This window comes from Spermophilus citellus, assembly GCF_964194105.1.
Source record: "Spermophilus citellus genome assembly, chromosome: 6".
In the NCBI taxonomy this organism is placed as follows: Eukaryota; Metazoa; Chordata; class Mammalia; order Rodentia; family Sciuridae; genus Spermophilus; species Spermophilus citellus.
This window is the reverse complement of record NC_138187.1, coordinates 72325587-72469765: the sequence shown is the minus strand read 5'-3', so window position 1 is coordinate 72469765 and position 144179 is coordinate 72325587. Positions and strand designations below refer to the sequence as shown.

General features: G+C 40.3%; 1 pseudogene across 1 annotated transcript in view; it reads left to right on the top strand.

The window, feature by feature from the left end:
- Positions 1-2309, top strand: part of LOC308652478 (E3 ubiquitin-protein ligase SH3RF1-like) — a 3367-nt pseudogene extending 1058 nt beyond the window's left edge. Inside the window, exon 2 of the transcript in view lies at positions 184-2309. The product of the transcript in view is annotated as an E3 ubiquitin-protein ligase SH3RF1-like (transcript). The remainder of the gene's footprint in view (positions 1-183) is intronic.
- Positions 2310-144179: the final 141870 nt, after the last annotated feature.

The window sequence follows — 144179 nt, the reverse complement described above, 5'->3', positions numbered from 1 at the left end:
TAATCCATTCATCCATTGAAGGGCATCTAGGTTGGTTCCACAGTCTAGCTATTGTGAATTGTGCTGCTATGAACATCAATGTAGCAGTATCCCTATAGTATGTTCTTTTAAGGTCTTCAGGGAATAGTCTGAGAAGTGCAATAGCTGGGTCAAATGGTTGGAACCTGATGACTTTAAATTCACCAAAATGGCATCATCATTATGCGACAAGTTGATGAAAACTGGTAACAGGGGGAAGTCAGCGGGATCCATGGCTCTTCCCCACCAACGTTTAGAAGATTATTCAACTATTACCCCAACCCCCACCTCAGTGCAAAGCACTTTATGACTTTGAAGTAAAAGACAAGGAAGTGGACAAAGATTGCCTTCTGTTTGCAAAGGATGTTTTTCTGACTATGATCCACAGAGTGGATGAAAACTGGGCTGAAGGAATGTTGCAGACAAAGTAGGAATATTTCCTATTTCCCACACTGAGTTTAACTCAGCTGCTAAACAGCTGATGGAATGGGACAAGCCTCCCATGCCAGGAGTTGATGCTGGAGAATGTTCCTCAGCAACAGCCCAGAGCAGCACTGTCCCAAAGCTCTCCGACACCAAGAAGAACACCAAAAAGTGGCACTCCTTTTCTTTGCTCACCATGGCAAACAAGTCTTCCCAGGCAACCCAGAACTGCCACTCCATGGAGATCAGCCCTCCTGTCCTCATCAGCACCAGCAACCCCATAACTTTTGGGAGGATCAGTGAACTGTCTGGGCTTCCTGCAGTGTCCTTTCTCAAGTTCATATGAGTACCACTGAGTTAACAGTGACCTCATTCCCAAGCAGCTCAGCGACAACTGGCTCCTCATTCACTTTCCCATTGGATGTCCCCTACCCAGCTGCCCTTGGAACTATGAATCCTCCCCTTCCACCACCTCATCTCCCAGCTGCTATTGTCCTCACCTTCACACCACCAGGTGCTACTGCTTCTGTTGCTGCCACTGAAATGGGGCCCAGACCCATGGCAGGATCCACTGTACAGATTGCACATTTTTGGACTCAGACTCACCCCAGTGTGTATGTGGCATCCACCAATACACTCCCAGAAAGAAGATGAGCTAGAACTGGGAATAGGGGAGATGTTTTTAGGAATATCAATGCATACCACTGAGATTGGGATTTTCCTTGGCAATTACATGGTATCTGTCACAAGGAGAGTGACAAATGCTACCCAAGTTAAAGTTCCTATGTCTACTGTGGGTCAGACAAGTTAAGAGATGACAAAGGTCAGTCTTTTCACTGCAGGAGGGCCTGCCCAGAAGCTCCAGAGAAATGGTGTGGCTGGGACACCCAGGGTGGTCCCTACAGCTGTACTGTCAGCAGCTCACAACCAAATAAGTCCTCAGACTAAGGTCTTATTGCACATGCCTGGGCAGATGACAGTCAACCAGGCCCTCAATGCAGTGAGGGCAATTGAAGCACATAATCAAGAATACCCCACAGCAGCACTGACGCCCATCCAGGTACAGACTGCTACCTGCATCTGTGGGCCTGCCCCACCATTTGCTGGCCTCCCCACAGCGTCTGCCACCAATGGCAGGCTCTGCTACCCATGCTGCTGCTGTCAGTTTCAAGCCGGTGCCTCCCTGGCCTGTGCTTCAGCCACTTCGTTGACCTCTCCAAGTATCAATGCTGCCTCTCATGAAACCAAGCCCAGTGGCCAGACAGTGACTTCCCACAACTCCAGATGGTTCTTCATCAGCTCATGGGAGCAGTTCAGCAAGCAAACTGGACAAGGACAGTAAAATAGAAAAACAGGGTTTACTGAAGTTGCTTTTTGGTGCCTCCACCAAATGGAAGCCCCGAGTATCCCCTTCAGTGTTTCTGAAGTGGAAGTGGGGCTAAGTGATGGCAAGTTGCTCCTAGAGCAGGCCATGGGTCCTGAGATACCACTTGGGGAAGGCCATGGCAGGGCCAGCTCCTGCCCCATGGATGGAAATGACCCAGTCATTGCAGCACCTGCAGGAATAGTCCTGAACCAAGAAGCTTTCCATCTGAAGATTAGCTCCCTGGACTTTGCAGTCCCCATTGCTCCACCTCCTCATCAGGCATGTTCCTTTCTGGGTCCTGTCATGAATGAGTCTAGCCTGTTGTTTGCAAAAGGCACTAGGTGGTAGTTTCCTAATCTCCCCAGAGTAAGGCAGAACTTGAGAATTTAAAGGAGATATTATGTTTGTTCATAAAAAGTGAGAGGATGGCCAGTTCAAAGGCACATTAAAACACAATATAAAAACTGGGCTTTTCCCAGGAGACTTTGTGGAAAACATCTGAGGACACAAGCACTGGGAAGACTTAAAATCACATTACACAAATGAAGAGCACAAAGCATTCTGATGGAAAGTGCACATGTGTGTACTTCCAGAAGGTCAGGAGCTGACCAAAGGGTTGGTGTGTGGCTCCTGATCCTCAGCACAGCCACACCAGCCAGCAGAGCAAAGCAGGTGTCCCACTCAGTTGGGATTGTAAGGTGTGCCTTGTGCTGAGCAATAACCCCCCTTTTTTGATGAATAACTAAATGGACAATTATTCACTGAAATGGACAATTGTTCACAAGGCATAACTAATGTATTTGCTTCTTTCAAAATTGAAATTTTCTTGTAATAAACTCTTTGGATTATGATTTTAAGAAATTAATTTATGAAACAAGAGCCAAGGAGAAGCTGGATTATTTCCTGTTTAAAGCAAGAGATTCATTTTGCTGTAGAATGCTTCATCTCCCCCTCACCCCTGCTCATCATTACATTTTGCTTCCTTAAGACAGAACTATTGGTTCTCTAATTTGGGTTTTCCTCTTTGGGAAATGAAACATACAACTGAGTCCATATCAGTAAGGGCCTGTGGTAGGGAGAGAAACTCAAAAAGAAGAAAAGTTACTGATTCTTTCTTTCTATTTTCATCAGGAGTCAACCTGAAAACTTTAATCCTCAATTTAATTTTATGGGTTTTTAATTTCCCCAGAATGAAACCAATGAAGTGATAGGAAAACAAAGCACAAGCATTGACTAGAAATATATTCAGAAATAATATTTAGTTTTATAACATAAGCAGCTCAACTCACTGGTTGGAAAGTAGGCAACTTTGATGTTGTACTTGTTGTCTGAGAATGGCAATGAAATGTAATTTCCATTTTTACCACACAATCTGCATGTCCAGGATACATTTGGGAGATGTGGTGGTAAGTGATGCACTTGTGTTCAGGTTAAAGGCTGAAGAAACACTTGAAAAATTTGCATTCATCCATTGTGGCTCTTCTTTCACCATCTTGCATGTGTTGCCAAGTTCCACAGTAACATGGATGTCTGTGATGTATATATTTCATTGCAGTTTTGTGCTGAGGTTAGTTTGCATTCAGAATTGACCAATGCAGGAGATGTAAAATAAACAGCATTCTCTACTCCAAAGCCACTCCTGACCAAGGTCTGCTGATTAGCCTGAGGGGTAGAAAATGTAAAGTGTCCATCAGTCATCACAGGAGTCATGAATGAAAATGCTCTTTGTTTCTCTCAGCAGACAGAAGGAAAGGAAGAGTTTATCCAGGAGCTGTTCTGTGAAGGTTCTGGAAGGCTTGGAGGGAGCCAGTGTTTCCACACCTTACAATTGTGGCAGGATCCAGCTGAGCCTACCTTTTTATATTTATATCCATTTCTTTTCATCAGCCTCTTCCACCAATTTCATTTTGGTGCCATACAGTCATGGGTTTGGAGAGTCCTGAGAACAAGAGGAGGGAAAGCAGCCCGGTAGTGAGGTAGTTACCACAGTTTTCCCATGGGAACTAAGTACTGAAACAACAAACTTAAAAAAAAAAAACTTATGAATTAATTCTTGGAAATAGAAACATGGGCTGAAAAGACTTCTTCTAATAGCAAGAGGGTTCATTATCTTAGAAAGATGTAGAATGTGGGGCTGGGGCTGTAAATCAGTGGTAGTGAACTTGCCTGGAATGTATGAGGCACTGGGTTCAATTCTCAGCACCATATATAAAAATATAAAATACAGATTCCTGGGGATTCCAACATGGCAGCGGGTGCGGAGAGATCAAGTCTCTGATCTCTTCAGCTGTGTGGGCATAGGGAGTCGTAAACAATCTAAATTCTGTTTGCTCAGGATCACTAGGCAATGCTGAGCTGACGTGGATCTGGGGCGAACAGTCTGGGCCTCTCAGAACACACACTGAGCCCGGATCGGCTGAATTCAAGCTCCCGTTCGCCTGCTTCCCGCAGACAAACATCTGTGACTCAGCACTAATCCATCCGGCTGAAACAACTGGTCAGCCCATCTGATCCTACGGAGGTAAATGCCAACCGAGCCTTCATAGGTAGTGGCCACAGGTTTGTTTTTTTTTTTGATATTTTTTTTATTGATTATTTAAAGCATTACATAGCTCATGATATATCATCTTTCATACATTTGACTCAAATTGTGTTTTGAACTCCCATTTTCACCCCAAATACAGATTGCAGAATCATATCTGTTACATATTCACATTTTTACATAATGCCATATTAGTGACTGTTGTATTCTGCTACCTTTCCTATCCCCTACTATCCCCCCTCCCCTCCCCTCCCCTCCCATCTTCCCTCTCTACCTCCCCTGCTGTTGTTCAATTCTCTCCCTTTTTTTCCCCTCCCCCTTGCCCCTCATGACCTCTTATAATTTTATGTATCATTGAAGGTCTCCTACCATTTCCATATGCTTTCCCTTCTCTCTCCGTTTCTCTCCCCCCATTCGTCTTTGTTTACTGTAGTCTTTTCCTCATGCTCTTCCTTCCTGTTCTGTTCTTAGTTGCTCTCTTTATATCAAAGCAGACATTTGGCATTTGTTTTTTAGGGCTTGGCTAGCTTCGCTTAGCATAATCTGCTCTAATGCCATCCATTTCCCTGCAAATTCTATGATTTTGTCATTTCTTAGTGCTGCATAATACTCCATTGTGTATAGATGCCACATTTTTTTATCCATTCATCTATTGAGGGGCATCTAGGTTGGTTCCACAGTCTAGCTATTGTGAATTGTGCTGCTATAATCATTGATGCAGCCGTATCCCTATAGTGCGCTCTTTTAAGGTCCTCAGGGAATAGTCCGAGAAGTGCGATAGCTGGGTCAAATGGTGGACCCATTCCCAGCTTTCCCAGGAATCTCCAAACTGCTTTCCAAATTGGCCTCACCATTTTGCAGCCCCACCAGCAGTGTACAAGTGTACCCTTTTCCCCACATCCCTGCCAACACTTATTGTTGTTTGACTTCATAATGGCTGCCAATCTTACTGGAGTGAGATGGTATCTTAGGGTGGTTTTGATTTGCATTTCTCTGATTGCTAGAGATGTGGCCACAGGTTTTAAATGGGACTTGGGAGAGACAGTAAGGACATTGGTCACCCGGCAAAGGGAAACGAACTGTCGCCATTTGCAAGAGATACCACCATGGCAGAGAACTGACATCACCAGACTGCAGTGGAGGAGATAACTTCATTGAAACCTGCGGCTACAGGTGTGTAATCCCCTAGCCTTCCCTCTCCACACATCGGGGAAACCTTAAGGGCCCCTCCCAGCTCTCCCGTAAGGGCCCCTCCCAGCTCTCCCGTGAGCATAATAGCCAGACCGAGGGAATCAGACGTGGCGCGGAACTCCCAGCTACCGCTCCCACCAGTGCTGACAGCTGAGGTCTCTTGTACCAGCTACCAGGGGCGTGGCTACCGGAGGGCAAGTAAAATTCACTGAGGATTCTCAGCCCCAAGCTCTACAAACTTAGGGTCTGAGGGAATGGCAAACAGGGAGAGTGTGCCCAGTCGTTCATGAAAACAGGGCTCCCGGGAGCAGCAGACCTGGCGTGTAGCCAATATTGTGGTGAGAGGCACCATGAGAGGGGCCTGGCTAGAGGAAAAGTGGAGAAGTGACTAGACACAAGAGGAGGCCCTAGGCACTCAGGATTGGAGACTCGCCCAGTCTGGGAGGAGCTGCTACACAGAGGGGTTTTGATTCATCTTCTAAGGACTTAAGCCTTCTTGATATATCTGCCATCAATTCATCCTGATGAGAATATTTAGTCTTCTCTTCTTTTAGCTCTTTTTCTAGAAAGAGTATTTCATCCCCAAGTTTAGATTTAGACTTATCCAGCTTTTCATATATTGTCTCCAAATTTTCTGTTCTATGGACTTCTTCTCCAAAATGTCATCCTTTAAAGATGACTCTAAGCCTTCATATTCTTTTTGAACAAGGCTCACTTTTTCAAGTAGTTGACATTTTTCTTCAATTAGTCCAGCAAGTTTGGGGGCAAGCTTTTTTCCTCTTCTTACATAACACCTGCTTCTAACACACTGACAACTTCTCTACAGAAACAAGCTTACAGCAAAAAATCCAATAGCTGCATATATCAACAACTCCCAAGGATATCCATAAGGATGAGGGCCTGGTTTCATATCCACAGACAATGATGCCAGAGCCCTGCATACTTCTTCCAGGACCAGCCCCAAATACAGCTGAGGGGCAGCCCTTGGCCCCGCCATCATGCTAAGGCTGCTTTTTTCCTACTGCTGTTGCAGCCACAGCCTGCCCAGCCACGGCCAAACAGGCTGTGGACACTCAGGTCTTTGGTGAGGAATTCAAACATGCACCAGGAAACGGAGCATACCATTGTGAAGCAGCTGCAGGGGTGGGGTAGTGGAGCTATAGGCATGGGCATGGGAAGCCACAGTCATAGGCTCCCAGGGGCCTAGCACACTCAAGTGCCTGTCAGGGAAGTCTTGGCCCCTTCACGATGCTTTGCATCCTGAAGTAGTGCAGGTTCAAGTCTGTCCCAATTGAGCCAGAGAGGACTCCTCTCCATGCCACCCACCCCTTGGTTTAGTTTCAGCCAGGACATGGTAGCGCTTATTATGTGCTATTCCATTCAATCATAACGTCAACCAATTTGATGTAACTAAAATTCTAAAGCTTTGTAAAATAATTTAAAGAGCTAGTACATTATATATTTATATTTGTACCACTTGCCCTTTTATTGTAATGACTCATTCTTTTCCCTCCCCTCCTGTCCACTCCCTTTTTCCTTCCTTCCTTCTTTCTCCCTTCCCTCCCTTTCCTTTTCTTGCAGTGTTGGGAGTTAAACTCCAAGGCCTTCTCCACGCTAGGCAAGCTCTCTACCACTGAGCTACATCTGCAGCCTGTTGACAGTTACTGTAGAAGTAATCTGAAATATTTCTATACAGAAACTCTCGAGTTAGACTATTTCAAAAGTAATTTTAGAAGAGTTACTACCATGGGCACAAATCAGTTATGACAAGTTGCTTTTAAAAAGTACAGCATATTTAATATTTCTTTTTTAAAAAAAGGAACATAAAACTTGAGTTCAGTTTTTCTAGACTACTACTTATTTAAGTCTTCAAAATCTTTTTTCTGATGTCCTTTTGACTTCTTTAGGATGTAAAAACTTCTAAGTAACTGGGTCATTATAAATATATAGCAGAAAGAAAGATAAGATCTGACTCTTTGAAATGGCTTTAGCTCCTGAAGGTAAATTATGTTGTTGTTAAGATAGAGTTCATGTTTGATGTAAATAAAAAACATCTAATATATTTTTTGTTCCTAGCTATGCTTGAATTGTTGATGAGCCAAATCAAATGTCTGAACAAAGCATTCACTACTAGTCTTTGGTTTCCTAAATGTCTCTAAAGTTCAAAGGCATTATGCCACCATGTATGATTAGACCAATTCTATTTATATGGCCACAGTTTTATCAATGTAAACTAAATCTCTCATCCAGTTCCATAGGGTATGAAAGTTTAGAAACTTCTTAACAAATGTAGTTATGTGAGGTTACAAATATGTTAATTAGTGAATTGTGGTGAATATTTCACAATGTACATACCTGTATCAGAATCAAATTACCAGCTGGGCATGGTGTCATACACCTATAATCCTAGTAGCCATTTAGGAGGCAAAGACAGGAATATCACAATTTCAAGGCCAGACTCAGCAATTTAGTGAGACCCTGTCTCAAAAAAAAAAAAAAAAAAGAAAGAAAGAAAGAAAGAAAGAAAAAAAAGAACATGAGCCCTTCCAGATGCATTAAGCTACAACACCATGTGCTGCTGCTGCCCTCTGCCACCTCATGACCCAGTAGGCCTCATCAAATGCCAGCACTATACTCTTGAACTTCCAGAGCCATGAGCAAAATAAAATGACTTTTCACTATAATTTACCAAGGGTGATATTCAATTACAGCAACAGAAATCATACTAAGTTTCAGAGAGATTACTGGTCAAGGCACACAACTAAAAAGCTCAAACCAATTATCTTCAGTTACATACAAAATAGAAGCAGTTAGCCATCAAGTAAAATACACAAAAACCAGGCTGCAGATTCCTCTTTACTTGTCAGAGCTGTTTCTGTTTGGATGTAAAAGTCAGTAAATGAGAGTAGCTTCTTTGCATCTACAGCATCTGTGTCAAGCATCTGTACCTACTTTCAAGAGAACTTCCTGAGCCTTTTCCTCATATGAACATGCAGGTCAATAACACTTTCATCATCATCATCACCATCATAATCATCGTCATCTTCATATTCACTATAACAGTTATTCCTATCATTAAAGGGACAAACAGAACAGACATCAAATGCTGTTTCATTCCTTTACACTCTCTTTTTCCAATTTTTAGTAGAAAGAAAAAAAAAGTGAGGATTCTTAAAATTAATTTTTCTTTGAAGGATTATAGGATTTTCAAATGGTATAGAAACTATAATAGCATATCAAATAGTAATAAGATACCAAACTACACCCAGCTAAAAAAGTTAAGTCTTGGTCAATTACCTTTGACTTTCCACTCTGAGACATGGGCACCTAGTCTTACCACTTATTTAAATGTGATAAAATTTTGCACCATTCATGTCTTCATTCCCCAGATCACCAGAGATTATGATGTCAGATGCAGTACACCATGTGCTTCCTGAACATTTCCAGAGTTCAGGAATAGCTATTTGTACACTTTCCCACAACTTGTAATATCATTTCCTACTGGAATTCTAGTACAAAAAAACTGTTCTTTGTAAGATGCAAGCATTGTGTTGTTGGGAATCAGTAGCACCCTATAATTAGAAACTGGTGAACTTGGTGTGGTTGTGCATACCTGTATTCCCAGTGGCTCAGGATGCTGAGTCAAAAGGATCATGAGTTCAAAGACAGATTCAGCAAAAAGCAAGGTGCTGAGCAACTCAGTGAGACCCTGTCGCTAAATAAAATACAAACCAGTTCTAAGGATGTAGCTCAGTGGTCAAGTGCCCTTGAGTTCAATCCCTCATACCCCTTACCACCACCAAATGAAAAGATTAATGTTTCCTTTCTGACACATTACCCTAGGAAATGGGAATCTTCATTCCAGAGAATCTGCTGTGTATAATTTATTAACTGAGACATATCAATTTGCTTGAGAAAAGGATTCACCATCATAGTATCATAAGGAGTTTGAAGGAGACATCAGAAAACTCAAGGAGAGATTCTATGGGTTTCCAGGTAGTCCGAAAGATGATTCCTATTAGTCCCAGCAGCATCCATGGATGAAATATAACCAGTAAACACTCTCATGATTAAAATGATTGTTATAGTGGAAAAAAAACTATCCTTCTTCGTAAACATCACTGGACCATCCCAGGGGTCCTCCAGGACCCCCCCCCCCAAAATCACTCAGCCCACCACAACCTCCAGCACTTTGGCTGTGATCCACTCTCACTTTTTAGTACTTATGCCAAGGCAGTTGTAATATATTTTGAATATCACTCCTGGGTATAATCAAAACTGCTTCTTAAATAAGAATCTTTCTGTGCCTTAAAATTTTAGACACTTTTCCCTTGAGCTATTTGACAGTGTTTTCTACCTAAAAAAATCCTAGCAGCTGAAAATAAGATCTAGCTCCATGGAATGCATCTCTATCCTATAGTAGGTTTTCATCAAATTATGTATGTCAAAACTTAATCTAGAATTCATGCACAGCCTGATTAAAGTTCTAAGTGGTGACACTAAAATTTTTGAAACTATAGAGATACAGGATTTGCTTATGGATGGTGCAAAAATATATGTTACAACACAATTAATCATTCATTGTGGAGAGCCATTCTGACACGTGATTGGGTGACTCCCGTTAAGGGCCTGAGGCACTCTGGCTGTGTCGGAGTTATCCCGACCCTTTCCTGATGAGAGAGCCCATCCGTGTGGGGGTGTGCGTGACCACTGACCCTGGAGACCCAATCACTGACCCTGACCTTGGAGTGCAGCCCCCCCTCAACCTTCATTGGATGGAATTCTCCCCTGAATCTCTTGTCCCCCAAATAAAAGGCTACTCCCAGGTGTGTTCACTCTCTCTCTCTCCTGCTAGCCCAGAGTAATCCTCGCTGCCCTGCTGGGCGGCTAGAGGCGGGAACCAGGGAGGCGAGCCGTCTTGGACCTAGCAATATAAATAAGGTAACTGGTTTGTGTGTTTTATTTCGATCTCTTCTAACTAACTTAATGCCTAGAACCTCATTAATGAAACCACTGCGCAGGCTGCGTGGTAGAATTGGCGCCCAATGTGGGGCTGCATTCTGAATTAGTTAGATTGAGTGGGAGCGCGCGCTAAAAAGATAAGGAAAAGAATAAAGATAAAGGAAAATAAGGAATAAAGATAAAGATAAGGAAAATAAGGAATAAAGATAAAGATAAAGGAAGAGGTGACATTTGGGTCACAAAAGTACCTGGAGATATTGAAGGAAAGAGACGTTAAATTACTTAAAATGGGAAATTCTACTTCTTCGGATAAGGAAATGTATCTGACTATTTTAGACAGTATAATTAATCAGAAAGTAAAACAGATAAAGAAAACTCAGTTATTACAATTCTTAAAGACTGTAGGTAAATATTGTCCTTGGTTTTGTGACCAAGAGTCTCCAAATTTACTTACTTGGGAGAAATTAGGAAGGAAAAAAGTTTGTCTTTTTAAAAATATGGGCCAGAGTTCACGGCCCCCTGAAGACCTTTTAAAAGGCATTCAAGGAGCTATTAGGTCTATTCAAATGGAAAATCAGCCTGAGGCTAAGTTAATTTCCTTCCCTTGAGCCGTTTAAGAACAAAAGCACTAGGGACCAAGGTTAGAAATGTGAACTTAGACTCGCAGCCCCATGTGGAGGATTCAAATAGCGCGGATCAGCCCGCCTTCTCCTTCCCTCCTAGCGGGAGCCCAAGAATTCCAGGAATGGTCGCACAGTGTGATGTCATCGCGCCGGCCATGGGGGCCGCCATCTTTAGATTTACCGGAGCAAAACAAACAGTTTCCGTGCCGACCATGGGGGCCGCCATCTTTAATTTTACCGGAGCGGAACCACAGTTTCCGTACAAACCCCTAATGATTTTCAAGGCTTTTAAGAGAGATATTTTAGCCAAAATGGGATTGTTATTAGTTACTCCAAATTCTATAAGATCAGTTGAGGAAGTTAATCAGAGGTATTTTTCCTGGAGATGATAAGGAGACCTTTCAGGAAGAATATCTGTTTATAAGCCAGTCTCCACGACAAAGATTAGTAAATACTCCAGACCAAAATTTTTACTAGGGGCCCTAAGTACTTCCCCGATCCCTAAGACAGCTGAAAAAATCACGTGGCTCACAGAGGAGCCTATATGGATTTCTCAGTGGCCCATCTCAGGGGAAAAACTTAAAATAATTCATAGATTAGTTGAGGAACAACTTCAGGCTGGTCATATTGAACCAACACTTAGTCCTTGGAATACCCCTATTTTTGTTATTAAGAAAAAGTCAGGGAATTGGAGATTACTACAGGATTTAAGGGCAATAAATCAGGCAATTCAGCCTATGGGATCATTACAGCCAGGACTTCCCTCCCCCACAGCCATTCCTTTAGATTATAGCTTGATGGTAATAGATTTAAAAGACTGTTTTTTCTCTATAAGGTTACATCCTGAAGATTGTGAAAGATTTGCTTTCACTGTCCCAGCAATTAATTTTAAGGAACCTGTTAAAAGATACTGTTGGAAGGTGCTTCCTCAGGGAATGCATAATAGTCCTACACTGTGTCAAAAATATGTTGACCAGGCAATAGATCCCATTAGAAATAGCTTTCCTGATGCCTATATTATTCATTTTATGGATGATATATTATTGGCTCATGCTAATCCAGAAGTACTTTCAGAAATTTTTACTCAGTTAGAGACTTCACTTACAGCAATGGGTTTATGTATAGCTCCTCAAAAAATTCAAAAGTTATCTCCTTTTCAATATCTAGGTCAGATAATTCAGGGACGTACAATCCGTCCTCAAAATCTTCAGATAAGAGTTAAAGAGTTATGTACCCTTAATGATTTTCAAAAGCTATTAGGAGATATTAACTGGCTAAGACCATCCTTAAAGTTAACTACTTCTGAGTTAAGTCCTTTATTTCAGATATTACAAGGAAATCCTTCTCCAACCTCTCCACGTCAACTAACTTTAGAAGCTAAGGCAGCCTTAAGGAAAGTGGAAATTGCAATTAAAAATGCACAGCTTACTTGAATAGATCCTAAAGAAATAATGTATTTATTAATATTTCCAACTGAACATACCCCAACAGGAGCCATATGGCAAAGATTAGGAGTTATTGAATGGATTTATTTATCCCATTCCCCTCAAAAAACATTAATTCCTTTTCATGATTCTATAGCTCAATTAGTAATTAAAGGTAGGACTAGGATTTTACAATTAATTGGATCTGAGCCTGATATCATAATTATTCCATTTTCTGTTCAACAGACTAATTGGCTTTTTCAAACTTCTAGCTCCTGGCAGATAGCTTTTGCAGATTTTCCTGGCCAGATAGATAGCCATTATCCTCGTGATAAGATTGTACAATTTGCATCATTAACATCACTTATTTTTCCAAAGATTGTATGTTCTCATCCAATAGAGGAAGCTTTATCGGTGTTCACGGATGGTTCCAACTCTGGTAAGGCAGGTTTCTTCAGCCGTGTTCACACAGAGGTAATACAAACTTCTTATACTTCTGCCCAAAGAGCAGAGCTCCAAGCTCTGATTTGTGCCTTAGATTATTTTTCAAATGAGCCTATTAATATCTATTCTGACAGCTTATATGCAGTCGGAGTTACCAAAAATATTGAAACCTCAGTTATTGGATTTACTTCATCACAGGAGTTATTTGAATTATTTCATAATTTACAAAAGACAGTGCTAATACGAAAGTACCCATGTTTCATTGGACACATCTGTGCCCATACTAACCTTCCTGGACCTCTAGTTACAGGTAATGACAAAATTGATAAGTTAGTAGCTTTTTGTCAACAGATGTCTTCGTATGACTGTGCACTAGCTTCCCATTCCTTGCATCATCAAAATGCTTCTAGCTTATGTAAAAAATTTAGTATTACCAGAGAAAAAGCTCATCAGATTGTAAGCCAATGTCCTAAGTGTGTTATTCACACTCCATCTCTGCCATCAGGGGTAAATCCCCGTGGATTAAAACCAAATCAAATATGGCAAATGGATGTAACTCATATTCCTCAATTTGGTAAGCAATGTTATGTGCATGTCATAGTGGACACTTATTCTAGATTTATTTTTGCTACAGCACGTACTAAGGAAAATACTCAACATGTAATTTCTCATTGCTTAACAGCTTTTTCCGTTTTAGGGTGTCCTATGCAGATTAAAACAGATAATGCTCCAGCTTATGTAAGCTCTTCTTTTCAACAATTTTGCCAAGAGTTTAAAATTAATCATAAAACAGGAATTCCTTATAACCCCCAAGGTCAAGCCATTGTAGAACGAGCTCATTTATCTATTAAGCTTCAATTACAAAAATTAAAAAGGGGGGATAAGATTGTGACTCCCCAAAATAGCCTTAATCATGCCTTGTTTGTTTTAAATTTTTTAAACTGTGACACAGAAGGTCACACTGCTGCTGAGAGACAAATGTCTCCCTCAGTGACAGGCCCCTTAGGCAGAGTTTTGTGGAAAGATTTACAGACTAGTCAGTGGAAGGGTCCAAACCCGGTAATAATGCGGGGAAAAGGCATGCTTGTATTTTTCCAGAAGGTGCTTTCCGTCCTATTTGGGTGCCTGAATGTGCTATCAGACATGGAGGAGATAGAACCCAGACTCAAGCGACTGCGGATCGACCTGGAGGAGCCACAACCCAGAAGGAGGAGATATTGAAAAAAGATGAAGAAAGACCAGATTGAACCAGCTGAAAAGCTGATTTCGTGGAAAGATGTGAAGAAGCTAACAACCCAGGCTTCCCAAATACTTCGACGCCTAGGAAAGAACAGGACCCCAGTCTTGATGGTAGCAACAGTAATTGCCCTACTGGGCTGTCAGGTAAAAGGGAATCAAGTAGACACTTATTGGACATATTTCCCAGATCCACCCCTGGTACACCCAGCTGTGTGGACTGGAGAATCTATTCCAGTATTTACTAATGACTCATTCATGATGGGAGGATTTACAGATACTCATATTACTCCCAATCATGTGACTAGATTTAATTATTCCGGCTACAGTGCCCAATTACCTTTATGTTGGTCACATGATAAACATGCTGGCTGTCTAAAAGTATCATTTGAAGAAAAGACAGCGATTGGTAAACCTAGACTGACAAATAATTCTATTTATGGGGACTTAAAACCTAATACTAGATCAGTAATTAAGATGGGACTTTCCCATAACAAGCCAGTCATTTCTGAAAAACCTCCACCGGTACCCCACTGTCCAAATAGTTCTATAATTGAAATTGGCACCTTTCCTAAATGGATGGATAGTGTAAATACCTTTCCTGTACAACATAAGGTGCCTAAAGCTAGTGGGTATATTTTAGACTGGTCTCCAAAAATTGATAAGAGACAATTACAAAGAAATTCTGCTATGACACCTGCAGGATTTGTTAGTAATATTTTGACTTATAGTGAAGGAGGTGTTCAAAAAGATATTTGGCGTTTAATTGCTGCCTCAGAGTATTTACATTTTACAGATAAACCTTTACCAAAATTTGTTGGCAAGAACTGTAAAGAGGGATCTTGCTATGGCTTAAGAGCCTGTGTCCAATCTCCTTATGTTTTAATTATTGGAAATGTAAAAGTTAAATGGATGGAAGATAGATATATTGTTACTTGTAATAAGTGCAACCTAACTAATTGTATTTCTAGGTATAATGGAGGAAAAGGAGTGCTGATACTTCATTAGCCCTCTTTTGTTTTATTACCTGCTAATATTTCAGAGCCATGGTATGCTGATGCTGGTTTACAAGTCTTGCAGCAAATTCATGCCCAGCTAACAAGACCTAAGCGTGCTATTGGAGTCATAATTGTTGGTGTTTTAGCACTGGTCTCATTTATTGCCTCAACTGTCTCTGCATCTCTGACATTGTCTCAGAATATTCAGCATGCAAAATTTCTTAATAATTTAGCTCAAAATACTTCCAAGGCTCTGCGTAATCAAGTAAATATTGATGAAAGGATTGAGACTAAGTTAAACGCCTTAGAGGTGACTGTTATAAACATTGGTAATGAACTTTCAGCCTTAAAATTTAAGGAAAGACTTAAATGCCATGCTAATTATAAGTATGTATGTGTTACAACTACAAAGTACAATGCTTCTCTCTGGGATTGGGAGAAGGTTAAAAACCATTTATTAGGTATTTGGCAAAATAGTAATAATAGCTTAGATATTCTGGAACTTCATCACCATATCCAAGACATTCAAAATAATAGAGCTGATTTTTCAGATCCTTCTTCTTTGGCTAACCAAATATTGAAGGAGTTAAATGGATTCAACCCTGGAAATATTCTTAAACACTCCACTTGGTACATTATTGGATTATTCTCTTTGCTGTTAATTCTCTTTTGTATTGTAACTATAGGATGGCGAGTCTTCCAATTAAAAATCCGGGGACTCCAGAGAGTGAACCGCCACCTCATTGTTAAGAAAAGAAAGGGGGAATATGTGGGGAGCCATTCTGACACGTGATTGGGTGACTCCCGTTAAGGGCCTGAGGCGCTCTGGCTGTGTCAGAGCTATCCCGACCCTTTCCTGATGAGAGAGCCCATCCGTGTGGGGGTGTGCGTGACCACTGACCCTGGAGACCCAATCACTGACCCTGACCTTGGAGTGCAGCCCCCCCTCAACCTTCATTGGATGGAATTCTCCCCTGAATCTCTTGTCCCCCAAATAAAAGGCTACTCCCAGGTGTGTTCACTCTCTCTCTCTCCTGCTAGCCCAGAGTAATCCTCGCTGCCCTGCTGGGCGGCTAGAGGCGGGAACCAGGGAGGCGAGCCGTCTTGGACCTAGCAATATAAATAAGGTAACTGGTTTGTGTGTTTTATTTCGATCTCTTCTAACTAACTTAATGCCTAGAACCTCATTAATGAAACCACTGCGCAGGCCGCGTGGTAGAATTCATTTCTTTGGAACCATGTACTATTAATCTCTTTACTCATCCCTACTAAAATAATGATTCAACCACAAAAGCTATACAGAGATCATAAAAGACAAAGAAAAATTTTGGTTCTATTCCTGGATATGCTCAAGTTTATAAAACTACACAACAGTGCAGCACTTAGAATGCCCCTAAACATTATAGAGAAGACCCAAAAAGGTGACCATTTATCCTTCTGCTTAACTTTAAAGTGTATGAATTTGTTACAAATGGGTACTAAACAGTAAGTAAGAGCTTGTCACATGGAAAATGATTAAAATCACCATATAGATTTTTGAAGGAAAATATCTGCATTTGAAGACAGAAATAAGGGAAATAGCATGGATGGTGAAAGGAGACCCTCATCATTATACAAAATACATGTATGAAGATGTTAATTTTGTGTCTACATACCTTATTTATAATCAGAGATATGATAAATTATTGTATAATGGTGTATTAAGAATTGTAATACAAAAATAAATAAATAAATTAATTTTAAAAATGAAAAATGTCTTAATTTTCAAAAGAAACTGATTAGCTATTTGCAAATTTACAATTCACTAAAGCCATATCACCCTGATTTCATTACCTAAAGTATATAATAGTGCCATGAATTTTTACTCACCAAACAACAGCTTAGCCACACAGTTAAAGGTATTTGAAAATCAATAATGGTCAATAACAAAGAGCCATCCACAAAACAACTGGTCCAAACAGGAATAGTTAGAGCTCTGAAAACACAGGGAGACACACAGATGCCCATAAAAGGCTGTTTCCATCAGCACAAGAGGCAGCCACACAGATCACATTGCACTTGAATTTCTGTTTTCAAGTTCAAGATATGATGGGGTGCTAGGTAAAGCAGAAGGTCAACACCAAGGGAGTCACAAGTGAAAGTCATTGATTTATCTCCACAAACATGATTTACAATACCTGTAAGATCCACCATCCCCCAGCAACTGAGCACACTAAAATACTCCAGTCTAAAGTGTACTTGCCCCTGCCAAATTCACCATGTTAGCCAGCATTTCCTGCAGGGTCTGCAACAAGAGGAACTGCTCCAGACCAAAAGTGTAGATGGACAGGTTCTGATGGACATTCTGCAAGGAAAGAGGGAGAGGTGTGAATATGTCACCAGTGTCAAGCATCCAGGCCCCATCTAACTTGGTGTCTGTCCTTCAGCTGTTTCACAGAAAGAGTGAAGGGCCTTGCTACCTCTGCACTGTCAGCTGCCCATCACCACAAGTCACTGTCATTACTGCTCTTGTTTCATACATTATTAAACTCAGGGTAACAAGTGTTGTCACACCTGGAGTGTGTATCCTGACACACACTGCATTGGAGCTTTGTCTGTAGTTCCTGTGGTTCCCTACGACAGGGACTATTACTACCACCAGAGAAAAAGAAAGCAGAAAAGTTAGGTCACTTTTCCAAAGTCATACAGTCACAAAATATTCAAGCCAGGATTGAAATTTGGACTATTCCATCTCTCAAGTATTGGTTTCTAACCCACCAAGCATTTTGTTGATTTAAAAAATAACATTTAAGGCTGGGCAAGTGGGAGGTGGTAACACTTGTTTAATGTGTCTGTGCAGAGAGGAGGGAAGCAGAGAGGAGTCTCCAGGGGCCACTGTGCCTGCTTTAGAGAAATAGGGAGCAGCAGGTAAGGCTGAGTGTAATCTGCATTGGCCATGGCCACAACTACAGGGACCAAGAACAAGGAGGCAGAGCCAATGTGCAAGAGCAAAGTCTGAAATAGATGTTACATGAATCATTTTATAGCTGCACACAACTATGAACATTCTAAAGCCTTCTCTCATTAAAGTATATCAAGTTGGATGAATCTGCCTCCTTGGATCTTTTGGAAAGTGTCCTGGGTGCTTCTGCAGAAGTCTTGCCTTGCCAGAACAGGTTTTGCAAAGGATGTTTGCTGGGATCATAGGTTCCCTCAGTTGTCCCAAGTGGAGGACTCTTGTTGGCTCCTGTGATGAGCTTCCAGGTAACATCCTGCTGGTCAGGCTTCTGGATGACATCAAGCAGAGGCCTTGGAAATCTAGCCAGTAGGGGCAGTGTGAGCAACTGCACAAATGCATTAAGGGTTCAGGGCAGCACTATGTCTTATTGTAATGCAAAAAATCTGTAGAGCTTCCAGTGTGAATGGCAGCCTCAGGTGCAAGCCTGGAAGCCCCAGTGAGGAGTGTACCTGTTACCAGGTCCTAATGCATTACATAACTATGAAGGAAAGGAGCCTGGAGACTTTAAATTCAGCAAATGTGACATCATCATTTTTTGACAACACGTTGATGAAAACTGGTCCCACAGGGTAAGTCAATGGGATTCATGGCTTTTCCCAACCAACTTAGTGCAGATTATTAAACCATTGCCTCAGATCCCACCTCAGTGCAAAGCACTTTATGACTTTGAAGTGAAAGACAAGGAAGCACATAATGACGGCCTTCAATTCATTAAGAATGATGTTCTGACTGTGATCCAAAGAGTGGAGGAAAGCTGTGCTGAAGGAATGTTGGCAGACAAAATAGGAATTTTTTGATTTCCTACATTGATTTCAATTTGGCTGCTTTGCAGCTGACAGAATGGGATAGTCTTCCATGCCAGGAGTTGACACTGAAGAATATACCTCAGCAGCAGCCCAGAGTAGCATTGCCCCAAAGCACTCACGACACCAAGAAGAACACCAAAAAGCAGCACTCCTTCACTTCCCTCACCATGGCAAACAAGTCCTCTCATGCATCCCAGAACTGCCACTCCATGGAGATCAGCCCTCCAGTCCTCAGCATCTCCAGCAACACTCTACTGCCACAAAAATCAGAGAATGGTCTGGTCTTTCCATCAGTGCCCCTTCTCAGATTCATGTGAGTACTGCTGCATTCATTGTGACCCCACATCCAAGCAGCTCAGTGACAACTGGCCCCACATTCACTTTCCTGTTGGATGTCCCCTCTCCAGGTGCCCATGAAACTATGAATCTTCCCTTTCCAACACCCCCTTCTCATGGCTACCACTATCCTCTCTCCTCTATCCTGCCAAGTGCTGTGCTGCTTCTGCTGGAATGGGACCCAGTCTCGTGGCAGAATCCACTGCTCACAGGTTAGAAGATTAAGTATTATGAAGATATTAGTTCTCCCCAAATTTATCTACAGATTTGATACCTTCTCATTACAAATTCTCGAAGTCAATTTTGTGGAAATGTGTATATTAATTCCAGATGTATATATTAATTAACATATATTAATTCCAAAATTTAAGCAGGTATAGATCATCTCAGAAGCTGGGATCATAGTATGGTAAAAATAACTAAGAAGTGATGAATTTTGTGTATTAATTATTCCGATTTTTGTATGATTGACTTAATTTTTAATAATGGTAGGATTTAACAATGATTTGCAAAATTTATAAAAACTACTCTCATAAATAAATCAATGTGGGATGACTTTAGCAAACCTATGATTCCAGGTATCCAGAGAAGTTTAGGTGTCTATGATTTTCTTACCAGCCATTCTTAGTACTGAAAGAATATTAGCCTAATGAAGAAAAAGAAAGGAAAAATAAAATAAAAGAAACTTCAGCCCCTGCCCCAGAATATATAATTTGATTTTCAAGAGTAAGCAGGTTTTTGTAGTTATAAATAGATCAATTTTTTTTCTACTACAATGCTGCCTTTCCTTTCAGATTATAGGTAAAGTCTATGGATTTAGATCTGGAGAACACTTCATATAATGTTCTGGAAGCCATTTAAGAAAAAGAGGGTCATGAATTGTTCATGGTTCCTTTAAACAATATACATTTTGCCCAAAGTTACTCCTCTGGCCACAAATTGTAAGTTGACCATTGAAGTTGCAAATTGTAGACAAAGATGATTTATAACTAAAGTAATCCCCAAAAGACTAGAAATTTGTTTACCAATTACATCATAACAAGTCCAGAACCCTTTTATCTATCAGATAAATGTTGGTTGATGAATCAAAACTAACAAGCCATTAGTTTTTAATATGCCTTTAGGAGAGCCCTAGAAATGCGACTATGCTCCAAACTTGCAGGAGGTTTCCTTCCACCTATTATTCTCTAATTTAAATATGACACTAGCACAACTTCCTTAAGTTTTAATTGACGGACAGCAGCCTGTGTCTTGTGCATTGTGTAGGTGCCAGTTTCTAAGGTGTCAGATTGTATATATGGAAAGAAAAGCCACTGGCTAACACAGGAGCTGAAACAAAGGGCAGTAAGAGCTATTTTGTTCTGTGAATATTTTTGGACACGGAATATAATGAAGAAAGATGAATTGACTGAAGATGGATTTAAAGATTAATGAAAAATAATGAAGATCTCACTACTCTGAACCATTGGAGAAATGAATCCTATTTTAAACTAAATAGTGTGAACTGGCCAGATTTTATGTTAATATGAATCTATAATTTCCTTCGTCCATGCAATTGACTTCAACACATTTACAAAATACATCTGCTGTGTTGTGTAACCTCCCAGCTGAGGCCTGATTCCTCAACTTTCAAGATATGACATACCTATAACACCCTGAGTTATTGAGGTCAACCTGAGAATCATAAGTCCATGAAAATAAAACTCTTGTCTCATTCTGTAATTAAAAACAAGTTAAAAGAAAGGAATTCATAACATAGGGTAACTACATTTTGAAAAGTCAAGAGACTGTGCTATATGATTTCAATTTTAAGCTATCATCTTGATATGTTTAGGGCTTTAATTTATGGAACAATTGGACAATTTTTATATTTAACTTTAAATACCTGAATATTATAAATCACCTTAGATGAACATTTATGGGGGAGTTTCAGTGAAACTTCTGAACAACTTTTCATTTTATTGTAAAGCAATGAGTTGTAAAAACTGATATGCTAAGTAATCCTACAGTATAATTTAGGGACACAAAAACAACTGTCAAGAAATAGGCAGAGATTACATTTAATCAGTCTTTGCAGACTAAAATAATAATATTAAATTAATCAACACAGCTTAATTGAAGCTCTAAGTGTAACAAATTTTTTGTTACACTTGTTATTAATGAACCTTTAAATGCTACCACAACTTGAACTCTGGGTTAAATCTAGATAATGAACCACTGTTGCCACACAAAAAAAGAATAAACACTACTTTAATAGTCCTTTGTTTCCATGGGCTTCTTCCTCTTGTACACAATGGGGACACAGAAGAGTCCCTCCTTCATCCCCAGGGTTATCTACATTGTTGGCAAGATATCATGTTGACTGGCTGCTGAAATAACTAAAGCAGAATCCTGAAAAAAGTAAAAGTGCAGTAGCTAAGACTGGAAATGATAAAAGAATTTTCATTATCTTCAAAGACACTGTTTTCAAATCTGTGCTTCTTGTGTTTTTTATTTAAATGTCACAGTAAGTCATGTGCCACCTAACATTTTGGTAAACCACAGACCACATATATAATGCATGTACCACATAGCCAAGCACTGTAGTAGGCTGTACCATGTAAGTTCCAAGATGTGTGCATAATGGTGAAACCACCTAAGATGCATTTCTCAGAGGTATCCTCTTGTTAAGTGCATGACTGTATATTTAAGGATGCTCTGGTTTATGGTGGTAAAGACTTACCTTAACATGTCTCCCAAACCCTTCAGCTTTCCCTTTTTGGCTTTCATTTTATCTTTTTTTCTTTTCTTTTCCAGTTTTGTTCTTTTTCCTATCAGTATGGTCCCCTTTCTCTTGGTTCCCATTCATTTGTCTCTCCAAAGAGCACAAAGGCTGATCACTGGCTGTGGATATAGATTCTCTTCCTGATTGTGAACTTTATTCTGTGTCTTCTTCCACTGGATTGTTAGAGTCTGTAAACAAGTCAGGATGGCGCCTGGCATTTTGCCAGAGAAATGTTAGAGTCTGTAAACAAGTCTGGATGGCGCCTGGCAAAATGCCAGAGGGAGTGGTTTGTGAAGTAACGCCAGCGAGCCATTAAGTGTGGAGATTCCTTATTGGTTGACTGATGTATCTAGTTTATGTTAATTAGATAAGCTGTGTGGAATGTATAAATACTGCTCCGGTCCTACAATAAACGGCTTCCACTCCTGCTGTATCAATGCACACAAGTTGTTCGTCGTCCCCCCCCCCCCCTGTTATTTTGCTGCAGCCGGACTGCAGCACTGGATAACAAAATAAAATAAAAATAAGAAATATGGTGAATCATAGCCACAAACATAAGTAATCAAAAATGTTTGAGAACTTTACATTTCCATATTTTCTACAGCAGAATGGTCCTGCCCTCAACTTGGATGGCAACACTCTTTAATGTTGAGTAGAATTAGAAGGAAATATATGATGTGGATGAGTCTCAGGCACACATGTCTGCTTCACGAAGAGGATGCACCATTGCAAGACAGAAGCAGTTTCCTGGCTAGATAGCTAGACGCTTCTGTATGTACCATAACATTCTGGTTGCTACACAACATGTATGAGGGGAGGACTTCAACCCTCCTTACAGAGCACAGACCTCTCAGGGTATTTTCACTATAGTGGCAATATAAAAAGAAAGAAGACAAGCAAGTTTCCTTCCCCAAGTGCTTCCTTTCTTCTTGATTAAGGCAATGTAGACACATCCTGGTCCCTCATTAATTTGGTAAACTGTACCACTCACTATAAGCACACCACTGTTAGCACAGGACTTCTTTCCTCAGGGTTCCAAATAGGTCCATTTATGATTTCTGGACACAAAAGAGTGGGTTTTCTTGGTATATAACAACAACAGATCCTCAAGGGCTCTATAATGTTTCTTTATATTGTTAATGCCAACATCATTACTAAATGCTACTATCTGTACTACAGGTTCTAATTCTCAAATTTTGCATGATTATCTGCATAAGGGCAGCTTAAAAGCATGAAAATCAATAACCCTCACTTCTTAATATTTTGTAGATAAAAGTTATAATGGTAACAATGTTCTTCCATTTAATCCATACTTTAAACCTATGAAACAAGGGTAGTTCAAACTTTTTATAATTGCAAGAATGGCAAATAACTGAAGTAGGCTTCTAATTTATCTTTTAAGTAAGAAGCAAACTGGGGAATGATGTTGCCCAAATTATATTGTTATATTGTGTGTGTATGTAGGAATATGCAGTAATGAATCCCACCACCATATATGTATAATTATAATATACCAATAAAGATATGAAATATGTAAAAAGCATAGATTGCACATATCAACAGTCACTCTTAGAAATGTTTTCTGAGATTGGCTGCATAAGACTGTTTTCTAAATACATTAAGAATAATGGCATCTTCATTACTTCTTGAATTTCAAGGTCATTTCTTTGCAGCACCAACAAATAAGGCAGGAATCACTTTGAATGTCTAATAACACAGAATCAAATAGGACAGTGAGGACTTCATCTCAAACTTTTGCAAAGAACTGACCTTACTATCTTATCATGTGAAATTTGGACTTGCTTCTCAACCAGCCAGGAGCACTTGAATTACCAAAACAAAGGGACTCAAACTAGCTAATATAGACCAAATATCTTTGTTTTCTGCTATTAAACCCTCACAAATCTAAGAAAAGTTTATCAGATGATGGCCACATAATACAGTTTTGTTTTTTTAAAAAAGATGCCAGCTATTTTAGAATAACAACAACAACAACAAAAAACAAAGGTTCACTATTCTTTTGCTTGACACATTTGGTTGAAAATATGAGCCAGGTCCGGGGATACAGCTCAGTTGGTAGAGTGCTTACCTTGGATGCACAAAGCCCTGAGTTCAATCCCAAGACACTCACAAAATAACACGAGCCAACATATTTTCTATCCCAGCAGGTCATGCCCTGCGTAGAGCCAAAGGATCACTCCCCCAAGAAAATTCAAATATATCTTAAGCAGGGTTGCAGTATGTTAACTAGTACTCTTAAGCAAGGTTGTGTACTATTTCCCCACAGACCACTACTTCAACCCTATTTGGGTGTGACCCAAGTTCAAAATAATTAACCAAATCACTATAAAGCAATTATGAAAAGCTGAAAAACTGAGGCCAATTTCCATATTCAATAGAGCTAAATGTATGCCAGTCAATGTTCTACAATTCCTGCATGGAAACCACCTTTTGCTTATACTCCAAGAGCTCCTTGTACAATTTTTTGTTATTGTACTTCTCATTTATGTCTGTTTTCCATTCTCGAGGCACCAAAAATGAGATCAACCAGGCAGACAGCAGCTGCAAACAAATGCCCAGGGAAATAAAAAACAACTAGTAAAACCTGGACAATGCCCTTTGGTCAGATTTCTGAGTATCATCATTTCAATATCTTCAGAAAAATGCCTACTCTCCCTTAATCAAGCCAATCAAGGCTAACCCCAACCCAACTACAGCAGGAACATCCATTGTATGCAATAAAATTCCAATTGGTTTCTGGTATATTTTTATACTATTATTCTTAGTACTACACATAACATCTAATGGATTTTACAATCCTCTACAACGTCTGAAACTATAAACAACAACAAAAAATGAGCTCAATAAATTTAAATGATTTAGTCTTCCACAGCAACCATTATCATAAAACTTGAATGGAACTATCAGTAGCAATTCTGTTAGTTTTCTGCCTAAGAGTTTGGCAGAAGCTCAAGGGACATATGTCTGCTCTTGGCTCCATAACTGAATAAATGCAGCACCTTCACAACTCACTATATGCTGACGTCATGTTTGTTGCCAATTCTTTTCATATTCACAGTAATTTTCTGGTATATGTAATGCAACTTATTTTCTAAGTTGCGTGAAATAGAAAAAGTATTAAATCATTTATTAACATTATGTTTTGTAACCTTATTTTAAATGAAAACTCCTACCTCACTCTCCTGCCTGAAGCAAACAGTGGACTATTTAAAATCATAATTGCACATTTGATTATGCTTTATGCTTTGTTCAAATTTAGATAATACATTATCACAGAAACTCTACTGAGGGGTGTACTGATGTAACTACTTCCTTTAAATGCCAACTAATAAAAATATTTAGCAATATGTAGCTTCATTTGTACAAACATAAAATTTTTTATACTATCACATTATATGTACTTCTAACACAGAAATTATTTGATAGAGGAAAATAATCTCTCACTTCTGTAAAACTGCTCTGGTTTTTAAAGCTCAAATAAATTGGTTACATGTTATATATATATATATATATATATATATATATGTATATACATATATATACATATATATATAAATAAAATTATATTTAAGGTCACTAATAAGCTTGTCAGATTCTAAGTTTCAAAACCAATCTTTGTACATTTAATACTAGCTTTATAATGAGGGCTATAAAATAGTATTATTCCTTAGATGGAAAAATATTTATGTAAAAAATTTTTGAACTAAGAAAAGTACCAGTAATATATCAGCAGTAAATGACTTGATCTATTGTGTTCACACATTAAATTACAATGCAAGAACTAATCAAATTAACACTTAGAAAATTTACTATTGAAAATGCTATATAAATTTTTATGTTTTCCACTTTAATTTTGTTCATGTTTACAGATTATTTGCTTTCCTTTTTCAGACATTCTGATCAAAGAAAGATGATTATCACCTTCCAAACAAGTAGAAATATCTATTTTGACAATATTTCTACCTGTTTCAACCTGCTCTGTGCACTGAACTCTCAGCTACTTTCCCATGTGATTACCTATAAAGACAAATATTTCCAAGTTTCTTTTTTTTTTAAAAGAAAGTAAAGAGTGAAGCTGCTTATTTCTCTTTCATGTAGCGCATTCATTCTGCAATTAAGACATATATAACCATCATAAACAAAAGAAATACAAAATTAAAATGATAACCTAACATTACCTTTTACTTACTACTCAACCAGTACTCTACTCTGAGGGCAAGACCTAAAGAAGCATCAGTAAATATTTGTTGAGTAGATGACCATATGAACAAAGAGCTGAAAATATGAAAAGTTGTCTTTTTTGCTCCATATTTATAAAGAACTACCCTACAAATTTTAAAACCATAATGGTAGAAACAGATTCTTTAGTAATTTAGTATTTTCATTGGAAGAGCAAAAACCAAATGGGAAAACTCTACACAGGAATACTCACAGTCCTCACAAGGTACCATTTTAAAATGTCACTTAAATTGGGTTAAATATATAACACATTAATAATGGAAGATTTCACTAAACTCAAAAAATCTCCTGACCACCACCAACTTCAGTCAATTAATGACAACTAAGTAACAATGTAATAAAAATTGATGAAGGTGGCCTCGCAGGTATGCAAAGTTCTACACAGGAACTGAGCATGTTGGGTACATAAATTTAAGAAAGAGTTTTCACTACTCCACATACACACCCATGCTGAATTCAGAAACTTCCTGAAAACAAATCCAAGCTCCTTTTCTTAAACTGAAGTCTTAATGTTTAAAAATACAAATTAGCAAAAACTGATTTATGTTTTGTACTGGGGATCGAACTCAGGGGTACTCAACCACTGAACCACACCCCAGCCCTATTTTGTATTATATTCAGAGAGAAGGTCTCACTGAGTGGCATACTGCCTCCCTACTGCTGAGGCTGGCTTTGAACTCAGGATCCTCCTATCTCAGCCTCCCTAGCTGCTGGGATTACAGGCATGGGCCACCTTCCTGGCTCCTATATTGTACATTTATTTTGTTGTTGTTTTTGTTTTGTTTTGTTTTAGCATTTCACAACATTCAACTAACTGTTAAATGGCTTAACTAAAGAGAGCAATTCATGAGGTACTTTGACTTTGGAATGTATATCTTGAATTCTTTCATAGTAGTTTTATTTTAATATAAATGGGTTCCGGTTTTGATAAAACTAAACTTAGTATGTATTGTTTTTCCTCAAATGCATGTTGACAAAAGAGGTCAGCACACTGAGAAGTAAAAAAAAAAAAAACTTAAGTTATAAAATAAAATTTGCTATTATTTAGCTAATGAAACAACAAAATTCCCCCAGAAGTTCTCATATTACCAATGTAAATTTATTTTCTTCTAATCCCATATTGCAAAGCTAAATTATGTGTGTTTTACACCAATGCTTTTTTTTACTTCCTAAGAGAACTACATGAAAAAAAGGCAAGCTAATCAAAAGAAATACGTCCATCTTTGCAAGACAAATTTTTTTCACATTTAAAGTTCTGAATATAATGTATCTTAAAATCAACAGTTACAATTAATAGGAGATATTTGGTTCTGTTATGTTTCATCAACTCAAAACCAAAAAATACTGTTACTAATTTATAATAATAGGGTGTATAGTTTCTGGCAATTTTTTTTAAAAATTATTTTATTGTTGGTTGTTCATAACATTACATAGTTCTTAACATACCATATTTCACAGATTGATTCAAGTGGGTTATGAACTCCCATTTTTACCCCGTATACAGATTGCTGTGTCACATCAGTTACATTTCCATTGATTTACAAATTGCCTTTCTAGTGACTGATGTATTCTGCTGTCTATCCCATTCTCCACTGTCCCCTCACCCCTCCCCTCCCCTCCCCTCCCCTACTCTCTCTCCATCCCCTCTACTATAAATCGTTTCTTCCACTTATATAATTTTCCTCCTACTCCTCCTTTCCTCTTATATGTAATTGTGTATAACCCTGAGGCTCACCTTCCAGTTCCATGCAATTTCCCTTAACTCTCACTTTCCCTCCCGCCTATCATCCCTGTTTAATGTTAATCTTCCTCAAGCTCTTCATCTCTACCCTGTCCTTGGTTATTCCCCTTATATCAAAGAAGACATTTGACATTTGTTTTTTAAGGATTGGCTAGCTTCACTTAGCATAATCTGCTCTAATGCCATCCATTTCCCTCCAAATTCTATGATTTTGTCATTTCTTATTGCAGAGTAATACTCCATTGTGTATAAATGCCACATTTTTTAATCCATTCATCTATTGAAGGGCTTCTAGGCAAAACTACAACTATCTTATATTTGATAAAGGGGCTAAAAGCATGCAATGGAGGAAGGATAGCATCTTCAACAAATGGTGCTGGGAAAACTGGAAATCCATTTGCATCAAAATGAAACTGAATCCCTTTCTCTCGCCATGCACAAAAGTTAACTCAAAATGGATCAAGGAGCTTGATATTAAATCAGAGACACGGCATCTGATAGAAGAAAAAGTTGGCTATGATCTACATACTGTGGGGTCGGGCTCCAAATTCCTCAATAGGACACCCATAGCGCAAGAGTTAACAACTAGAATCAACAAATGGGACTTACTCAAACTAAAAAGTTTTTTCTCAGCAAAAGAAACAATAAGAGAGGTAAACAGGGAGCCTACATCATGGGAACAAATCTTTACTCCACACACTTCAGATAGAGCCCTAATATCCAGAGTATACAAAGAACTCAAAAAATTAGACAATAAGATAACAAATAACCCAATCAACAAATAGGCCAAGAACCTGAACAGACACTTCTCAGAGGAGGACATACAATCAATTAATAAGTACATGAAAAAATGCTCACCATCGCTAGCAGTCAGAGAAATGCAAATGAAAACCACCCTAAGATACCATCTCACTCCAGTAAGATTGGCAGCCATTATGAAGTCCAACAACAACAAGTGCTGGAGAGGATGCGGGGAAAAGGGTACACTTGTTCATTGTTGGTGGGACTGCAAAATGGTGCAGCCAATTTGGAAAGCAGTATGGAGATTTCTTGGAAAGTTGGGAATGGAACCACCATTTGACCCAGCTATTCCCCTTCTCGGTCTATTCCCTAAAGACCTAACAAGAGCATGCTACAGGGACACTGCTATATCGATGTTCATAGCAGCAATTTTTAATTATGAAAAAAAGATGATATTTTTTTAAAAGGAAAGAAAGCAACATTAATGAATGCATTTTCTTGGTTGGAACAGAACTGATTTATTGTGAGGGATACAGAAACTGCTTGCTAAGAGCCAGGCTAGTGTATAATTTGCATAGAAGGAGGAGCAGATTATACATGTCCTGAACTGTGAAACAAAGGTAGGGCCTCAGAGATAAGAGGTTCTAGAATAAAAAGCTCCATTTCAATCCAGACAGACACACAAAACATGGAGAGGCCAGATAGATTAAATGAGATGCAAATGCTGGCTTCTGCCATCTCTGCAGGAAGAACATATGTGCTACAAAAAATGACAGATACCAGATACCACATGGATCCCACTCCAGTCTCTTGGCGCCCAGTGTGGTGCCTCTGCCATGATTTCAACACTGTGGAGAAGAGGCAAGCCTGTTCAACACCATGAAATGCAGTCACTGGTGACATGCTCTATAGAGTTGACAAGAACAACTTTCTGCTCCTCACCAACTGTTCTCCTCTACCTGTTAGTAGCTTTTCATCAACAGCCCACTCTCCACAATAGCAGTTGCAGGATGTGTTGTGTCCTTGAAGACATCTGTCTAACCAAAATATTCCTTAGACAATGGTCCTATTCTCAGAGAAGTGGTGATATGGATTTTAACTTCAACAGGTGACCAGAAATGAATCACAGCACAGAACAAGAACTTTCTGGCCCAGGATTTCACAGAATGGAAACAGTGGAGTGCAAGTTGTTGAGGCATAGGCCTGAAAAAGTGAGATTGTAAGAGCAGGGTCCAGTAATGGAAAGGGACAGACCAGGTGGCAAAAGCCTGAACAGACATGAAAAGGATGACACTTGGGAAAACAGAGGAGGAGCTAATGGAGCCAGCTGGGCTTCCTCACAACCCTGAGGCATAAAAGGCATTTTTGTCTCATGACCACCAGCACTGAGGGCACCTTTGATTATTTGTTTGCTTGTTTGGTTTTAAGAAAAAGAAAGTTTGCTAAGATGCAAGGCTCACCTTAGGATACAACATGTTTAGTGAAATATCACTGGTGACCTATTACAACATACTGAAAATCTTTCGCTGTCCCCCGCCATTCTTGCACACCAGCAGCAGTTAGCCCAGAGCTCACTCACTGATTTGACAGGCATTCATGAAACCCTCTGATTTGCCCAGCCCTGGGCCTGGGATTGTGGGATTACAACAGATCTCAGAGATGGAATGAGGGGTTATCAGGCAGAATGCATGTTATCATGAAGGTAAGAAAATAGATATAGATAATCAGGGAATGTTAAAAATAGAAGCAACCTCAAAAACAAACTGCCTAAGCCAGAACTTTTTAAGCTTTTTCCTAAAAATTGCAAACCATGGATTTTCAAACCTAAAATTTACAAAGAACCCCAATGCATAAAAGCAAATTAAAAGAACTCTTTAGGCAGAGAAGAGTAACAGCAGGAAGTGGGATAAAGCTCAAAGCCTCTTCCAGGCCCCCAAACTAAGAAGTACCTCTCCTGACCAGAGGTCACAGCACACAGTTTGAAAACAGTGACTTTGTAGTCAAACTAGATGTTGCTGATGATTAAGACCTCTGGGACTCTGCACAGGATGCATATTCTGAGGAGGGAGAGAGGATTGCTTTACAATTGTGGATTTAATGATGTGTGGGCTAAATTAAAAGAATCCAAGTATCTAAAAATGTACTGTCACTTGAGTTTGCACATCTGTACTTTGTCATATGCTGAGCATCACTGGGAGAGTTGACCAGGGTTAGGTATGCAGTCCCTTGCTACCCAGGCTCCTTATGGGTTTTCAAGGGCTGATATGACTCCATTGGATTTCACCTTAGATTAGCTGCAGAGACTCATGCCCCATGGATGACACCCAGCTACAGCCCTCAGATGCTGGCCAGGAAGAAGAGAATACTAGTCAATGAAGATAAACACTGATGGTACATTCTGTGCAGACATGGGCTCTGGTGGCTCTGGGAAGGGCCAGTTTTCTCCTTTTTCCCAAAGGAAGATTCACACATTTAAGTGGCTCCGGACTCCCAGGACTACCCTGGAACTTCCTCCTGATGTGATCAGAAGATTCAAAATGAATTTAAACTGAACCAGTGCTGGATGGGCTGTGGCCTTGCCCATTGCTGGGTCATGGAACCCTCCACTCATCTTGAGTACCATCACATCCTCAGCTGCCTGAAACCCTGAAGCCATCCCATCTGTGCATTCTGACAAAAGGGAAGGACCAGCACTGGCCACCATGGCCATCTGCTAGTCAGAAGGCAATGTGAGCATGGACCAGAAGCCCATGTGCTCCTTTCCCAGATTGTTGCTGTCCACCATGCTGCTGCCCTCGGAACATCTCATGGAGAGGAAGCACTCTTGCTCTTCAAGGAAAAACTATTTTCCTACAACATGACCAGCCCTGTTATGGTTTGGATGTGAGGGGTCCTCCTAATAGCTCATGTTAGGCAAGGTAACAGAGTTCAGAGCTGAAATGATTACAAAAGAAGAACCATGACCCTAATCAGTGGATTAATCCATTTGATGGATTTGAAGACTACTGTACTGGATGTTAACTATAGGAAGGTGGGGCTTGGCTAAAGAAGTTAGGTGACTGGGGACATGCCCTTGGGGATTATAATTTTGTCCCTAAAGCTCCTCCTTCTCTCTGCTTCCCAGTTGCCATGAGCTGAATATCTGTCATCTGCTATACCCTGCTGCATGATATTCTGCCCCACTCTTAGGCCCAGAGCAATAGAGCTGGGGCAACCACGGACTGAGACCTGTGAACCCATGAGCCCAAATAAAGTTTCCCTCCTGTAAATTGTTATTTTGGGGGTATTTTCGTCACTGTGATGAATAGCAGATGAACACAGGTCCTTGAAAACAGCCAACTTCTTCATCTGGACTCAGTTTGTGAAGATTGACGCCTCTCCCTCCCTGAGAGGTGACACACCTAGACACACAGAACTCTACCAATGATGTGGAACAAACCCCATTTCTGTCTTCTAAGCCATTTGTAGAACATAGTCATCACTGTGCCCTAGTCAGACTCCAGTTCTGGCATACAGATATGAATCCCCTACAGCATCCTTGCCTCCTTCCAAATGCTCTGCAGCCTTCACTAGTTATTTGTCAAGATGGCCCAGGGAGGCACATGTTCTCACCCATTCTCCAGGCCCAAGGACATGGAGGCACAGGGAGGTTAATTAAATCACCCATGATTACACAGTTAGCAAGAGGGGCAGCCAAGATGGGAGTTCCAGGGATGCTTTCCTAAGCCATTCTGAGGAGTGGCCTGATGAGTAGACACAGAACACACTGTCCCCACTGCTGCCTGAAGAGGCTCATCCTGGGTCCTGGCCTCCATGGATTCAAGTAAAGTCTGTTGCCAAGTGCAGGGACCTGATTGAGCACAGAAGCTCCTGACAAGCATCAGTGAGTACATGAAGTGACGGGACTCACCATGTCCATGGAGCATGTGGGCATTGCCAGCCCCGTGAAGAGCAGTTTTTCCAATGGAATTGAAGTTATGGAGATTCCAGGTCCCATCAATGCACTCTCAGTGTATCCTCAGCAGAAATGCCATGGAACACATGTTTAAGGTTTCCACCACAGTACTATGGCATGGGGAAGAGTCCCTGGGCCTAGAGATTACCCAAGCAGCCTCTTACAGCAGACAGATAAGCACCTTGGCATGCCTACCAGAAGGCCCAGTATCCACCATGACTGACAGGATGAAGCCACGTTCAGCAAAATCAGACATGAAAGAATGCACATGAAGTCTGAATCAGGTAAAAGTCAGATGTGATGTTAGTGAGCAGCACTGGGCAGCATGGAAACAGAGGAACACAGGAAGCCACTGCCTGAGTCTGCAAGTGAAGACTTTGGAGGCTGTGGTCGGACAAGAGGAAAGAAGCCTTTCAGGAGCACCTGCAACCTAATGTGGCACCTGAGTGTTCACTTCAATTGCATGTTTTTTTAAATTTATTTTTATTTATTTATTTATTTTTTTATTGTTGGTCGTTCAAAACATTACATAGTTCTTAATATATCATATTGCACAGTTTGATTCAAGTGGGTTATGAACTCCCATTTTTACCCCGTATACAGATTGCTGTATCACATCAGTTACACTTCCATTGATTTACATATTGCCATTCTAGTGTCTGATGTATTCTGCTGCCTTTCCTATTCTCTACTATCCCCCCTCCCCTCCCCTCCCCTCCCCTCCTTTCCCCATTTTTCTCTCTACCCCCTCTACTGTAAATCCTTTCTTCCACTTGTATTATTCTTCTCTTACCCCTCATTTCCTCTTATATGTAATTTTGTAAAACCCTGAGGATCACCTTCCATTTCCATGCGATTTCCCTTCTCACTCCCTTTGCCTCCCACCTCTCATCCCTGTTTAATGTTAATCTTCTTCTCCAGCTCTTTGTCTCTACCCTGTCCTTGGTTACTCCCCTTATATCAAAGCAGTCATTTGGCATTTGTTTTTTAAGGATTGGCTAGCTTCACTTAGCATAATCTGCTCTAATGCCATCCATTTCCCTCCAAATTCTATGATTTTGTCATTTTTTAATGCAGAGTAATACTCCATTGTGTATAAATGCCACATTTTTTTATCCATTCATCTATTGAAGGGCATCTAGGTTGGTTCCACAATCTTGCTATCGTGAATTGTGCTGCTATGAACATCGATGTAGCAGTGTCCCTGTAGCATGCTCTTTTTAGGTCTTTAGGGAATAGACCAAGAAGGGGAATAGCTGGGTCAAATGGTGGTTCCATTCCCAGCTTTCCAAGAAATCTCCATACTGCTTTCCAAATTGGCTGCACCAATTTGCATTCCCACCAACAATGAACAAGTGTACCCTTTTCCCCGCATCCTCTCCAGCACTTGTTGTTGTTGGACTTCATAATGGCTGCCAATCTTACTGGAGTGCGATGGTATCTTAGGGTGGTTTTGATTTGCATTTCTCTGACTGCTAGCGATGGTGAGCATTTTTTCATGTACTTATTAATTGATTGTATGTCCTCCTCTGAGAAGTGTCTGTTCAGGTTCTTGGCCTATTTGTTGATTGGGTTATTTGTTATCTTATTGTCTAATTTTTTGAGTTCTTTGTATACTCTGGATATTAGGGCTCTATCTGAAGTGTGTGGAGTAAAGATTTGTTCCCAGGATGTAGGCTCCCTGTTTACCTCTCTTATTGTTTCTTTTGCTGAGAAAAAACTTTTTAGTTTGAGTAAGTCCCATTTGTTGATTCTAGTTGTTAACTCTTGCGCTATGGGTGTCCTATTGAGGAATTTGGAGCCCGACCCCACAGTATGTAGATCATAGCCAACTTTTTCTTCTATCAGATGCCGTGTCTCTGATTTAATATCAAGCTCCTTGATCCATTTTGAGTTAACTTTTGTGCATGGCGAGAGAAAGGGATTCAGTTTCATTTTGATGCAAATGGATTTCCAGTTTTCCCAGCACCATTTGTTGAAGATGCTATCCTTCCTCCATTGCATGCTTTTAGCCCCTTTATCAAATATAAGATAGTTGTAGTTTTGTGGATTGGTTACTGTGTCCTCTATTCTGTACCATTGGTCCACCCGCCTGTTTTGGTACCAGTACCATGCTGTTTTTGTTACTATTGCTCTGTAGTATAGTTTGAAGTCTGGTATCGCTATACCGCCTGATTCACACTTCCTGCTTAGCATTGTTTTTGTTATTCTGGGTCTTTTATTATTCCATATGAATTTCATGATTGCTTTCTCTATTTCTACAAGAAATGCTATTGGGATTTTGATTGGCATTGCATTGAACTTATAGAGAACTTTTGGTAATATCGCCATTTTGATGATGTTACTTCTGCCTATCCATGAACAGGGTATATTTTTCCATCTTCTAAGGTCTTCTTCTATATCTCTCTTTAGGGTTTTATATGTCTTGGAGTTGGTCTATTATGGTTTTGAATGTTTGGGGTCCTGTAGGCTTCCAGGATTTGGCAATCCATTCCATCTTTCATCTCTGGGAAGTTTTCTAGAATTATTTCATTTAATATGCTGTCCATTCCTTTGGTTTGAATCTCTGTGCCTTCTTCTATCCCTATGACTCTCAGATTTGGTTTTTTTATGACATCCCATATCTCTTGAATAGATTGCTCATGGGATTTAAGCATCTTTTCTGTGTTGACTATATTCTTTTCAAGTTGATAAACCTTGTCTTCATTATCTGATGTTCTGACTTCTACTTGATCAAGTCTATTTGTAATATTCTCGATTGAGTTTTTAATTTGGTTTATAGTTTCCTGCAATTCTAGGATTATTGTTTGATTTTTTTTTAAGATCTCTATCTCCTGGTAGAGCTCGTTCTTTGCCATTTGAATTTGTTTGTTTAATTCATTTTCAAAATATACTTTAATGTTATCCCATATTTCTTGGATATTCTGCTCATGGTTTCTTATCAGTCTTGCTGAGCTGTCTATGTTCTTTTCAAGTTGAAATACTTTGTCTTCATTGTCTGATGTTCTATCTTCTAAGTGATCTACTCTGCTGGTTGTATTCTCAATTGAGTTTTTAAGTTGGTTTATTGCTTCCTGCATTTCTAGGATTTCTATTTGTTTGTTTTTTATTACCTCTATCTCCCTGTGTAATTGATCTTTTACTTCCTGGATTTGTTTATGTAGTTCCTTGTCAAAGTGATCTTTCATTGTCTGATTTTGCTGTCTCATGTCTTCCTTGAGACTCCAGATCATCTGAAGCATGTATATCCTGAGCTCTTTATCTGACATTCCATCTGTTGCAGCTATTACCTCTTCTAGAGTTGAGTTGACCTGCATTGCTTGTGGTCCTTTCTTTCCTTGTCTTTTCATACTGCTCGCGTTTCTTTCTGCTTGGTGAAACTGTTGTGTTTTTGAAATTTTCCCCCTATTTATTTATATTGCTCTTGTATACTTGGAAAATCTCCCTTGCAGGGTGGGTAGTCCTGCAGGTCACTGGTCCTGTTCTAGGCGTGGGCGGCTACTCTCTTCGGCCCCAGCTGCAGTTGGGGTGTCGTGATACCACGCTGGCGGGTCACTTGGCCTGCTCTGGGTGCAGGTGGCAGCTCCACTCTGCCCCCCTGGCCCCCACAGCACCCAGCAGGACCTGGACAGAGAAGCAGTCACCGCAGGTTCCCCAACCCTGGGCCAAAGCAGCTTCGGGAGCCAGAACCCGGCCTCTCTGATCCCGGCTCATGCTCCGCTAGGAGCAGGCTCCAAGGAGCGACCCCCGCAGGTTCCCCTGCCCCAGGCCAAAGCAACTCCGGGAGCCAGAGCCCGGCCGCTCCAAGCTCTCCGAGCTCGGTGCACGCTCCGCTGGGAGCAGGCTCAAAGACGCAGTCCCCGCAGGCTCCCCAGCCCCGGGCCAAAACTTTTATGGGAGTCAGAACCCAGCCCGCCCTGAGCTCAGCACACGCTCCACTTGGAGCTGGCCTCAACACGGAGTCTCCGCAGGTTCCCCAGCCCTGAGCCAAAGCAGCCCCGGGAACCAGATTCCGGCCGCTCAGAGCCCGGCGCACGCCTTGCCAGGAGCGAGCCCCTAGGAGTATTCTCCACTGGTTCTCCAGCCCCGAGCCTGAGCGATCTGTCTGCGAGACGCAGGCAAATACCAGCCTGAAATCACCTGTTCTGTAGCTGAATGAGCTGAGATCAGTAGAAAATAGGGATGATTCCATCAGCTCTCCAAGATGGCGGCTGCTGTCCTCCTCCGTGGTCCGACCGGTGTCGAGAACCGAACTGGACCGCTTCTCTCCTCTGTCTCAAAGCCGGAACTCAGCACTAAGCACGGCCATTGCACCACTGGCAGGAGTCCCCAGAATCCGCATCGCTGCACCCCCGCTCCGGCACCTTGCCACTTCCTAGCGCGTGCCGCAGACTCCAGCTGCGGGGCGCGACCCTCTGTGCGGAGAAATCGCCCGCATCCGAGCCCCCGCAGCCGAACCTCACACAATGGAAATCCGTCCACTAGATTCTGGAGCACTTCAATTTCACTGGAAATTCCCAACAAGATAGCCTTCAGCTGTTTCACCTCGTCTTTCTCCCACACAGTGACGCGGCGCACTGGGGTGATGCACTCCCTTCGCCGCCATCTTCTGCAGTCTGCCCTCAATTGCATGTTAATGATCACAAATGCGTGTTGGGCTCTTTCTGGATGTGTGTCATATTGTACAATTTTAATAAAATATAGAAAGGTACAGGTTCCACCAATATGAGTAGCAGTGCCCTATCCCACCTAATGGGATCTTTAATTTCCCTCCAACTATCTATAAGACCCTCTCTATACCCAAGTGACTCTGGACCACTTTGTCCACAACTTCAAGTTTGCCTCTTTAGATCTGCTTCTCCATCAGACAACAGCACTCCACCTGATCCCAGCTTTATCTTCAAAATCTGCATATGTGAAGCTGGCTTTGAACTTTTGCCTCAGCATCCATGCAAAAGGACACTAGGCTCAAGCACTTTATTCTTAACATACAAGACTCCTTTCATCTTTGTCTTCATTCCAAAATGAACACCAAGTCTGACTGGAGCGAGCTCTTCCTAAACATCCTGCCTTTCCTTAAACTCCTAGTGTTCCCTTACTGACCTCCTGGTCATATGGCTGTTTTATTGACAAACTGAGCCCCAGCATACCTGTGGGATTCTGTACACAATTATAAGATCTGACACTTGTAGCTGATTCTATGGGGCTTTCTGAGTACAGTAATTATCTGCATCTGCATCTGTCACAACAAGCATCCATCCATTTGTTGTATACTGCCCTTTGAAACGTCCCCAGCACAATCCTAAATGTCACTTGGTGCCTCTTTCTGTGTATCAGTGACATGCTTGTTTCTTGGCTTCACATCTCCATCTAAAGGTTCTAAGTTGCCCACACCACAGTCAATCACTCTGATATCATCGGATGAGAGATCTCTTGAAGGGGGAAGACATCAGTGGCTGTGATCTTCCTCTGGGGTACTGAGACACTTCTGAATCCAGATGTGCTCCTGGCAATCTTTCAGAGTCAAAAGAATCTAGAATTTGGTTACAGAATCAGTCAGTCCAAGGGAAGAACAAGTTTTAAATTTCACTCCCAGTGCTTGAGTGTTGCTTTGAGGCATAATGCTCCTTAGGTCCTCAGCATGATCTGATGGAATGGCACAGGTATGCATCCATTTTTCATGTCAAACTTCTAAACACAGAGAACTCACTCAACCAAGATGACACAGATAGAAAACGACAGAGGCAGGATTCCAGCCAAGGGAGTGTGCAGGTCCCCATCACAGAATTAGAAGCTGCTAATTATGTTGGCACAAAGAAGGAGGAAGCCTGGCATCTCTGCCTTCTTTTGGTATTTTTCTTCAGACTCCTGCTCAGCCCTGAATAAAGGTGTTCTCCTTTAAGGAGTGCTCTTCTAAAACCTGGTAGCACAAGGTTTATTAGCCCTGATTTACCTAGTCTTGAAGAGGGACAAGATGATGAGATGAAAATAAGGTTTCCAAGTTTTCAGGGACATTCTGTGTCAGCTTTCACATCATCCTGTTCCACAGCCCTGGAGTGGCCTAGAAGTCTCCAGTCATTGCCATGCACCTCCCAGAAACAGCAGAATCTTGCAGCAGAGACCTGATGGTGACAAGGTTGGCCCCAACAAGTAGGTGCCCATGTCCAGTTGGAACCAAATTGCCCCTTTCTTGACCTACAGCCCAATAGACAAGAAGCCCCTCCTAGGAGCACCAGGGAGATGACGATGACAGAATCAGTTTCCCAGGGCTGCATCCTTGTTCAGCCCTTTCACTCTGCCTCAATCCTTCCTTTATTTAACCAGAAAGCTCATGAGAGCACCCCATGGACAGGACCGAGACCCTGAAGCTCACTTTACTTTCCTGATACGGCCATGGTGAGGAAAGCTCCTTCCTTGTTTTCTTCATTACTTTCCATTGATTTTGAGATGAGTGGCTGCACCTGATTTGCTGGGACCCAAGGGTCAGATATCTGACCTCAAACTGCATCAACATTCCCAGAGTTCTGGCTCCTAGCCACCCCACCTACTGTCACATGGAGGGCTTCATGTGCAGGTGCTCCTGTCGGTCTCAGCACAGCCTGTTTGTACTGTGTGACTTTTTTTAACTGTATGGCTTCTGGGAGTTTTCAGTCCATCCCACAAAACTCTTCACTCTGTTCTAGTGGCCATGTTACTCTCTGTTCCTCGAAACAGCCCATCTGACCTGCAAAGACTGACCTCCCCATTTTCCAGGGCCCTGCTTCTAATGCATCAGCCTGTGATACCACAGAGAAAGGTCATCTTGTAATGTCGCAACCTTCAGTGATTGCAATAGGAATGTCAGTGCCCTATGGCAGGAGATGATGTTGGACAGGAAGGCTCTGGTTGTTTCTGTAGTGCTTGGCTTAATGGCTGGGGGGAGAACAGATTGCAAACAGGTTTGGGGGATATGGCTGCAGAGGTGACTGGTCCACCTCGACTGGTTTTTTGAGTGGTTCTGACTTCTTGGAGATAAAACCTCCTGCTGAGAAGCTTGAAGAACTGGGAGCCATCCTAGGTCTCACTGCAGGAGCACCCACAATGTCAGTCCCATGATAACCCAGGTAACCCAGTTCTTCACCTAGAGGAGATCAGCACTGAGGTGTGGACAGCACCCATTTGGTCAGTCTGGACCAATCTGTTTTGAAGACATTCCACTGCAGAACAGAAAGTTGGAGAAAAACTGCTTCAATTCACATCTTTACAGTCAAGAAAAAGGCTCATATGGCAGCATGGCTTGCCTGGGATGGAGCAGGGGCCCCAATATTTGAGAAGATTAGCATTATCTCTCCAGAGATCCTTTGAAGCTGGAGATTTTTAACACCTCCCAGGTGCCTCCACATTTATATCTCTCACCTGAAACTCTCCTGACTCATTCCCCAACTGCCAAGATAAATCAAAATGCAACAGGTCCAAGTGAAAATCTTCATGCCTTCACTCTATCCTTAATGCTGGTTGCCCACACACCAAGCCAAAGGCTGAATCCTGACCCCCAAAGTATCAGGAGGGGCCTCCAGGAGGGGATCAGGTCATGTGGATGTCTTTAGGAGTGAAATTAGCGTCCTTATCAAAGAGGCCCAGGAGCTCATTCACCTGCAGGGATGCATGCAGAAGGCCTCTCCATGAGCCAGAAAGGTCAAGACACAGAATGGCACCTTGATCTCAGACTGTCCAGCCTCCGGGGAATGATTTTATGTCATGTATAAGCTACTTGGTCTATGGTACTTAATTATAGCAGCCTGCACAGATAGAGACAACCTCCCTCTAAACCTGCTGCTCCTGGAGCATTTCAGTCAATGGAAAATCATGGTTCCAGTTCTCCAGACCTAACCTGGGAGTCACCTTTGTCACCTCAATTTCAGCAGTCCATCAGGACAATTGGCCCCATCTCTGGAAATAACAAGCCTGTCCCAGGCTTTCCTCCACTGTCCCCACTGGATTTCAGCTCCATCTCTCCCAGCCTTTTACCTCTTGCCCTTCAGGCCTGTAACAACTCCTGGCCACCTCCGCTCAATAGAGCACTCTGAAAGATGTCCCCCAGCATGGAGCAGACCCTATGAGTCCTCTGATCTAAGCCCTCTGTTGATTATTCATCTTATTATCAGGACAGGAAGGGAAGGCAGCAAGACTAAGAAGTAGATCTGGCTCCAATGCCAAATTCATCCCTGATTTTAGAAAAATGAGAAACTCTGTGACTCACTTTCCCCACATCTGTTCCTGCTTTAAAATCAATAGATGTGGATATTTTAAAAGAGAGAGGGGTTAGAAAACCAGGGGTCCTCCTCGTCAACCTTTAAACTCTGACTCACCATGAGGCCTGTGCTTCCTAATCCACAGTACCAGCCCTGCACCCTGTACCTCCATGCTCTCCTCCTCCTGCATGCACAGGCTCTATCCCTTCTGAAAGCCACTCTGCTTATGTACAGGTTCTTAGAGAGTGTGGTGACAGCTGCATATGGAACACTGAAAAAATATAAAGGAAAAAGAAAAAAGAAAACAAAGCCCCAGAAGAGGAGAAAGAAAATCTCCTGTGAGGACTGGGTGGTAGCTGTATAGTTACAAGGGATGTGGTTTATATTCCTGGCAGGGCTTGGAAGTGCAAAAACCCAGCTATGCCCTGAACTCACCAACTCCTAAGAGCAATATCTGAAAATGTGGAGAACAATTAGTCTCTGTTTACCAAGGATCCCTGATCACTTGCTGGATTCCTCTCCTGTGACATAATCCACAGCCTTGGGCCAGGGTTCTGCCTGCTTCCTCACAGGCTGTAGCCACTGTCCCAAAACCCAGATCTTGACATTTACTGTCAACATACCCCCCTGGAAAATTCTAACAAAGTTTTCTTTTTCTTTACCCATCCCCAATACAGCTTGTCCCCCAGCTTCCCATTCCTCTTCAGGCTCCATGGCCAGGTGTGTTGCTACCTCAGATAGTCCAGTTGTCTCTGGTACTGCAATGGAGATGCTTTGGGCTACAAGGAACCACATTCCCAACTAAATAAGTTCTGAAAGTGCTGAAAATTTAGAAGAAAACCTGTAAGGATGACACCAGGCATTACCTACCCTAGGTTTGCCAGGAAGAAGGAGAAAATAGCCATTTAGGGAGCAGCCTGTTTATACTCCTACTTTGACAAGATATAAGAACATTTCCCAGGACTCCATTGGCCAGAGTGAGGTCATGGGAAGCCCTCACAAAAGGGAGCCCTGAGGTGTCTCACCAAGTGTCTGGGAGAGCCAGGACTGGTTTTGACCGCTCACCATTCCTTTCCATTTTACCTAGAAAAACCATGCAACAGGCAGAGAAGCAAGCATGGTCCAGAGGTAGACCTCAGCTTCCCCACTCACTCCCTTCTCTGCCAACATCCTGCCAGGGCTGCAGCCTCATCACTTCCTCCCCCCAGGTGCACCTCTGGAACTGCCTCTTCCTAGACCTGCCTCAGATCACCTATCTCCCCAAAGACTGATGGATGCTGATCCCTCAAGCATGATGCTCAGCTGAGCACTCCAGCACCCAATGTCCATCACTGTCACCAAAATACCCAAGAAACTCCCTAGAGGAGGAAAACCTTGTTTCAAATCATGGTTTCAGTGCTTCAGTCCATGCCTGGATGACTCCATCACTCTGGGCCTGAGGTGAGGCAGAACATCATGGTGGAAGGTGAAGGAATGCTTCTCAGCTCATGGCCACCAGGAGAGAGAGGGAGAGAGGGAGCCTCATTGGCCAGGGACAAAATATAATAAAAAAGGTACAACCCCAATGACCTCCTTACATCCTACTGACATATAATTGTCACCCATTAACCCCTTCAAATTATTAACCCACCAAATTAATTAATCCACTGATTAGGTTACACCTCTCATGATATAATCATTTCACCTCTGAACATTTCCGTATTGTGTCACAAAAGAGCTTTTGGGAGACACCTCCTATCTAAATATCATGTACCTTACTAGATATAAACCTCCTCTCACTGAAATTCGAGGACTTTGGCAATATGGCCATTGATAAAATAAACTCAGTGCTGTTTTCATCTAGACCCTGAGAGGAGCTGACAAAGGGAAATGACCTTCCTGACAATAAGTGGCTCGTCCATGATCTCCCCAAGTCAACACAAGCACTGCTAATAGAATGAAAACCTCAGACAAGACCACATGGTGGTCATATCAAAAACTAGGTGGAGACTGACTCTGAGGCCACAGAAATCACTGAGTCCATCCTTTTTCTAACCTGAGTGACAGCTGCCTCTTTACCAACATAGACAGTGACTCTCCAATAATCTTCCCACCCCTGAGACAAAAGTAGTTAAGATGCCCTATCACCAAGTTGCCTCACTTCTTGACCCTGTCCTGACTCACATCTTGGGGTCACTGAATAGAAGCCAGGGGCACTGCTCCATGCTTCTTTCTGAGATGCTTCTGTGTGGCTGTGGAGCCACCAGAAATCTATGTAAACTGACTCTGACCACAGGTGACAGCCTGGTGAGCTTCATTGGTGGACATCAGCATCATGATATGTTTCTAATGTTATTTCCCTCAGGTCCCAATATCTACTTTAAAATTCAGAACTTTGTTCAGCATCACAGGTCACTCTGAATGGGTCTCTACATCCAGCTGACATTTTGCAAGAAATATGAAGAAAAGAGAAAGGAAGGTGTGGACTATATTCTAAATATGAATTCGCAGAATCCAGATGTGAGAAACTAAATGGGTCACAGGGCCTGCCACTGTAACAAAGAGAGTCCAAGGAAAATATACACATGACGGGGATCCTGCAAACCAAGACCTGCACCAAGATATACCAAGTGGTGCATGGGGTGTCTTAGGCTTTCATCCTGTGGGCCATAGGGCTGGTTACTTCTGGAGGGAGGAGGGACTAGAGCTAGGATGCAGCCATGTGGGATGCTGGCAAGGTGTTGTTCCTGACTTGGTTCTAGGGTGTTTCACCCAATTTTTCACAAAGTTACACATTTTCACTGTGGTCCCCTCCCCTGCTTTGTACTCGAGTGCTTTCCATTACTGTGACAAATGTCTGAGGTAATCAGCTTAGAAAGACAAAGGTATATTCTGGCTTACTGTTTGCAGGCTTCAGTCCATGGTTGGTTGCTCTGTTGTTCTTGGGCCTGGGGTGAAACCACATATCATCCTGGAAGTGCATGGTGGCAAGTGACTCACATCATGGTGGCTGGAAAGCAGAGAGTTGGAAATAAAGAGGCCAAGGTTCCTCAGTCCCCTAACAGGAAGCTCCCACTAGCCCCCCCCTTAAAGGTCCCACCTCCTCCCAATAGCACCTGTGGCTGAGACCAAAGCTTTCCCACCTGGGACTATAGGGGTCATTCCAGATTCAAACTTTAGTAGTGGCAGTACTTAATTTAAAAAGGAAAGTATTGGAAGTACACCCTCCACTGGTCTTTTCTAGGTAGGAGAAGCCAGGAGTCCACCAGGAGAGACCACAGCTTGACCAGGGAGGCCAGAGCAATGGAGGCATGGAGTGCAGGCCAGGTTCTGTATGCACTGGAAGTAAGAACCAGCACAGCTGCTGGCAACTGAATGGAGCATAAAGAAAGAGAAGATGGCACCAGGGTGGAGTTCAGGGGCATGGTGCTTGCCTGGCATGTGTGAGGCCCTAGATTACATTCTCAGCAGCACAAGATAATTTTTTAAAAGAAAGAAATAGGACACACAAGATCAGGCCTGTGCCTCTCCTTCGTTTGTTGCACAACCAGACAATAAAATCTCTTTTGCCTTAGGTTGGTATTGGTCACCCCTGGGGTGAAACAGAAATATGCAGGTAGATGTCAGGGAAATCTGCTTTGCAGCAATGAGTCCCCATTCCCCTGGCTTGCATTCTTGTCCCTGGCAGGTGCCAGTAACTTTGTTTCTGTTATCCCAATAGCTGAGGGTGCCTGGCCAGGGCCCAGCAGTAATGCAGGCACAGGCAGGATTTACCTGGTCCAGGGGTGCTGTCAGTCTATACCCCAGGAGAGTCCTGGTGTCCCCTGTGTCACCAGATCATCCACTGGGAAGGTGCTCTTGGCAGGAAGGCTGCCTGCAGCTTCAATTGTACAGGGTGGGGCCTGGGGAGTCTGTAGCCACCTGCCCTTGGAGTGAGGGAACTGATCCCAGGGACAAAGGCAGCTGCCTCCTCCCCAAACTCACATTGTTAGTTGATTGGTGAGCCCAGAAATCTGCTACTTTGGGAAAAGAGGGAAAGTGAAATAGATCCTACTTTAAGAAACCCCTGAGTCCCAGTTATCTTATTTGTTAAGAAAAAGGGATTTCATTTTCTATGTATTTCCTCATTTAAATCTACACTCAGATCCAAGGAAAAGAGTATTGCAGATTGAGATCCCCACTTTGCCTTGACCTTTATCCCAGAACACTTGCCCCTAAGGTAGAAAATCTCCTGTCCTTCAGGGGCAGCTGTCCTGGTTTTCCCAGCTCCAAGTAACATACTGTATGCACTCAATAAAAGTTAATTTTTCAAGAGTGAATGAAGGAGTAATCCAATAATATTTCTGAAGCATCCTTATACTCAATATGTAGTCTGTGCCTCATGATGCTTTTCTTACACAATCCCTCTTTCTTGCAGGTCACATGGCAGAATTCCTTATCTTTATTCACCAGATCCATATTTTAGAGTGGTAGGTAGTTTTGCGTACACTCACACAGCATTTATACTGTACCCACTATTTGCCAACCACTGCTTCACAGTAGATTACGACACATCAATAAATTAAAAAAAAATCACCTGTATTGTTGGTGTCAATCTGATGAACGGAAGCATACAACAAATAATAAATACAATAAATAATCCAGTAATTCAGAAAAAGTAGATCTATGGTGGGGGGGGCAGAGTATCACAAGGGATCTGATGCAGAGAGAGGGACTGACTGTGTCATCCTAATATCTTATCACAGGAACACAAGTTTCAGAACCTGCCTTGTATGTCTGCTGAAGAGCAACCTTGACTTTGATTTTCATTTAGTAGTGAGCTAAAATATATTAAATGAGAAAACCAAAACCCTAGAAAAAATACAGAAGTATTACTGAGCCTATAGAAGAGGAAATAAAAATGAAAATGCCTAGGATTCTCAGAAGTTATTGATTAGATTCATAAATAACTTTTTAACAAAAGTTACAAAGATCTGGATCCCTCTGCATAAAGCCCAGGCCTTTAATGGCTGAGGCAGAACAGCCCTAGCACAGCATTCTTTAGGAGCAATATTTAAAGGAAATGTGCAATTTTTACTCCATAAAGGACTAAAGAAATATGCTGTGTCACTAACAAGACAAGTAACTGGAGATGTGTTTGTACATCTCTCACTTCATGTGATATTCATGATCCCCAGCTAGAGCACAGTGTGTGACCTGAAAGTGAGAACCAGCTCCCCAAATCTATTCACTTTTATCTTCTAGTTCTCTTTCCCCTCATTTTTTTAAACTCTCTGATATCCATCCAGAATTGCTTGATTTTGGTGTGCAGGATATCGTTTTACTAAAATGAAGTTTGATTGTGCATGTGTTTTCCTAGGAGGAATTGGTTTTTCTTCATACTATCATGGCCTCCAACCCTTAGGTTTTCCTAACTGTATGGTCATGAAGTTTAGGGTCATTTTTCAGACCAACTCCCAGGATCTTGTTAAGCACTATAAGAAAGAGGATACAAAATAAATGCCATATGAGCTTGCAGTACACCACCATCTGCACAAAGCACGCTGAGAGCCAGTAATAACAGGACCATGTGAAAAGGACACAGAGATAGTTCTGGGGATTAGCAAAAGCCAGACCTCTACCCAAAAGCTCTGGACAATAAATGCAAAGGATATAAAATTCCCATTGTGGAACAGGGCCCATCCAGCTAAATGGCAGCCAGTGAGTATGTGAAGGCAGGACTTGAACTGATTGGGGGGAAGTCAGCACAATAGGGATGTATCATATATGTGACCTGGAGACTCAGAATTGGCCTGATGACTATGAAGCACTGGCTCTCATGGTTACAGAAGAGGCTTCAAGGGTCTCCACACCTGAATTGCATAATCATAGGACTGTGTGTCTGACCTGGAGACAGGCAACCCACAGGGATCCCTGAAGTTCACAGACTTCAGATATAAACTGTGTTAAATGTCTGTTTTTATAACAGAAAAAGTAACAACTTTACATTACTCAGACTTCCCAGACAAAATCAAGGTGATGGTGCCTGATGAAATCTTCTGCAAATTGCCTCAACAATATTACAGTCCTCAGCACTGCAGTTATTAACAGACATACTGTCTTCTAAGTTTCACAGTAACATTGAGGTAGATGCTATAATTATCCTTCTAACTTCATTAAGTTCCATGGAAGCATGGACTTGGCCTATTCACTCTGTACTCCACACCTAGTATAGTGCCCAGCACACAGAATTTGATCAAGCAAAGTGAACAAAGGACCCAAAGAAATTTTCAGACACAATTAAAAGTTAAAAAACCCAGCAAAGTATCCCAGTCTGTGTGGTGGCAAAGTGCCTGAACCCAGACCTCAGTATCAACATACAGAGCAGGCTCAACTCTAAGACATTCTTAACACCAAAATGCGAGGAGTAACCTGAGCTTAGCCACCACCAAGTGTGGCTGGGTCAATAGACACCAGTGACCAGATAGCTGTCAGGACCATGATGAGTTGGGATTCTTTTTCATAGTTTTAACTAATTTGCACTTGGTCATAAATTTTCATGCAATTCATATAAAAATCCCAAAGACAATTCTTCACAGAACTCGAAAAAACAAACTTGAAATTCATGTGGAAAAATAAGAGATGCAGAATAGCCAAAGCAATACTTAGCAAGAGGAGTGAAGTAAGACATATCATAATAGTATAGCTTATACTATACTACAGAGCCACAGTAACAAAAACAGCATTGTATAGGCACCAAAATGACACAGATACGGATGAATGGTACAGAATAGAAGACACAGAGACAAACTAAAAAAACCCCACAGTTATCTCATAGTAGACAAAGGCACCAAAAACATACATTAATAAAAAAAAAATCCTATTCAACAAATGGTGCAGGGAAAATTGTAAAGCCACATAAAACTAAAAGAAAGTAAAGCCCTCTCTCTCACTCTGCACAAAACTCAATTGAAAATGGATCAAAACTTAGGCACTAGAACAGAGACCCTGCACCTAATAAAAGAAAAAGTAGGCCCAAATCTTCACTATGTCAGCCTAAGATCTGACCTCCTTAAGGAGAATCCTACATTCCAAAAAGTAAATTCAAGAATCAATAAACAAGACAGACTCAAACTAAAAAGCATCTTCTCAACAAAGGAAACAACCAATAATGTGAAAAGAGAGCCTACCAAATGGGAGAAAATTTTCACCACATGCACCTCAGAACATTAATCTCTATGATATATGCAGAACAGGAAAACAAATTAACACCAAAAAAACAAATAACCAAATCAATAAATGGGCTAAGAAATTGAAGAGACACTTCACAGAAGAAGCAACAAACACATGAAAAAATGTTCAAACTTTAACCATTAAAGGAAAGCAAATCAAAACTACTCCAAAATTTCATATCACCCCAGTCACAAACATGATTATCAAGAATACAATGAACAAGTAACAATATGTTAGCGAAGGGGTGCATGCACACATTGCTTGTGGGACTGCAAATTGGGGCAAACATTCTGGAAAGCAGTATGGAGATACCTCAGAAAACGTGGAATGGAACCAACATCTGACATAGCTACCCCTTTCCTCATTTTATACCCAAAGGACTTAAAATCAGCATATTACAAAGACACAGCCACATTATGTTTACAGCAGCTCAACTCATAACAGCTAAACTATGGAGCTAACCTAGGTGCCTTTCAACAGATAAATGAATAAAGAAAATGTGGTGTGTATGATTTTATATATATATATATATATATATATATATATATATATATATATATATATACATGTATACACATACACACACACAAAACCAATTTTACAGACATATATATGATGGAATAAAACTCAGCCTTAAAGAAGAATGAAATTATGTCATTTGCTGATAAATGTATGGAGATTATCATGCTTATAAGTGATAAGCCAATCCCAAAAAAACAAAGATTGAAAGTTTTCCCTGATACGCTTATGATAATCACAGTAAGGGTGGGGGTAGGGAAGAATAGAGTTGCTTTAGATTGCATAGAGGAGTGAATAGAGTGAAGGGGTATAGTGGGTAGAATGAATCAGACATTATCTTCCAAAGTACATATACAAATACATGACTGGTGTGATGCTACATCCTGCACAACCAGAAGCATGAGAAATCATACTACATTTATGTATGATATGTCAAAGTGCATTCTATTGTCATGTAGAATTAGAACAAATTTTTTATAAGTAGATTAAAGAAAACAAACCAATTTGCTGAAAAAAAAATATGACTACAATATCTGCCCATAAATGGATCCACCTAGAGACAATCATGATAACTGAAGCTAAGCCAGTTTTCCAAAAACAAAGGACAAATATTTTTACTGCTATGTGGAAGCTAACCCACAACAGGAGGGGTGATGGGAACAGAAGTGCAGTAGATTAGACAATGGGGAATGGAGGGAAACGAGGGGGCATAAGCAAAGGAAAGTCAGTGGAAAGACTCTAACGCAGCTTTCCCATGTATATACATGGAAACAACACAGTGAATCCCACCACCATGTACATCCTAAGAATGCAACTCTAAAGAGATAAGGTATAATTATACAAATATGGACTGTATAAAAATGAATTTTATGGACCAGGGTTTTGGCTCAGTGGTAGAGCAATTGCCTAGCATGTGTGAGGCACTGGGTTTAATTCTCAGTAGTGCATATAAATAAAATAAAATAAACGGTCCATTAATAACTTTAAAAATTAAAAAAAAACAGATTTTATAACTAAAGCAACCAATAAATTAAAATTAATGAAATGAAACATTTCCTAGGTTCCTTTAAACATTTCTATAGCACTGAAATGAACTTCAAATGAATGGAAAAAAAATAAAAAAGCTTTTAAGAGTGGGTTTAGTCTCTCCCACTTTTCTGCCAAATGATGACACAACTATTGGGACAGACTTTTCCTGCTTCTGACCTCCAGAACTGTGGGGAATAATTTTCTATTCTTTATGAATCTCATAATTTTCACTACTAGAAACTAAAATTAACAAATTTCAATATTTAGACACTAATTATCTAACATATAACAATACCTTTGAAACCGGAGTTCTAAGATGAATCTCCATGGCTTCTGCAGGTAGGGGGTCTGCGTGCCTGGGAGAGGTGGCTTCTGCACCAGAGAGGAGTGCTAGCTCCTCATGGCAGGCCATTCCATCCAGCATTGCAGCAGACCCGAGCAGATCCTCAATCATTTCTTCTCCTTTTGGCAGTCTCTTCGGTCAAAGAATCATCTCTGGAAACCAAAGCAGGCTGGAATGTTGGTGGAACTCCGGCAAAACTCCTGCAGAACTGGGGCGAAACTCCAGTGAAACTCCGGCAGAACTCCAGAAACTCCAGCAAACTTGAGCGCACTCCACTGCAGCAACCTACATGGCCTTAGAAGCTTCTCCTCCTCAGAACAGCCTCGAAAGGGTTTATATAGCACTTGGTCCAATGCTATTGGTCCAAATTATGCTAATTAGGACTTGAAAGAAGTACCAATGCTATTGGCCCAAAGTTATGATAATTGGGTTGGACACATACAAATGCCATTGGTCAGTTTCTTTTTAATATTCATAGTAGATTCATTCATAAAAGCAGCCACGAATTCACATGCTAACAATGAATGTATGGGCTGGGAAGTAGCTCAATGGCAAAGCAGCAAAGCACTTGCCTCGCATTCCCAAAGCCATGGGTTCAATCCCCATTCCAAAAAGAAAAAGGAAAAACAAATTACAGATACATGAACGCCAGCAAAAAGGAAATAAACTTTATCAATACATAAATCCTTATTCAAAAACATACCTGCTCTGCATTCTGCAGGATCTCTTGTGATCGCTTATCCTTTAACCCTTCAAAGCAATTTTTCCCAAAAGTTGAGAGTCATGGACCATGTCTTCATTATCTCTCTTCTGCACCTATGCCAGAGGTGACTTGGATGTGTGGGATGCAATCCTGCTAAGGATCAAGTCTCATAGATGCTCAAGGGGCCAGCTTGGGAAGCATTGCTGGTGATATCACATAATAGCTACTTGTTAAAATTCAAATGCATGCATGAAAAAATGATATAGGACCAAAAGATCCTATGATTAAAGGTCAACAAGAAGCAAATAGGGCTGAGGTTGTGACTCAGTGATAGAACTCTAGTCTCCCACATGTGAGGCACTGGCTTTGACTCTAGTACCACCTAAATTAATAAAATAAAGGTCCAGAGATACCCACCCGAGCTCAGGCCCTTCCCAGATGCACTGGAGCTGTGGCCCAGTGTAGCCTGGTTTCATCCCTCCACCAGTGGGATGCTCAGGCCCAGTCCAGGACCGCTTCCACTCATCTGTAGACACCAGTCAGAGCTCATGTACAGTTCAGATCTGCCCCCACTTACCTGGACTGGGAGGCCAGACACAGGGTAGGCCCACGTCCATCGCTCAACCAGGAGAACTGTACCAAGCTCAGGTCTGGCCCAGGACCACCTCCGCACACTGGCAGACACCCATTGGAACTCAGGCTCTGCCCAGATCAGCCTCAAGAACCTGCATGGAGCCTGGGAAAGGGTAGGTCTGGGACTATCCCAACACTGGCTGACCCGCCCCGGAGCTGAGACTTAGGCCAGGACTTCCTCTGCCCACCAGCAGACCAGTGCAGGAGTTCAGATCCAGTTCAGAGCCACCCAAAGGATCTGCGCAGGAGATGGGGCCCAGGGTAGCCTGAGTCCATCCAGTCATCATGAGACTCCTGCCAGAGTTCAGATTCTGCCCAGAACTGCCTCCTCCCTCCAGCAGCTCCCTCCAGAGCTCAGGTTTGCACCAGGACAAACTGCCCACCAACAGACACTCGCTGGTGGCCAATCCTGGCCCATTTCAACCATAACCATCTGAGTGGTAGCTGAAGCCCAGAGTAGGCCCTGGTCCTTCCTGCCACCAGCAGACCCCCCACCCCTGTATCTCAGGCTCCCACCAGATAAGCCTTGCAGATGTGTACAGGAGCCCCAGAAGAGGGTAGTCCTGGGAACATATGGCCAACACTACACCACAACCTGAGCTCAGTCTTGGCCCAGGACTGATCGCTCCACAAGCAGAAGCCTGCCAGAGCTTATACAAGGCCCAGATCAGCCTCACTACCCTGCATGGGAGCCCAGGCAAGGGGAGGCCCTGTTCTATCCAGCCACCTGCAGAACCCCACCAGAGCTCCAGCTCTGTCCAGATCCAACTCAAAGACCTGGCAGGAAGAAACCCCAGTCCAGGGTAGGCCATGTCTTTCCAGTCATCAAGAGACTGGCATCTGAATTCAGGCTCTGCCCATGACTGACTCTGCCCACTGACAGACAATTGCAGAATGTCAGCCCCAACCCAAATCAGCCTCACTGACAGGTATGGGAGCCTGGCCCAAGTAGGCCTGATACCAACTGCCACAAACAGGCCACAAGCAGAGCTCAGGCCAGACACAGGACCACCTCCGATCAACAGGCAGGTCTCAAATTTGGCCAAGATTGGCCTCGCTGACCTGCTTAGGAGCCCATGCAAGGTGAGGCCCTGTGTCATCCTGTCACGTGCAGAACCCCACCAGTGCTCCAGCTCTGCAAAGATCCAAGTCCATGACATGTAAGGAAATGAAGCCCAAGCCCAGCTTAGACCAAGTGCATCCAGTCACCATGAGACTGGCACTAGAGCTTATGCTCTGCCCATGACTGAATCTGCCTACTGAGATTCACTGATGTTCAGCCCAGTCAGATCAGCCTTGCTGACAGGCTCAGGAGCCTGGTCCAAGGTAGGCCCGGGACCAACTGCCACAAGCAGGCCCTGAGCAGAGCTCAGGCCAGAAACAGGGCAGTCTCCGCCCAAAGGCCGACCCATGCCCCAGCTCATTTGCAGGCCCTATCTGCCTCGCTGATTCCCTCAGGAGTTCTGACAGGGGTAGATCCTGTTCCCTCCTGCCAACATCCACCCTCTGCTGGATCTCAGGATCCAACCAGGTAAGTCTTGCAGATGTGCACAGGAGCCCAGGAAGACAGTCGCCCTGGGAACATATGGCCACCACCAGACCACCACCTGAGCTCAGGCTTGGCCCAGGACTGACTCTGCCCACAGGCAAAACCCTGCCAAAGCTCATACAAGGCCCAGATCAGTCTCACTACCCTGTGCTGGAGACCAGGCAAGGGGAAGCCTGGGTCCATCCCGCTGCCTGCAGAACCCCACCTGAGTTCCAGCCCAGATCTAACTCAACTACCTGGCAGGAGACAGAGCCCAAGCCCAAGGTACCCCCAGTCCATCCAGTCACCTTCAGACTGGCACCCGAGTTCAGGCTCTGCCCAGGAATGACTCCACCCACTGTCAGACAGTCACCTAAGTTCAGCCCCAGCACAGATCAACCTAGCTGACAAGGGCGGGAGCCTGGTCCAAGGTAGGAGTGGGACCAACTGCCACAAGGCCCCAAGCAGAGTTTAGGCCAGACAGAGGAAGCCCTCTACCCACAGGCTGACCCATGCTGGAGCTCATCCATGGCCAAGATCAGCCTCACTGACCTGCTCAGGAGCCTTGGCAACAGGAGGCCCTATTCCATCCCGCCATCTGCTGAACCCCACCAGAGCTCAGGCTCTGCCCAGATCCAACTCGATGACTTGGCAGGAAACAAAACCTGAGACCAGGGTAGCCCAAATCCCATCCAATCACCTTCAGACTGGCACCCGAGCTCAGGCTCCACCCAGAAATTACTCCACCCACTGTCAAGACAGCCACCAAAATTCAGCCCCAGTGCAGATTAGCCTAGCTGAGAGGCGTGGAAGCCTGGCCCAAGGGAGGCCTGGACCAACTGCCACAAGCAGGCCCCAAGCAGAGCTCAGGCCAGACACAGAACCGCCCTCCGCTACAGGCAGAGCTCAAACAATGCCAAGATTCGCCTCACTGACCTGCTTGGGAGGCCAGGCAAGGGGAGGCCTAGTTCTATCACGCCACCTGCAGAACCCCACCAGAGTTCCAGCTCTGCCCAGATCTAACTCCATGACCTGGCAGGAGACGAAGCCAGAGCCCAGGGTAGCCCAAGTCCATCCAGTCACTTTGAGATTGGCACCAGAGCTCAGGCTCTTCCCATGACTGACTCTGCCCACTGACAGACAGTCACTGAATTTCAGCCTGAGTCCAAATCATCCTTGCTGACAGAAGCAGGAGCCTGGTTCAAGGTAGGCCTGGGACCAACAGCCACAAGCAGGCCCATAGCAAAGCTCAAGCCACACACAGTATCGCCTCCCCCCACGGGCAGACACTTCTGGAGCTCAGGCTCTTCTCAGATCAGCCTAGTCCACCTGCATATGAACCCGGGCATGGGTAGGCACAGTTACATCCCGCTAGTGTCTGACCACCACTGGAGCTTAGACTCGGCCCAATACCAACTCTATCTATGGTCAGATGCCCATCAGAGCTCAGGCCTGGACAAGGACTGCCTCTAATCACTTGCTGACATCTGCTGGAGTTCAGGCTCATCCTAGATTATTGTAGTACTCCTGTGGGAGTCCAGATACAGGGTAGGCCTGAGTTCATCCCACAACTGCTAGATAGCTTCTGGAGCTTAGGCTTGGCTCAAGATTGCCTTGCTGATCTGCATGGGAACCCTGGCAAGGGTAGAACTGGCTCCATTCCACCTCCTGCACACCTCCACTGGAGCTCAAGCTCTGCCCAAGAGCTGGGCTCCAGGGAAGGCCTTGGTTCTACCTGCCACCACCTGACCTCTGTGGTTCTTAGGCTCGGTCCAGGACTGTCTCCACTCATCCCCAGACATCTTTGGGAGCTCAGGATTGCCCCAGATCTGCCAGGATGACCTGCAGTGGAAGCCTGGGCACAAGATAGTCACAGGTCCATTCTGCCACCAGCCAGCCACTGCGGGAGCTTATGCCCAGATCCGATCCTCCTTTGCTGAACTCTTCTGATCCAATGCTCAGGGTAAGCCCAGGACCATCTTGCTACTGGCTGACCTCTTCTAGAGCTTGAGCTCTGCACAAATCAGCCTATTCCACCTGTGCAGGAGTCCTTACCTTGGGTAGGTGTGAGTCCATCAAGCCACCAGCAGACAATCACCAGATTTGACGCTCAACCCAGGACTGCCTAAGTCCACTGGGAGATACTCCTGGAACTCAGGCAGGGACCAGGACTGTGTGCATCCATCAGCAGACTCTCAATGGACTCAGATCCTCCTTGCAGATCTGCATGGCTGCCTCCATCCTAATTAGATATGGGTCCATCCCACCAAGGGAAATACCCCAGGAGCTCATGAATAAATAAATAGTCAAAACAATAAATAAAGGAAGGAAGGAAGGAAGGCAGGCTCAGAATATGGCTCAAGTGATAGTGCGCTCTGCTGGCATGCGTGAGGCACTGGGTTTGATCCTCAGCACCACATAAAAATAAAACAAAGATACAGTGTCCATCTAAAAACTAAAAAAAAAAATAAATATTTTTTAAAACAAGAAAGAAAGAAAAAACAAAGCTTATTCATATTCTTGATTTTATTCACATCTACTTTCAGTAGGACTTCATAGATTGAGTCTATTCTTCAATGCAAGGGACTTACTTATATTACCTAAGCCTGATTTGGGTGACCCAAATGTTATCCACGTAAAAATAAAACATGATTGTAAAATATTGAAAATTTCTTCCCTGACTTTCACCAATATCAATCATATTCACCAGAATACCATATCAGAAAAATTTGATTTCATGTCTGAAATTTGGAAAGAGAACCAGAATTCCCAAGCTGGCAAGGGCTCTCTACATGAGACAAAACTGTTGCCAGTTAGTCGAAAACAAAATTTTGGTGACGTTCCTTTAGGTTTCTGAACAGCTCACCAGAACTTAATCACATATCGAGCTCATACAAGTCAATAAGAAGAAACAAACAACTGACATACCAAAAAAAGATGATATACCAAAAATTGAGATGACTTTCCACATCACAGTTTAGTAATCCAAAGAAAACATAAAGTGCATGTGTATTTTTGCCTATCAAATACAAAGAATAAAGGGAGTGAGAAAACTGAATGTCAACAGTGTTGGAAAATGGAATTGTACGTGTTACAGTTGTAGATGTTCATGATATGAGACAATAAACATGTCAAGCTCTGAGCACTGCAATGCAAAATTTCCATAACTCTTCTGCAGAGAAGTTTCAGAAAATATGCCAAAATTTAAAGTGCATGCCTACCTTTAGCCGAAGAATTTCAATTTAAATAAGTCATTCATTTTTACTGTCCAAATTTTTAAATTTTGCCCTGAAGTGGTCCATTGTAATCATTTTACATGCATATAAAATATATTTTTACTAAATTTCTTTTGGTGGGGGAGTGGGGGGAAATGTATTTGGACACAATGCCTTTATTGTATTTATTTATTTTCATGTGGTGCTGAGGATCAAACCCAGGGCCTCTCCTATGCTAGCCGATCACTCTACCACTGAGCTACAACTGCATCCCCTCTAGTGTTTTATTTCTTAAAAATACTTTTACATATCGGATACATATTCCTATATGATTATATCTCAGACTCATTTTTTTTTTTAGTAAGTTACCACTTGGGCTGGGACTGTAGCTCTGCCAAAGCATATTTGCCTGGCATGTCCAAGCCCCTGTGTTCCTTTCTCAGCAACATTTATAAATAAATAAAATAAAGATCTATCAACAACTGAGAAAAAAACAGGAAAAAAGAATATAGATGGAGCTTTTAAAAAAAAGTGAACACAGCTACAGTTGTTCATGTTCATGAAATGAGACAATTAACATGTTAAATCTTTAAAAAGGAGTATGGTTCTATGGAACCAAAGAGAATCCCAATATTATACAGCCATCACCATTATATGTCCATCCCCAGGACTTTCCTACTCACAAATTCAACCTGTCCTCATTAAATACTCTCTTGCCACTTTTCCCTGTACCTCATCCCATTAAGCACTGTTCTTCCTGTCTGTATGAATTTGATTATTTCAAAGATTTATTTTAACACCACCAAAGTACAAAGGCAATGTGTGCTGATGTATGTGTATACATGTCCTCACACACACACACCTCCATATGCATACAAAACATGCATTAGTAACCAACTTTGCCTTCTTGCTTTCCACATTGTGGTTTAGAAATCCTCCTCTACCCTAGGTAAGGACTCTTTTGCAGGTGGAAGAGGCTGATCAAGGCAGAGCCCAAGCTCCAGCAGAGGTCAGCCAGTGGTGGGTTGGACCCAGTGAAAGGAAAGTGACCACAATTCTGCCAGCAACCAAGAGATCTTTATTGCAGCTGTGCAACAGAGGAGAAAAGAGAGAAAGAGAAACAGGGGGCCTGGCAGGGAAGGTTTTTATACCCCTTCTGCTGTGCTGCCTAAATCTGACAGGGTTTAGGCAGGTTTTGCAAGCTGCCTTGAGCAGTGGGGCGAAGCGTTCAGCCTTGAGTGGGGGCTTGTGCGTTTGGACTTGAAGCAAAGAGATGATACAGGTCACCATGCAGCTAACTTTGTTTGGCATGACCTGCAGAAAACTTATTCAGCCTGTCCTGCACCTAAAACCCAGGCTTACCCTAAGAACAGCTCATGTGCAGTTCAACAGGGCAGATCAGGCAGATCAGGGGTCTGCGAGTGGCGGGATGGAACTTGGCTTGCCCTTGCCCAGGCTCCTGAGCAGCTGGCCTTGGCTATCAAGAAGGAGCCTCAGCTCTGGAAGATGTTCCCTTGGGAAGAGGTGATCCTGGGTCTGGCCTGAGCTCTGGTGGGGGTCAGCCTGTGGTGGGATGGAGCCAGGCCTACCTTGGGCCAGGATCCCACACCTGTCAGAGAGGCTGACCTGGGCTGGGGCTGAACTCTGGCAGGTGTCTTCCAGTAGGTGGAGTCAGTGCTGGGCAGAGACTGAGCTCGGGCGGGCCACTGACAGTGGGCGGAGTCATTCCTGGGCTGAGTCTGAGCTCCAGCAGGGGTCAGCCTGAGGCAGGATGGCCCTGTGACTACCCTCTGCCCAGGCTGCCGCCTCATGTCGTTGTGGGAGATCTGGGCCGATCCTGAACTCCCAAAGATGTTTGCTGATTAGTGGAAGCAGTCCTTGGCTAAACCCAAGGGTCTATGGGGCGTCAGGTGATGGTGGGTAGAAACTGGGCCTTCCCTAGGGCCTGGATCCTAGGCAGAGCTTGAGTTCCAGTGGAGGTCTGCAAGTGGCAGGATGGCCCTGGGCCTACCCTGGGCTTCAGGTCCTGCATAGGTCGTTGAGGAGCACCTGGATTGTGTATGAGCTCTGAATGTTGTCTACCTGTGGGCAGAGGCAATCCTGGGCAGATGCTAAGCTCCAGCCAGTGTATGGTGGTGGCGAGATGAACTCAGGCCCAAACTGAGCCAAGGCTCCCCTGCAAATCTGCATGGTGGATCTGGGCGGAACCTGAGCTCCTGCTAGGTTCTGTGGGTTGTGGGTAAAATCAGGGCTTACCCTGTGCTCCCGCTACTGCTCAGGTCATCGAAGCTGATCTGGGCCAGTAGTGAGCCCTGGTGGGTGTCTGTCTGTGGCCAGAGCAGATCATGGGCCATGCCTGAGTTCTGGCAGGAGTTTCAGTGGGCAGAGGCAGTCCTGAGCTCCAGTGGGGTTGGCAGGTGTGCACAGGTTGTCTGGGCAGAACCTGAGCTCTAGTGGGGGGTCTCAAGAGGCTTTATGGATCCAGGGATACCCTGTCCCCTGGCTCCCGGGCATGTCGGCAATGTAGATCTAGGTGGAACCTGAGATCCACCTGGGGTCAGCTTGTGGAAGGATGGAACCTGGGTTACCCTGGGTACCATCTCCTCTGCAGGTCAGTAAGGTGGACTTATGTGAGACCTATCAGCTATAATCTCCCTAGAAAAAAACAGGAGGAAAAAACCTTCATTGTCCAGTCTTCACTTTAGTCTTAGCAAGGATTTCTTTCTTTATCTTTCCTTCCTTCCTTCCTTCCTTCCTTCCTTCCTTCCTTCCTTCCTTCCTTCCTTTTCTTTCTTTCTTTCTTTCTTTCTTTCTTTCTTTCTTTCTTTCTTTCTTTCTTTCTTTCTTTCTTGACACAACATCAATAGCACAGACAACAAAAGCAAGAATAGATAATGGACAATATCTGCCCATACTGCAGAAGGGGACAAATGTCAGGGCAGGAAACAACCTGCAGATGGGAGGAAAGAGTTGGAACGGTTAATTTCGAAATATATAAGAATGTCCTAGAGTTTAATCACAAAAATGTTACCAGTCCAATGAAACTATAGGCTAAGAGCTGAGAGAGACATCTTTGGAAGGAGGCCTATCTTTTTATGAGTGCAAGCAACCCCCAGGAAAGGCATGGGTGTGAGCAGAGAAATGATGCCCAGTGGCTTTCCCCAGGGACCTGAGGTCTGATCCCCAGCCGGTGGGACTTTTATTACAATGATCAATTTCATGGTAAAATTTAAAATTTGCCACAATAATTATACATAAGTTATTTGAGTTGGAATTCTTGGGTTAAAGGAAAGTGTGCACTTCAAATTTTGGTATATATTTTAAAACTTCTCTGCATAAGGGTTATGACAATTTTTCATTGCAATTATCAGAGCATGACAATTACATTTTCCAACACTTTCAACATTAGGTTTTCTCATTCTCTTTATTCTTTTTAAGTGATATGCACACACACAAATGTACTTCATGTATTCTTTGGATTATTATATTGACATGAAATGCCAGCTCAAGTGTATGGTATATTTTATAAACAGCCTACATTTGTCTTTTCCCATTTTTATTAGGCTGTTTCTTTCTTTTCCTTGAATTTTGGGAGCTTGGTATATGATTACTTTTGGTGAGCTGTTCAGAAACCAAAAGGAATGTCACCAAAATAGTGTTTTCTACCAACCGGCAACAGTTTTGCCTCATGTAGAGAGCCCTTGCCAGCTTGGGAATTCTGGTTCTATTTCCAAATTTCAGATGTGAAATCAAATTTTTCAGATATGGTATTCTGGTGAATATGATTGATATTGGTGAGAGTCAGGGAAGAAATTTTCAATATTTTACAATCATGTTTTATTTTTACATGGATAACATTTGGGCCACTCAAATCAGGCTTAGTAAGTCCCTTGCATTGAAGAATAGAGTCAATCCATGAAGTCCTACTGAAAGTAAATGTGAATAAAATCAAGAATATGAATAATTACCCATACCTAATTAGGGTCCCAGCAGCCATGTAGATCCGAGAGTAGGATCTGACCAGACCTGAGCTCCATTGAGCTTCTGCTGATGGATGCATACAGTCCTGGGCCCTTCCTGAGCTCCAGAAGTGTCTGCAAGTGGACTGAGGCAGTCCTGGGTTAAGCCTCAAATCTGGTGAGGGTCTGCTGGTGGCTTGATGGACTCAGGCCTACCCTAGGTAAGGATACCCACACAGTTGGAATAGGCTGATCTGGGCAGAGCTGGAGCTCCAGAAGAGGTCAGCCAGTAGCGGGATGATCCTGGGCTTTCCCTGAGCATCGGCTCGGGAAAATTTGGCCAGGTGGATAAGATCTGGGTATAAGCTTCCTCACTGGTTGGCTGGTGGCAGAATGGACCTGTGGCTATCCTGTGCCTAGGCTTCCACTGCAGGTCATCCTGGCAGATCTGGGGCAATCCTGAGCTCTCAAAGGTGTCTGGCAATGAGCAGAGGCAGTCTTGAGCCTAGCCTAAGAACCACAGATACCAGGGCCTTCCCTGGGGCCCAGCTCCTGGGCAGAGCTTGAGCTCCAGTGGAGGTGTGCAGGTGGTGGGATGGAACCAGTCCTACCATTTCCAGGATTCCCATGAAAGTTGGCAAGGCAATCCTGAGCCAAGCCTAAGCTCCACCTGCTATCTAGCAGTGGTGGGATGAACTCAGGCCTACTAACCTGGAACTGGACTCCCACATGTGTACTAGGATAATCTGGGCTGAGCCTGAGCTCCAGCAGGTGTCAGCAAGTGAGCAGAGGCAGTCCTGGCCGGGGCTTGAGCTCTGGTGGGCATCTGACCATAGATAGAGGTGGTATTGGGATGAGTCTAAGCTCCAGCAGGGGTTGGACACTGGCGGGATGTAACTGTACCTACCCATGCCAGGGCTCCCATGCAGGTAGACTAGGCTGTTCTGAGAAGAGCCTGAGCTCCAGAAGGTGTCTGCTTGTGGGGCAAGACTGTACTGTGTGCACAGGCCCTTGAGCTCTGCTAGGGGCCTGCTTGTGGCAGTTGGTCCCAGGCCTACCTTGGGCCAGGCTCCCACACCTGTCAGCACTGGGCTAGGGCTGAACTTCAGTGACTGTCAGTGGGTGGAGTCAATCATGGGCGGAGCCCGAGCTCTGGTGCCTGTCTCATGGTGACTGGATTGATTTGGGCTACCCTGGGCTCGGGCTTCGTCTCCTGCCAGGTCATCGAGTTGGATCTGGGCAGAGCTGTAGCTCTGGTGGGGCTCTGCAGGTGGTGGGATGGAACTGGGCCTCTCCCGGGCTCCAGGGCAGGTCAGCGAAGCCAATCTTGGCCGTTTTTGAGCTCTGCCTGTGGTCGGAGGTGGTCCTGTGTCTGGCCTGAGCGCTACACTTTTGGCAGTTGGTCCCAGGCCTACCTTGGGCCAGGCTCCCGCGCTTCTCGGCGAGGCTAATCTGGACTGGAGCTGAACTTTGGTGGCTGTCTGAGAGAGCGGTGTCTTTCCTGGACGGAGCTGAGCTCAGATGCCAGTCTGAAGGTGACTGGATGGATATGGGCTACCCTGGGCTCAGGTTTCCTCCTGCCAGGTCCTTGAGTTGGATCTGAGCAGAGCTGGAGCTCTGGTGGGGTTCCTCAGGTGGCGGGATAGAATTGGGCCTCCCCTTGCCCAGGCTCTTGCGCAGGTCAGCGAGGAAAATCTGGGTCATTTGTGAGTTCTGGAAGGGGTCTGTCTGTGGGTGGAGGCAGTCCTGGGCCAAGCCTGAGCTCCAGCAGGGGTCAGACAGTGGAGGAATAGAACATGCCAATCCTTTCCCGGGCTTTGGTCCAGGTGGTCCAGGTGGACCTAGGCTGGGACTGAGCTCTGCAGGGTGTCTTGTCTGTGGGCAGAGTCAGTCCTGGGCCAAGCCTGAGCTCAGGTGAAGATCTGGTGGTGGCCATATGTTCCCAGCGCTACCCTGTGCCAGGGCTCCTGTGCACATCTGCAAGGCTTATCTGGTTGGATGCTGAGATCCAGTAGGGGGTCTGCTGATGGCAGGAGGGAATAGGACATACCCTTGTCGGGACTCCTGAGTGGATCAGCCAGGCAGATAGGGCCCGCAGATGAGCTTGGGCAGGGGTCGGCCTTTGGGTGGAGACTGCCCTGTTTCTGGCTTGAGCTCTGCTAGGGGCCTGCTTGTGGCAGTTGGTCCCAGGCCTACCTTGAGCCAGGCTCCTGAGCCTGACAGCAAGGCTGATCTGAACTGGGGCTGAACTTCAGTGACTCTCAGTGGGCGGGGTCAGTAATGGGAGGAGCCTGAGCTCTGGTGCCAGTCTCATGGTTACTGGATGGACTTGGGCTACCCTGGGCTTGGGCTTCATCTCATGCCAGATCATGGAGTTAGATCTAGGCAGAGCTGGAGCTATGGTGGGGTTCTGTAGATGGCTGGATGGAACCAGGCCTCCCCTTCCTGGGGCTCCCGCACAGGTCAGGGGGGCCAATCTTGGCCATGTTGGAGCTCTACCTGTGTGCGGGGGTGGTCCTGTGTCTGGCCTGAGCTCTGCTTGTGGCCTGCTTGTGGCAGTTGATCCCAGGCCTACCTTGGGCCAGGATTCCACGCCTCTCAGCTAGACTAATCTGCACTGGGGCTGAAATTTGGTGGCTGCCTGACAGTGGGTGGAGTCATTTCTGGGCGGAGCCTGAGCTCCGGTGGCCATCTGAAGTGACTGGATGGACTTGGGCTACCCTGGTCTCTGGCTTTGTTTATGCCAAGCCTTCGAGTTCGATCTGGGCAGAGCCTGAGCTCTGGTGAGGTTCAGCAGATGGCGGGATGGAATAGGGCCTGCTGTTGCCTGGGCTCCCGCGCAAGGCAGTGAGGCTGATTTTGGCCATGGATGAGCTCCAGCATGGGTCAGCCTGTGGGTAGAGGGGGTCCTCTGTCTGGCCTGAACTCTGCTTGGGGCCTGCTTGTGGCAGTTGGGCCCAGGCCTACCTTGGACCAGGCTCCCGCCCTTGTCAGCTAGGTTGATCTGCACTGGGGCTGAACTTAGGTGACTGTCTGACAGTGGGTGGAGTCATTCCTGGGCAGAGCCTGAACTCGGGTGCCAGTCTGAAGGTGACTGGATGAACTGGGGGTACCTTGGGCTAGGGCTCAGTCTCCTGCCAGGTAGTCGAGTAGAATCTGGGCAGAGCTGGAACTCAGGTGGGGTTCTGCAGGCAGCGGGATGGACCCAGGCTTCCCCGAGCCTGGGCTCTAGCACAGGGTAGTGAGACTGATATGGGCCTTGTATGAGCTTTGGCAGGGTTTTGCCTGTGGGCGGATTCAGTCCTGGGCCAAGCCTGAGCTCAGGTGGTGGTCTGGTGGTGGCCATATGTTCTCAGGATGACTGTCTTCCCTTGCTCCTGTGCACATCTGCAAGACTAACCTGGTTGTATCCTGAGATCCAGCAGAGGGTGGCTGTTGGCAGGAGGAAACAGGACATACCCTTTTCTGGACTCCTGAGTGGATCAGCAAGGCAGATAGGCCCTGTTTCTGGCCTGAGCTCTGCTAGGGGCCCGCTTGTGGCAGTTGGGCCCAGGCCTACCTTGGACCAGGCTCCTGAGCCTGTCAGCAGGGCTGAATCTGACTGGGGCTGAACTTCACTGACTGCCAGTGGGCAGAGTCATTCATGGGTGGAGCCTGAGCTCTTGTGCCAGTCTTATGGTGACTGGATGCACTTGGTCTACCCTGGGCTTGGGCTTCGTTTCCTGCCAGGTCATAGACTTGGATCTGGGCAGAGCTCGAGCTCTTGTGGAGTTCTACATGTGGCAGGATGATACCGGGCCACCCCTTGCCTGGGCTCCCAAGCAGGTCAGAGAGGTCAATCTTGGCCGAGTTTGAGCTCTGCCTGTTGATCTAAGGCAGTCCTGTGTCTGGCCTGAGCTCTGCTTGGGGCCTTCTGTGGCAGTTGGTATCAGGCCTACTTGGGTCAGGCTCCCATACCTGTCAGTGAGGCTGATTTGGGCTGGGGCTGACATTCTGCAATTGTCTATTAGAGGGCAGAATCGGTCATGGGCAGACCCTGAATTAGGATGCCAGTCTCTTGATGACTGGAAAGACATGGCCTACCCTGGACTGGGGTTTCTTCCTGCCAGGTCTTCGTGTTGGATCTGGGCAGAGCTGGAGCTCTGGTAGGGTTCTGCACGTGGCTGTATATAACAGGGCCTCCCCTTGCCTGGGCTCCCATGCAGGGTAGTGAGGCTGATCTGGGCCTTGTATGAGCTCTTGCAGGCTTTTGCTTGTGGTGGAGTCAGTCCTGGGCTGAGACTGAGCTCAAGTGGTGGTCTGGTGGTGGCCATATATTCCCAGGGCTACCCTCTTTCTGGGCTCCTGTACACATCTGCAAGGCTTATGTGGTGGGAGCCTGAGATACTGGGGGGTGGGATCTGCTGGTGGCGGGAAGGACCAGGGCCTACTCTGAGCTTCAGCTGTCACTCAGGTCATCGAGGCTGAAATGGGCCAGGATTGACCACCAGCGAGTGTCTGTTGGTGGGCAGTTTGTCCTGGTGCAAACCTGAGCTCTGGAGGGAGGAACTGGAGGGTGGTACTGGAGGGTGGAGGCAGTCCTGGGCAGAACCTGAGCTCTGGCAGGAGTCTCACAATGAGTGGATGGACTCAGCCTACCCTGGGCCCTGTGTTCTTTGCAGGTCCTTTGGGTGGCTCTGGACTGGATCTGAGCTCCCGCAGTGGTCTGCTGGTGGGCAGAATCAGTCCTTGCCTGAGTCTCAGCTCCGGAGAGGGTCCATCAGTGTTGGAATGGTTCTGGACCTACTCTTTCCTGGGCTCCGTGCAGGTTCTCGAGGCTGATCTTGGCAGAGCCTGAGCTCCAATGGGTGTCTGCTGGTGTGCGGAGGTGGTCCTGGGCAGGACCTGAGCTTGCTGCAGGTATCCTGGTTTGGGGATGGATGCAGGCCTACCTTGTGTCTGGCCTCCAACCCAACTTGGCAGGGGGTAGATCTGGACTGTATATGAGCTCTGGCTGGTGTCTACAGGTGAGTGGAAGCGGTCCTGGGCTGGGCCTGACCATCCTACTGGTGGAGGGATGAAACCAGGCTACACTAGGCCACAGCTCCAGTGCATCTGGGAAGGGCCTGAGCTCAGGCAGGTATCTCTGGACCTTTATTTTATTCATTTGTTTTAGGTGGTACTGAGAATCAAAGCCAGTGCTTCACATGTGGGAGACAAGAGTTCTATCACTGAGTCACAACCCCAGCCCTATTTGCTTCTTGTTGACCTTTAATCATACCATCATTTGGTTCTATATCGTTTGTTCATGCATGCATTTGAATTTTAACAAGTAGTTATTATGTGATATCACCTGCAATGCTTCTCAAGCTGGCCCCAAATGAGACCTTGATCCTCAGCAGGATTGCATCCCACACATCCATGTCACCTCTGGCATAGGTGCAGTAGAGAGATACTTAAGATATGGTCCCTGACTCTCAACTTTAGGGACAAATTGTTTGGAGAGGTAAAGGATAAGTACTCATAAGAGATCCTGAAGCATGCAGAGCAGGTATGTTTTTGAATGAATAAGGATTTATGTATTGATAAAGTTTGTTTATTTCCTTTTTGCTGGCATTCATGTATCTGTAATTTGTTTTTTTCTTTTTCTTTTTGGAATGGGGATCGAACCTATGGCTTTGGGAATGTGAAGCAAGTGCTTTACAGCTTTGCCATTGAGCCACTTCCCACCCCATTCATTCATTGTCAGTGTGGGAATTCGGGGCTGTTTTTTATGAATGAATCTACTATGAATATTAATATAAGACTGACCAATGGCGTTCCTCTGTGTCCAACCCAATTATCATAACTTTGGGCCAATAGCATTGGTACTTCTTTCAAGTCCTAATTAGCATAAGTTTGGACCAATAGCATTGGACCAAGTGCTATATAAACCCCTTGGAGGCTGTTCTGAGGAGGAGAAGCTGCCAAGGTCCTCAAGGTTGCTGAGCTGGAGTTCGCTGGAGTTCGCTGGAGTTCGCTGGAGTTTCTGGAGTTTCAACGGAGTTTTGCCTGAGTTCCGCTGGAGTTCCGCCGAGTTCCAGCAACATTCCAGCCTGCTTTGGTTCCAGGAGATGATTATTTGACAAAAGAGACTGCAGAAAGAAGAAGAAATGGTTGAGGATCTGCTGAGGTCTGCTGCAACGCTGGATGGAATGGCCCGCCATGAGGAGCTAGGACTCCTCTCTGCTGCAGAGGCCTCCCCCCACACCCGCGCAGTCTCCTACCTGCCAGTAGAAGCCATGGAGGTTCATCTTAAAACTCTGGTTTCAAAGGTATTGTTATATGTTAGATAATTAGAGTCTAAATATTGAAATTTGTTAATTTTAATTTCTAGTAGTGAAAATTATGAGATTCATAAAGAATATATTATTTCCCACAGTTCTGGACGTCAGAAGCGGGAAAAGTCTGTCTCAATAGTTGTGTCATCATTTGGCAGAAAAGTGGGAGAGACTAAACCCACTCTTAAAAGCTTTTTTATTTTTTTCCATTCATTTGAAGTTCATTTCAGTGCTATAGAAATGTTTAAAGGAACCTAGGAAATGTTTCATTTCATTAATTTTCATTTATTGGTTGCTTTAGTTATAAAATCTGTTTTTAAAAAATTTTTAAAGTTATTAATGAACCATTTATTTTATTTTATTTATATGCACTACTGAGAATTAAACCCAGTGCCTCACACATGCTAGGCAATTGCTCTACTACTGAGCCAAAACCCTGGTCCATAAAATTCATTTTTATACAGTCCATATTTGTATAATTATACCTTATCTCTTTAGAGTTGCATTCTTAGGATGTACATGGTGGTGGGATTCACTGTGTTGTTTCCATGTATATACATGAGAAAGCTGCGTTAGAGTCTTTCCACTAACTTTCCTTTGCTTATGCCCCCTCGTTTCCCTCCATTCCCCATTGTCTAATCTACTGCACTTCTGTTCCCATCACCCCTCCTGTTGTGGGTTAGCTTCCAAATATCAGATAAAACATTTGTCTTTGTTTTTTGTAAACTGGCTTAGCTTCAGTTATCATGATTGTCTCTAGGTGGATCCATTTATGGGCAGATATTGTAGTCATATTTTTTTTTCGTGTAAATTGGTATGTTTTCTTTAATCTACTTATAAAAAAACTTGTTCTAATTCTACATGACCATAGAACTTTGACATATCATACATAAATGTAGTATGATTTCTCATGCTTCTGGTTGTGCAGAATGTAGCATCACACCAGTCATGTAATTGTATATTACTTTAGATAATTATGTGTGATTCATTCTTCTATCCATTTTACTCATTATACTCCTTCCCCTCTCTTCTTTTTGGAATGGGATCCAACCTATGGCTTTGGGAATGTGAAGCAAGTGCTCTATTCAATCACATTCCTCTATTCAATCTAAAGCAAATGTATTCTTCCATACCCGCCCCCCTTACTGTGATTAGCATAAGCATATCAGAAAACACTTTCAACCTTTGTTTTTTGGGGATTGGCTTATCAGTTAGAATGATAAGCTCCATCCATTTACCAGCAAATGCCATAATTTCGTTCTTCCATAAGGCTGAGTTGTATTCTATCATATATATATATATATATATATATATATATATATATATATATATACACTCGTACACACCACATTTCATTTTCTTTATCCATTTATCTGTTGAAAGGCACCTAGGTTAGCTCCATAGTTTAGCTGTTATGAGGTGATCTGCTGTAAACATAATGTGGCTCTTTCATTGTAATATGCTGATTTTAAGTCCTTTGGGTATAAAATGAGGAAAGGGATAGGTATGTCAATTGTTGGTTCCATTCCACGTTTTCTGAGGAATCTCCATACTGCTTTCCATAATGTTTGCACCAATTTTAACTCCCATCAGCAATGTGTGTATGCACCATTTTCCTCACATCTTTGCCAACATATATTGTTATTTGGTAATTGTATTCTTGATAATCATGTTTGTGTCTGGGGTGAGAAGAAATCTTGGAGTAGTTTTGATTTGCTTTCCTCTAATGGCTAAATGTTGAACATTATTTCATGTATTTGTTGCTTCTTCTGTGAAGTGTCTGTTCAGTTCCATGGCCCATTTATTAATTTGGTTCTTTGGTTTTTTGAGTTCTGCATATATCCTGGAGATTATTGCTCTATCTGAGGTGCATGTGGTGAAGATTTTCTCCCATTCTGTAGGCTCTCTTTTCACATTATTGATTGTTTCCTTTGCTGAGAAGATGCTTTTTAGTTTGAATCCATCTGGTTTATTGATTCTTGAATTACATTTTGGAATGTAGGATTCTCGTTAAGGCTGTTAGATGTTAGGCTGACATGGTGAAGATTTTGGCCTACTTTTTCTTCTATTAGGCACAGGAGGTATGTTCTAGTGCCCAAGTCTTTGATCCATTTTGAGTTGAGTTTTTTTCAGAGTGAGAGGGGTTTACTTTCTTTTTGTTATATGTAGCTTTCCAATTTTCCCTGCAACATTTGTTGAATAGGCTTTCTTTTCTCCAATGTATGTTTTTTGGCACCTTTGTCTAGTAAGAGATAACTGTGTTTTTGTGAGTTTGTCTCTGTGTCTTCTATTCTGTACCATTCATGGGCCTACACATCTGTTTTGGTGCTGATACAATGCTGTTGTTGTTATTGTGGCTCTGTAGTACAGTTTAAGCTATACTATTATTATGTGTCCTACTTCATTTATCTTGCTAAGGATTGCTTTGGCTATTCTGGGTCTCTTACTTTTCCAAATGAATTTCATGACTGCTTTTTCTAGTTCTGTGAAGAATTGTCATTGGGATTTTTTATATGAATTGCATTAATGTTCATGCCCAAGTACAAATTAGTTAAAACTATAAAAAAGAATCCTGGATCAACACTGACCTGACAGCTATCTGGTTACAGGTATCTGTTGACTCAGGAGCTGTAGCCTGCACACTCGGTGGTGGCTAAGCGGAGGTTACTCCGCATTTCAGCATTAACAGCATCTTAGAGTTGAGTCTACTCTGTATGTTGGTGTTGAGGTCTGGGTACAGTTATGCTTTGCTACCACACAACCAGGAATACTTTGCTGGTTTTTTTTTTTAAATTTTAAATGTGTCTGAAAATTTCTTTGGGTCCTTTTTTCACTTTGCTTGAACAAATTTTGTGTTCTAGGCACTATCCTAGGTGTGGAGTACAGAGTGAATAGGCCAAGTCTGAGTCTCCATGGAAGTTAATGAAGTTAGTAAGATGATTATAGCATCTACCTCAGTGTTACTGTGAAGCCTAGAAGAGAGTATGTCTGTTCATAACTGCAGTGCTAAGGACTGTAATATTGTTGAGGAAAATCGCAGATGAATTCAACAGGCATCACCTTGTTTTTGTCTGGGAAGTATTGTGAAGTTGTTACTTTTTCTATAATAAAAATAGACATTTAACACAGTTTGTATCTGAAGTCTGTGAACTTCAGGGATCCATCTGGGTTGCCTGTCTGCAGGTCAGACACACAGTCCTATGCTGACTCAAGGCAGGTTTGGAGACCCTTGAAGCCTCTTTTATAACCATGAGAGCCTGTGCTTCATAGTCAGCAGGCCAAGTAGGGGTCTCCAGGTCAAGTGGATCGCACATCCCTATGGTGCTGACTTCCCCCAATCAGTTCATCTCCTGCCTTCACACACTCACTGACTGCCAATTAGCTGGATGGGCCCTATTCCATAATGGGAATTTTATATCCTTTGCATTAATTGTCCAGAGATTTTGGGTAGAGACCTGGCCTTTCCTAATCCCCAGAACTATCTCTGTGTCCTCTTCACAGGGTCCTGTTATTACTGGCTGTGAGCATGCTTTGTGCAGATGGTGGTGTACTGCAAGCTCACATTACATTCATTCTGTGTCCTCTTCCTTATAGCACTTAACAAGGTGCTTGGAGTTGGAGTAGGGGTAGGGGAGTTGGCCTGAAAAATGACCCTAAACTTTATGAACATAGTTAGGGAAACCTAGGGGTGGCAGGTGATGATAGTATGGAGAGAGTCTAATTCCTCCTAGGGAAACACATGCACAGTGAAACTTCATTTAAAGTAAAGTGTCATGCTGCACTCCAAAATCAAGCAATTCTGGATGGATTTCAGAGAGTTTTAAAAATGAGGGGAAAACAGAACTAGAAGATAAAATTGAATAGTTTTTCAATTTCTGCTAGGGAGCCGGTTATCACTGTCAGACCACGCTGTGCTCTAGCTGGGGATCATGAATATCACATGAAGTGAGAGATGTACAAACACATCCCCAGTTACTTGTGTTGTTGTGACACAGAACATTTCCTTAATCTTTGATGAGGGAAAAAAGACATATTACCTTTAGAATATCACTCCTAATGAATGCTGTGCTAGGGCTGTTCTGCTTCAGACGTTAAAAACCTGGGCTTTGTGCAGAGGCATCCAGATTTTAAGAAAAAGGCTAAGCAGAAGAGAGAGACACACATATCAAATCAGTTGCAGAACAGGACTCCACTGTGACTATAAATGTTGAGTGACTACTTCTGGTTCTGTTTTTTTTTTTTAATATTTATTTTTTTACTTGGACACAATAGCTTTGTTTATTCTTATGTGGTGCTGAGGATCAGACCCAGGGCCTTGAACATGCTAGGCAAGCACTCTACCACTGAGCCACAACCCCAGCACTGGTTCTGTGTTTTTAGTATCTGTTGTGCGTCTCCTCCTGGTGCTCTTTAACTGATAAGCTTTTGACATTGGCCTGCATGAGGACACCACAGGTGAGGACTTGGGGACAGTGGAGAGCCTGGCTGGGGTTGGGTTGGATGATTGTATAAGACGCCATTGGAGATACGTTAGAACAGTGTCCTTAGGGTAGAGTCAGGAAAAAATTCTTTCTTACTTGATATTTTGATAGAGTGAGGAAGTGTCTATTTTTACTAATGTAATTAGTTGGATATTCAAGCTAGGTTTCAAACTTTAGAGTTTGGAGGGGAAAACTAGTACTTACTATCCAGCTTACTGGATGTTCACTGGTTAGTTTATAAAATATCACCACATATCTCTCATTTTAATCAGATTTTAAGGATACACATGTAAGATACTCAATGTCAACATTCAAAAAGAGGAGAGAATGAAAATCTCCTTCATTTCTCTGCCCAGAGGGCATTGTGTTGAATATCTATCTAAGGACATGTGCATTTCCATGTTTTTGAAACAAAAAGGTATATATTAACACACTTTTTCTTTTGGAAAGTCAAAATAAGAGAACTCTTCTCAGTTCTCTGAGGACTTTACACTTATTTTATAAACCTCTGTACAGTTTGGCTGTTTAATCTTTTACAAAGAGTTTGCATGACTTTTGTAATTAAAAAACATGAGACCAAGTAGAAAAAAGAATGGAAGGAAGTAGTCCAACTTTGTTCCTTTCAGGAGAGGACTCAGTCCATTCTCTCACTCATTCCAGAAATGCTTTCTGGTAGGTTTTGGGTTTAGCTCTATGGTGGAGCATTTGCTCAGTGTTTGAAAGGTCCTGGGATCAGTCCCTGGTGCTGTTGAAATAAACAAAGCAGAACCATAGCACACATTCTGGAATGCTATTGGACAGTATTGTGAGTCTTGGTACCAGTTATGTTTGATATTTTTCAATAAGCTAGAAGAAAATGGTCCACATGTTTTCACCATAAACAAACAGGAAATGTTTGAGGATGTAGGTGTTCTTTAACCTAATGTGACCATTGCACATCATTTGCATGTATCAAAATATCACATGGTACCCTGTTAGTATGTATAATTTTTACATTTTATACATCATGTAGCCTTACATTTAAAAGAGTTTACCATATTCTCTAAATTCATAAACAACAAATGGACAAATAGCTATATTTATGAACCTAATTAATACATTCTGAGAATGCCAGGCTTTCTCATTTTTTTTTCATTTTCTATAGGCTCAGTAATTCTTCTGTATTTTTTTAAGGTTTTATTTTTCTCACTTAATATATTTTAGCACATTACTAAATGTGCTAATATGGTTCCTGTTCAGAAGACAGGAAGGGGATTAGGGTGATTAGGCCGGTGATTTATTTTGTTGTGGAGCAGTGATTGGCAAATAGTAGTTACTGTAAATGTTTGTGTGAGTGAGTGAAAAACTATCTACAACTCTAAAAATGTGTACGTGATCAATAAAGATAAGGAATTCTGCCAGGTGACCTGCAATTAAGATTGTGTAAGAAAATTAGCTTGAGGCACAAGCTACATATTAACTATAAGGATTCTTAAGAAATATTGTTGAATTAGTCATTTATTCATTCATGCAGATTATGTTGAGTGGCTATAGTATGCTGTTGAGAGCTGGGAAGACCACAGCGAATAAAATATTGCAAAGTTCCGGCTATTAGGGGCCTTGCATTATAGTATCCACGGGTTAGGAAGAAGAAATGTGTTATAGAAAAGTAAAAAAAAACAACCTGTGGAAGGGGAAAGATGATAATTGTTAGCTAATAGATATGGAGAGAACCTCCCTCCAGGTCTTGGCAGATTGAAGGATGATGTGCCTACACTCTAATCTCAGCAGTAATGCTGAAGTAGGATAAATGCACCTGGTCTGTGGTTATGCTTGACTCATTTAGAAGATGTTATTTGATTTAATGTGTAACTGGGCCTTTTCACAATCTTTCCTTATATAGTAGGAATCCTTTATACTATGAGATTAACAGAAACTACATTTTTAAAAATATTTTTTTACTTGTAGATGTAGACAATACTTTTATTTGTTTATTTATTTATTTATTTATTTTTATGTGGTGCTGAGGATCGAACCCAGTGTCTCTTATATGTGAGGCAAGCACTCTGCCACTGAGGCACACAGTCCCATCCCCAGAAACTACATTTTAAAACAACAATAAAGCAAACAAAAATGGGACAGAATGGTAAGATTGTAGATGACAACACTTGACATTCTTTTTTGAATAAGTATCTCAAACCTGGGAGAGCAAAATAATCATAATGGAAACTGTCACATTGCAAAGTCCTGATACTAAAGTAACACCAAGCTAGATGCTATTATAGAAGAGCAATGTGAACAGGGAATGACATGTGATTGCATAGAGTGAAATCAGGTCTGGGTGGCTGCTAGATTTGGTCTCATGTGAATTTATATAAATATTAAATAGTTTTTAGTGGGGGAAAGGGAGAGATTCCAACCTTCTCAAAATGTTGTACCCACTTTCTATCAGAAGAAACTTTGCATTTCCGTATGTCTTATTGTAAGCTAAATTGGCTAAGTTCTTTAGATTTTCATGATCTAAGAGAGAAATTTGCATAAAAATTTTACATTTCTGAAGTTATGTTAATGGAATCAGTGTCAAATAAAATGGATTATAAGTTAAAAGACAACTTCTCAGTGTTTCACTCTCCTGTCACTCTGCAGATGAGGCCTGTTGGTGGACTTGAAGCAGTGATCAGAAGGAGAGAAACTATGGGTTGGAGTTGATCTCATCCTAGTTAGCGAGTCCTTTGAGCAATACTTGGTAAGTGTGCACTGTAGGCCCATGGGCTTAGTGTTGTGATAAAGGACAGTACAATGAGATGGTCTCTTTAGGGGTTTTACTGCCAATTTTCTGGGAAAGTTGCTGTTGCACAAGCCCATACCTCTACGTGATGAGTTATTAACAATGAGTAGGAGAGGGAAGTGGCCTGGAAGGGCTTACCAGGTCTTTCAAGCAGCCTTCCTCATGCACTTGATTGAAGTGTATGTTCATGATCCTGAGAGCACACCTGTGCCTGGATTCTTCTATGAATAGAATGTCAGCTCAGTATTGTCAGGAGTTCCAATCCCTGGTCTTTATTTTATGTTCAATGTAAAGGCTATATTAACAAGATTGTGATTACCTATTTTTATATTCATGAAAGAAAATTATTACATCAGGAAAGCTTGCCATGTTAAGGAGAAATAGAGAAAGTATAGGGGCCAGAAATGGGAAAATGAAGGGAAAAAATTGTTTAATCATTGGAGGATTTTGACTTTTTTTGATAAGGGAATTGTGTATTTAATTGGACTTATTTAGTAAGTTGTAGTTTTGTTTAACAAGAATCCTATGGGTAAATTCACCGAATATTGAAATCCATGGACCTGTAAAGGATTCCACTGCAAAACATTCTTTTATTTTAAGGTTGAAAAGAAATTAAACATAAAATGGGACATTGTGAGCTTTGCATGAATACCCACATGAAATATCTGGGTTGTCGTGGGTGATTTCAGAAATAGGACACATTGAAAACACAACATGAATTCAAGAGAGTGCATTGCCAGTGACATGAATCAAAATGTTGTTTGTGTGTACCTAAGTAGGAATGAGTCGGCATTTATATGCTCTATAAATGTGGAACTAGGGTGGCTTTGAGGTAGCTGTAAGTGTCTTGGGTTACCAGCCCCTTCAGTTCCAGTTTTCAAAAGTTTCTAGGAAGCATGGCTTTGTTTTCCTGTCTCTATGGAGAAAGGTGATGATGAAGACAGGGAAACTATAACAGTGCTCTGTGTCACTGGCAGGGACTGTTAAGTTAAAAGGAGCATCTGCTAGTGCACAGCTGCTGGAAGGCCTGAGCATTTCTGTGCTCATTTCCCCTAGCTGATGTTCATGGAAACAGTCATCATGCCAAATTCTGAAAGAGTGCAGGTGTGCAGCTTATAAAATAAGAATCTTTCAAGTCCTTGTTATGTGCATGTGTGTGCTGCAAGGTGATGCATTTATTTGCTCAGAAGATGTACAGTTGAGATGGAGTTGTCTTTGGAAACCAGTTGAAGTGGAACTAATTCATGGAAATTTCCATATACAAATTCTACATGTATCATATTTTGACTTTGATTATGAGTCTTCATTTGTTATTGTACAACTTATATTTTTCACTATATAACAGAGTTTATTTGACAGGGTATTATTCACCAAAGGAATGGAAACTCAGAAGCCAAGGCTTCTAATGTCAATCCTGCAGCTAACTAACTACCTGAGCAAGTCATGTCACTCCTTGAACTCCAGCTTCCTTGCTTATAAAGGGAGGTTATTTGCAATAACAGAATGTAGAGCCAAGATGATGAGAAGAGGCAGTGTCATAATGATTTTGTATAAAAATTTAAATACATACAGGCAAACAAAATAACAGAGAAGTAGCATGATGCAAAATCCATTGATCACCATCAACAATTCTCTCATTTTGTTTCTATGGCACTTTCATCTTTCTGCCCCTTCATAGTAGCTTCTGGTTGTTCCTTATTTGCATTTAGTAGGGGCAACTTTCTGTACATTTCAACATCAAAGCTTAGCTGTAGAGTTTTGACAGATGGTTGCACTGGGGCTACCTAGACACATACCTCCCTGTGAGACATTTCCATTTTCCGTAAATTTCCCCAAGAAAGTTGCCAAGCGTTCCCTCCCAAATTTGCCCCTGCATCTTTGACCAGAGAGATTTTTTCACACCTGATTTATAGAAGTCACAAGTTTTGCATCCTTAGGAAAACTGATGTTATTTTTATATATACCTAGTCTCTGGCTAATCTGATTTTACTTGGCTTTTTAAAAGTTAGCAACAATTGGTGATTTTTTTTTCAATTACAGGAGATAAAAATTATGTTTTAGGGTCCTTGTTTCATTGATAAATAAGTTACCCATATACCCAACTGTTGAAAAATCCCTACATTCATAGAATAAGCCGTAGTTGACCATAACGTGTTGTTATTTTGAAATACTACTAGATTTGTATGTATTTATTTTATTCAGAATTATTGACTATATTCATAAGGAAAACTAAATGTTTTATTCATGGGTAATTATATTTGCATTTCACACCATTTTCGTATGTTATGAAATGTCATTTTTCTTTTATACTGAGTTACCTTGTTGGAAGTGTCACTGCAGGAGGGCAAACTCTCAGGCTCATTGAACTGTGCACTTCAGATTTATGCACTTACCTCTCCTAATGTTACCGTTTCATAGAAAGTTTAAACCAGAGTCTAATAGAAGAGCTAACAAAAATATTTGGTTTTGAACTTCAAGGCTTCAGAAGCATTGCTTGGTGCATGGTGATTGGTCAGCCTCTTGGGAACTGCTGTGAAGCCTGTGATGCTGTAGGAGTGGGAGGCAAAGTGTAATCTCCCCTTTGAAGCTTGTTCAGAGTTTTCTGAGGCCAGAGATCATTTGTTGAATGTAGATATGTGGAAATTCCCTGCTGTTTGTTTTATTCAATATTTATTGAATCATTTTGTAAAATAATAACTGAATGAATATATTTAAAGCTAGTTTGTACAAGGTGCTGTGTGTGTTATTTAATCTGAACACAAATGGTATTGGGATGCCTCCACCTACCTTTTGATTCTGTTTCTCTTACTGTTCAGTGATTTCAGAGCACATCATTTTGACACTGGCTTGGGAAGGGGATTCCTGGAATGAAGGCATCATTCTGCATTCTTACAGGCTATTATGCACCACGAAGGCCACCTGGATGATGGCTTAAACTTTTCTAGATCTCAGCATGAAGAAACATGCACAGCCCAAGTCATCTGGAGCAATGTCTCACTTTTCATTGGATTTATAAGGTACTTTTGCTTTTATTGTCCTGGTAATTTGATATTTCATTTTCATTTTTTTTCTGTGTTTACAAGTACTGAATTTCAAAGTGTAAAAATACATTGAGGGAGTTCAACAGAACACAATAAAAAATGCTACTTAGATAATTGTGTTTTTCTTTTAAGTAAAGGATAAAGGAATGTGCTTTTAAAAGTTGTGCATGTAATTTGTAATTGAGAGCTACAGGTTGGGATTACTCTGCAACTTGTTTTTGTGTAAGCCTAACTTAATTCCCTTTTGCAGAGAGAATAATGAAGACTTTTATGCTTTTGAACTACATTAAAAAAATAGTGGTTCATGTAATAACTGATTTTTCCACCTGAAGATTGAAACAGTTGCATATCTACACACGAAATCAAACATGTGGCCAAAGTGTTTTCTGATACCAATATATTAGTATACCATGTCATCTGTACAGGATGGATATCATCTATCTCTTGAAATTTGCAAATTTCATGAGAGGAAAATATTTTTGAAATGTGCACTTTTTTTTTAAAGTTTTCTTTTAACATTTTATTTTATTTAATTATTTTTATGTGATGCTGAGGATCCAACCTAGGGCCTCACATGTGTGAGGCTAGTGCTCTACCACTGAGCCACAACCCCAGCCTGAAATATGCACTTTTTATATATACATATAATTCAGTATGATGAAGATGTTAAAAAAGGTATACATTTTAACAAGTTTGCACATATATCTTGATTCTATAATTTGCTTTTGGATATTTGGGGAATGGATATTTATGTTTATATTTTTAAATTTTGTTGATGTATTCTACTTGCTAATGTTTCTACAAGTCTATTATGAGGTTTTTGTTAATTTCTTGTCATATATAAATTACAAATATTTCCTACAATGTATTAGTTTGGAAAAAAATTTTAAAATATTTTCTCAAAATAGCTAAATTAATAAATTATTTTTGCTTTCAAATGTAAGAAAGATCTTTCCTATCCAATATTATATTACTATCCACTTAATCATTATCTGCTTTTATAAACCATCCCACTCAGGATGTGTGTGTGTGTGTGTGTGTGTGTGTGTGTGTGTGTGTTGGGAGGACATTTATATGGCTGAAGAATGTGCATAGCATGCAGCTTCATGGTATCCTTAGTGCTTTTTCCATTTCTGTGCCTAATTTAAACCCTAAACTTCATCAGATGGAATAAGGCTTAGAGACTTAGAGATGGGGTAGGTGTCATTTTTATATTGTATTTATCATTTGTATTACTTATTAATTCCATTACTTTATACAGTACTTCTTATAATAAATAGAAAAATTTATAGAAATTATGAAAGTGGAGAATAGAAATGCTATTGACAAAATTAGTATGGGATTTCATTCAAAAACTTTGTAATAGTTGCAGTTTTATTTTTATTGACTTATGGAGGGGAAGTACCATATTTCAAAATGTAATTTGTAATTGAGAACTACAGTTATCTTCATGTAAATGATGATACATTTTAAATATTTTGAGCATTATAATGTATAAAGCTAAGTTAATTATTATTAATAAGCCTTTTATTGTTTCTAAAATATGTTTTGATGTAGTCAGAAAAATTTAGTCAAAAATATTTCTTTTCACTAAAATATTTTCATACAATTTTGTTGATGTAGAGCGCAAGAATTTGAATTATTTTTGAGCATTGAATTTTGTCATGACTAATGAGTATCACTGTATCAATTAGAATAGTGCTATTCTCCTATTTCTTTATGGTATCTGTTTTTGTGTGTGTGTGTCTGTCTGTTTGTGTGTTTTAATAGACTTTTTACCTTGGAATAATTTTATTTAAAAGCATCACATTTTACCGTGCTTTACAGACACATTCTAAGCTGTGAGCTTTAAAACCAAGAATCTCAGTAAACTCAACAAATTATCATATTCTTATTCACTTGCGTTTTGCTCCAAAGGGAGAAAATACACCTTAGTCATCTTTCTTAATCTAAGTTTTAGATTTGAAAGTATTTAAAAGCATTTCTTTTGGATAACAGAAAAACAGCTTAATCTGTTCCATTTTTGGATTAACATCAATAGAACATATTTTTCAACTGCTAGGAATTAAACAGTGTAGCAGCTGGTGTCAGTGATCAAAGTACAAACAACAAGAAAATGTCAGAATTATAAATCCTGGAAGATGTGGCTTCACTCCTTAAAGGATGTAGTGCTTTAAAATGAGTCTTAATATTGGTTGATTTCTAAATATTTAGACCACTAGTTTTGTCATCATTGGTCCTATGCCTCTAGGCGAGGAGCTCCAGGTGGGGCTTTTATAATATGACGTGGAAATAGAGTTGGCTAATGGATGAGTTCATCCTTGCTGCTGGAGGACAGGAGGGCCTTCCTTCCATATGCCTTTCACAGTAGTAGAGGGAGCAAATAACTCTGTGAAGTGATCTGTAAATCAAAAGACAGTGACATAAAAGTGTGGGTCATTGACAGCAGAGGTTTGCTGTGATTTCAGGAGCCTGGATGCTCTCATCAAGAAAGCTAAGGCTCCTGAAGCCAACCTGCCCATATAGTTGGTGAGCCTGAGTCTGCAGGATATCAACTGTTACTTCCACCCTCCTGATGAGCATTTGGAGCATGAGGACAAACTGAACAGGTTGCATGCCCTGAAGAATTGGCAGAACCTCTTCTGGGGAGAGGTGAGTCTGCCCATTTCTTCTTTGTTTTCTTGGGACAACAACTTCTTGGCGGTGGGGGAGATTCTCCTTTAATCTCCTTTAATTCTCCGTCTTTACACTTTGAGGTGGAAGGCAGCAGGTATGTTACTGCACAGGAAAACAGGCCTAGGAGGTACATGCTCATTACTTTTATTTCTCTGTCAATGACTGTTAATTTTGCAGGATGAAATTTGCCATCACAAGGTATTGTGTTACCTTGTTTATTCATATTTCATGTATTCCTGGGATAGATTTTATATATCTTTTGGGATTGATTTCTCTTCTTGTGTTATGTGTGGGTCTTTTTTAGGGCATGACCTTCTCTTGCTAAAGTGTCTTCTGTCTGATTTTCTGTAGAAGTGAATGCCCATAAGTGGAAACTGAGTTCTGTCAGCTGTTTCTAATTGGGACCTGGTTATTCCTTCTAGGGTTTTGACTTTTCTATTATTTTTAACTAAGTTTGTGTACAGTTAATTTGGGTGTAGGTCAAGGTGAGCTGTCTCTTGTCTGGGTTTATTTCAGTGGCAGAGTTTATTCCCTGTGAACTTGTACTTGGTTTGTAGATTCCTAGCACTGCACAGAAAAGGCAGGGAGAAAAAAACCAACAAGTGAAGCAAAGAACATACAGCATTGAAATAAATACCCAGTGCCTACTCCTATATAGACAGTGCTAATTACCCAGAAACAGTAATGGTGAGGTCACAAATTGCCAGCAGCAAAGACAGTAAATAGCTGTGGACAAGAATTGGCATTATAGTAAGCAGCAAGTGTCAACTGTGCCATCCACACAATAAATAAGTGCAACAGCATGAATGGTTGGGGGCAGCAGTTACATGGAGCAAATAGTTCTAAAGATTATAAAAGTATAGTTCATTAAGAGAAAAGAAAATGTGATAGGAAGGTAAAAAAAACTTTAGATGTTCAAAATGTGAGTGAGAGAACACAGATGTAGCAAGTGAAGGTTATTAGTATGCAGGAGAATAAATAGCAAATACAAAAAAAAGAGGGGGGAAGAAAGAACAAGGGAATTTAGCAGTTTTTGGGAGCTGGAACCTAATTAGCACCATTCACTCTTATATTTTTTTATTGTAAAGGATTTTCCCTAGGATCTACTCTCCTTTGAAGTGTAAACATCCCTGTGAAGGCTCCCAGCCCAAAACCTAGAGGCATTTATTGCACTCTGCTTTCTTTTTTCTTTCTTTCTTTTATTTTATTTATTCTAATTTGTTATATATGACAGCAGAATGCAACTCAATTCATATTACACAAATAGAGCCGAAATTTTCATGTCTCTGGTTGTGCACAAAGTAGAATTGTATTCATACATGTACTTAGAGTAATGATGTCCATCTCATTCCACCATATTCCTACCCCTATGCCCTCTCCATTCACCTCCCTCCCCTTTGCCCTATCTAAAGTTTATCTATTCCTCCCATGCTGCCCACCCCATCCCCATTATGAAAAGCATCCTTATATTAGAGAGCATTCTGCATTTAGTTTTTTGGGGATTGACTTACTTCACCTACCATTATATTCTCTAACTCCATCCATTTACCTGCAAATGCCATAATTTTCTTCTCTTTTAATGCTGAGTAATATTCCATTGTGTATATTTACCACATTTTCTTTATTCATTCATCTACTAAAGGGTATCTATATTGGTCTCTCAATTTAGCTACTGTGAATTGTGCTGCTATAAACATTGATGTGGCTGTGTCCCTGTAGTATGCTGATTTTAAGTCCTTTGGGTATATACTGAGGAGTGAGATAGCTGGGCCAAATGGTGGTTATATCCCCAGTTTTCCAAGGAATCTCAATACTGCTTTCACTTTTGGATGCATTAATTTGCAATTCCACCAGTAATGTATGATTACCTTTTTCCCCACAGCCTTGCCAATACTTATTGTTGTTTGTATTTTTTTAATTGTAGATAGATCCAGTATCTTTATGTACTTATTTTTATGTGGTGCACATGTGCCTCACGTATGCAAGGCAGGTGGTCTACCACTGAGCTACAGCCATGGCCCTCTTGTTTGTATACTTAATAGCTGCTATTCTGACTGTAGTTAGATGAAATTTTAGAATGGTTTTGATTTGTATTTTTCTAATTACTAGAGATTTTGAACATTTTTCATATTTTTTGATTTTTTATTGGTTGTTCACAACATTACAAAGCTCTAGACATATCATATTTCATACATTAGATTCAAGTGGGTTATGAACTCCCAATTTTTACCCCAAATGCAGATTGCAGAATCACGTTGGTTACACATCCACAATTTTACATAATGCCCTATTAGTAACTGTTGTATTCTGATACCTTTCCTATCCTCTACTATCCCCCGTCCCCTTCCCTCCCATCTTCTCTCTCTACCCCATCTACTATAATTCATTTCTCCCTTGTTTATTTCCCCATTCCCCTCACAACCTCTTATATGTAATTTTATATAGCAATGAGGGTCTCCCTTCATTTCCATGCAATTTCCCTTTTCTCTCCCTTTCCCTCCCATCTCATGTCTCTGTTTAATGTTAATCTTTCTTCCTGCTCTTCCTCCCTGCTCTGTTCATAGTTGCTCTCATTATATCAAAGAAGACATTTGGTATTTGTTTTTTAGGGATTGGCTAGCTTCACTAAGCATAATCTGCTCTAGTGCCATCCATTTCCCTGCAAATTCCATGATTTTGTCATTTTTTAGTGCTGCGTAATACTCCATGGTGTATAAATGCCACATTTTTTTATCCATTCATCTATTGAAGGGCATCTGGGTTGGTTCCACAGTCTAGCTATTGTGGATTGTGCTGCTATGAACATCGATGTGGCAGTATCCCTGTAGTACACTCTTTTAAGGTCTTTAGGGAATAGTCCGAGAAGGGCAATAGCTGGGTCAAATGGTGGTTCCATTCCCAGCTTTCCCAGGAATCTCCAAACTGCTTTCCAAATTGGCCGCACCGATTTTCAGTCCCACCAGCAATGTACAAGTGTACCCTTTTCTCCACATCCTCACCAGCACTTGTTGTTGTTTGACTTCATAGTGGCTGCCAATCTTACTGGAGTGAGATGGTATCTTAGGGTGGTTTTCATTTGCATTTCTCTGACTGCTAGAGATGGAGAGCATTTTTTCATGTACTTGTTGATTGATTGTATATCCTCCTCTGAGAAGTGTCTGTTTAGGTCCTTGGCCCATTTGTTGATTGGGTTATTTGTTATCTTATTGTCTAATTTTTTGTGTTCTTTGTATACTCTGGATATTAGGGCTCTATCTGAAGTGTGAGGAGTAAAAATTTGTTCCAATGATGTAGGCTCCCTATTTACCTCTCTTATTGTTTCTCTTGCTGAGAAAAAAACTTTTTAGTTTAAGTAAGTCCCATTTGTTGATTCTTGTTATTAACTCTTGTGCTATGGGTGTCCTATTAAGGAATTTGGAGCCCGACCCCACAATCTGTAGATCGGAGCCAACTTTTTCTTCTAACAGACGCAGAGTCTCTGATTTGATATCAAGCTCCTTGATCCATTTTGAGTTAACTTTTGTGCATGGCGAGAGAAAGGGATTCAGTTTCATTTTGTTGCATATGGATTTCCAGTTTTCCCAACACCATTTGTTGAAGATGCTATCTTTCCTCCATTGCATGCTTTTAGCCCCTTTATCAAATATAAGATAGTTGTAACTTTGTGGATTAGTCTCTGTGTCCTCTATTCTATACCATGGGTCCACCCTCCTGTTTTGGTACCAGTACCATGCTGTTTTTGTCACTATTGCTCTGTAATATAGTTTGAAATCTGGTATCGCTATACCGCCTGATTCACACTTCCTGCTTAGAATTGCTTTTGCTATTCTGGGTCTTTTATTCTTCCATATGAATTTCATGATTGCTTTATCTATTTCTACAAGAAATGCCGTTAGGATTTTGATTGGCATTGCATTAAACCTATAGAGAACTTTTGGTAATATCGCCATTTTGATAATGTTAGTTCTGCCTATCCATGAACAGGGTATATTTTTCCATCTTCTAAGATCTTCTTCTACTTCTCTCTTTAGGGTTCTGTAGTTTTCATTGTATAGATCCTTCACCTCTTTTGTTAGGTTGATTCCCAAGTATTTTATTTTTTTGGAGGATATTGTGAATGGAGTGTTTTTCCTCATTTCCGTTTCAGAAGTTTTGATGCTGATATACAGAAATGCTTTTGATTTATGCGTGTTGATTTTATATCCTGTCACTTTGCTGAATTCATTTATTAGTTCTAGTAGTTTCTTTGTAGACCCTTTTTGGTCTTCTAGGTATAGAATCATGTCATCCGCAAATATTGATAATTTAAGTTCTTCTTTTCCTATGTTTATGCCTTTAATTTCTTTCGTCTGTCTAATTGGTCTGGCCAGTGTTTCGAGAACTATGTTGAACAGAAGTGGTGATAGAGGGCATCCCTGTCTTGTTCCAGATTTTAGAGGGAATGCCTTCAATTTTTCTCCATTCAGAATGATGCTAGCCTGAGGCTTAGCATAGATAGCTTTTACAATGTCGATGTAAGTTTCTGTTATCCCTAGTTTTTCTAATGTTTTGAACATAAAGGGATGCTGTACTTTGTCGAATGCTTTTTCTGCGTCTATCGAGATGATCATATGGTTCTTATCTTTAAGTCTATTGATGTGGTGAATAACATTTATTGATTTCCGTATATTGAACCATCCTTGCATCCCAGGGATGAATCCTACTTGATCATGGTGCACAATTTTTTTGATGTGTTTTTGTATTCGACTCGCCAGAATTTTATTGAGGATTTTTTGCATCTAGGTTCGTTAGAGATATTGGTCTGTAGTTTTCTTTCTTTGAGGTGTCTTTGTCTGGTTTCGGAATCAGGGTGATGTTGGCCTCATAGAATGAATTTGGTAGAGCTCCCTCTTTTTCTATTTCCTGAAATAACTTGAAAAGTATTGGTATTAATTCTTCTTTAAAGGTTTTGTACAACTCTGCTGTATACCCATCCGGTCCTGGGCTTTTCTTGGTTGGTAGTCTTTTGATGGCTTCTTCAATTTCATCCATTGATATTGGTCTGTTCAAATTGTGTGTATCCTCCTGACTCAGTCTGGGCAAATCATATGACTTAAGAAATTTATCGATGTCTTCACTATCTTTTATTTTATTGGAATATAGGTTTTCAAAATAATTTCTAATTGTCATTTGTATTTCTGTAGCATCTGTTGTGATATTGCCTTTTTCATCCCGTATGTTAGTAATTTGAGTTCTCTCTCTTCTTCTCTTTGTTATCATGGCTAAGGTTCTGTCGATCTTATTTATTTTTTCGAAGAGCCAACTTTTAGTTTTGTCAATTTTTTCAATAGTTTCGTTTGTTTCAATTTCATTGATTTCCACTCTGATTTTAATTATTTCTTGCCTTCTGCTACATTTGCTGTTGTTTTGCTCTTCCTTTTCTAGGGCTTTGAGATGAAGTGTGAGCTCATTTATTTGTTGGTTTTTCCTTTTTTTGAGGAATGACCTCCAGGCGATGAATTTCCCTCTTAAAACGGCTTTCATTGTTTCCCATAGATTCCGATATGTTGTGTCTGTATTTTCATTTATCTCTAAGAATTTTTTGATTTCCTCCTTTATGTCTTCTGTAACCCATTGATCATTCAGTAACATATTGTTCATTTTCCATGTGATGTAGGATTTTTCCTTCCTTCTTTTATCATTGATTTCCAGTTTCATTCCATTATGATCAGATAAAATGCATGGTATTATCTCCACCCCTTTATATTTACTGAGGGTTGCCCTATGGCATAATATATGGTCTATTTTTGAGAAGGATCCATGTGCTGCTGAGAAAAAAGTATATCCACTTGAAGATGGTTGATATATTCTATATATATCAGTTAAGTCTAGGTTATTGATTGTGGTATTGAGTTCTATAGTTTCTTTATTCAACTTTTGTTTGGAGGATCTGTCCAATGGTGAGAGAGGTGTGTTGAAGTCACCCATAATTATTGTGTTGTGGTCTATTTGATTTTTGAACTTGAGGAGAATTTGTTTTATGAATGTTGCAGCACCATTATTTGGTGCATAAGTATTGATAATTGTTATGTCTTGTTGGTGAATGGTTCCTCTTAACAGTATATAATGTCCTTCCTTATCCCTTTTGATTAACTTAGTCTTAAAGTAGATTTTATTCGATATGAGGATGGCCACCCCTGCTTGCTTACGAGGACCCTGCTTCCCGTCCTTTCACCTTCAGCCTGTGTATCTGTGTATGTCTTTTCCAATCAGATGTGTCTCCTGGAGGCAGCATATTGTTGGATTTGTTTTTTTAATCCATGATACCAGCCTATGTCGCTTTATTGGAGAGTTTAAGCCATTAACATTTAGAGTTACTATTGATATATGGTTTGTACTTCCAGCCATGTTTCATTATTTATCCTTTTTTTAAAATTTAGTTTGTTTCTCCATGATTATCTTTCTCCCCTCCCCACTGCCCACTGATGGTTTTGGTTATTATTTTTCATTTCTTCCTTGTGTAGTGTTTTGCTCAAGATGCTTTGCAATACTGGTTTTCTGGCTGCAAATTCTTTTAACATTTGTTTATCATGAAAGATTTTTATTTCGTTGTCATACCTGAAGCTTAATTTTGCTGGGTACAGAATTCTTGGTTGGCATCCATTGTCTTTCAGTGTTTGAAATACGTTGTTCCAGGATCTTCTTGCTTTCAGCGTCTGTGATGAAAAATCCATTGTTAACCTTATTGGTTTACCCCTGAATGTAATCTGCCTCCTTTCTCTTGTAGCTTTTAATATTTTCTCTTTGTTCTGTATATTGGATATCTTCATAACAATGTGTCTTGGTGTTGGTCTACTGTGATTTTGTGTGCTCGGTGTCCTGTATGCATCTACAATTTGTATATCCGTTTCCTTTTTTATTTCTGGAAAGTTTTCTGTAATTATTTCATTCAGCAGGTTACTCATTCCCTTGGTTTGAATCTCTTTACCTTCCTCTATCCCGATGACTCTTTTTTTTTTTTTTATTGGATGTTCACAACATTACAAAACTCATGACAAATCATATTTCATAGATTAGAATCAATTGGGTTATGAACTCCCATTTTTACCCCAAATACAGATTGCAGAATCACATCGGCTACACATCACATTTTTACATACTGCCATATTAGTGACTGTTGTATTCTGCTACCTTTACTATCCTCTAAAATCCCCCCTCCCCTTCCCTCCCATCTTCTCTCTCTACCCCATCTATTGAAATTCATTTCCCTCCATGTTTGTTATCCCATTCCCCTCATAAACTCTTATATATAATTTTGTATTACAATGAGGGTCTCCCTCCATTTCCATGTGATTTCCCCTTTTTTTTTCTCCCTTTCCCTCCCGCCTCATGTCTCTGTTTAATGCTAGTCTTTTCTTCCTGCTCAGCCTCACTGTTCTGCTCTTAGTTGCTCTCATTATATCAAAGAAGACATTTGGTATTTGTTTTTTAGGGATTGGCTAGCTTCACTAAGCATAATCTGCTCTAGTGCCATCCATTTCCCTGCAAATTCCGTGATTTTGTCATTTTTTAGTGCTGCGTAATATTCCATGGTATATAAATGCCACATTTTTTTTTATCCATTTATCTATTGAAGGGCATCTGGGTTGATTCCACAGTCTAGCTATTGTGAATTGTGCTGCTATGAACATCGATGTGGCAGTATCCCTGTAGTGTGCTCTTTTAAGGTCTTCAGGAAATAGTCCGAGTAGGGCAATAGCTGGGTCAAATGGTGGTTCCATTCCCAGCTTTCCCAGGAATCTCCATACTGCTTTCCAAATTGGCCGCACCCGTTTGCAGTCCCACCAGCAGTGTACAAGAGTACCCTTTTCCCCACATTTTCGCCAGCACTTGTTGTTGTTTGACTTCATCATGGCTGCCAATCTTACTGGGGTGAGGTGGTATCTTAGGGTGGTTTTGATTTGCATTTCCTTGACTGCTAGAGATGGTGAGCATTTTTTCATGTACTTGTTGATTGATTGTATGTCCTCCTCTGAGAAGTGTCTGTTCAGGTCCTTGGCCCATTTGTTGATTGGGTTGTTTGTTTTCTTATTGTCTAATTTTTTGAGTTCTTTGTATACTGTGGATATTAGGGCTCTATCTGAAGTGTGAGGAGTAAAAATTTGTTCCCATGATGTGGGCTCCCTATTTACCTCTCTTATTGTTTCTCTTGCTGAGAAAAAACTTTTCAGTTTAAGAAAGTCCCATTTGTTGATTCTTGTTATTAACTCTTGTGCTATGGGTGTCCTATTAAGGAATTTGGAGCCTGTCCCCACAATCTGTAGATCGGAACCAACTTTTTCTTCTATCAGACGTAGAGTCTCTGGTTTGATATCTAGCTCCTTTATCCACTTTGAGTTGACTTTTGTGCGTGGCGAGAGGAGGGGATTTAGTTTCATTTTGTTGCATATGGATTTCCAATTTTCCCAGCACCATTTGTTGAAGATGCTATCCTTCCTCCATTGCATGCTTTTAGCCCCTTTATCAAATATAAGATAGTTGTAACTTTGTGGATTAGTCTCTGTGTCCTCTATCCTGTACCATTGGTCCACCCGCCTGTTCTGGTACCAGTACCATGCTGTTTTTATTACTATTGCTCTGTAGTATAGTTTGAAGTCTGGTATCGCTATACCACCTGATTCACACTTCCTGCTTAGAATTGTTTTTGCTATTCTGGGTCTTTTGTTTTTCCATATGAATTTCATGATTGCTTTATCTATTTCTACAAGAAATGCCATTGGGATTTTGATTGGCATTGCATTGAACCTATAGAGAACTTTTGGTAATATCGCCATTTTGATGATGTTAATTCTGCCTAACCATGAACAGGGTATATTTTTCCATCTTCTAAGATCCTCTTCTATTTCTTTCTTTAGGGTTCTGTAGTTTTCATTGTATAGATCCTTCACCTCTTTTGTTAGGTTGATTCCCAAGTACTTTATTTTTTTTGAGGATATTGTGAATGGAGTGTTTTTCCTCATTTCCATTTCAGAAGTTTTGTCGCTGATATACAGAAATGCCTTTGATTTATGTGTGTTGATTTTATATCCTGCCACATTACTGAATTCATTTATTAGTTCTAGTAGTTTTCTTGTAGACCCTTTTGGGTCTTCTAGGTATAGAATCATGTCATCCGCAAATAGTGATAATTTAAGTTCTTCTTTTCCTATTTTTATGCCTTTAATTTCTTTCGTTTGTCTAATTGCTCTGGCCAGTGTTTCCAGAACTATATTGAATAGAAGTGGTGATAGGGGGCATCCCTGTCGTGTTCCAGATTTTAGAGGGAATGCCTTCAATTTTTCTCCATTCAGAATGATGCTAGCCTGAGGCTTGGCATAGATAGCTTTTACAATGTCGAGGTAATTTCCTGTTATCCCTATTTTTTCTAACGTTTTGCACATAAAGGGATGCTGTACTTTGTCAAATGCTTTTTCTGCGTCTATTGAGATGATCATATGGTTCTTCTCTTTAAGCTTATTGATGTGGTGAATAACATTTATTGATTTCCGTATATTGAACCATCCTTGCATCCCAGGGATGAATCCTACTTGATCATGGTGCACAATTTTTTTGATATGCCTTTGTATCCGATTCGCCAGAATTTTATTGAGGATTTTTGCATCTAGGTTCATTAGAGATATTGGTCTGTAGTTTTCTTTCTTTGAGGCGTCTTTGTCTGGTTTCGGAATCAGGGTGATGTTGGCCTCATAGAATGAATTTGGAAGAGCTCCCTCCTTTTCTATTTCCTGAAATAACTTGAAAAGTACTGGTATTAATTCTTCTTTAAAGGTTTTGTAGAACTCCGCTGTATACCCATCCGGTCCTGGGCTTTTCTTGGTTGGAAGTTTTTTAATTGCTTCTTCTATTTCATCTATTGATATTGGTCTGTTTAGGTTGTGAGTTTCCTCCTGACTCAGTCTGGGCAAATCATATGACTTAAGGAATTTGTCGATGTCTTCATTTTCTTCTATTTTATTGGAATATAGGTTTTCAAAATAATTTCTAATTGTTTTCTGTATTTCTGAAGCGTCTGTTGTAACATTGCCTTTTTCATCCCGTATGTTAGTGATTTGAGTTCTCTCTCTTCTTCTCTTTGTTATCATGGCTAAGGTTCTGTCGATCTTATTTATTTTTTCGAAGAGCCAACTTTTAGTTTTGTTAATTTTTTCAATAGTTTCTTTTGTTTCAATTTCATTGATTTCTGCTCTGATTTTAATTAGTTTTTGCCTTCTGCTACATTTGCTATTGTTTTGCTCTTCCTTTTCTAGGGCTTTGAGATGAAGTGTGAGCTCATTTATTTGTTGGTTTTTCCTTTTTTTGAGGAATGACCTCCAGGCGATGAATTTCCCTCTTAAAACTGCTTTCATTGTGTCCCATAGATTCCGATATGTTGTGTCTGTATTTTCATTTATCTCTAAGAATTTTTTGATTTCCTCCTTTATGTCTTCTATAACCCATTGATCATTTAGTAACGTATTGTTCATTGTCCATGTGATGTAGGATTTTTCCTTCCTTCTCTTATCATTGATTTCCAGTTTCATTCCATTATGATCTGATAAAGTGCATGGTATTATCTCAACCCCTTTATATTTACTGAGGGTTGCCCTATGGCATAATATATGATCTATTTTTGAGAAGGTTCCATGTGCTGCTGAGAAAAAAGTATATCCACTTGATGATGGTTGATATATTCTATATATGTCAGTTAAGTCTAAGTTATTGATTGTGATATTGAGGTCAATAGTTTCTTTATTCAACTTTTGTTTGGAGGATCTGTCCAATGGTGAGAGAGGTGTGTTGAAGTCACCCGTGATTATTGTGTTGTGGTCTATTTGATTCTTGAACTTGAGGAGAGTTTGTTTTATGAACGTCACAGCACCATTATTTGGTGCATAAATATTGATAATTGTTATGTCTTGTTGGTGAATGGTTCCTTTTAACAGTATATAATGTCCTTCCTTATCCCTTTTGATTAACTTAGTCTTGAAGTCGATTTTATTCGATATGAGAATGGCCACGCCTGCTTGCTTATGAGGACCGTGTGCTTGGTATATTTTTTTCCCAACCTTTTACCTTGAGCCTGTGTATGTCTTTTCCAGTCAGATGTGTCTCCTGGAGGCAGCATATCGTTGGATTTGTTTTTTGAATCCATGTTACCAGCCTATGTCGCTTTATTGGAGAGTTTATGCCATTAACATTTAGAGTTACTATTGATATATGGTTTGTACTTCCTGCCATGTTTGATTATTTATCTCTTTTTTTTTCCCTAATTTAGTTTGTTTCTCCATGATTAGCTTTCCTCCCATCCTCTGTCTTTACTGAGGCACTTCCCGCTGATGGTTTTGGTTATTGTTTTCCATTTCTTCCTCGTGTAGAGTTTTGCTCAAGACGCTTTGCAATGCTGGTTTTCTGGCTACAAATTCTTTTAGCTTTTGTTTATCATGGAAGATTTTTATTTCGTTGTCGTATCTGAAGCTTAATTTTGCTGGATACAGGATTCTTGGTTGGCATCCATTGTCTTTCAGTGTTTGAAATACATTGTTCCAGGATCTTCTCGCTTTCAGCGTCTGTGATGAAAAATCCGTTGTCAACCTTGTTGGTTTACCCCTGAATGTAATCTGCCTCTTTTCTCTTGTAGCTTTTAATATTTTCTCTTTGTTCTGTATATTGGATAGCTTCATAACAATGTGTCTTGGCGTTGGTCTATTGTGATTTTGTGTGCTCGGTGTCCTGTATGCATCTACAATTTGTATATCTGTATCCTTTTTTATTTCTGGAAAGTTTTCTGTAATTATTTCCTTCAGTAAGTTACCCATTCCCTTGGCATGAATCCCTGTGCCCTCCTCTATCCCGATGACTCGTAAGTTTGGTTTTTTTATGTTATCCCAAACCTCTTGGATGTTTTTCTCGTGGTTTTTTACCAGCCTATCTGAGTTGGCTAGACTCTTTTCAAGGTGATATATTTTGTCTTCATTATCTGACGTTCTGGCTTCTACTTGCTCCACTCTGTTAGTGATACTCTCGATTGAGTTTTTAATTTGGTTTATCGTTTCCTTCATTTCTAGAATTATTGTTTGATTTTTTTTTATAATTTCTATCTCCTGATAAAGATGCTTAACTTCCTCTTTTATCTGTTTTTGTAATTCATTTTCAATGTGATCTTTAAGGTTCCTTTCCATCTGTCTAAGGTGTTCCTTGAGTTCTTTATATGGCCATTTTTCTGATGGCTCCAGGTCCTCCTGAATATTTAGGCTGTCTTTCATTGTTTGTATTCCTTTTCTTCCTTGCTTTTTTATGCTCATGATACTTCTTGTTCTGTTTGACTGTTGAGTTACTGTTTACTCTTATAAGTTTATTTGATGCTTGGGAGGAGAGGTATTAGAAGGGAAGGGAAGAAGTCACTAAAGAGAGCAAGTGTAGGCAGGTGGAGTTCAAGAGAGGGGGAATAAGAAAGTTGAAAAGAAATGAAAAGACAAAAGAAAAAAAAAGTGAGAAGAAAGAGAGAAAAAATGAAAAAATAGAAATTTAAAACAAACGAAAAAAAAATTATAATGGTAATAAAAAATGGAACTTGAAGTTTAAAAAATAATAGTAATAATAATAGAATAAGGAAAATTAACAAAAAAAAAATTGAAACCATTAGTAAGAAAGTTAAAGAACACAACAACGTCAACTACAAAAAGTGAGAATAAAAAAAAAAATACTAATAATAATCTTTAAAAAAATAAAAAAAAATTACTAATAATAAATGCACTCATAAAGCTCGATTGAGTTCTCTTCCAGTGGGTGGAGCTATGCCCACTGGGCCAGGCTTCTCCTCTTGATAGGTGGGAGCCAATCACTGTGCCTCAGCTCTTCTTCCCAGACTGTGCGGGTCTCCAGTCCTGAATGCCTGGGTCCTTTTCTTGTGGTTCCTCAATCCGGGCCCCACTCGCCTGTGGTGCTTATCGCATTACTGTGTACACGTCGGGTCTGCTGCTCCTGGGAGCCCTGTTTTCATGGATGTCTGGGCACACCCTTTCTGTTTGCCTCCCTCAGGCCCTAAGTTTGTAGGGTTTGGGGCTGAGGACCCCCAGCGAATTTGTTTGCCCTCAGGTAGCAACTCCCCTGGTAGGTGGTGCAAGGGACCTCTGTTGTCGGCCCTGGTGGGGGCGATAGCCGGGAATTCTGTGCCGCTAGTCCCACATCACTCCCGATTCCCTGGGTCTGGCTATGGTGCTCTGTTTTTTTTTTTTTTTATCTCTGTGAGATCATGTGGGCCGACTAGTTATTTCAGCTGGGTCGTTAGTGCTGAGTCACGAGAAGCAGGCGATCCGGGGCTTAAACGCCGCAGATACGTGCTCAGTGTGCGTTTTCTGAGGGGCCCAAAGTGTACGCCCTAGCTCCACGTCAGCTCAGCATTGCCTAGTGATCCTGAGCAAATAGGCTTTAGATAGCAGCGCCGCCGCCGCAGCCTCCGCTGTTCCTCGGCCCGGTGCCTAGCTCCCGGGGCCCAAGCGGCTGCCGCCGCGGCTCTCCAACCGCCTCCTCCGGAGCACGGGTCCTCTCGCAGGGGGATGCCGAATGACCCAGCCTTCGGAGGACAGGGCTCGGCACGCCGCCCCGTTTTAGTCTCTAGCTGCTGCAGCTAGACCGAGTAGACAGGGCCCTCAAGGCAGCATGCCGGAAGCAAATGGCGGCTCCCGCGGAGTGGATTTTCGGCCCCGAAACCCCAGCCCAGCCAACAATTTCAGTCCACTAATTCTCCCTGTATAGACAATATTAAAAAAAAAAAAAAAAAAAAGGGCGGGGTGTACTGAGCTTTCTTAGCCTCAGGTACTTAGGATCCACTGCTGATTACCCATTCAGCTTCTCTGCGGGGAGCGAAGTGGAAGAGGAAGCAGATGGGCGCAAAGCGCCCGTGGCTCTGAGGAGAAAAGCGTCAGGGAGCCAAGCGTCTCTTTTTCAATCTTTTTGTTTTTTTTGCTGCTTGGCCTGGTGGTCCACTACAGATTAATGGTGAAAGGAGCTCTAACAAGCTGCGCAAAGTCTCGATTAAAGCCTCTGCTCTGAGCTCCAGGCTCAGCACTTCAGCCACCCCCGTACGCAGCCCAGTTCACTATTTCATAGAGGCTTGGTTGGATTCCCTTCACGTCGCCTCCTGGGCTGGGCGGGCTGGGGGCTGTTTGATGAGCGGGCGGAGACCCTTCTTTCCACGCCAGGTCCTGCAGCCAGGGGCCGTTTGCAGAACGGGCAGGCAGCGGGGACCCTTCCCGCCGTGCCAGGTCCCGCCTCCGGGGGCCGTTTGCAGAACCGGGCGGGCAGCGCCGGCTGCCGTTTGGCGGCGGCTGGCAGTGGGACTAGTCCTCTGCACCGCGTGGCCAAGATTCACTCCTCTGGGACAAACTGTCACCTCTAATCAACTTACTAATTTCCGGCAGGTCTCTTTTCAGCGGAGTTTTGCTCGAAGTTCATCAGTAGGTAGAATCTGGGTGTATTAATGGATCTTTTTGATCCCGTTACTGTAGAGATACTGAACGTGCTGTTTCCTCGCCGGCCGCCATCTTTCCTCCCCCCCCCCCCCGATGACTCTTAAGTTTGGTTTTTTTTTTGTTATCCCATAACTCTTGGATGTTTTTCTCATGATTTTTTACCTGCCTTTCTGAGTTGGCTAGACTCTTTTCAAGATGATATATTTTGTCTTCATTATCTGACGTTCTGGCTTCTACTTGCTCCACTCTGTTAGTAATACTCTCATTTGAGTTTTTAATTTGGTTTATAGTTTCCTTCATTTCTAGAATTATTGTTTGATTTTTTTAATAATCTCTATCTCCTGATAAAGATGCTTAACTTCTTCTTTTATCTGTTTATGTAATTCGTTTTCAATGTATTCTTTCACTATTTGAATTTGCTGTCTCATATCCTCTTTAAGGCTCCATTTCATCTGTCTAAGGTGTTCCTTGAGTTCTTTATATGACCATTTTTCTGATGACTCTAGGTCCTCCTGAATATTTAGGCTGTCCTGCATTGTTTGTACTCCTTTTCTTCCTTGCTTTTTCATGCTGCTCATGTTACTTCTTGTTCTGTTTGACTGCTGAGTTACTGTTTACTCCTATAAATTTATTTGATGCTTGGGAGAAAAGGTATTAGAATGGAAGGGAAGAAGTCACTAAAGAGAATGAGAGTAAGCAGGTAGAATTCAAGGAAGGGGGAATAAGAAAATTGAAAAGAAATGAAAAGACAAAAGAAGCAAAAAAATAGGAAATAAAAAAGAAAAAAATTAAATAATAATAATAATAATAATAATAATAATAATAATAATTAAAATTATAATTAGAAGAAAAAAATTTTTTAAAAATTAAAAAAAAATTAAAAAACAAGAAAGAAAATGAAAATGAAAAAAAAACCCAAATCAAAAAACAAACAAACAAAAACCTAATAAATGCAGTCTTAGAGTTTGATTAACTTCTCTTCCAGTAGGTGGAGATGTGCCCACCAGGCCTAGCTTCTCTTGTCATTACGGGGGAACAAATCACTGTGCAGCAGCTCTTCCTCCCAGACTGGGCGAATCTCCAATCCTGAGTGCCTAGGTCTTCCTCTTGTGTCTAGTCACTTCCCCACTTTTCCTCTAGTCAGGCCCCTCTCACCGGTGACGCTCACCACAATACTGGCTACACGCCAGGTCTGCTGCTCCCGGGAGCCCTGTTTTCATGAATGACTGGGCACACTCTCCCTGTTTGCCATTCCCTCAGACCCTAAGTTTGTAGAGCTTGGGGCTGAGAATCCTCAGCGAATTTTACTTGCCCTCTGGTAGCCACGCCCCTGGTAGCTGGTGCAAGAGACGTCAGTTGTCAGCACTGGTGTGAGCGGTAGCCGGGAGTTCCGCGCCGTGGGTCCCGCGCCACTCCTCATTCCCTCGGTCTGGGTATCGCGCTCACGGGAGACCTGGGAGGGGCCCTTACGGGAGAGCTGGGAGGGGCCCTTAAGGTTTCCCCAATGTGTGGAAACGGAAGGCTAGGGGATTACACACCTGTAGCCACTGGTTTCAGTGAAGTTATCTCCTCCGCCGCAGTCTGGTGATGTCAGTTCTCTGCCATGGTGGTGTCTCTTGCAAATGGCGATAGTTTGTTTCCCTTTGCCGGGTAACCAATGCAACGGATGGGTCCTGACTCTCTCTCCTAAGCCCCTTTTCAATCCTGTGGCCACTCCTATGAAGGCTCGGTTTGCATTTACCTCCGTAGGATCAGAAGGGCTGACCAGTTGTTTCAGCGGGATGGATTAGTGCTGAGTCACAGCTGTTTGTCTGCGGGAAGCAGGCGAATGGGAGCTTGAATTCAGCCGATCCGGCCTCAGTGTGTGTTCTGTGAGGCCCAGACTATTTGCCCCAGATCCACGTCAGCTCAGCATTGCCTAGTGATCCTGAGCAAACAGCATTTAGACTGTTTATGACTCCCTATGCCCGCACAGCTGAAGAGGTCAGAGGCTTGATCTCTCCGCGCCCACCGCCATGTTGGATCCCTCCCATATTTGTTGATTGATTGTATTTCATCTTCTGAGAAGTGTCTGTTAAGTTCCTTGGCCCATTTATTGATTGGTTCATTTGGGTTTTTGGGGTGTTAAGATTTTTTACTACTTTATATATCCTAGAGATTAGTATTCTATCTGATGTGCATGTAGTAAAAATTTTCTCCCATTCTGTAGGTTCTCTATTCACCTCACTGATTGTTTTATTTGTTGAGAAGAAGCTTTTTAGTTTGCATCTATCCCATTTATATTGATTCTTGATTTTTATTCTTGTGCTATAGGAATCTGATTAAGGAAGTTGGGGTATAATCCAATATGATAGAGATTTGGGCCTACTGTTTCTTCTATTAGGTGTAGGGCCTCTGGTTTAATTCCTAGGCCTTTGATCCACTTTGAGTTGAGTTTTGTGCATGGTGAGAGATAGGGGATTAATTTGTTGCATATGGATTTCCAGTTTTCCAGTTTGTTGAAGAGGCTATCTTTTCTCCAATATATGTTTTTGATGCCTTTGTCTAATATATGTTTCTGGGGGATTGTCTCTGTATTCTCTGTTCTGTACCATTGGTCTACAAGTCTATTTTGGTGCCAATATAATGCTGTTTTTGTTAATATTGCTCTGTAGTATAGTTTAAGGTCTGATATAGTGATGATACCTACTTCACTTTTTTTGCTAAGAATTTCTTTCGCAATTTTTGGTCTCTTATTTTTTCAAATGAGTTTCGTGACTATTTTTTTCTATTTCTATGAGAAATATCATTGGTGTTTTGATTGGAATTGCATTAAATCTATATAGTGCTTCTAGTTGTACAGTAATTTTGACAATTTTAATTCTGACTATCCAAGAACAAGGGAGATCTTTCCATCTTCTTAGATGTTCTTTATTTTCTTTCTTTAGTGTTCTATAATTTTCACTTTAGAGGTCCTTTACTTCTTTTGTCAAGTTGTTTCCTAATTATTTTATCTTTTTTGAGGTTATTGTAAATGGGGTAATTTTCCTTGTTTCTCTTTCAGAGGATTTGTCACTGATATATAGAAATGCTTTTGATTAATGGGTATTGATTTTATATTCTTGCATAGATGCAAAATTTCTCAATAACATACTGGCAAATTGAATACAGAATCATATCAAAAAGATAGCTATCTATGCTAAGCCTTAGGCCAACATCATTCTAAATGGAGAGAAATTGAAAGCATTCCCTGTAAAAACTAGAATAAGATAGGGATGCCCTCTTTTACCACTTCTATTTAACATAGTTGTTGAGATACTAGTCAGAACAATTAGAGGAAATAAATTAAAGGGATTTGGATAGGAAAAGAAGAACTAAAATCAGCATGATTTGCACTCTGCATTTTTAAACACACTTCCTACCTGAAAACTCTTACTTACAATCATATATCATTTTGGACTCAAAACTATGACACTAGCTGCCCATAAATGTTGTGCAAAAGTAAGATGTGCTCAGAATCTAGAGTGCTGATCTCTTCAGGGCTCGCAGCCAAATTTAGTTATTGTGAGACAGAGAAACAGGTAGTCTGACTCCACTTGAACCATTTTGCAGGTATTCTTGCTGATAACCTAAGAACAATTATGGTGAGGGTCTCTGGAATAGCTTAATATTTTCTGTGAAGGAGGGGGTGCCACTAGGGTCATATTTGCACTACCAGACTCGAAGGAGAACCCTCCATATTTCTGACTTGACCCCTGGGTACAGTCTTCTCTATGCCTGTTTTAATCATGTTCTGTGAGGTACATCCTAGGCCACAGGGCAGGAGCTTACTGGGACAGTGTGGCAGTGTTAGCTCTGACCTTCCAACTCTGCAGCAGCAGCTGTAAAAAGATTGCCTCCAGATGGTTCTGACCAAGTTCTCTGTGGCCAGTTGAAAATCACCAAGCACTTTTAAAATACAGGTTCACAGTGCAGCCTCTGGATCAGCTAGGTTCAGGCAGCTTCTCTGATATATAGGTTTTCTGTCCATTGTGTTTCTCTTTCTGTTTTTCCTCTCCTCTCTAGGAAGAGCACTGCTGCTGCTGCCATAGCCAGCTTGGCTGCAACATATTCTTTCTTATTCTTTGGTCAATGAACCCAAATTTCTGAGTCTCTCTAACACTCTCTGTGATGCTACAATTTTAGTCAATTCCTGCTTCCACTCATGTCACTGGGAAGCAGTGGTCCTGATGCTTGAACTTGCATCATGGAGCAACTGGAAATGTAGCTGACTTCCAGTCCACCATCTCCAACCTTCAAAAGTTAACCACTTTAGAAGGTTTTTATTTTTTAAATCTTTTCATGGGCTTTTCTGTAACTTACTATGTCTTTAATTCAATGATTGTAGAAATACCTAAGAACAAGGATCTTCTCTGAAGCTTACTTAACAATAGTCTGCCATTTATGATGGACTCATTTAGTCTAGCATTAAAGTGTGCAAACGCAACTGTGAGGTGAGTATTTTTGTTATTCTTCCCTTGCTGTTTGAAAATGGCACTTGGGGTTTAAAAGCACTTGATTTACTTGAAGAACATTTTTTTACTGTGCAAATGTGGGTCTTGTCATCTTTTGCATAAGCTTTCTTAGTTTTCTTTATGATTAACAGGCACACTTGAGACAGACTTCTTTCTCTAGTTGGGTTAGCATTTTCTCTCAGCAGAAGGTTTCTTTTTAAAAAAAATATTTAATTTTTAGTTATAAATGGGCACAATATCTTTATTTTATTTTTATGAGGTGCTGAGGATCGAGCACAGTGCTTCATGCATGCTAGATGAGCACTCTACCACTGAACCATGGTCCCAACCCAATTCCTTTAACTAACATCACATTTGATTAAGAAAGGATTTGAGGGTGCTTTTACTCAATATTGACACAGTTAGAATTCCCTGAAAATTTTTCTTAAAGGAAGATAGTAGTATAATAAACATGTGTGTCACTAAGGACATAATGATTTCAGGCACATACATATTTTTAACTTTTAAACTATTTCTTTTTCTAGAACAAGAGATAAATTCTTAGTGTACTTCCCTCAAAAATGAAAATGCCCCAGTATGTAAATACATTTTCCCTTTATATTTGCAAATCCCTACTCCTGGAGATAACTGCCAGTTATCAGTTCTGCTTCCTCAGATGTTAAAGTTTGAGCATTAGAGAAGTGCTCTGAGACAAGTGTAGTAAGTTTTATTTAAAAAGTAGTAACACAGACTTCTCCTGGGAGCGGAAAGGAGGCCAGCCATAGCTGTTGTCCCAAGAAGTGGGAGTGTCCCACAACTTTTATACATTTTAGATTGTCTTTGTTCTCCTGCCCTCTTTCCCCATATCTCTCTCCCTTCTGCACACTGAGGAGGCTCAGGAGACACTGGTGGGATGGCCAGAGGTGAGAAGCAGATGGGATAGAGAAGGACCAAATGGAGTGATCCAGGCAAGTAGAAGGTCAGGGGCATTAATTAGCAACTCCCTAGCTGCTCAGGGGTTGCTTCCTTAACAGCATTCTGGGAGGGGCAGTATAGGCAGGTGATCTTGGTAATCAAAGGGCTCTGGAGGCATTAACAATCCAAGGGTGGTCTCCAATCTCCCAGACCCAAACTAGCCTCCATTTTTGCTGTCCATCCTGTCTATACTGACTGCCTGTCTTTAATTCTTGCTTCACTGGGAGTTCCTATTAATTGCCCACCCATCCCACACCTGTTTCTTCCAGATAATTATGAGTGTATATGTATTTAAATATCTCACCCCAGGAAAGCTTCCTTTTCCCTTCTGTCAGCTTATTTAAGCATTATAATTCCTCGTGTGGTTTCCTGGTGGGACATCTTTTTTTAAGAGAGGCTGTCAGGGTGTGGTCACATGGACTTGGTATCTGATGAATCTTGGTGTTGATAGAAGCTCTTATTCTTCTGGGTTTCTATAACAAAAGACCAAAAGTAGGTGCCTTATAATCAGAGACATTTGTTTCACTTTATCCTGGATGGGAAGTCCAAGTTCAAGGCTCCATCAGATTCTGTCTGGTCAGGTGGCACATTTTCACTGTGTCCTCACGTGGCAGAAGGGGAGAGGGTGTCTCTAAATTCTGTGTTATGAGGACCTTAGTTGCATTTCTGAAGTCTCTGCTGTTATGATCTAATCCCCTCGCAAAGTCCCCGCCTCCCAAGGCCCTCACCTTAGGGGTAGGATTTCAGCATATAAATCTTGGGATGGGGGACCCAGACTTTCAGACTATAATAGAATCTTCACCCACTCATCAAAGATGGATTGAATGTCTGCCATGGGAGAGGCTCTGATCCAGATGTTGAGGGACAGTGGTGGCCAGGGCACTCTCTAGGAGAACAGAGCTCATGGTGGCATGAAAGGGATGGTTAGCAAAGATAACAGAGCCAGCCACAGTGCTGTGTAGTTGTGTTGCAGTGCCCATGGTGGAGCTGAGGTGGCCAGACAGTTCTTTCTCACTGATTGTTGCCATCATCCAGGAAGGACTTTGGCCATGTGATTGAGTTTAGAAGGATGGAAAAGGGTACTTTCTCAAAGGCGAGATTGGGTCTTCATAGAAGGAAGGTGCACCCCTTTTGCTCTCCACATTTATTGTAGGTCCCAGGGAAGTTTCCAGAGTCCCTCCCAGGTCCACCTTTAGACTTCTGACTGACAGAAGGATGGCATCAGACTTCCAAGCCCTATTGCACATGGCAAGGTTTCAGGGCAAGTCTAGGTCAAATTTGCCCTTGCTGACTGGTTCTAATTGGAACCATAAAATCTCTAAGAATCTGTTCCTACAGATGTTATGATTAGGTGAAATTATCCTAATATTCTGGAGTTCTAGGATCTGGTCTGTGTAAGGGTCACAAATCTTTCCCTCCAAATAACCATGTTCTTCCTATAGGTATTTTGGGGTTGTATTTTTCCTGCAAATAACAGGTATCTTGTTGAGGAATGTAATGTTCCTGTTGAATTAAGCCAGGTAGGGTTGCAGGTAAATTGCTTGGTAAAAGAATGCCTGGAGGGGTCAGCACAATAGTCCAGTTTATAGAATTCCTCCTATAATCTCATGGTCCCACTACTCACATCTATCCGTCTGTTGCCTATCAGTTACTGACTGGACTGCTCTATCCATCTGAATGACTCTCTCCATCTTACTACTTAATTAGTAAGTAACCAAAGACTGATAAAATTGACTATATGGCATCAGCATCTTTTAAGATAATATAATTATAGAATCAAAAACCTATGGGAATTTGCAAAAACATGTGACAAATGCCCAGTTTTTAAAACACATTGAGTGTTATAAATCTATAAGAAAAGGAAATATTACCTGATAGAAAAATAGGCAACAGACAGAAACATCAGTCCAAGAATAATAAATAATAAAAGATTCAACAGAGCAAGTAAAGAAATGCAAAGTGAAATAATAAATAAGGACATATTTCTTAGTAGGATGGCACAGATAAATATTTAGATAATACCCATCATTGGAGAAAAGTTTCAGTAATGTATTCTCATATGAAGTGTAAATTGATGAAATTCAAAAAGCCAGACAAACCTTTCTCTGATGAGTACTATAAAAGTTTAGGTATCTTCTTTTAAGTTTTGGGAATTTTGCTTTAAAAAATGTGTCCTACAGACATATTTGTACAAATGTGGAAAGGACATTGACTGTAAAATTGTTTGCATATAGGATAAAATTATCCTAACAACACAGTTATGTATCATTATAGTATACTTATATAGTGCAATACTGTGTTATTGAAAACTGAGATGAAGCTATCATTTGGAAAATTTAATGCAACAGTAAGTAGTTGCTCTTCTTAGTGTGACAACCTATGACTTGATGTTAAGTGGCAAACAAAAAGCAAAGGCTTGCTATATGTGGATTAAGATTCTGATCACATGAAAGTAAAAATATGCAGATGGGATGGTGGCACAGCCTCTGATCCTAGCTGCTTGGGAGGCTGAGGCAGGATCACAAGTTCAAAGCCAGCCTCAACAAATTAGCAAGGCTCTGAGCAAGATCCTGTCTCAAAAGAAAATTAAAAGAGCTGGTTAAGCATCTTGGGTTTAATCCCTACATTACATCTCCCTACAGGAGGTGATAGAACCACATACCAGAACCAGCCCAGGATCATCAGAATGGCTTTCTGAGTGCCCACAAATACTATTAATTGGAATGAGCTTCCTCTTTGCCTCCCTTTCTGCTGCCACTTGCTCAAGACCCAGAAGTTCCTCCAAAACCATCCTGCCATGTGGGAGTCTAACAGGTGTCCTGCTGCCTTCTGGCTGTGGGGAGATGAGTTAATGATCAAAGAGGATGAAACACATGAAATAATAAAACAAATAAAATGGGGACAAATGCAGTAAGAAGGGATGTTGAGAGAAACAGAATGCCTTTAGTTTAGGAATCCTACCACCACCTGAGATATCTGAGAATGCATATAACTCTTCTAGACAACATATATAATTTGAACCTTGACCCACATTATATGATGGAAGAGAAGGAAGTCATGAATAACAACAATATTTTTTAATTTGTAAAAAACTTAAAACTATGGGGACTATTGAATAGGGGTTTTCAACAAATTTTAAATGCTATGAGTATATAGGGTTTCCTAACTTGAGGGGCTACTGAGGCTGGATTCTCTTGCCTCTACGAAAACATTTTTTCTTCGATTACAGCAGACTGGGGTCCTTATAGGCTGTGTCAGGGCGCTTTCTCCCAGGTAGGGAGGAGACCACCCGCTTTCTGAACCAGTGGATGATGGACCTGATGTTCAGACACGATGTGGTTTCTGAGTTAATAGGCATGTCCCCCTCCATTGACTGCCCTGATGAGACTGAGAGGGCGTCTTCAGTGGCTGTCTCCTGGCTTATCATCTGAGAAGAGAATGAGGATGAGTTAGAAATGTGTAGTGTCAGCAGCAATAAAGTCAATGTTTGCTCATTTATGGAAATCTAATTCTTTTTTCTTAACCAAAATAGCCCGAATGTAAATGTGAACTATAAGTACTCATTAATCATTAGAAACACACACACACACACACACACACACACACACACATTTTAAAAGAATTATTATTCATCCTTCTCTTTGTTCCTCCCCCTCTCGTCTCTCTCAGTGCTCCTTGGCGTTTTCCTTATACCTCTCCCATACCTCCTTTCTTAGCTGCCTTCCTTCTTTCATTGCTCATCTCTTGGCATACTGGGCTCCACCTCTGCTTCACAGCAGGTAGAATGACTGAATCCAAGCTGTCAAACCTGGCACCCCCACTGGGCCTATCTCAGCTCTGAAATCTAGCAACTCCATGCTCACCTCATCATCTTCATCTTCATCTTCATCATAGTCTGTGTTGTCATTGTCTTCATCTTCATCATCATCATCATCTTTGTCTTCATCATAGTCTCCATTGTCGTGGTCTTCATCATAATCATCTTCATCTTCATCATCATCATCATCATCATCATCATCATCATCTTTCAGATCATCTGGAAATACCTTAAGGTATCTCATTAGAACCTCCATTTTCCAGAGAATCTTCCTCATCCTCCCCTTTGGGTACTTGTCCATCCACTGGTAGTCTCTGTGTAGATCGAGAGTAGCTAGTGCATCTTCATAGTGGGAGCCCAGATAAACATCCACAACACGGACAATAGGTAGTCCACAAAGCTGCTCTGACTCATGGATTTGTTCTCCTCTCCCTGTGATCATACTTTCACTTTCAGTCAGCTGTCCCTCTTGGACAGGAGGGAGGGAGTAGCAGAAAGAAGCCTCAGAAGTTGTGTCTTCAGAGGAGCTACTGTCCTCCCAGTCAGTTCTGTCCTTATAGAGGCAATAGCCTCCAGAGAGGCTCAGGTTTGGTTTGCAGTTAGAAATGCAGTCTTCTTTGTCAGTGCAGTTGCTGTGGTAGAATGTATCTTTCATTGTGCACAGATCCAAGTTCTGCCTCAATCTGCAAACTTCCAAAGGAAACAAAAAACTTGTTATAAGGTATTGGGAAGAGAGTCATGCACTTTAGCAATAATTCCCATTCCTTTTTTCATTCATAACTAACCCACTTTGTCAGAAGTGGGTCCTGTGTTTGTGTTCTCCAGTGAAGGGGAGCAGAGACAGACCTTTCTCTTTCTATTGTATTGTATAATATGAGCACCTCTACCTGTTTCCACTTACACTTTTTCAAGATATTTGAAAGATAGTTCAAGATATTTGATATTATATTTCAAACTGAATACAATTTGAAAAATTCAGGAAAGTATATAGTTGAAAATAAATGCCACTCTCATGCCATGATCCAGAGGAAATATGTGATATTCATAAAAGAATCTGGTGGATTTCCTCATAAGCTTTCCTTTTTCTTCATACACACATAATTGTATTAACATACATTGTACATATATACACACATTCATATACATGTGGAGTCACATCAGTAGAGAGATTATTATATATGACAGCACAGCCAGCAGGAAACACACATATGACCATTGTGCATTTTTTCTTAATATTTTTTTAGTTGTTGATAAACCTTTATTTATTTTATTTATTTATATGTGGTGCTGAAAATTGAACCCAGTGCCTCACACATGCAAGGTAAGTGAGATACCATTGAGCCACAGCCCCAGTTCCCATTGTGTCATTCTTAATCCTATTCTTATTAATACTATATCAGTGGTCACTTATTAATGAGCATTTAGTTTTGTGTTCACTGATCCTTAGGTTACTAAGACCTTTAATAATTGTCTTATTATTAATATTAGTCAATACCTCTTTATCAATCAATGTCTTGACTCTCTCTCTCTCTCTTTACATTCCTATTTTTTGGATCAGTGGTCCAAAGCTCACAAATATGTTAATGTCTTATGTTGTTACTACTAAATTTCTTTCTATAGAAAGTAGAGCTGTTTAAGTGCCCATTCTCCCATCATATGATGGCATCTTTATTCCAGCATTTTCATTTATGCCACAGCATGTAAGTGTGGCAAATTATGAGCAGAATATCTCTTTTTTTCTCTATCCTCTCTCTTTCTCTCTTACACACACACACACACACACACACACTCACATTGAAGATCAGTCACGCTGAGCTCTGATTGCTGCCCACACAAAGTGATGCTGCCAAATCCAGTGGCATAAGTCGAAGTCCTTCAGATGCTTCTTCCCAATGGCTTAAACAGCCAACTGTTAGAAGTCTGTGTTCTGAGACTGTTGGCTACCATGGCAACAGAGGAACCTGTTGCTGTATGTGTGGAAAGAGTAAAGGGATATAGAAAACCAAAGGACCTAGGGCTTTATTTTCAGTCAGTTTTTGCATCACTGTGACCAAAATACATGATAAGAATAACTTAGTGGCAGTACAGTTTATTCAGGGCTCCAATTTTCAGAGGTCTCAGTATATGGAATGCCAACTTCTCTGTTCTGGGTTCTTGTTGAGGCAGCACATCATGGGGACAGGGCCCAGGGTAGGAGATGTGCTCTAATGATGATGGGTTAAGAAGCTGAACAGAAAGGAAGGAACTGCAGGGAGAATAGCAATTTCAGGACACACCTTTAGTAACCCACTGCCTCCAGTCCTGTCCCACTTGCCACAGTGACCATTCACTTGGACTGATTAGGTTATAGATCTCATAATCTACTTATTTTCCTCTGAATATTATTGCATTATCTTGAACTTCTAAGGGACACCTCATATCCAAACCATAATATTCTGCCCCTAGTCCCTAATAGCTATAAATATAATAATAGTATAAAAAGTATAAATATATTTATATTTTATAATGGTATAAAAAGCCATTAGTCCCTTTACAAGAGTTCCATACTCTTAGCAGATCCAGCACTGCCCAAATAGTCCTGTTCAAGTCCAAAGTCGCCTCTGAGACTCAAGGCAAGATCTTGACCATGAGCACTAAGTAAAATAAAAAAACAAGTTTCCTAAGTCCAATACACAGTGGCACAGAATAAATATTCTCTTTCAAAAAGGGAGGAATATGATTGTAGCAGAAAGAAGGATTGTGGAAAAATTAACACCAAAATCCAATATTTAAAACTGGTCCCCTGTTCCTGAGAAAATCGTCTGGAATACATGGTTCTGAGATATTATTTCAAAAGGGCTGTGTCATCCTTTCCCCTTTAACCCAGCTGGTTGCATGCTCAAGGGCCATATGCATTGATGCACATTTATAACTCAGTATGGCTGGGAGACTCTCAGGTCTGCACAGTGGTTGGAATTCTATAAGCTATTTGCATTTCACTGCCCTTTATTCAGCTACCAAAACATATGGTTCAAATATCAACTGTAAATTCATGAAGCACCCCCAGCCTCATTCCTCCAAATAGGTAGATGCTAGATTCATGGTTTGTGTGTGAAATAAGCTACCACCTTCTTTTGCTTTTCTCTTGTCTTCAGAGTTTGTGTTTAGTCTGCAAAGAGAAGGGGAAGGTGAGAACAATGGTCTATAACAATTTGGAATTTGACCTGGATATATAATATGTGTTTCAGGTGGACAATGAAAAAATTATTTATGAGCTGCTGTGTAGGAGACCTCAGATGCCATAGACACAGATACTCACAGTTTGTATAGTGTGGCTGTGGTTCTCTATCATACATTTTTTCTGATGTTCACAAAATTAATCTGTGAGATGCTGGCAAGCAGGCATGATTTTCTAAAGATGTCTGAAAATGACTTTGATGGACTCTCTGTGAATACTTATTTTACACAATTCAAAGTATGAAACAAACAGGATTGATGGCTGCTTTTTTAATGACAGAATAGACCAATTTCTGCAGTGTTTTAGGCAGCTTTTACATTGCTGTGACCAAAATTCTTGACAAGATCAACTAAGAGGAGGGAAAACTTATTTGGGACTCACAGTTTCAGAGATCTCAGTTCACAGATGGCAGATACCTTGCTCTGGGAGCAAGGTAAGGAACAGGAGAAAGGCCCATGGATGCCTCATTTAATTTATTGAATATGTGGATCCTCTCTATGCTAGCAACAGAGTACATTGTAGAGGATTGTAAATTCTGATGACCATATGTCTAACTGGGATCTGCCACTCTCTGTCACTACCCAGTATTCCTATCCCTATCCCTAGAGAGCATAGAATTCTCTCTCCTTAGCCCAGGAAGTGATCAAAATTGAAAATGTGAAGTGAGTTTTCTTCTGAACATGTATTACTTTTGCACCATTTTACAATGTGGACCATCCATAATAAAAAGTACATTTTTACAATAATAATTTTTGACCAATTACCAATATTGCCTGCATTTCACATTCTCACTTAAGAAATGTTTAGGTATTAGTTAGTTATTCAACATGAATAAAATTATTTCAGCAAAATAGCATTTTATAAGAGATTTATTATGTTATTGTATTTAAAATAGTTCTTTAACAACTCTATATTCTTATTCCATAGAAGACTGAAAGCAGTCATGTTGAGAAATCACATATCTTCTATGTTTTGCATAACATGCAACAGTATAGTATCAGATGTAAAGGGATTCAAAATGTTGTAGATAATGACCTACAAGCCACTGTATTAGAGTTGTGGTTTGTTCAGGTTTGTATTTGTTGTGCCAGACATAGGGCCTGATGCATTCGCATCAGTATTTCTGAAATAAATAAGGAAAAAAGTGATGAAAGAGGAAGAGAAGTTTTAGTCTTCAAGGCCACCTAGCCAGAAATAAAAGATCAGTTTAAGGTATCATAAGCTTCTTCTTCATTTAGAAAAGGGCCTTTGTCTACCTTTTTGATGCACGTTTTAAAGTTACCATTGTACTTTGGAGGTGAGAGGAGCACTCTGAGACATCTGATGGTGCATTCCTATAATCTCAATGACTTAGGAGGCTAGAAGGATTGCAAGCTAAGGTCAGCCTCAGCAACTTACCAAGACCCTGTCTCAAAAATAAAAAAAAAAGATATAAAGGGCTGGAGATGTAGCCCTGTGTTGAAAATGCCCCTGGATTTAATCTCCATCACCCCCCCCCCCAAATTAATATATTTTCATTATATAAAGTTAGATAATGAAATAAGATGGGAGCTACTTTTAAATTTACACCCATTGATACTATATATGAGTTGGGGAAACTGAAGTTCTTCTGAGGAAGCTGTAGGAATAGAAGGCTTTCTGTCTTATTCTGTAATCTTGCTTCTTACTCTAGACGAGACAACTTTTATTTGTCTTTTTGTCTTTGGAAAGAGGAATTTCAAGGGACATATTTAAGTCTGGCTACACAGTCTAAGCATGGTGCCTCCTGCTCTTGATTTGAAGGTGACAGGTAGGCAGTAGCCTCAGATTCCAGCTCTTAGCTCCCCAGAGCTGCCAGATTGTTAATAGTAATTTTCCTTGTGGGCAAGTCTTCCTCCTTTTAAATATTACATTGTTAAAAATCTCACCAACCCTCAGTAAGCACTTGTGCTGTTTCTGACCCATCTTAAGGGTATAAGGGCAGAATTTATTAAAAAAATTACTGGGCTTGCTTTGGGATAATTGAATCAGTTTAATTTTTACTTTAAAATTTTAAGTATAAATACTACGTTGAAAGAGACAAAAGTCATGTAGGAATTTCATACAAGAAGGGTTCTTTGGTGAAGGATTGTAGAAAATGCTAGATCAAGCAAAGTTAGACTAGATAATTTCAAGTTATCTGAGTCTTTAGAATGCCTTGTGGCTCTCCAAAGTGGGAAGGAGAGATGTAGGAAAAAAACAACATGGTTTCCAAACTTCCTAGCCATTGCCCTCCCACCCAGTGTTCCATGTGACATTCAGTTAGTTTCTTCTGTATACTTGCTGTTACATCTCCTGGTGTTTTATGCTGCATGTTCAGGAGACCTAAAGTGTTCCTATTACTCTAGAGGAATGAAATAATTTACCTCATTGCTAATAAAAGCAGTGGATATCAGAACCCAATTGAGGAAGTTCCTAGGCTGCTGGTTTTCAATCCCCTCATTATTACTTCCCTATGTGGGATGCTGCTCTCTGGAATTTATTCCCTTTAATGAGTAGAAGTTTTTTTTCAGTCCCATCAATAAATATCAAGTTATTTTGCATGTCAGTTTTCTCCATGTGTGTGTGCATTTGCAAATGAAACATGAAGATAGTCAGTTTGAAGATTCTGTTTAGCTTACCTTGCTGTTTGAACTGGAAACTTGTATCAATGTGAAATCATCTTCTTTTGCAGCGGCTCTAATTACAGGAAATTGTAAAAACAGCTCAATTTTCTGGTTCCTTTGACTGGCTGATCAGCAGATTGGAAAGACTAGAAGCTTCTACTAGTACGTTTTCCTGTTCTCTTCTTTTTTTTTTATTGGTTGTTCACAACTTCACAAAGCTCTTGACATATCATACTTCATACATTAGATTGAAGTGGGTTATGAACCCCCAATTTTACCCCAAATGCAGATTGCAGAATCACGTCGGTTACACATCCACAATTTTACATAATGCCCTATTAGTAATTGTTGTATTCTGCTACCTTTCCTATCCCCTACTATCCCCCCTCCCCTCCCCTCCCTTCTTCTCTCTCTACCCCATCTACTGTAATTCATTTCTCTCCTTGTTTATTTTCCCATTCCCCTCACAACCTCTTATATGTAATTTTGTATAGCAATGAGGGTCTCCCTTCATTTCCATGCAATTTTCCTCATCTCTCCCTTTCCCTCCCATCTCATGTCACTGATTAATGTTACTCTTTTCTTCCTACTCTTCCTCCCTGCTCTGTTCATATTTGCTTTAATAGAGGACACAGAGACTAATCCACAAAGTTACAACTATCTTATATTTGATAAAGGGGCTAAAAGCATGCAATAGAGGAAGGATAGCATCTTCAACAAATGGTGTTGGGAAAACTGGAAATCCATATGCAACAAAATGAAACTGAATCCCTTTCTCTCGCCATGCACAAAAGTTAACTCAAAATGGATCAAGGAGCTTGATATCAAACCAGAGACTCTGCGTCTGATAGAAGAAAAAGTTGGCCCCGATCTACAGATTGTGGGGTCGGGCCCCAAATTCCTTAATAGGACACCCATAGCACAAGAGTTAACAACAAGAATCAACAAATAGGACTTAATTAAACTTAAAAGTTTTTTCTCAGCAAGAGAAACAATAAGAGAGGTAAATAGGGAGCCTACATCCTGGGAACAAATTTTTACTCCTCACACTTCAGATAGAGCCCTAATATCCAGAGTATACAAAGAACTTAAAAAATTAGACAATAAGATAACAAATAACCAAATCAACAAATGGGCCAAGGACCTGAACAGACACTTCTCAGAGGAGGATATACAATCAATCAACAAGTACATGAAAAAATGCTCACCATCTCTAGCAGTCAGAGAAATGCAAATCAAAACCACCCTAAGATACCATTTCATTCCAGTAAGATTGGCAGCCATGATGAAGTCAAACAACAACAAGTGCTGGCGAGGATGTGGAGAAAAGGGTACACTTGTACATTGCTGGTGGGACTGCAAATTGGTGCGGCCAATTTGGAAAGCAGTTTGGAGATTCCTGGGAAAGATGGGAATGGAACCACCATTTGACCCTGCTATTGCCCTTCTCGGACTATTCCCTGAAGACCTTAAAAGAGCATGCTACAGGGATACTGCCACATCGATGTTCATAGCAGCACAATTCACAATTGCTAGACTGTGGAACCAACCCAGATGCCCCTCAGTAGATGAATGGATAAAAAAAATGTGGCATCTATACACAATGGAGTACTATGCAGCAATAAAAAATGACAAAATCATAGAATTTGCAGGGAAATGGACGGCACTAGAGCAGATTATGCTTAGTGAAGCTAGCCAATCCCTAAAAAACAAATACCAAATGTCTCCTGTTCTCTTCTTAATGAGAGGTATTTTTCCTATTTTCTCTTGCTCTATGCTCTTTGAAGACAAACTGATGTTCTATGTTTTCTTCTTTTAGTTGGTAAAGATTCTAATTTGTTGGTTGGATCATTAGTATTATTTTTAGTCATTTCTGAATACCAATTGAACAGTATCTTTCCTGTCCATTTCCACTTTTAAAAGAAGTTGTGCTGTGAGTCCAGAAAGCCACTGCAGAGCTGGAGTTCTCATTCTTTCCTGTGACTCTAAAGGACTTGATAAGCAGAAAGAGGGGGTGGGGATTCTTTTTTCCCCTTTTGACCAAAAAATTATTTTGATAGTTGTGTGGGGAGAATTATTTGGATAGTTTCCCAAATTACATAGCACAACATTTCAATTAAGAGGAATTTAGTAAATATTAATGAACACTCTGTGTAATGGGAAAGTAATTACTGGCAACCTGATCCATGCATGTTTAATTTGCTAGTTTTATTATGGTGTGTTGGGGACTTTTCCATGTTGCCAGGCTGGCCAGGAGGGGAACTGGAAGAAGGAAGGGGCAGAGCACTCACTAGGTTCTCTAGTCTCGGGGGTTGGATGTCAAAACCTGAGATATGGAGACACATGGAAAGAAAATTATGAGATCCAGGGAATGAGGTCACCTAGAAGGTCTGATGATTACTTTCACCCATCTTTTTTTATCTTCCTTTTCCTTTAATTCGTCTCCCTTTCACTCCACTATTATATTCTGTACATTCTGTACCTACAATTGAAGACAGGTGAAATTGCTAATTAATAATTACCTCCAGCTTTAAACGGCAGTAGGCAGACCCCTCACCTCTATTTCTACAAAGCAGTAATACCTTCTCAGCATTCACATTACCCTGAGCAATTTCTAGAGTCCTTGAAAGTACTTCCAGTCATTTTCCCACTGTCTCATGGATCTTGGTTCCTGTCATTCCTGTTGCTCATAGAAATAAGCAGATGCAAGGGAAGAAAGCTAAGCGGGAGCTTCTGCCTCCAGCCTGGGAGATGGAGAAGGTTGTGGGAGTGGCAGGTGCTCCAGAACCTCCCCTGTGGGGCTAGTGGCTTGGCACACACAGCTTAGTTTGTCCTGACTATGGAAATGTTTTTCCTAAGTCTCTTCCAACTTGGTTTTCTGTCGATATCTGGGACCACGGGCGGTCAGTCTTAGAAAGTTAAACTGCAAACCTAGCCATGAAACCAGAGGGCATTAAGCTGGCAGGGAGGTGTCCATTGTCTCATTCAGCTCCTTCAGAGTGTTTTTAGTTTTAGAGCTGAAAAACACAATTCTCAAAATCTGAATGTCACATAGGACTCCGGATGCCTGGCTGTCCTTTTCTAGTCTTTGCTTTACAAACAAAGCATTCCTCGAGGACAAGCAGCTTCTTCCTTGGCTCTGCCTTCAAAAAAGATGCATAAAAGCTGCACACAGTGGATGGGAGAGTCACAGAGTGGAAGGAATGGGGTCATGATGGCACCAGTGTGCTGTGGACTTTACCGCCCCTTCTGGTGTTTGTCAGAGATCTAGATGTTCCGTCTCCTTCTAAAAACACTATGCTAAACACCATGTTTGCAGAATTCTTCTTAGGATATATTGTGTCTACTACAAGCAACTTTGTGAGAATCTAAATGAAGTTATTGAGGTCCAGATTTCTTCATTAATCAGCACTATGTGCCAGGTACTGTTTTATGTGCCTTATAAATACTAATTATTTAATTCTCATGATGACCTTATGGGTAGGTGCCATTATTTCCCCCAGATCTTTGATGAGGAAACTACAGATGAGGCTCAGGGAAATTTAATAACTGGACAAAGATAGCCAGCTCTTGGGTCCTGACAATCTGGTGCCACTTTTCCTTGATCTCAACTGTCCTGTGACATTGCCTTGTTGAGTATGAGACTATGAATGAAGATAAAAGTATGTACAGTTATACTGATATGGTATTCTCTTGTGTTCTGGTTCAGCTTTCTTTTTCTATGTTATCACACAAACTCAAGTTTCTAAGTAACTCTCATGGGCTTCTCTTGATCTTGTTTTCCTTGATCCTCTTGGTGCACTCTTAAATGCATAAATTATATTTGCTTATATAAATACCACTTGTGAAAAATGATCAGAAGCCCCAAAGTGAAGACCTAAGGAAAAAAGGGGGGTGTAATGAAATCATTTATAGCAGAAGTGGCAGTGAAAACTATAGGGAGACACAATGGAGTCACCAAGGGACATTTTAAAAAATTTTATTGCAAATGGAGAAATTATAATTCCATATATTTATGGGATAAAAAATGATAATACATATGCACAAGAGAAAGTATTCATTCAAGCTAATAAATATATCCATAATCTCAAATACTTTTTCTTGTGGTGATAACCTTTGAAACTTACTCTGAGATTTTGAAATACATCCTATTATTACCATATTGTATTCATCATATTGTACAATAGATCTCACATACCTAATTCCTCTTGTCTAATTGGAAAAAGTTCCAGTTTTCCATGGCTTGAGTCCCATTGGAAGTTGACCTTGAAATAAGGTTCAAGGGCAAGTTTTTTGGGGACATGAGAACATGAGATAGGCAAAGGGCCTAAGAGAGTGTGTTAAGGAGTGAGTCACCGTAATGTGTGATGGGAGCTTCTTTTCACCAGGGAAAGAAGAAATCATGTGCCTTAGTCTTCCCACTCAATGGGCTGTGGTATTAAGTTGTGCTGCTCCCAGAGGGTGACTGTTCCGGGGCCCCCCAGCTTTACTGGGATTAGAGCAAATCTTGAAGCAAAGAAGTCCAGGATTTGGTAATTGGAAGGGAGGTGGCATGCCCTAGGTGGGCAGATGACGATTGACACTGAATCCTGCCATGGTGACTCCCAGCCAGCTCCTCTTTCTCTCGTGTGATGGCTTGGCTCAGAAAAGACAGCTGAACAGCACTTTACTTTTTGAGTCAGATTCTGCATCATCAACAGTTGACCAGGGTCTCTAGCACATAAAGCTGTGGTAGAGTATCTGATCAGTTTATAAAGAACAACCCCTTGGGGGAATGAAAAATAAGTTATTTATTGTCCCAGTCTTCATGTGTGACTATGACTGAAGTTAGTTGAAAAGACACAGATTGGTCTGAGGAAGTATGGTTGACAGAGTTGATGCATTTCTGAAGGCCAGGCTTTTCTGGAGGGTTCCCAGCCTTTCAAATGCTAATTGAGATCAAGCAAGAGCTGATGAGGATGTCAGCTAGTCAGGAGAGGCAGACTCTTGACACCTCTTGTTGCTTTTTTAAAAAATTTATTTATTACATACATGATAATAGTGGAATGCATTACATTCATAATTATCCATTCATAGCAGAATATTCATAACTCTGTATATAAAGTATGTTCACACTAATTATGCCATTATACATGAGCTCTCGTTCTCTCTCTCTCTCTCTCTCTCTCTCTCTCTCTCTCTCTCTCTCTCTCTCTTCTCTCTGCATTAGATCTTATTTCTTGTGCAGTCTATTTCCCACACAGCTTTGCAGTGCTGCAAGTGGATTTTTCAGGGGGAAGCCTGTGAGTTCCTCCCAACATTTAATAAAGTGTAAGCCTAACTAAACAAAGGAACTGAATGTTTTTCCATTTTTCTATTAAAAATGTTCTGTGTCATTTGGGGTTTACTTTGGGGGATTTCACACACACACTCACATTTTACAATGCAGGTGGAATATAGCAAAATACAGGAAGCCCTCCTAATTGAGACTCTATTTTCTGACTTCTTTTTCTTTCCAGCTATAACTTACTGTTGGGCCCAGGAAGGAAGCAGGAGCAGGCTTGTATGCACACTTTTCTAGCCACACTTACACTTAAAGATGCCCTCTTGGTGTAAGCAGAGTCTTTGGAGCATCCAGACATGAAAGCTTTCTGCTCTTACACAGTATGATTGAAGTACCTGTAAATAGGTTAGGTTATCACAAACTGAAGTTGTCACAGACTTTTCTTACAGAATTTAAGCTCCTCATTTTCCAAAGACTAAAGTGTATAATAATCTGTCCCAGAACCTTGTGTCCTGGGAGTGCCTTTTCCTTGACCTCCAGTTTGGTGTAAGCTACTGAGTTGGAAAGAGGTAAGTTCATGGGTTATGGTTTGAGTTCCACTGTTTCTGGTGAAGAAAGCACAGCAAGCTGACTTGAGTGACATCAGCAATTGAGGCAACACCCTGATAACAGAGAAAGAGACAGTAAGCCAGGAGATGGCCCTCAAAAAGACAGTATGAGCTTTGGATTTCCTGGAAAGTCAGCTGTGCTGAACCTGAGAGACCCATGCCCTTGAAACAAGGAGAAAAACTAAATCAGAATCATCATGATGTTGAAGGCTTTCTAAAGAAAATCTTTTATGGTGGCTCTTAAGGTCAGTACCTATTTAGCTGTAGGACTCCACACCTTCATCATGCACAGCACCCACAGCTCACCTGTATCACATCATGGTCATTGTTGTTTTATGTAATGATCCTAAGTCATTCACACCCAGACATGCGAGTGATGTTTTATGTTGACAGATCACTTGTCAAGGCAGGGAAATTTTGCTTTCGTTTTAAGATTTATCCATTCTAAACATTTGAAATAAAATAAATAATTAAAATTTACTCATTTAGTGGTTAGTCAATTGTCAAAAATTAAGCATCTTTAAGTGAGGCTGGAAAAATGTGCACGCAGCCATGCTCCTGTTTCCTTCCTCCTGTAAGCAGTAAGTTGTAGCTGGAAAGAAAAGAAGTCAGAAAATAGAGTCTCAATTTGGAGGGCTTCGTGTATCTTGCTGTATTTTTCCAGCAATGTGAAATGGGGGATGGTCCCCAAAAGTAAACTCCAAGTGACACAGATGTTTTTAATAGAAAAATGGAAAAACATTCAGTTCCTTTGTTATTTGAAATCTTTTCTCTTTTCAGAATGCTTTTCTCAAAGCCTGGGTATGATGAGATAACAAATTACAGTTCTAGGAAATGTTCATTCCAAAAAGTTTTGAGCTATTTCCACATTGGAAAAAGACTTTAGTCCTTTATGATATATCATTGGGTAATTTTGTAGTCATTTTCCCTGGGTACCTTCTCAAGCATATTTCTCATGTCAAATAATAGACACCAGAAGTTGCTCATGTCCTTTCAAATTTTAGAGACAGAGACAGTCCTGGATGGCCTAGTTTCTGGATGGTGGCTCCTTGGGTTAGTTAATGATTTACAAGACCTTTCACTTCCGTAACATGTTTTGTTAATAAATAGTATTTCAGGTTTAGAGAAGGTATTTAATTTTCCATGTACTCTTACCACATCCTTTCACATTTTTGGCTTGTTTTAGATTCTTCCTCGGTGGTACTTTCTGTGATTCTTTGATGGTAATTGTGCTGACAGGTTTACCTTGTGTGGCCAGGGAGCTTGCATTGTCCTGAAGTGTCAGCTGCTGATAGGTCCTACTGAGGAAGGGCATGAGGCCAGGTCTGAGAACCATGGACACCATAGTGCAGAACCCTCCAGATCTGCCAGTATGGCAGAAACTGGTAGCTCAGAGAGGAGCCTGATCTGACTGAGGCAGACTGGTGACTTTGTATCAACCAGCTTCTTAGGGTTTGATAAGCAGGTGTGGACCAGGGAATGTCTGAATGCAAGTGATCCCCTGGCTTCTATTTCTTCTTGTGCTGTCTTGACACTATTCTACCCTGCACTGCATCCTAGTCACTACTACTCTGCAGATTTTGTAGAAGGTCAGCAGTGGCCAGCTTATGGGGACAAGTCCACCTTAGCTGTTCCCAGCTGTCTTGTCCTATTCTCTCTCTCCAGGATGCAGCCACCTTGTCCTGCCAGGCCCTAATCCAGGGGAGCTTTTGTTTCCTAGGGTTTTTTGTTTGTTTTGTGTGTGTGTGTGTGTCTGTGTGTGTGTGTGTGTGTGTGTGTCTGTGTGTTGGGGGGACAATTCCTGGAATCCACATTTCTGTCCTGCTCCCTTCCATTCACCAGGGTTGTGCTGGAGCCAGGTTACCTGTAGCCTGCTCAGGTTCACCACTTGTTGCTGATTTTATTTCTTCTTGCACAGCCCTTCAGTGGGACATTCATACAGTCTTGGTGAGCCAGAGGAATACAGAGGAAGTCTTGTCTCAGGACAAGACATGGGATCCAGGGAGTCTCACTGGGGAACATTGCTGATTAGAAAACAAGATCACAGATGGTGATTTCATATTCCTCCTGGCCTGCTTTTAGTCCTGTGGGATGCTGAGGTGGTGTTTTCTTGTTAGGAACAGAGCTGACGCTGCTGATTGATGGCTGTTTATTGCACTGTGTGGCTTGGCTGGGTTGACTGCTGCTACTCTGGTTATTAATGAATCCTACCATGACCCTTCATCAGGTAACTGCACTGGGTAACTTGCCTTTTAGTTGTGCTTCATATGAAGTGTCTGTGGCCTGGATGAGGTGCATCAGAGTATCCTTTTGAAGAACTGATCAATCTGCATTGCCTTTGCTCTGGAGAGTTCATCATAATGATGCTCACATGCACATGGCTTTTAAAATTAATTTAAGGGGCTTTAGACCATGCTTTCCATCTGCCAGCCTTTTGGTGGATTTTGCCCTTCAGAGGAAGACTTGCAGTCATTAAAGTTTTGCACATTTTAGTGACTGCCTACGTTTTCATTGCACAGCGAAGGAAATCTTAAATGGATTTATGTACTATGCTGAGAATGTTGTGTAAGTGGAGAATCCCTAATCCAAAAGTCAGGAATCTGAAATGCTCCAAATCCAAATTCTCACAAGCACCAATATAGCACCACAAGTGGAAGGCAGGACACCTAACTTCATATGACAAAGCAGTCAGAACACAAGCATAAGACACACCTAGCATCCCTGAGGGGAAGAACACCTCTCAGACTCACTTGTGGGGCCGACTTCAGTTGCTTGTGCAAAATGATTTGAAATATCATATGGAATTACCTTCAGGCTGTGTGTATAAAGTACATGTGAAATATAAATCAATTTCATGTCTATACTTTGGTCTCATCTCTAAGATGGCTCATAATGTATATGCAAATATTTACAAATAGGAAATACTTCTGGTTCTAAGCATTTTGGGTAAGGATTACACCACTGAATTCCCACAGTGTTGCTATTAGTTGGATTCTGTTATTATTTCCAGTTTACAGATGAAGCACATGAGGCCATGCATCTTACAGGTTACTATTTCAAGATCCAAGGATGTCCTGGAGCTGGGATTGAACTTATGTGCTTCATGAATTGGGCTGTGTTACAGAAATCAAGCAAAATGCACATTGTTTCTTGTACTTTCCTCTTTCTCTGATTATTTGTTGAAACTGTTAACAACTTAGGTTGATCTTTTATTGAAACTCAAGTTTCTTGACTTCAAATTGATGTGCATTACAATTGCAAACAAAAATATACTATTGCTGATGGTACTTCAAACTGTGACATTCAAAATTCACAGCAAACATTTAAAAATATGTTGTAATTATGCTACACATTGCTTCCTTATCCTGCTCCTACTGATTGTTCTGGGTAAACAGAACCCTCTTTGCATAGAGGGAGAAAACTTGGCTTCCATTCAGCTCAGACGAAGTTTCTGCCATTGCTATGCTTGAATTTTCCCCAGATTGCTATGCCCATCCTTGAGAAGAAGCAAGCTTGGATGCAATATAAGATTTATTACTTGTTGTGGTTTAATTTAAATGAGTGGATAAAGCAACAGTTATGTATCTTTATTATTATTTTTTTAAAGAGAGAGGAGAGAGAGAGAGAGAGAGAGAGAGAGAATTTTTTTAATATTTATTTTTTAGTTATTGGCGGACACAACATCTTTGTTGGTATGTGGTGCTGAGGATCGAACCCGGGCCGCACGCATGCCAGGCGAGCGCGCTACCGATTGAGCCACATCCCCAGCCCGTGTATCTTTATTGAACCTTTCAAATTCATGAGCCCACAGGGTCTCATGTGCCTTAACAATTAACTGAGACTCTCATAGCCTCACAATTGCTAAACAAAGGGGAAATGCAGAAAACAACAATTTCCTTGGACAGTTGCCCTCTTGAGCCAGCCTGACCATGATTTCTCTCCCCTCGACTTCCTTCACATGCATGCTTTTCTCTCTGAAGATGTTAATACCATGAGAAGGAGCTTCTGTCAGCATTATTCATACTCATTTCATAGAACTTTGAAATTCCAAAAGAGAAGTATACTGATCCAGCAATAACCAGCACTGACATTTTTATGTATTAGCTTGTGATTGAAATTAATATTTTATAAAAATATACAGTTGCAATCAATAAGGTATATCTACTCTTAAAAGAACATATATTATGTAGTTCCATGTTACTAAAAATTCAATAAAATAATTTGGTATCACATGGAAAATCCAGTTATTTTGTCTTATTAGTTTTTTTGTTTGCTGTTTTTTAACAATCTGTAGCACATTCATAATCATTTCATTGCCATAATACTATTAAAATTACCCAAGCTTTTAAATATTTATTTGAGAATATAACAATAAGCTTTATGAAACGTTACTATTTCTTATTCAATATATTTCTATCTAGTGGTTAAATCATCTTTAGTTGAGTGTTGCTGTCATCTTTATTTCTCAACCAAGGGCTCAAAGCACACATTAACATAACTTAAATTGGACATAACAGTATATTCTTGTTTGTTTTGAAAATGAGTCCTGTGGTGTTTCCAGTTTGTTTCAGAGATTTTTCATTTTAATAAAACAGCATATTTACAACTTATTCCATTAGTTGAAAATAAAAGTTTTTTTCTAATATTTTTTGGTCAGAACTAGTATAATTACAAAGTACAATTAAGCTAAGTGTCTATTTGTTGGATCTGACCAGGCTAAATTGTACAAAGAGGTTTAATATTCAAGCTAAAATCCTGAAGTCCTTCTATTAAGTCACATACAAGAAAAGTCAGGGTTTTATTGTCATGTTATCATTCTGGATTCTGTGACATGTTGTTAATTTTTGAAATACAGTCTTATATCTCTTTTGATATCATGTTTTATGTATGCTGTAGACCTTCATGAGTATTTATTTACAAGATAATTTGTTGTTATTGGTCTTTTGTTTCTAATGGTCGAATATATAGGAGGAATTGGTTCACTTTTGCAGTAAATGGCCAAAGTCTTTGTCTGGGCTGCTACGACAAAGTACCATCAACGAGGTAGTTTATAAACAACAGAAAGTTATTACTTTATGTTCTTTAGGGTGAGAAGTCAGGGATCAGATACTGTAGATTTGGTGTCTGGCAGGGCTTCCTGTTATCATAGAAAGCTCATCCTCCATGATGTAATGATTAGGGTTAGCTTCCTAAGGCACTAATTTTATTTATGAGGGATCTGCTCTCATCACCCAGTTGCCTCCCAGAAGGCCCTGATTTCTAATGTCATCACTGTGGGTTGTGATTTCAACATATCAATACCAGGGAGAGACAAACATCAGCCCACAGCAGCCAGATAGCAAATGCCATGGAATCTGTGGACAGCAAGGTCTTTGCCATAGACATTTGGCTCTGCCTTTGCAGTGTGAAGTGGTCTTAACAGTCTGTAAATTAATGTGCTTGGCAAATGCAAAACACACACTAATGTATGGATCAGGGAGACAAAATGATTCTATAGAGAAAATAGTTCTTACATAGAAACATCTAAGATTGGAAACATTGGAATCAAACACTTATAATAAAAGTAGCATCAAAAGATAGTATTAAAATAGTAGAAATATTTGCTTTTATTTCTTCTGAACATGAAATTATTGGAGAATTTTCTGACTTTTGGACAAATGAATAGAATACTTAATTATCCAAATTCTCAGCTTAAGTGATTATGTCTAAATTAGAGGACCAATAATTTTACTCTTATCTGTATCACAGAATTTAGAAGTGATGATCATTGACATCCTTCTCTCTATCCCCTCATAATTTTGATAGAAATTTATATCTGCCCGCATAATTTTATTTCAATTGCTAACAAGGATTTTGCCAAGTTTACTCATTTTTTCAAAGAAGAGAATATAATGAGACACCACTTGAAGACCCATGTTAGAAAAATAGAGAGGAATTATTAGAACAACTTCTATTGCTATTTCCAGGGGAGGAAAAGTCAATGTTCTGAGGATCCTTGCTACATAAGATGATGAGACTGCAGTGGTTCGTGGTAGGTTGAAATTGAGATAGCTTGTTTTTAGAATTCCTGAGTTACAGAGATTTATATAAAAAATACAATGTGGGATGAAAACAAGCCTATATTATTTATGCTTAGTTACATTAGATATTTAACTTTGTCATTTTCCTTATTTAGTGAACTCTATTATAAGAGTTGTTACATTGTTTCAGACCCAGTGTTGTCTGTTGTTACTAGAATCAGGACTGAGTTGTGATTTTAATTATGTACCATATGTGCTCACACATACATGTTTATACATACACACACAGTCTTAAACAGTCTTAAAACATGGACAAACTTTTTAAAAAACTTTTAGATTTTGTACCACTCAGCACATAAGCAGTCACCATTCAGGACATAAGCAATCACATAAGCTTAAATGCATGGAAACCCAGTCACCACCACCCCCTGACTCAATACACTGCTTAAGTTTATGGAATGGGGCTTCAACACCTCCAGGGGATTTAAATAACATCTTTTATTTAAAGGGTACTGCTAAATTCAACACAGAGCCCAGACACAGTTCATCTGTAATAACCAACAGTAGATCAGAGAGGACAGGACAGAGAGAGCTGTGTGTTTTAGGAAGAGAATGAGGGACAATTGCATAGGCTGGCACACAGCTTTGTCCCCTTCCTGCTCATGACTCTCTCCTTCTCACTTTTATATAACATCCTTCTTACCTTCTATACTCTCAAACCCTGGGAGGCCTGGGACTTTTTTCCTTCTGTACTTAGCTGATGAATTTCACTCAGACCCACGTTTTTTAAGTTATCTATTTCTGATGTCCACATGTGTAGCTCCAGCTGGAACTCTTCCTTGAATTGCAGTTTTTTATCAACCGCCTATTCCAGGGCTCCTGCTGAGTCACTAATGCTTTACATATCCCAAGCAGGGGGCACCAACCACCACTTTGCTCTCCCCTTTCCTTCCTCCAGTGCATTATATAGTACCACCATTTGCCCACTCTCTCAGGAAAAAGCCAGGGTATTATCCCTGATTACTTTTCCTCTCTCCTCATATTCAATCCATAATCAAGTCTGCAATCTTGTCCTTAAAGTCTTCATCATTAATACTCATATTGAAATATATATATATATATATATATATATATATATATATGTATACACACACACATACACCAGACATGTATGCACACACAGACATGTATTCACATACATTTTGCGTCTCAATTTGTATTTATCTATATATACGTATCTACCCACATATATAAAAATAACTATACTTGTATTTTGTCATTTGAGATTTTATATATGTATATGCACACATATAGACATATATACACATATTGTGACTTGATCAAGATTTTACATATATGTACACACATACAAACATCCAATATATACATAGAGTAGAAATACATATACACATATGTATTTTGTGACTTGATATTGTGTTGCATGCTGATTTTTTGCTTAATAGTTCCTTATCTATGCTTCCATTAAATCCAAGATGATGAGTATTGTATTTGTTTATGACTGAATGTTTAAGAATACCTGGTATTTAAAAAGTTAAGGGCTGCAGCAAAGTCCTAGGTTTGGCATCTGCCAATACATAGGGAGATAACAAATTCTGCCTTTCTGCTCATTTTTTCTCATCTTTCTCATTTCTTCTAGTACCAGAAACTCTGAGATTTGAAGCACAGAGTAAATGAGGCATTTCTATTTGCAAATGAGTAAAGTGCTGCTTCAGATTGCACACTAAGCACTTGTGTAAACAAACAATCATGTCGCTGTGCTTTCTACTCTGCCCTTCCTCAACTTGACCAATAGTGATATATAAGAATGTTGGGAAGAACTTAGGGTCTTGATCTTATTCTTTGGAATTTAGGTAAAGAGAAACGTTTGGTCAATTACTAATACAGTAGTAGTCTATGACTATACTCAGGTTATTTAAATTTCAAGTAATTTCTGTAGCAGCTTGGATTGTAACTGAAGGTCAACCTGGGAGTTTAACATGAGGAAAAACTGGTGGTCTCATGATGTTAGAGGCCTCTGAGCCCCTAGACATGGTTTTTATGCTTAATATTCATAGCAACACTTGGTTTTATGGAAAACAGGACAGTTTTATTTTCTATTTGCAAATGAGTAAAGTGCTATTTCAGATTGAACAGTAAGCACTTGGGTAGAAAAACAACCATGTCCCTGTACTTTCTACTCTTCCCTTCCTCAACTTGACCAAAATTCAGCATGTGGACCAAATGTAGCACCTGTTTATTTAGCATGATAGAGCCTGCTGTTAAGCCATTCATTTAATTCATATAGTAATCCAGAGGGATCTAAATAAAGTTCCCAAATTTCTCCAGCAGAGAACATTCTATGGTATCCTTTGCTTATATATTCCCATTTTTCAGGTTTTACTTGAGGTATTTTCTGTAGTGAATAAAGAAAAGAGACCCCCTATGGACCTACATTTTCTACTAAAAGTGGTCCCATTAGGATGTCGCCTGTGTACCAAGGTCAGCCTTCACTGGCTTCTTTAGAAAAGACTCCATTGCTAACCCTGAAATCACAAAATATTTATAGTACGCCACTTAGCTGGCTTTAAATGTTTCTTCCACACTCATTGCCTCAGGGTTTGTTCTCCTTACTCCATTATAAAACTTGAGTCTTCCTGAGAGCAGGTAAGGCAAGGGCCTGTGTGGTGCTTGAGAAGAGAAGCAAAACGTGACATCATTTACTGTTTTCCTACAGTGGTTCTCAGTGGGCCTTTTTGGTTGAGGGTCTCCACTGATCTTTGTTCTGAAAGGCTGATAGTTTGCATTGTAGTTTTTTGGTTGTTTTTTAAAAATACTATATACTGTTTCTTCATGTTCCCAAAAGGAAATATGTTTAATTGCTCTCAAGTAAATGAACCACAGACAAATCAATACCCTCAAGAATAAGACCAAGTGATCAGCACATACAGAAAAAAATACGTCCATCTGATTTCCAGTTCAGGTATCTCTTAAAGTTAGTTAACAGGGGCTATCTTACTCCTCACATCTTTGAATTTGTGCCTTTTGTTATCCTTCACTCACTAGATATGTCTAGATCATTGGAATCATTTTATTCCTTGTGGGTCTTTCAAATAGTTTAGTTTAACTTTGATCACTGAAAAAGCTGAAAATCACTAATTTAAGACACTTGGTGATGACACCTAATTTGTATGCATAGCCCTAAGACTCATGTGCTTGGAAGTACAGGGTGTAAACTGGGTGTCCACACATGTGTTCCATGCTTCATTGTTGCCTCCACTTGGGAAAATATGATGATTTGCCCAGTTGAAAAGTCTTCAACAACTATTGCTCGGAATGTAAGTGACGGGTCTTTGAGAATCTAATTGGAATTATTAACTCAAATTTGAATTGAATTGGATAAGCAAATAAAGTGGGTACTAGATATTCTAGCCAGTGCCTTAAATCACAAAAGCACAATTCTCAAAGCCTAATAATTCTCAGATATTACGCAAATTCCCACTCATATGATTTTCTTCTGTTTGATTTCTAAGACTGATGAAGTCTATGGTATCTGGGTTATTTCCTAATAGCCCTAAAAAGTTCTGAATATGTGGCAAGGACCATTGGCTGTTTTCAAACACCTACCTCTTTCTTCATGCTCTTGTTTCTGTATAACTGATGTGTGCGAAAGGGAGCTGTTGTCTAGTTGTACTGAATAAAGAATCTTTGAATGAATTGCATAATTTTTTAAAATTTTCTTATTATAATAGTGATGAGTATAGTGGCAGATGAAGCTAAAGACAAATATGTTGCATGTGCCTTAGTAATATTTTCCACATAATTTCTACAGTACATTTGTAATTAGCAAGGAATGGTTAATTAATCCTCTGTGTAAACTCATAAAAACATTGTTTCTCATTAAGGATTTTTGATACCTTAACACTTTTGCTATGAATCAAGAAGGAAGTAATTTATTATCTCTTAACAGATAAGGAAATATATAAGGCAGGTAATTCATTGCTCAGTTTCTATAAAAAATCACACACATAACTAAGTAAAGGAATTGATATGATTCATCTTTCAGTTAGCTTGTAGACAAGGAATTCTGTGATGTGAATGGGGGTAGGTGGAGGAGATGTGATAGACAGCTGAATGAGATTTGATGTTTCATTCAGGGAGTTTTTCCTTACAGTAGAGGCAGTGAGTGGTGAATGTGATAGAATAGGGAAATAGCCTTGGGTACCTAAAAAGCAGTTTTGGTTGAGAGCAGCTGAAAAAACATCACACAGGAAGGTTTTTGTTTTTAAACATTCAGGGTGAGTTTTAAAATTAGAAAGACCGAAACTCTGTTACACTGGCAAAAGCTCAAACATTTTGGCTTGGCTGGAGACAGATTTCAGGAGAGAAATAGTGAAGGATGAAGGAAAGAGAACAAAGCCACAAAGAAGTGGCCTGGCTTTTTGTCAGGAAAGGGGAGTAGGCTGTACCAGTGGTGAAGGATTCTTTTAGTACCCTTGAAAACATAGTAGCATGAATAGATTTGCATTTTAAAATTCGTCCTGACAGCAGTAAGATGGATACCATGAGGCAGCTGTTGGAGAGCTATGGGGCTGGTTCAGAGGTGCGGCCACCAGGCAAGGCCCTTGGAGGAAGTAGACAAGGAAAGGAAGTCTTGGGAGATTTGCAGGAGGTGGGATCATCTCAGGTGTGAGGCCAAGGTGCCTTGTAGCCTGGAGGTTCTCCCAAGTTTGCAGCCCGGCTAGCTGATTGGATGGTGTCCTCACTGCATCGGTGTATGCTCAAGAAGCAGGTTGATGAGTTAGTCAGCTTTTGTCTGAAATACTTGACAAAGAACAATGCAGAGGATGAACCATTTATTTTGGGCTCATAGTTTTAAAGGTTCAGTCCATGGTCAGCCTACTCCCTTGTTCTGGGCCTCAGGTGAGGAAGAACACCATGGGGCAAGGACATGGCAGAGGAAATCTGCATACCTCATGATAGCCAGGAAAGAGAGAGAGGGAGGAGTGGAGAGATGGGGAGGGAGGTAGTGATAAGGAACCCAGGGACAAGAGAGAATTCATAAGGTCATTCCCACAGTGACACAACTACTCACAGTTATCACCCATTCAAATCATTAACCCATCCAATGGATTAATCCACTGATTAGGTCACAGCTCTTGTAATCCAGTCGTTTCACCTCTGAATTTTCCCTCATTGTTTCACATGAGCTTTTGGGTGATACCTCATATTCAAACCACAACAGTTGGAGAGGAAAGAAAGAGTTTAGATTTAAACCCAGTTTGTTTTGGTTTCTTTTGAGACATCCAGAAAAAGAATTTAAAGAAAACTGGCTCTGAGTCTTATTAACTTGCAGCAAAGGCCCATAGAAGTGACAGGAATTACCTGGACAGACATGTAAGCTGAAAAAGAGAAGAGAGCCAAAGATAAACCCTCAAAGAAAACACCATCTAAGACTTCAGCAAGGAGAAGAGAGTGAGGAAAACACTGGCATAATTCAGAAGAGTCTGGTCCATTGCCATTTAGGAAAAGGGAATTTGGTCAGTGGTGCACAATGCCCCGAACAATGAGATAAGTGTTTTAGAGAATAAATTTTGTGAGTGGTGGAAAGCAGAAACTATACTCAATGTGTATATGTTACTTTTGTGAATACTTTCTTTTAATAATGACTTGCTCAAGTTTGGAACTGTTATTAACAACTCTAAGTGCTACTAAATAAGAGAGTGATGTTTTGTGGACAGACGTCATAAAATGAGAAAATATTGTGCAGTGTCATAATTTTCCAGCAAAGGGTATCTCTCTCCTAAAGAAAGGGTTGGGGAACCTTTTTCATTTTGGGAATTCTTTGCTTAAAAATAATTAATTTCCAAAGTTAAGGAGATTTTTCTTTCTATTCAAAATTAACTCAAAACTTTTTTAAAAATAAGGAAGCATATCGAATTCAATTTAGTAATTTTGGGGGGGTATCATAGATTGAACCCCAGAGTGCTTACCCAACCCAGGTCCCCAGCCCATTTTTATATTTTATTTAGGTACAGGGTGTCAGTAGCTTAGTGCTAAGTTGCTGAGGCTGACTTTGAACACATAATCTTCCTGTCTCAGCCTCCAAAGTAATCATTTTTGAACATTAAAAATGCAATTATGTTTTGGACTAGAAAAAAAGGCTGGGACTGGGCTCTGAGAGTCAGAAGCCAGGTGCTAGAGGGGCGGGGTATTTGGTTGTTCTCAGTTGTCATTACAATCTATCTTTGTGTTAATTCATGTTTGTAAAGAGCAGAATCCTAATGTCTGTCTCCACATTGTTTTCCCAGCTGATTAAAGGAAATCCTCAGCTCTTGAAAACTCATTTCTTGGCACTGATGAAAAAACTCAAGAAAAAGGCTTCCATGGTGGTGACTGAGGAAGCTCAACTGAAAGCTGAGGCCAGAGGGGACATGTCAGAGGCTGAGCTCCTTGATCAGGGTAAGTTCACCATGCTGGCCAGAGATCTCTATGCCTTATACCCTCTATTGATTAGATTTGTGAACTATAACAGATAAACTCATCCAAAGGAGCTGTTTCCCCATAACCCTCTCAGCTCACACAATCCTATGAGCTGCTTCTTCACAAACTGCTTGGACAGGTGCTACTTCATGTTTTTTAGCAATCAAATATGTATAGATATGTTAGTTTTCACCAGGCATCTAAAATTTAAAATCAGAAATCCTATTTTGAAGTGTTCTGCTTTTTGCCTGAGAAAGTTGGCAGTTGGACACTCATTTACATATTTTTAAAAGCCTCTTCTGTACTTGAGCCACCCTGAGTTCTGTTGTAGTCAGCAGATTTAACTGTGGGAGGGAGAATGACTTTTTTAAAATTGACTTGAAGAGTAACTGAGAAGCTACTGTATGTATTGTTGGATCCAGGATCAAGTGGCTGAAGGAACTTAATCTAGAAGCAGAGGAGCTTTTCCACTTGGTGGCACTAGTCTTCATCTACTTGTTGAAGTCCCACATAAGTGTGAAGCTGTTGACAGACAGTGTCTATTGCTGGAATGTAAGGGCTCTGTAAACATGATCCAATCCTCTCAGAAAATATCTGGGGATTATTTCTCAAACCTGTACTCTAGGTTCATTTGACAGTTGGGGAGAGATAGTAGGTGCCCCTGCGGACATTGAAGGAACAAAAATCTGCTTTTGAGCTTTGTAATTTATCTTTGAAAGGTGACAAATTTTTAGTGGCATTGCATAAAAACATTTTTAAAATTTGTCCCTAAATCTGAGTGTGAGAATAGCATTACCAAGGGCTGTGCCATTTTACCTTTAGTTTTCCCTGTCTCTGGATGTTCCACTGCCTCCCCAGGAGTACTGGTGTCTGAGTAAGTGCCAAGACAGGCTGGTCTCAGGGGACCAACTGCTTCCCCTTGTTAGTCTCAACACATTCTCATTTCTGTAGTAATTTAGCTTTTGTCACATTTTAGAATCAAACTTTCTTAGGAATTTCTGAAGTACATCTATAGTGAAATTTTATTTTATTTTGTACGCTATAAAATCTATAGTTTTACATCTGTAAAAGAATCTTAATCATAAGAAGAATTTTAGAGCACTATGTCAATTATTTCCAGTAACTAGCAGTGTAAATATGGGCATTTATTATGGTCCTGAATTGTTTAAATGCCTAGAATTTTTGTATCACTTATGATTCTGTGCCTCTTTGAAGGTGGAAGACTGTGAAAGTAAAACTAAAAAGTTCAGCCTGTTTCATCAGCTGAGAGATCTTTCTATTGCATTTTTTGATTGTTGGATAAAGCAAATAATTTTGAACATGTAATATTTCAAAATTACTGCTTAATGATAGGACAATAAATATTGTTGCCTACATCTAAGGAGCCTTATCAAATTTAATATTGAACTTTATAAAAACATGTCACACAGAACTATTATATAAAATAATGGTTCAGCTTACACATAAATTTGTATCTCCACATTGACATTCTTCATCTGTCTTGTCATAACAAATTATTTTAGATTCTTTATGGTCCTTTAGGTAAAAGCCAGTGACCTCTTATGTTCTGTGTAACTCATTTAAATGGATGTGTTAGATAACTCCAGTTATTCTGAAGGAAAACTCCAGAAGAAATCAGTTCATCTACAGTTCCCAAAGTGCAATATGGGTTGGGGTCTTTGGCCCTTCATTTCCTATGTTAAGTCACTCCACCTGTGATGCCCAGTGGACAAATAGGAGTTTCCCAGGAATAAATCACTTAAAACAGCACTTTTTTTCTCTCAGGGATTTGAGAATACTCAACTATATTGATCACTAACATCTCAAAGTGACCTCTTTAAATTTATATCCAAGACAGAATTTTGGAACTTATAATCAGCAGGTTTATAGATGGATGCCTAGAAAAAAATTAGAATCTCATATACATATTTAAAACACAATTAGTATGTAGTGTATTTTTCCCAACTATTTAAAGGCAAATTGATTTTGTCATTTTTTATATTTTCAATTTATGTAAATCAAATAATGTAATGATATTTTTAAAGTGGGTGAAGTATCTGACAATAGAAAGTTGTGCTGCAGTTGTAGGTGTCCTAGAAAGCCCTGTTTACTTCCAGAGGCAGTGAATGTGGCTCACCAGTTAAACTCAGGCTGCAGTACCCATCATGTCACTGGGTAACATGTGGCCTTTGGCTTAAGCTTTCTGAATTGGGCAGTCCCAGCTTGAAGCCACAAACACCTGCCTGTGGTTCCTCTGATTGTTGGCTATAGCCACGCCCCCTCATTACACACTCAACAAATACTTGCTCCCTTTCTTTATAGGTCATGTATGAAATTAATATCTGTTCACAAGAAAGTTTTGGATCTTGTGTAACCTCTAAGTACATACTTCTTACCTAAGTGATATAAACTGGAATTTTCTTTGCAATTTCTTAGAATTTCAAGAGAGAGGAGCAGAACTTTTTTGTGCAGAATGAAATAAACAGTTTCATTCCTCACTGCTGACACCAACCGAGAGGTGTCCAGGGTATTATTGCAATCTGTTTCATTGCTCTCTCATGGATGGATATTTCTTAGATTTTTTTTGAAGTTGTATAAGTGGATCTAATGGGTTTGATAATGTTATTTACTGATGAAATCACACATAATGTTTTAGAGTTCTCAGAACTGTTTTGAGTCAGATCTGATAAGACATACAGACATAGACATGACTCATAGGAAGTTTCTACTCACAGGTCCCTAGAAACAGGGAGCAAACTTTGGAGAGGAATTATGCAGACTGCATGCAGACTCACCACCTGGGAGGGGGAGGTATAGAGCCCTGCCTGCAATTTCCAAGGGAGACGGGGAAAGCAGCTGTAGGACTGGCACTTTGCTGTACTTGGGATATGTGGGCATCCCTAGTTCTCTGGTACCTGGCCTTGGCATGACTTGAGAAAGTGGATAGTCACCCAGAGAATAAGAGCTTGCTAGAGGAGGGGCTGTTGAAGTGTAGTGAATTGCCTTAGTCTTTTAAAGCCAGGCTCACTTTTGTAATTAGTATATTTACCATATATTTTCTTAAGTCTCCTTTTTGTCAGGCTGTTTCAGTGTCAGAATATCAAAAAACTCTTTATAAATCATTATGTGGTAAATACAACAGAGTAAACATGTGCTCCTGTTTACAGAGTGGAGTAAGAAAGGACTCAGCTTTGAAAGGAGATGAACTTGAGTGCCCACCCCGCCGCCTTATAATTGCAGAGGCTCAGCTAACCCTAAACATCCCCATCCATGTCGGGAAAATGATTGTCTAATTAATTCCCAGACAGCTGGTTGTAAGGATCTCAGTGGTGTCTGTGGACTGCTTCACAGACGGAAGGCACCCAAAGAAACCAATATTGCTATCCTCACAAAACGAAAAAGTTAAATAGAAGTGAATGTCTATCGCTTATAGAGATGACAAGCACTGAGAAAATTCTTTAGAGCAGGGAGTGGATAGAATAGTCTAGAATTGAAATGATAAATGAGGGTTTTTATTTAGCATTGCAAAGTGGGTAGTGTCTAGGTGGCCCATAAGGAGAGTTTGGAAGAGGACATTGATGTCCCACTTCATGCTAGGTGACTGTTCAGCCTGTTCTTTTGGGAAAATCCTCAAATGATAAAGGAAAATTGCATGGAAACAGAGTTGACACTGAAGTGGAGGATTTCTGCTTCTCATGTTCTGCCATAAAACTGTGCATAAAAGTGTCCTCAGGCTAGTTTTGAAAACTTACAAGTGTAACCTTACCCCTTGAAAATCTAGATTTAATAAATGTAATAAGCCTTGGATATTCCTATTAGTATATGTATTATATTTTCCTATTAATTGTGGGAATAGTATATATTCCTATTAATATATATATATAATGTTATATATAATATATATTCCTATTAATATGTATGTATGAAATATATATGTGAAATATATATATGAAATGTATATATGAAGTATGTAATACACACACATACACACACACACTTCATGGAGATTCTGATAGAACTCCTAATAAGAGCCACTAAACACATTCAAGTCATATATGAATCCTAGTTATCCAAAGGTGATGAAATCTCTAAAAGAGTGGGATATTGGTCAGGTAACTCCTTCCTTAAAACCTCTCTAAAACAATAATGGTAATCTAACTTTAGCCTGCCTTTCACAAGTTCTGTGATTGTAATTTGAAAGAAGTGTTTTAGGCTTTATCTATTAACTTGCAGAAGAGCACCCTTTTCTTCCAATTATTAATCATTCACTGCCATTCAGAATATCCTTAGAAATGGATTTATAGATGCTCTCATAATAAGTAGAGAATGAGGCTTTAAGTATTTTATACCTCCTTGTTGTCTTCCAGGTTATTTTGACAACCAATATTTTTCATGCTGTTTTTTCCAATAGAATAGTAGAAAATCATGAACCCCTGTTCAGTGGGAATTGTTCAGTATATTGTCTCAGGAGGTCAGTTGAGTTCCTAGAGCCTTGGCATGACCAAATTGGCATTGTTCAGTGCTGCAAACCCTGAAGTTAATGAGAATACAAATGTGGATCCCATTAAACTTCACTTTCAGCAGTTCTAGCAAACTAGTCATTCATTTAATTAACAGGGAGTATTGGATACAAATGGAGTATAAATTAATACTTGAGGAAAAATTATTAAATGAAGTATTCTCATTTCTTCTAAGAATGTTTCTAGGACTGGTTTTTATGGTAACATAAGATATGACAGAGAACAGATTTTGCTTTCCAAAATGTGACTTTGTATACAGTGCATTTGATAAAAACCCACAGCAAATACACCCTCATCCACACACTGGGTCTATGGAACAAACATGTCTATGCATACATTTAACTTTCTTCTGTGAATTGAGTCAACATGAAACTTGAGGAGTCTCATACAGAATGAAGCTATTAAACCCAATGAAAGAATTGAATATGTTCACCTTTGAGCCCATACAATTATCTGGTGGGTGTTGCTGAGTAAGGTCCTTTGTCCTAGGACTATTAAGTTCTCCAGTTTGCTACTGATCCTCATAGGTATTTCTTCAAGTAAGCACTTTGCCTCTAGAATTGTTTGAGTTTATAGTTCCTATTTGATTATGTATTTTGATAAGGAATTTAGTGTCTTTAAAATTGCTGATTTTGTTTGATAAAAAACATGGTTCATAGATTTTATTAATCTCTTTGAAATTGAATGACATTTTAGAATCAAAGTTGGTATTTTATATATTTTCTTTTTTGAAAGCATGTGTCTATATTGCAATATGATTGCATATAAGCCTATGTAGCTTAATTATTATTATTACAATTGGTAGGTTACGGGTATTGTCAGCTTTATGATCTCTTTTTCTTCAGCACTGTCTCTAAAATGTCAAGTGATTTAGTGACTTTTATTATGCTAAAAACAGTCCATATAGATTTAATTAGAATTAATTGCTATTGACAAACCAGTGATTTTTATATTTCAAATTTATATTTCTCCTAAAATGAAAAGGGACTTGAATTGGCAATTAAAATGGCACCTCTATGGTAATGATTTAAGAACTAGATGTGCATAAGTGTCCCTGAATTTTCCTTACAAGTGGGAATATAATTTTGTACTGAGGTTTAGAGCAGTTCATGTGGAAATCATTTCACTAATAATAGGAGAATGTCCATGGATGTTTTGCTCATAAGTAACCAAAATTCATCTGTCCCTTTAAATTAAAGACCTATTTCTTAATAATAATATAATTCTTAATGTAGTACATTCTTATCAACACCTTTAAGTGAAACTCCTATGACCAGTATTGTTAAGACTATTATTACAGTAATATTGTAATAAAAATACTCTCATTCTTCTTCTAATCATATTATCAATGTATTAAGTGTATCATTGCTATTTAAATTTTAATCCTAAATATCAGTTTTATTTCTTAGATTTTAAGCTGCCTAAAAATTAAAGTATAGCACTGTATCCTAGGAAAATAGTAGACAATCATTCTCTTCAATTCATCCCTACTTCAAATTTCAGCATAGTCTACAAAGGACATTAAAATTAGTAAATTCTACACTGTGTGAACTGAGTGTCAAGACACTTCCTGTATTCTCCTTTTATCCTTGGAGCTCTTGTACATAGATGAACCCTCAAGCTCTCTAGAGGTTTTGTCTGTTGGCATGTACAAATGGTCAATATTACAGGGACAGACAAGATATGAAACTGGTAGAATAGATCAGGTGAGCTTTTTGAATAACCTCATTGGGAATCCTGAAGTAAAATTATCTGCTATTTTAGAATGTCCCTCATGCTTGCTGCAAGTTCTGAATGCAAAGGCATAGTTAGCTTTCTTCTTCAGCAAGGTGTTAATATCTTATGTGAAGATTTTTGGGGTTGGACTGTGTTATTTTATGCTGTGTACAGTGGTGATCCTCCATAAGTGTTTACATGAATGCTAGCTAATATTGAAAGGAAGTTCAAAATCATTACAACAATTACATCTTCTACATCAGGTTAGATTTCAGCTGAGTTCTGGAGTTGTGATAATTTGGAAAAGCAGCCATGAAACCAAGAATGCTAGAAAAAGTTAAGGAAGTCAGATGTTGCAAAAGTGGTAGATTTCTTTCAGGACTTTGTTTCATCCAAACAGCTTGCATTTGACACTAGGGACTCAAGCATATAGGCAGATGCTCTCTTACTGTGCAAACCACCAAGCCCTACCTCAGGACTTGGAAGATCTTATCCTTATGAATCCCAGCATCACCCATTTCATTTTAAGTAGAACACCAGTGCATGGGATTCCAAGACTGTCATATGTTTGATGTATCAAATTAGTTAAATAATTTCAAATAATTAGTTAAATTTAACAATAAATCTTGTGAATTTTCTGTTAAGAGGAAATTAATTTCCTGTTAATTGCAGATACCTTCAACCACACCCCCATATTTTTTTTTCTAGAAGTAAGGCTATCCTTTAGTCAAGGAAAACAATGCTCTTTCAAAAGTAGGGTAGAGGAAAAAGACATCATTATCACTCATTTGAAACTGATGTTACAGCGATGCTCTTGAAATTTTCTCTTGCAGTCAGGTAATTATTAACTTTTACTGCCAGGTTGCCCTAACTGATCCAGACCCCTAACTGTTCATAGTACTACATGCATAGTTAAACATGCATATTCTTTAATATTCAGCCACTGTTGTCAAAGTGGGATCCTGTGCTTTGGCACATGGACCTCCTTGTTTTATCTACATATATAGTGAGCAAAATGACCCTTCCTACTTACTGTCAACATTATCAGAGCTGACCAATTATTTGGGACTTTCATGGTGTGTTATGCTATGAGGCATCATTCTAAACCTTCTGAGAGGTTCAAAAAATGTTAGGAAGTGATCATCATGTTTCTTTTATGTCCCCAAATCTGTACCCAAAGGACCTTTCCATGTGTATAGACCTTTTTCTTTAGTCATGGGAGGAGCAATATTCTTTCTCTGAGATGGGTTCCATCATTCCATTGGCCCTCAAGTGATCCTTTTCCTGTAGTAATGAAAATCTCCCAATCATATGTATCCCTCAAATTTTCCAAATATTTTTAAATTAGCCTTAGTAAGATGACTTAGAACAAGATTTTCTTAAATCAAAGAGCTCTTATGTGAAGACTGCTGGGGTTGGACTGTTTGTTATCTTATGCTGTTGACAGCATTGATCCCCCATAAGTGTTTACATGAATGCTAACTTCATCATGTTTCAGTACTATTTCCATATAATACAGGGTTTTGTGTTCCAAGTCACTGGAGACAAATGTGGAGATTAAGCACCATTCCAACAAAGAGCTCCTCGTTCAGAGTTTCAATAGGTAGGGATGAAGTTGGAATAGTCCAAGTCATGTCTCAGCATTTATTGTTTTTCTGTGTGGATGTGATTGATTGGTTGAATCATACTTGAAAATTATATCATTTAACTTAATGGGTTGATATATTTATAAATAAACTGGTTTACTGATCTTTAGATAGCTGAATTTTCTGAAATTCTAGATTCAAAGAACAGCTGACAACCCAAGTTAGGACTTGCTCTTTTATGAATACTTCAATATTGGAACCTGAAGAAAACCACAGCTTGATTCATATTTGCAATTCTTATATAGTTCAGAATAGGAAACAAATTATTTCATAGCTTTACTCTTTCTTCTAGCATGTTTTCATAACATCCCTTAAATCTCTAACCTGGTGAACTGAAGCAATAACATCCATATTGTTAAAAGAACACTTTGATTCTTAGGGAAGTGACTTGTTTAACAACAATATGAGGTTGCTTAAAAACTGGAACTTCTTCTAAGTTCAGGGTACTTTCCAGGTGGTCATGCAGAGCATGACTTCATTGAAAGTACCAGTATCATGTGCCAAACCTGAAGGGCTTTGATTTACATCTACCTCACTTTCCCTTTTTCTCCCTTCATTACTATCTTAAAAAAACTTTGTTTTAGAAACTTGAAGTGTGTGATAAAGTTCTGTTAATAAATCTGAGTGTGTGATCCAGTCTTAAGAATTTGATAAATTTGCTAAATGTTTTCCAGATCAGTATTAAAATAGTAATTTTATTTATTACTTTTTTTACACGTAAGTAAATAAATAGTTCTTGAATATGAAACAAAGAAATGTGAAATATTTCAAAATAAATACCCATGTAAGACCCTTATCATGAATTACTCTTTTATAATAACTTTTATTTTGTGTGTGTGTGTGTGTGTGTGTGTGTGTGTGTGTGTAGAAGGAGCCATGTGCTGCTGAGAAGAAAGTATATTTGCTTGTTAATGGATGAAATAGTCTATATATGTCTGTTAATTCAAATTTATTTATTGTATTATTTAGTTCTATAGTTTTCTTATTTAGTTTTTGTTGGGAAGATCTGTCCAGTAGTGAGAGAGGTGTGTTAAATACACCCAGTATTATTGTATTCATGTTCAAAACACTAGAAAAACTAGGGATAGTAGGAACATACCTCAACATTGTAAGAGGTATATGCTAAACCCAAGGCGAGCATCATTCTAAATGGAGAAAAATTGGAAGCATTCCCGCTAAAAACTGAAACAAGACAAGGATGTCCTCTTCCACCAGTTCTATTCAACATCATCCTTGAAACTTTAGCCAGAGCAATTAGACAAAAGAAAGAAATTAAAGGGATACAAATAGGTGAAGAAGAACTCAAACTATCACTGTTTGCTGAATGACATGATTCTATATCTAGAACATCCAAAAAATTCAACCAGAAAACTTCTAGAACTAATAAGTGAATTCAGCAAAGTAGCAGGATATAAAATCAACACCCATAAAACAAATGCATTCCTAAACATCAATGATGAATCCACTGAAAGAGAAATTAGGAAAACTACTCTATTCACAATAGCCTCAAAAAAATGGGAATCAATCTAACAAAAGAGGTGAAAGACCTCTACAGTGGAAACTATAGAACACTAAAGAAAGAAATTGAAAAAAACCTCAGAAGATGGATAGATCTCCCATGCTCCTAGATTCGAAGAATTGATATTGTCAAATGGCCATACTACCAAATTTGTACTAAATTATACAGTTTAATGCAATTCCTATTAAATCACAATGACATTCTTCATAGAAGTAGAAAAAGCAATCATGAAATTTATTTGGAAAAATAAGAGACACAGAAAAATACAAGACACAGAAGTAGAAAAAGCAATCATGTAATTTATTTGGAAAAATAATAAGAGAGAAAAATAACAGACATATATAGACTATTTCATCCTTAGCAAGAAAAGAAAAGCAGAAGGCATAACAATACCAGACTTTACACTACATAGCTATAGTAACAAAACAGCATTTTATTGGCACCAAAATAGACTTGTAGACTAATGGTACAGGATAGAGGACACAGAGACAAACTCACATAAATATGGTTAGCTTATACTAGACAAGGGTGCCGAAAACATTCACTAAAGAAAAGATATCCTATTCAACAAATGGTGCTCGAAAAACTGGAAATGCATACGTAGCAAAAAGATCTCACCATGCACAAAAATCAACTCAAAGTAGATCAAAGACTTAGGCAATAGAACAGAGACCCTACACCTAATAGAAGAAAATTATGATTATTGAACACTTAGATGTCTCCTTTAAAATGTGACTTTTCAAGCCTCTTGCCTGCTTTTCTTTTGGGGTCTCTCTAAACATTTCATTGTGTATTTGATTATATGTAAGAAAATGAATTTCTTTGATTCTGTGACTTCTCCTTGTACCCTTTATTGGTATCATCTGATGAATCCAATTTTTATTAATATTGAATAATTTATGAAATCTTGAAAAGTATTGTTTTGTGTAAGTTTGCAAAGAAATATCTCTCTTTTATATTTGTTGTTACTTGTTCCCCTTCCTTTGTGATACTAGGAATAGAAGCCAGGGCGTCCTATCAGTGAGTTGCATCCTCAGCCCTTTGAAAGTTTTTATTTTGCCTCAGGATATTGCTCAGTTGCTGGGGCTGGCCTCACAATTGTGATCCTCCCCACAATTGTGATCCTGCCTTAGCCTCCAGTGAACCTGATATTCCAGGTGTGCACCACGACATGCACCCTAGCCCACCCTTTCTTACACTGACTTTCCCATGCTTTACATTCTCATTTTATTTCAGAACTTATTGCATTTGTTTTTTTTGTTTATTTATTTTTTATTATTAGTTGTTCAAAACATTACAAAGCTCTTGACATATCATATTTCATACATTTGATTCAATCGGATTATGAACTTCCATTTTTACCCCATATACACATCGCAGAATCACATTGGTTACACATCCACTTTTTTACATACTGACATACTAGTGTATGTTGTATTCTGCTGCTCTTCCTATCCTCTACTGTTCCCCCTCCCCTCCCATCTTCTCTCTCTACCCCATCTACTGTAATTCATTTCTCTCTCTTGTTTTTTTTTCTCTTTCCCCTCACTTCCTCTTATATGTAATTTTGTATAACAATGAGGGTCTCCTTCCTTTACCATGCAATTAGGGAAATTGCATGGTAAAGGAAAAATTGCATGGTAAAACAACTTATTGCATTTGAAAATGAGTTTTTATGTGACATGAGTGAAGGCTACAATAGCATTTTTATTTTCACACAGGTGTTTCATTATTTCATTTTGGAGGGACAAGAATGCCATTTTTTCTTATTCTCTTTAAGTGTAAATTACCCTTATTGATTTTTCTAATGTCAAACTATCTTTGCATCTCTGGAAGAACGGTCACTTGAACATGGCATATTCTCAATTTGCTTTTGAATGCATTTTGCATCCAAAATATTATGGATTTTTGCATTTATATATTCATCAGGGATTTGGATCTGTTGTTGTCTTTCCTTGGTGCATCTGTTGAGTTTGGGTATGGGGGCTATGGAATGATCCCTTTGATTTCATAGAATAATTTGAGAAAGACCAATGTCATTACTCTTTTAAAGGTTTGGTAGAATTCATCTGAGAATCCATTGGTCCTGTCTTTTCTTTGTTGGTAGGCTTTTAAATATGGTTTCCAGCTTATTAGTTGATATTGGACTGTTTAGGTTTTCTGCCTTTCTCTGGTTCAACATGGTCAGGTCATATGTGTCAAGAAATTTGTTAATGTCTTCTAGATTTTCCAGTTTGGTAAAGTCAACATTTTTACAGTAATTTCTAATGATCCTTTGGATTTCAAAAGTGTCTATGCTAATATCCCTTTTCTCATCTCTGCCTTTGTGGATTTGATCTTCTCTCTTTCCTTTAGTTAGTTTGGCTATGTGTTTTCCAATCCTTATTATTTCAAATATCAAATTCCCTGGTGGTTGTTGTTGTTTGTTTTTTTGTTGTTGTTTCTTTGTATTTTTTCTCAATTTCACTAATTTTTGCTCCCCTCCTTCCCCCTGTGTTCTACTGGTTTTCGAGCCAGTTGATTGTTCTTATCCTAAGGTTTTGAGATGTACAGTATAATTTCACTTATTTGAAGCTATTATTTTTTAAAAGTAGGTATTCAATGGTAAATATTTTCCACTAATTGTTTTCATACTGTCTTAGATGTATTGATTACTTTTATCTTTGCTCTTATTTGTTTAAAGAATATCTTTATTCTGCTATTGTTTATTTGAAAGAATATCCTTCAAAATCCATATGTGGTTTTAATTATTTTTCTTGCCATTGAATTCTAGTTTAATTTCAGTATGGTCTGATGGGATGTGTGAGATTATATTGCCTTTGTTCTATTAGCTAGGACTTATATTGTGAGATATGAAGGAGAGTTTGTTGGATATAGGAATCTTGTCTGGGAATTGTGTTCTTTTAAGTCTCAAAATGTCTCATTACAGGCCCTCCTTCATTTTAGAGTTTTAATTGAGAAGTCAGAAGGGAGCGTTGTTTGCTTGCCTATAAATATGACCTGGTGTCATGATTTTTTTTTTCTCTGAGGATTGGTTCCAGGGGAAGTTACTAACTGAACCACATCCCCAATACTTCTTAGTTTGGTCTCACTAAGTTTTTTAGGACCTCTCTAAATGGCTGAGGCTGGTCTGGAACTTGCAATCCTCCTGCCTCAGCCTTCCAATTTGCTAAGGTTAAAGATGTGTGCCACCATATTTGGCAGGATATCCTAGTTTAGAAGAATTTTTTGAAGTATTTTCTTTCTACTGGTGATAGTTAGGGGGAGTTTTTTTAATTGCCGACTTAAATTTTATGACTTCTTAGGGAAAATATTAATGAGGAGAATGAAAGGAATATAGTTGAAGAGATTCTGCACAATCTACTTTTCTATCAAAAGGATGTGAGTATAGCAATAGAGAAAATGAATTCTCAGGCATTTTCTCTATTCCTCTTCAAATATTTGAAAGTATGTATTTGTATGAATAGGTATTTTGAAATATCAGCATGCAACGTATAAAAGAGTTTTACTATATGTATGTATGTATTCCATATTTTAATATAATTGTGAGATTGTGTGTGTGAGCATTTGGGGAGTAGTGGTGGCATTTTCTAAATAAAATTGGAATTACCAATGAGAAGTCCTTTCCAGTGATATTGATTATTGAATTATTTGACCTTCTATTCATCATGGAAGGTTTTCATTTCATACTCAATTGTGTAGGATCATTTGGGTGGGTGGATATAATAAGCTTGGTTGGCACCTTTTTTTTTTTTCAGGACATGAGAGAGATGTTTTGAAGCCCTTTTATTTTTTAATGTTACCACAGAGAAATTAGTTGAAATTCTAATTGGCTACCTTAAAAAATGCCTTCAAGTTTTTTCTTCCAGGTTTTCAAACTTCAATCCTCATTGCATATGCTAGACTTTTTCATTATAATGCATTTTAGAGAACATCTTTTTTGCTCTTGTCTCTTAGGGGTTCTTGAAAATTTAGAAAATTTTCTGTTATCATTTCATTAAAAACCTTGTGCATTCCTTTAGTTTGTGCTTAGGTGCCTTTGTCTACACTAAGCATTCTTAGATGTGTTCTCTTAATGTTATCCTGAATTTCTATATTATGTGCATTGTATCTTAATGCCTTTTCTTTGTTGAAAATATTACCCTGAACATTGTAATCTTTCTCTTCAAGGCTTGAGAATGTGTCTACTGTGTGGATTAATCTTCTTTTCCTAAGATTTCTGTTTTCTTTTTTTATAGAATTGCTCTCTTTCTCTATTTATTGAAATAATATTTCTCTTTCCATATTTTTCCCTCTATTTCATTCCTTACTTCTTATAGTTCATTGATCATTGTAAATATAAATTTTTAAAATTCTTTCTTCAACATTTCTTTTTATTTAAAGAGAGAGTGGGAGAGAGAGAGAGAGAGAGAGAGAGAGAGAGAGAGAGAGAGAGAGAGAGAAAGAGAATTTTTAAATATTTATTTATTTATTTATTTAGTTCTTGGCGGACACAACATCTTTGTTTGTGGTGCTGAGGATCGAACCTGGGCCGCACGCATGCCAGGCGAGAGCGCTACCACTTGAGCCACATCCCCAGCCCCCTTTCTTCAACATTTCATGTCAGTGAGATCAGTTGTTGAAATTTGTGGGCTGTTTGGACTGGCTTGCTCCCTTTTTTTATTGTTTGTATGTCTACCCATGTGCTGGGATGATTATCCTTATAATTTAATGCAAAGGATTAATTAGTGAGTTGTTTTTTATCTTAAGTTCCCTGGATAGGGCAAATACCCAGGTATTGTTCTCCTGTACTGTGTATACACTTATCTGTTCCCAGTATGAGCAAGAGTTTGAGATCAGATAATAAACTCTTGCTACTGCAATCACATCAGATTCAAGCAATCTATCAGCAAAACATGGGGCTGAGTGTGGCATGTAGAAGATGCCTACTTAGTTCCTTTCATCCAGGTATAAAATTGTAGTAATATTTTGCTCTGTAAGTCCAGTGCTGTCAAATCCAGTTTGAGCTACCCATGCCTATTTTGGTGTGTGTGTGTGTGGGGGGGGTATGGTGGTCTCTGAGGCATTTCAGACTCTTTGCTGTGGTGCTACATGTCTCATGGTGGGTGCATAAGGATCTGCTGCCCTCTGGCCACAGTACAGTGAGAAACTATTAGGGTACACTGGGTAGTAGCTAACATATGTGGTGTTCATCTTTATAAGTCACTTTGTGGCTTTACTAGCACAATGTATGCCCCAGGTTCTGTGCTGGTTGCTTGGTGTTATCCTCAAGAGCTGTCTTCTGTGAGTCTGGATGAGAGTTGAGTTAACTAGCCCCTCTGGGACTTAGAACTTTGTATCCTCCTCATGCTGGTGGGGCACAAGTACTACCTTCCAGATTACTATGGTTTTCTCACCAGCTTTTTTGTTGTTTTTCAGTCCAGGGGCCTGAATTGTAGCAAGAGTACCTAAGAGTATGTTATACTGCATCTTCTGGCTGCTTCTGTTGGGAACAGAAACACAGGGTGCAGGAGTCATGGCTGTTACTGATGGTTATGGAATGCTGAACACGCACTCCTCTGCACAGGTTATTCTTTCAATTGGCATAGAACTTTGTGGCTGTCTTCAAGTGTGGAACCTGTGATTGAAGACTGTTTGCGTGGGATTTTTGGCAGCGTGGGCTCCATTCTGGCTGATGTACAACACAGGGGTACTATCCCTGAGTCTGGGGTGGAGCATCAGTTTGTCTACTTATGTCTGAGCTCCTATTGTTGCTGGTGGTGAGTTTTTGAAGCCAAGTCTCCTTTGCTGGAACTTCTGTAGAATGGCTCAAATTGCTTGCTGGCTTTCTGTCTTTGTGCACCCTCTGGGTGAGGGATCTCTGTGGGCTGTGGGTGTCATAGAAGCCTCTACCTTGGCTAGGGCATCTCTTCAGGGATTTTCAAGTATCATGTTTGGGAGTAGATGCCATTTGATCCGCATACACTGAGCTGCTGCAGAGTCTGTGGAGAGTACTGGGTTGGGGTTAGTAATCCTTTGGTGTTACTTCTTGAGATTTATTGGTCTTTATAAGGAAACCAGTGCCTTCGCCAATATGTTGGAATATGGAACTCATATATTCTTCTAGAAGTTGCAAAGTTTCTGTCCTTGATCTACTTTAAGTTGAATTTTGTGTAGGATGAAAGATCTAATTTCATTTTTTTTGAGTGGACAAATTCAGTATAATCATTACAATGGAATTCTACATAATCTCACAAGTGAGCAACCACTTGATATGTCAACATCAATAAGTCATCTACAAGCATTATTGAGGGGAAAAAATAAAAGTTATAAAGCTATGAAGAGAATAATATAAACATATATAAAGAATAATTTTAACTCTAAAACATCCAAATGTATATAATTTAGAATTACATGCTTTTATACTATATATGAAAAAAACAATATGCAAAATGAAGACATAGAATAGGTAAATTAACACAAGATTAGTAGTGGTCATTAAGTCTGTGTGGGGAGAAAGGGAATGCACCCACAGGGGGTACAAAAGGGATGTGAAAAATTTTTAAACCAGTTCAATAGAAGGTGCATAGAAGGACTCTTTTTGTTATCATTATTATTTAACTGTACATGAGATATACTAACTTCTGTATATGTTAACTAGAAATTTAAAACAAAAGGAAAATGGATGCTCACTCAAGAAAAGACATCAAATTGCTTTTCACCCATATAAATGTATAAAAATGAGCAATAGCACAATTCACAATCCCCCAAAGGTAGAATAATATAAATACAGTTATACTCAAAATTCTTAACAATAACATGAATAATTAATGTTTGAAATGTGATACACAAAAATATTCTAAGGAAGACTACTTTCACCCAATGCATATTCTGTTGTATCCTAATTGATGGCATTAACTGAATAAATTGAGATATTAATTAAGAGAACACATCAACTCAAATGTCCATTGTCTTTGCCTTAAAGCTGTATTTCTAATAATAGAATATTTTGATGGGTACTTTATTGTCTTTGAAATATAACCTCTTTTTGAGGTTTGATTTACACATAATAGATCTTCATATTCTAAGTACAACTCATGTTTTGCAAAATAACTATCACCTCAAACATACAACATTCTCCTCACTTCTCACAGTTTTCACCTGTTTATTTGCATCAATTCCCAGATTTCCTTTTAGTCCCAGGCCAGCCTTGCTTTTTCTTTTTACAAATATAGTTTTTCTTGTTCAAGAATGTATTAACAAGTCATAAAATATATATGCTCTGTATCTGATTTCTTTTGTTTGGAACATTTTTTAAGAGTCATCAGTGTTGTTGCAGTTATCAGTGGTTAATTTCTTTTCCTTAATGTTCATAATTTGCTTATATTGAT